This window comes from Salarias fasciatus, unplaced genomic scaffold (genome assembly GCF_902148845.1).
Source record: "Salarias fasciatus unplaced genomic scaffold, fSalaFa1.1, whole genome shotgun sequence".
Lineage (NCBI taxonomy): Eukaryota > Metazoa > Chordata > Actinopteri > Blenniiformes > Blenniidae > Salarias > Salarias fasciatus.
The window spans coordinates 145,126-280,236 of NW_021941392.1; the positions used below are offsets into that span (position 1 = coordinate 145,126).

General features: G+C 44.5%; 2 protein-coding genes and 3 long non-coding RNA genes across 5 annotated transcripts; 2 read left to right on the forward strand and 3 right to left on the reverse strand.

Moving 5' to 3' along the window:
* Positions 1-21,619: 21,619 nt before the first annotated feature.
* Positions 21,620-52,983, reverse strand: LOC115385574 (zinc finger protein 845-like). The gene is made up of 4 exons (XM_030087637.1): positions 52,906-52,983; positions 32,768-33,491; positions 25,533-25,912; positions 21,620-22,504 (listed from the first exon to the last, which is right to left on the reverse strand). Exons 1-4 carry the CDS (start codon positions 52,981-52,983, stop codon positions 21,779-21,781), a joined length of 1,908 nt encoding a protein of 635 aa, XP_029943497.1. The 3' UTR covers positions 21,620-21,778.
* A 2,501-nt stretch (positions 52,984-55,484) lies between these two features.
* Positions 55,485-82,142, reverse strand: LOC115385575 (zinc finger protein 664-like). The gene is made up of 4 exons (XM_030087638.1): positions 82,134-82,142; positions 81,436-82,020; positions 76,484-76,491; positions 55,485-56,351 (listed from the first exon to the last, which is right to left on the reverse strand). Exons 1-4 carry the CDS (start codon positions 82,140-82,142, stop codon positions 55,709-55,711), a joined length of 1,245 nt encoding a protein of 414 aa, XP_029943498.1. The 3' UTR covers positions 55,485-55,708.
* Positions 82,143-88,830: 6,688 nt separating this feature from the next.
* LOC115385570 (uncharacterized) lies at positions 88,831-89,842 on the reverse strand. The gene is made up of 3 exons (XR_003931150.1): positions 89,783-89,842; positions 89,531-89,647; positions 88,831-89,296 (listed from the first exon to the last, which is right to left on the reverse strand). It is a non-coding gene; the product is annotated as an uncharacterized LOC115385570 (long non-coding RNA).
* A 15,082-nt stretch (positions 89,843-104,924) lies between these two features.
* LOC115385568 (uncharacterized) lies at positions 104,925-105,543 on the forward strand. The gene is made up of 3 exons (XR_003931148.1): positions 104,925-105,015; positions 105,118-105,291; positions 105,427-105,543. It is a non-coding gene; the product is annotated as an uncharacterized LOC115385568 (long non-coding RNA).
* An 18,627-nt stretch (positions 105,544-124,170) lies between these two features.
* Positions 124,171-124,724, forward strand: LOC115385571 (uncharacterized). Its single transcript, XR_003931151.1, has 3 exons — positions 124,171-124,261; positions 124,364-124,537; positions 124,673-124,724. It is a non-coding gene; the product is annotated as an uncharacterized LOC115385571 (long non-coding RNA).
* The last annotated feature ends 10,387 nt before the right edge of the window (positions 124,725-135,111 follow it).

Consider the following 135,111-nt stretch of genomic DNA (forward strand, 5'->3'; position numbering starts at 1 on the left):
ACGTTGACAACTTTATTTTTTAAAAAAAGCTGTTTTTTTTCCATGTGGAAAAATAAGTAATTTAAACAAAGAACAATCTGACAGAGTATCGAAAGGAACACAGAATTTTTATTTTGTTAAAGTGAATTTTGCATGCTCAGTTCAAAGCTTTAAGACTTTAAAGCGACACTAAGGAACTTTTCAACCTTAATAAAACATTTTAATATCTTTTGTGATGACACATCGACTTACAACGGGTTGAATGACCCCTCTGTCACGGGCTGAGGGCGTCAGTATTGCTTTTACTTGGACTAAGAAACTGTGAGGAGGGTGGTAGGAACCCAGCACACGGCATGCGTCACATTATGATATAATATTGTTTAGCCACCATTAGATTCATTACCTCGTCGCTATCCGTCCTTCACACAGCCACTGGAAACAAATGTAGGCGAGTTCAGTCTGACAGCATGCCACCGGGAGCAGCATTTTACGAAGTCACGCACTAGTCCTCATGGGAACTGTAGTATTCCTTTAGGCAAAACACTACCGCTTTTGTCCACTGGCGCCGCCAAAATCAACGGAAACTGAAAGTTCCTTAGTGTTACTTTAAAGGGATAGTTTGGGATTTTTGACATGAATCTGTATGGCATCCCAGTCAGCAGTGTTGTTCATTCACACAGACTGACCCCTGACAGCGTCCAGTGAGCAGAGATCCTGTCCGGTTTTGGTCCAGAGGAAAGTCGTCCGGCAAGTTTGCTGGGGTCCCGAAAATAAAGCGTTTTTCTTCTCAAACTAATATGTGTTCGAAAGAGTGATATATTTGCATCACAAACCGTTGTCGGTGAAAAAGTCAGACCTCGTTAACGCATTTATTCATATCACTCAGCGCCGTCTCCCGCTGCAGGCAGCGCGGAGATGCTAACAGCTAGAGCTAGCTAGCTCTTTACTAGCGGTAAACAAAGTGAAACCAGCGTGGCTGCCTGCAGCTGGAGACTGCGCGGAGTGATATGAAGGGAGAGCAAATAGTGCCAAGTGTTTACGAGGTCTGACTTTTTCGCCGACAACGGTTTGTTATATAAATATATCACTTTGTTGAACACATATTGGTTTGAGAAGAAAAACGCTTTATTTTCGGGACCCCAGCAAACTTACCAGACTACTTTCGTCTGGACCAAAACCGGACAGGATCTCCGCTCTCTGGACGCTGTCAGGGGTCAGTCTGTGTGAATGAACAACACTGCTGACTGGGATGCCATACAGATTCATGTCAAAAATCCCAAACTATCCCTTTAAGACCTTTGTTATTCATAACGAAAGTCTGAATCTGTCAGTGTCGAGCCAACTTCTTAGGACTGATACTTTTACGTGTTTGCTTAATTGTTTTACGAAGTGCTTCAAAGTTTTAAGTGAACACATATTACCTTTACATGTGCTCATGGAGCAAGTTCACACATGTAAAACTCACTGAAAAAAAACCCATGTCTCCACTGTGGCGCCCTATAATCTTGCTAGTTCAACCAGAATATTGTGTAACTTCCCAGTGTTAAATTTTATTAGCAATTAATAATCGGTTCAAAATGTTTTAACTGTCACTGACGAAGAGAAACAAAAGGTGTCTGGAAGTCAACTGGGAATTAACAGGGTGGGATGAGGCCAATGTGACAAGGAGTGTACGTAAATACAAGACGGGGTGTGTTTGGAAGAAAACACTTGCCGTCCTTTCTTCTCTATTGTCTTTTTTCTGGGTGTGCTCACAGTGAAGGGGTATAAATACAGCCTGGACTTTACCTGCTGCATTCATCGTTTAGGAAAAGTGACCTACAGGACGAAGCTCCTCATCATGATGAAGCTGATTCTTACTCTGACTCTCCTCTGGGCGTTCTCCACAACAGGTAACTGCTTTCATTCACTTCAGTAGATTATCTGAGCTCATTGAAGTAGCTGGATGAAGACAAAATTCTAAAAAATTCTAAAAGTGTGTGCTGTTGGGATGTCATTAATCTTTTCCTGTTGTTCTCTTCAGCTCAAGCACTTCAATGTCAAACCTGCTCAAATGACGACTGTTCATCATCACCCTTATTGACCTGCTCCACAGAGACCATGTGTGTAATAGCCAATATTCAAGGTAAACTGTTCTTCATCTCAATTCTTCCTCAGTGAAACACATTAACTGCAGCGTTCTGTCAGCTTTTCATCAACTATAACAAAGTGATTTTTCACTCTGTAGTTACCAGACTTTTACCTTCATTTTCAACTGAGGAGATAATCTTCAAAGGCTGTGCAGCATCCTCTGTTTGTCCAACCACTGGAGATCGGACATTTTCAGCAGATGTTGGATCTGGAAGTGTTCTGGCAGCTGCCAGATGTTGTAACACTGATAACTGTAATGGAGAACCTCTTCCTGGTGAGTACTGATAAAGTCTCTTCTGTCTTCTGAAGAAGACACACAAAGTAATGTGATAAAACAAAACAAATACTGATGATGTGACACTGAAATGTTCTCTGATCTCAATAAAACGTGTTCATTAATGTTTCAGCTCTGACTCCTCAAGAAGACAACAGTAGACAGTGTTTCACCTGTTTACCTGGTCAACCTGAATGCAACATAAGATTTTCATGTCAAGGAGTGGAGGATCGATGCTTTCAGGGAGCTGGTGAGTTTTCACATTTTAATTTGAAGATTTATTCTGAGAATGGATTGATCACTTGGTGTGAAAGTATAGATTTGTAAAATTCTTCAACAATTTTTTTTTTTTTTTTTTTTTACCAATTTATCATCACTAAATTCATCTGAACAAGCTCAGGTTCTACATGAAAGCAGCATCATGTGAGAACTGTTGGAATAATTTCTCTGAGATATTTTCACTGAAGATGAATTTTGATTTTTTTTTCCACAGTAACGAGCAGTTCTGGGAATTCTCCACTTTTTGGTTGTATATCTCAAAGTATTTGTGAAGCTGCACCAGATCTGGCGACGTTTCCATTACTGCAAAGTTTTGGTACGATCACCAGTGGACCCCTCTGTTGTCAAGGAGACCGGTGTAATGATGGCACGCTAACAACTCCTGCCCCAACAACTCCTGCCCCAACCAATCCTGCCCCAACAACTCCTGCCCCAACCAATCCTGCCCCAACAACTCCTGCGCCAACCAATCCTGCCCCAACAACTCCTGCCCCAACCAATCCTGCCCCAACAACTCCTGCCCCAACCAATCCTGCCCCAACAACTCCTGCCCCAACCAATCCTGCCCCAACAACTCCTGCCCCAACCAATCCTGCCCCAACAACTCCTGCCCCAACCAATCCTGCCCCAACAACTCCTGCCCCAACCAATCCTGCCCCAACAACTCCTGCCCCAACCAATCCTGCCCCAACAACTCCTGCCCCAACCAATCCTGCCCCAACAACTGCTGCCCCTTCTGTTACTGGAGCAGCAATTTCAACAACTGGTCCACAGCTTCAATGTCAAACCTGCTCAAATGACGACTGTTCCTTAACAACCCCAATGACCTGCGCCTCAGAGACCATGTGTGTAACAGCCAATATTCAAGGTAAACTGTTCTTCATCTCTATTCTTCCTCAGTGAAATACATTTACTGCAGCGTTCTGTCAGCTTTTCATCAACTATAACAAAGTGATTTTTCACTCTGTAGTTACCACACTTTTACCTTCATCTTCAACTGAGGAGACAATCTTCAAAGGCTGTGCAGCATCCTCTGTTTGTCCAACCACTGGAGATCGGACATTTTCAGCAGATGTTGGATCTGGAAGTGTTCTGGCAGCTGCCAGATGTTGTAACACTGATAACTGTAATGGAGAAACTCTTCCTGGTGAGTACTGATAAAGTCTCTTCTGTCTTCTGAAGGAGACACACAAAGTAATTTGACAAAACAAAACAAATACTGATGTGACAATGAAATGTTCTGTGATCTTTTAATAAAACGTATTCTTTAATGTTTCAGCTCTGACTCCTCAATCAGACAACGGTGGACAGTGTTTCACCTGTTTCCCTGGTCAACCTGAATGCCAGGGTATATCAAGATGTGAAGGAGTGGAGGATCGATGCTTTCAGGGAGCTGGTGAGTTTTAACATTGTAATTTAAATATTTATTTCTGACATTGGATAAATAACTTGCTTTGGAAGTGTAGAGATGTACAATTCTTCAACAAACCAATGTTTTTTGGGGTTTTTTTTTACCAATTCATCACCACTAAATTCATTTATTTTTTGATTTGCTTCCACAGTAATGACAGATTCTGGGAATTCTCCACTGTTTGGTTGTATATCTCAAAGTATTTGTGAAGCTGCACCAGATCTGGAGACATTTCCATTACTACAAAGTCTTGGCACAATCACCAGTGGACCCCTCTGTTGTCAAGGAGACCGATGTAATGATGGCACGTTAACAACTCCTGCCCCAACAACTGCTTCCCCAACAACCGCTTCCCCAACAACTGTTTCTCCAACAACCGCTTCACCAACAACTGCTTCCCCAACAACTGCTTCTCCAACAACTGTTTCCCCAACAACTGTTTCTCCAACAACCGCTTCACCAACAACTGCTTCACCAACAACCGCTTCACCAACAACCGCTTCACCAACAACTGCTTCACCAACAACCGCTTCACCAACAACTGCTTCCCCAACAACTGTTTCTCCAACAACCGCTTCACCAACAACCGCTTCACCAACAACTGCTTCACCAACAACTGCTTCCCCAACAACTGCTTCCCGAACAACCGCTTCACCAACAACCGCTTCACCAACAACCGCTTCACCAACAACTGCTTCACCAACAACTGCTTCTCCAACAACTGCTTCCCCAACAAGTGCTGGTGAAACAACTGCTGCCCCAACAAATGCTGGTCCAGCAACTGCCGCCGCAACAAATGCTGGTCCAGCAACTGCTGCCGCAACAAATGCTGGTCCAGCAACTGCCGCCCCAACAAATGCTGGCCCAGCAACTGCTGCTGCAACAAATGCTGGTGAAACAACTGCTGCCGCAACAAATGCTGGTCCAGCAACTGCCGCCCCAACAAATGCTGCCCCAGCAACTGCTGCCCCAACAAATGCTGGCCCAGCAACTGCTGCCGCAACAAATGCTGGTGAAACAACTGCTGCCCCAACAAATGCTGGTCCAGCAACTGCCGCCCCAACAAATGCTGGCCCAGCAACTGCTGCCGCAACAAATGCTGGTGAAACAACTGCTGCCCCAACAAATGCTGGTCCGGCAACTGCTGCTGCAACAAATGCTGGTGAAACAACTGCTGCCCCAACAAATGCTGGTGAAACAACTGCCGCCCCAACAAATGCTGCCCCAGCAACTGCTGCCCCAACAAATGCTGGTGAAACAACTGCTGCCCCAACAAATGCTGGTCCGGCAACTGCTGCCCCAACAAATGCTGGTGAAACAACTGCTGCCCCAACAAATGCTGGTCCGGCAACTGCTGCCCCAACAAATGCTGCTCCGGCAACTGCTGCCCCAACAAATGCTGGTCCGGCAACTGCTGCCCCAACAAATGCTGGTGAAACAACTGCTGCCCCAACAAATGCTGGTCCGGCAACTGCTGCCCCAACAAATGCTGGTGAAACAACTGCTGCCCCAACAAATGCTGGTCCAGCAACTGCTGCCCCAACAAATGCTGGTGAAACAACTGCTGCCCCAGCCACTGCTGCCCCAACCACTGCTGCCCCAACAAATGCTGGTCCAGTAACTGCCGCCCCAACAACTGCTGGTCCAACAACTGCTGGTCCAACAACTGCTGCCCCAGCCACTGCTGCCCCAACCACTGCTGCCCCAACCACTGCTGGTTCAACAACTGCTGCCTCATCAACTGCTGGTATCAGTGGAGGTTTGATACACTTGCTGCTGGGACTCCTGATGTTTACTGTCTGTCAGAACTTTTAGAACCAGGAACGTTGAGGGAAGAAGCTCAACAGTAAAAACACTCACAGACTCTTGGTTCCAACAAAGCTTCCATTCTGGACTCAAGAACCAGGTCCACATTGAGAAATGAGTCCAGGTTTTGTTTTTCTTTCTTCTGAATCAAACTTTGTGTTTGAAGCTATTTATTCAGCTGTGTTTAAAATAGATTATATTTATCTGTCATCCAGCATTATTATGCTCTAACAGTGTACATAAGTATCTACTTGTATTTAAACTATTTAACAGATGGTGCATCGCTCACTATCTTGTGTCTGTATCTCGTGTGTGTTTTTACATTTTTTTTCTTTGTATGTATTCACAGTAGCAATATTGGTATTTCAGACTTCAGTAACTTTTGTCTGAATTGTTTTCTGTGGTTGATGAGATTAAATCTTGATGATCTGCAGAGTCCATGAATAAAGGCTACATTGTGAAGACTAAATGTTTGCTGGGCTTCTCTTCATTCAAAGGTCTTCTGCTCTTTTGTCCAACTTGAATGCTGTCATGGGACAAAATAATCAGATCTGTAGCGTTTTCTGAACAGTAGCTTGACAAATGACAATTGTGCACATTTCCTCAGTGCTCAGTAACCTTCAGCTTATTAGATCCTCCAATCAGACCGCCGTGTACCGTCTTCATTTTCTCATAACAGGAATTCTTATTTTTGAAGAATTGCTGTCTCTTGACAGTCAAAACACTTGATGTATATTTTGAGATGCAGAACATCATTATCCATCTGGTTTCATCCTCATTGGGGTTTCTCTCTCCTCTCACTCAGCCAAATCAAATCAAATCAAACTTTATTTGTATAGCACTTTTTCATATTAATAAAAACAACACAAAGTGCTGAACAGTGAAAAAAAAGCATTAATAAAAACAAGAGTTAAAACTGCACCATTAGTAAGTATACAACACACACACACACACACACACACACACACACACACACACGCACACACAAACAGACATACTCCCAATTCTTTGCGCACAGTAAAGCAGAGGAGACATGGCATGGCACTAAGCATCATGGGAAAACACTACCAGTGGGGCCGTCCACACCAGGAGAAGGCAAAGGTCACTAATACTGGGGCCCCAGCGCTCGACCCCCGACCCCATCTGACCAAGGGGACCCCGTACACCAAAGTGTGGAGACCCCCAGGCCAGCTGGGACTAGAGGACTCGAGCGCAGTGACTCCAGCAGAGGACCGGAACCAACTCCCGGAGTGAAGGACCCCCCTCAAGAAACACTGGAGTTAAGCAGCTAAAAACATAAAAAGACATGATACAAAGCTAATAAAAAATAAGTAAGATAAGATTATAAAGTAAAAAGTAAAATAAGTTAGAACTACATAATAAGAATAGAACAAATAAATAGGATAAGTAGATTAAAAATAAAAATGACAAAAGATAAAAATGATGGAGATAAGAACTATAAAAGATCAATTAAAAGCAAGATTATAAAGGTTGAAGGTTTGCAAGATAAAACAGTAAATCAATGGATGCAAGCATGAAATCTCTTCCAGTGTCCCATTTGTTCATGTCAATGTTTTTATGGGTGGAAACATTCAATGTATCAAATTTTATTGATATGGCACACAAAGCATGCTGTATTTGGTGCTTTACAGGATTGAAAAACATAAACAGAGGAATACCCACTCACCCCGTGCTACTGCAAATGAATGAATAAATAACAATTCTAAAATCCTCCAACAGACAAAATTGGGAATTCAGTTAAAGCTGTAGTGCGTAACTTTAAAATGTCTATGAATGTCCGTTTTAGCCAAGCCACTACTAGTGGAGATGACAAAATGCAGATTAAGCCAATCGGCTCCTGTCACATCTCGCGGGATTTTTCAATATATATAATTCTTGCTTTGCTTGTCGCCCGGTGACATTCCCGCGCTGGCGCGCAGGAAATTACGCATTTTATGTCACAACAGGAAGGGAGGGGGAGGACGTGCGGAGGGTCTCAAATCAACAGGCAGAGCTAGGCAGACCGAGGAAGCGACATCAGGGTTTCCGCCAGACCTTTCCAGTCCGGGCGCCGCCCGCGCTAAATTGTGCAGCGCCCGGACAACGGAGAGGAGAAAAAAAAACTCTCCGACAGTCGAACACCAGCAGCGTCAGCAGGGTCAGCAGCGACACCAAACGTCCCCCCCACCCCGCCAAACTTTTTTCCTGCAGGAAACACTGTACTTTGTGTGTAACACTTCGTTTTTCATCAAGAAGCAGCTACTGGAGACCAACGGACAACAAATGATTTCCGCTGACGACCACTGGGTCTTTTCATCCACTGGCCTGTCAGTTACACATTAGCAGGCACCTTGTCTCCCGTCTGTAATAAGTTTTTTGTGTTTCTGTGCCAAAAAAAAAAAGAAAACAATAATTACCTCTTCGGAGGAGTCCGTCTTTTTTTCACCAGCTGTCCATATTCACGCAGAATAAAAACCGTTTCGAGGCAGCGGTTGGGGGGACAGGGGGAGGGGGGGACACTGGGGACACCTGGGCGTACGCCATGTGGAAGCGCCGGCTTTATTGTTGTAAGAACGCAGAATTCCGCTAGAGGGCGACCGAAGTTACGCACTATAGCTTTAAAGCTTCATTGGAAAAGGAAAGTCTTGAGACTGGATTGAAAAAAGAAAAGAACGTTCTCTGCAGCCCTCAGGTTCTCCGGTAGGCTGCTCCATAAAGATGTTGAGTAATGTGTGCACACACACACTCCCGTGCATGAGCAAGCCCATGGGGCTGTGCCAAATCAAATCAGTTTCAGTAATCATGTTGGTACAACTGAACAGAAATGACAAGATATCAGTGCTCTGTCAAATGTTCTACTTTTTTATATGCAAGCTGAGGACATGAAACAGTGCATTAGCGGTAAATCAACAACGTAAATCTATACATGTTTAAGTATATTACAAAATCAATACTGGAAGAGAAAAATACTGTACAGTAAATTACAATACTGGAGAGGACTTCCAGTGTAAGTGAATGAGATTGGAAACCTGGAACAGAGTCAATGCACCACTGCAGGCCTTGAACTGGCCATTCTCAAGGATGAGAGGTGAGCAGGATGCTCTGTTCTCAGCTGGGTTTGGTTCAACATGAGGTAAACCTCTCCAGTTGCTTCCAGAGCTGAATCTGGTAACTGTGCAGCGTGTTTCACAAACAAATCACATCAAATCAACGGCATGGCACTACGGATCAGGGAAAACACCACCATTGGGACTGTTCACACCAGGAGAAGTCACATGCCAGGACCACTGAGGGTTTCCAAACCCCCCCCCCCCCCGCCCCCCCCCCCCCCCCCCCCCCCCCCCCCCCCCCCCCCCCCCCCCCCCCCCCCTCCCCCCGACAGACAAGAGTCAGCCCACGTCAAAGAGGGGCATTCTGAAACTTGCTGGGGCCAGAGAGACCCATGCACAGCACCACCAGCAGCACACCAGAAGCAGTCCTCAGTGTGAAGAACCCCTCTAAAGAAACACTGGAGTTAAAAAAAAAAGGAAAAGAAATAAAGTAAAACTTTAAAATATGAGATAGAAATGTAAGATAGAATAAAATGCTTGAAGTAGGATGAATAAAATGATTTTTATAAGTTAAAAAACACCTACATAATGATTTAAATAAGTACGTAAGAAAATGTAAGAGGTCAGTTAAAAGTATGATTAAAAAGGTATGTTTTTAACATTCCTTAAAAAATATCAACAGTCTCTGTGGTCCTGAGGTTCTCCGGCAGGCTGTTCCACAGGCGGGGGCCATAGTGGCTAAAGGCTGCCTCACCGTGGGTCTTGGTTCTAGCTTTTGGCAGCTGCCAGAGGACCTCAGGGCCCGGAGGGTCTCTAGATGGTAAAAACAGATCAGCTAAATAAGAAGGTGCAAGACTGTTAAGACATTTAAAAAGTAATAAGAGAACTTCAAAATGGATCCTGAAGCAGACAGGGAGCCAATGCATCAAATTTAAAACTGATGTAAAGTGGACCCGCCCCCTGGTCCTAGTCAGCCTGTGTGCGGCTGAGTTTTGTAATAACTAAAGATTTTATACAGTCTTTTGGTTGCAGACCAGTGAGCAAGGCATTACAGTAATCTATAGATGATAAAAGCTGCATTAGCACCTCTATGCTTGCCTGAGAGAGAAACACGTGGAGTCTGGCTATATTCTTAAGATGATAAAAGAACAATCTTAGTTATATTTCAAATATGCGGCTCAGAGTCCAAAATCATACCCAGGCTGTTTACAGATTGTGCTGGTTAAAAATTTAGTAGTTTTGGAAAAAGTCTCTCTCTCTGGCCCTCTGGACATATAACTAAAACCCCAGTTTTGCACTGGTTGAGCTGTAGGGAATTCACTGCCATCCATGACTTGATGTCTCAGATACAGTTAAAAAGGGTTTCTATTGGCCTGAAGTCATCAGAAGACACAGCGATGTACAGCTGAGTATCGTCAGCGTAGGGCAAAGGGGGGGGTGGGATATCATCAGCGTAACTATGGAAACTGATGCCGTGTCTCCTGATAACGTCTCCAAGTGGAAGCATGTAGAGATTAAAAAGTTCGGGACCTAAAATTGAACCTTGGGGAACCCCACACCTAATTTCATGGGTTCCTGAGGAACAAGTATCCAGACTTACATAAAAACATCGATCTGTGAGATAAGAACTGAACCAGTTAAGAACAGTACCAGAGAGGCCCACCAGATGTCTCAGTCGATTTATTAAAATGTGGCGGTCTACTGTGTCAAAAGCGACACTCAGGTCCAGCAGAACCATCACTGTGATTTTTTTTTTTTTATTATTATCCAAACTCCACCTGATGTCATTTAAAATGTTTAAAGGGGCCGTCTCGGTACTGTGGTTCACTCCAAAACCAGACTGATGTCTTTCTAAAATGTTATTTGTTATAAAAAGTCATTGATTTGGGTAAAAATCAGTCTTTCTAAAACTTTACGTAAAAGCGGTAAATTGAATACAAGTCTGCAGTTATTAAGAACATTATAGGATCTACATTGCTCTTCTTCAGAAGGGGCTTCAACCAATGCTGTTTTAAAGGCAGTGGGGAAGCCCCTCCTGAAGAGAGCAATTCATATTTACAAGGTGCTCCTCAAAAAAAATCCATGAAGAGATTTTAAAAGTGGTGTGAGAATGGGATCTGACACCAGGTTGTTGGTTTTACTTGGGAGAAAACTGGACCAAAAGTCCTACATCAACCAGGTCAAAACTCTCCAGTGAACTGTTGTCTATGCCTTGAGGGTGCATCATTATGAATGAAAAAATTCTATTTACACTTATTTTTCAATGAAAATTCTTTCAGTAATTTGGGCAGTCACAGTCACAGTGGTTTTGACTTACCTTTCCTTCAAGGTTGTTTTGTTTTGGGTTCTTTTCTACATCATGTGACAGAGGAGAGAGTGACTCTGCATTTTCTCTTTATCTGCTAAAATGAAGTTGGAGTTCCTCAGGGATTGACCCTGGATCCCTTTTATATCATATTTTATTTTTATTATTATCATTATTATATTTATAGAAAGTGACGTGATTTTTTTTTGCACGTCAAATTGACCTTACATAAACTTTACAATCACCACAATATCATCCGCAAACAACTAACACTAATACTAACACAACTAATAATCCTCAAGGACTTATGTCAAAAGACCTTGAGTCAATGTGAGAAACACATCATAATGAGACATTTGTGTGTCCCGATCTAAAGTTAACAACTGTATTTTTCTCATCACGCTCGCACCGATGCAGACAAAGAGGCTCTGGTGATGCAGTCAAATGGAATCTGAGTTTGCACCTCGCCTTGTGAAGCAAAGACAGAAAATGCTCTTGACGGTTAGCTGTTATTAAATGTGATAATAGAGTTACGACAATTGTGGGTGTGACAGAAAGCAACAGCTGTTGACTCATTTGAGAACTGAATCTCATGTGACTCCTGAGGGTAAACAAGCTCATACAGTAGAGGGTTAAAGTATTCCATCGAATCGAATCGCATAGAGAATGCAAATTTGATAAAACAGTTCTGTCATAAGGACACAAGATTGAAGCATTTTTTTATTCTCTTGAAATAGTCACAATTCAAACAGAAAAGTCACAATTCGGATAAACAAATCGAAGGTGCCTTATAAAACCTTCACAATTCTGTTTTAAAAGTCTGAATTCTAAAAAAAAGTATGTGTTACGAAAAAAAGCCAAATTTTTGATGTAAAGTACATTTTGTTATGAAAAATGTTCAAAATGAAGAGGAAGAAGTTCAAAATCCCAGAGACAATGCTCATTTTTTAGGAAAAGGTTACAATTCTATTGGAAAAACCTCAAAATTCTGAAGGAGAAAATCATATTTTTTGGGGGAAAAAATTAATGTTCAACTTGAAAAAGTCTCATATTGAAGGAATTTCAGTTATTTTAATGGAGATGGGGTATAGATTTAGCTGGAAGGTTAAATCGTCATCCCTACCTATAGTCAAAGGGTCAAAAATAAATAAATCAATTTTAATACTGCCTTAGAAACTCTCATCTGGGGCCAGCAACAGGCACAAACTCCTTTCCAGAAATTTACAAACCTGTTTTGACCATTTTGGTCAGAAAACTGAGGCTACAGATAATCAAATAAAGAATGAAGAAAACTTAAACTTAAATAAGCCTGAGACATGCTTGGTTTGTGTGAAGCACAGACTGTGTTGACTGGTATTTTAATGTCAATGAAATGAAAATAGCAGCAGCGGGCGTGGCGTTAGCCTTAGCGCTAGCGTCCGTCACAGGTTAAACAGCCTCGCCCGTTTTTCACTCAACGGAGAAAATTCTTTTCTGATTGGAGTGCATCCAAGAATCACAACGAGTCTTCTCGCACAATGAGCTTTTGACTGGAAAAGACTTCTGATAATTACACGGAAATACAGCTTATTCGTTTTTGAAAAGACAACAGGTCAAATAAATACGATGCTGCAGAGAAAAGTGTTGCATTTGGGGAGTTCAGCTCCTTCAATGCCTTCACCATTCCCTTTTCGTACCTTTCTCTATCCAAGCAGCAGAGAGGAAGAGGAAAATGGGAGAGGCATTCATTGGCAAGGAAGACGGAGATACAGGAGAGTGGAAAGAGCCGAAGAGTCTCTACTCATTAGTGCATTAAATTCTTCTTTCCAAGTGAAAATGAAGATGTGTTCTTTTTTTTCTGTAAAAAAGGAGATTGAAACAGGCATTAATGACCCTCTGAACAGGAGCCAACAGTGTATTTATCTCCTGGGTTCATTTTCCTCTGTGGGGACAGGGAAGTGGGATGGTGTGGCTGCAGAGCGACGGGTGGTGGTAACTCAACAAACTGAAAGGATCTACAACAGACACGCCTAATATGGACTCATAATTAAGTTTTCATCCCGCAGATCCAGTTTACAAAGAGAACAGATCAAACGCGTCATCTGAGTGAATCATCACATTCAAAGAACAAACCAAAGCCCTTTGAATTTATTTTATCTTTTTTTTTCTTTGTATTCAGAACTGCTCAATGTGACCTGTGACTTTGTTGATTCACATATTTTTCTGGTTTATATTAAAACTGCTCACCACGGACAACTGAATGCATCAAACACATGCACAGATGTTACTTTTTGTTGAATATTTAGTTTCAACAAATCACTTATATGTGAATTTATGGTGAAAAACACACTCCAAGATCATCATGAAGTTGTCAAAGCTGTCAGGATACTCAGAGGTCAGAGGGATGTGTGTGATCGCCCTCCTGTGGCCAGGTGTGGGAGTTCAGACACAATGAAAACAATGAAATGTCCACAATGAAAGCACACATCAGCAAATTGTAGTTACCATGTGTGACCACCAGAGAGCACACTTCCACTTGTCAAAAACATGGCTGTGCAATGACTGACCCTGACCACCGGGGGGCGCTGTGGGCGGAGCTGTGTAGTGTAATGACTGACCATAGACGGAACACACATACGAAGACTGATGCACCAATAAATTTATACTTGCACAAGTTATTTTATCAACTGGAAATAAATGTACCTTCTGTTACAGTGAAAACGAATCATTAGGTCATCTTCTTTTTCCATTGCTGTATATATCACTACCTTCTGGCCTAAAATTGAGATTTATATCTTGTGCAGAACTAAAAATCTCCACTTTACCCTTATGGTTATCGTAACAGAATTTATATTTCACTGTCATTTGTTTTTACTTGATTTTTTTCAAAGAACTTTGGAAAGCTTACACTTATTTATTCAGTGTTGTAAAGACTCATCTCTCATATTTGTTCACTTAATTATTTTTGGTTGAACTGTTTTCCCTCTTTGTCCTTTGTTCAATAAAATTCCCAAAAAGAAAAAAAAGAAGAAAAAAAAAAGCTGACCATGAGTGCAGCTGCCATCGTGGATGGTCCCCCATGCCCCCAGTGCATTCATTCCTACAGAAGAAGGTGTTTGATCAACAACAGTATTCACAACTCCACAACCATTAAAAATATGTGTTTCCATGTTGGGATAGTTTGTCTTGTGCTTTTTAGCCAAACTGACACATATTATGGCATATTAATAAATTAATTTTCTTTTTGACTAAACCCATAGTGTGTCAGCCAACAATCCAATACTGCTTTCAAACATACACACACAAACACACACACAAACACAGACTTAACACACACAGGTTCTGGTCCAACATGTCTGTCTACATTTAAGCAGCTATTCACAGGCTTCAAGATGACAAAGATTCCACAACATTCTGAATGGAGGGCGTTTAGACGGTTTGTCCCGGACTAGAGTTCACTTCAGGGACTACATACTGTATCATCCCCTCAGTGAACTGCACTGTAAAATTCCCGGTGTCCACCAGCAGAGGGCAGTGCAGCAGCACAGCACGCGGCCTGCCTGAGCTGACTGGCTTCTTAAAACAGAATTATTCACGTAATTTTCCCAAATTTTCCAAACAATTCGGTTTGTTTAAAAGATGTGCAGTTATAACATGGGATGCTTGGATGTTCTGAACTGAATCTGGATAGAGACACGGATGCTGGGTGGCACGAAGTGTCATGAAAAAAACATTGAATAATACAAGCCTCAAACTCAAACAATGTCAGGGTTTGTGGACATATAAAGCTTTAAAATCAAAATAAACCAACCACTTTATTTCAGTTTCTACATTTTCATTTGGAATCAGGTGCTTACATCGTAATTTTAAATGGAATTTAAGTTTCATTCAGAATTTAAACTGTCATGTGAACATGGCCAATGAGTGCACTGATGAAGGATCCATTATTTGTTCGGCAAATTGTGCCCCCCCCCAACACACACACACACACACACACACACACACACACACACACACACACACACACACACACACACACACACACACACACTTTGTCAGATTCAGCTTCTTTTTATAGATCATTCTCGGTGTTCAGAACAATGTGATTTACAAAGAAACTGATCAATATAGTTCAGAGGTCCATTTCACCAAGTACCCCACCAATACCGGAGCGGCGGCGATCGCCCTGGACCGCGGCCCCTGCTGCCCGCCTGAGGCTGATCAGGGAGGCGGTGAGGAGGCGCTCCGGGAGCCACCACTACCTTAATCTACCTTAATCTCTTCTGGAACCGCCCAGCTTTTTATCATCAGGACGGACTTCACCCGAGCCGCTGGGCAGCTCCATTTTAGCAGGTAACATTCAGCACGCAGACCACACATCCCCTGCTGACTGACTACCTGGAAGCCCCCCCCCATCCCCCACACGCCGCACACACCCCTCACACACCTTCACTGCCTCCGGACACACCACACACTGTACACAATATCCTCGTCATCCCCTCCTCCAGACACCACATCCCCCAGACTGTTTTTAAACAACAAAGGACTCTTTTACTAGTGATGGCAATCTGAAGCTTTCTGAAGCAACAAAGCTTTCAACACAATTGTATCGAAAAAAGCTTCAGTACTCGAAGCTTTTCAAATCAGAGCCCAACAAGGACCTTTGGTGGTGAAAGTCAAGGAAAGCATGTCATGTGTCAGCTGAATGAATGAATGTGATGTATGAGTAATTACATTTTTTAAATTATTGAATGATTTGTCCACATCACTAAAACCCTAGTATAGCTAATATTTTGATGTCAGCATTTCTATTGTTCATAGGCCAGCTTGAATAAAGATGGGATGAAAAAGCAGAGTGTTCATATGTCTGACTGAATGTGTTTGAAGAGACCAGGACATTTGCTGTGTCTCACATAACAAGTCAGCAGCAAGCTGACTTATCATTTGAGACACAGTAATTATTAAGGTATCATGAGAGATGGTGGAAGTGAATTGACGTTGGCAGATGCTGGCCACAAACTAAAGACTGGACCGAGAAAAATAAATTACAAATGAGGGATGTTTTTTAAAGAAGGGATTTGGTCTGACAAAACAATACTTTACATATGACATATTGTTGCAACTGGCAACCAACCACCCCAAATATATTTCAAAGTCTAACATTAAGAATGAACAAAATGTAGGCATAACACATTTGCTCATAACACCATTGTTGGGTGAAATTAAATCAAATCAAAGTCTTCCCAAACTTCAGAACATCCTCTTTTTGCCACAGGCTCCATATCAAATCTATATTCGCTGTCTCTCCCTCTCTCTCGACTCACAAACCGCCTCCACAACCCACAAACAGCTGCAGCGCCTTTTAAACCTGTGAAGCAGCGGCTGAAGCGTCACGTGGGTGTGCGCGAATGAAGCTTCAGACGTCACGGATCACGTGATTATCAGGAAACGAATCAAGCTCCGATACAAAGCTCCAGTGAGAAGAGGTTCATTTTTTCAACACATGCTTCGAAGCTTCGGTGTCACGGTTAACATCACTATCTTTTACCAGTGAAACTTCACCGAGAGCGCACATTCCGCCCGCCCACCACCATTAAAATGGCGCTGCTGAATGTGCGCTCTCTCTTAAACAAATTTTTATTATTCATGATCTTATTTTAGATAATAATGTAGACAGTCTGCTTTTAACTGAGACATGGCGGCACTGATGCTCCTGTTATCCTCTCTGAGGCTTCCCCACCGAGTTTTAACTTTTTATTTTCAACCAGACAGGGTAAGAGGGGTGGAGGGACTGCTTCCATTTTAAAAACCTCATTTAGTGCGTGTGCAGTGGCTTTTAATAGTTTTAGCTCATTTGAGCACCACGCCTTTGTTTTTAGCAGTCCCCCGATCCTGTGTTTGACAGTGTACAGACCCCCTCAGTACTCTAGTCTTTTTATCAGTGAATTTTCAGAACTTTTAACAATAATTCATTCTAAATATAGTAGAATTTTAATAACTGGTGATTTTAACTTACATGTAGATGACATCTCGGACTCTATGTCCAGAGAATTTTTAAACCTTTTAAACTGTTTAGATTTTAAACAGCATGTCACACAACAGAGGACAAACCCTGGACCTGGTTCTAACCCGGTCTGTCCATCAGTGTGTCCTCTGTTGTTGACCTGGCTGTGTCTGACCACTACTGTGTGTTTTTTAACATCACCAGTTTTAACCAGCAGGGGGCCCCGGTGAGAACAGTGAGGAGACGCTACCTTACTTCTGAAGTGGCTGCAGATTTTATAGAGATCTTACAGAGCACTCCTGGGGTGATTTTACCTGCACCCTGTGATTTTATCGTTGACGATTTTAACAGTAAACTGAAGTCCAGTCTGGACTCAGTCGCTCCACTTTTAACTAAAACAATCAAGGGTCATTCCAAACCCCCGTGGAGGAAAATTGATAAAATCATCAAACTGAAAAGAAACTGCAGGAGAGCTGAAAGAAGGTGGAGGAAATCCAAGTTGACTGTACATCACCAGATCCTACGTCACCAACTCAAAATTTACAATAATGCAGTTAAACAGACTGAACTTCCCACTTCTCTCAACTTATTTCAGACAATAAAGACAACCCCCGCTTCCTCTTCTCCACCTTCAACATTTTAACTGGCACTAATTTTAATAAAGCTTTTAGGGAGCCAACAGACGCTCTCTGTGAAGACTTTGCAGACCACTTCAGAACTAAAATCATGGACATCAGGTGTCTTTTACCCCAACAGGTTTTATCGGTGAACACAGCTGAACCGTTGTCCATGCCTGAGGAAACACTGGACAGTCTGGACCTGGTTGATGAAGGACTCTTGGTCCAGTTTTCTCCCAAGTAAAATCAACAACCTGCCTTTTAGATCCCATTCCCACCACTTTTTAAATCACTTTATGGATTCCTTGAGGAACAGATTTTAAATATCATGAACAGCTCTCTTCAGACGGGCGTCTTCCCCACTGCCTGTAAAACGGCGGTGGTGAAGCCCCTTCTGAAGAAGAGCAATTTAGACCCCAGTGTTCTTAATAACTACAGACCAGTATCCAACTGACCATTTTTAAGTGAAGTTTTAGAAAGACTGGTTTTTAACCAAGTCAATGACTTTTTAATGATCAATAACGTTTTAGAAAGACATCAGTCTGGTTTTAGAGTGAACCACAGTACCGAGACGCCCTTTAAAGATTTTAAATGATATCAGGTGGAATTTAGATAATAAAAAGCTCACAGTGATGGTTCTGCTGGACTTGAGTGCCGCCTTCGACACAGTAGACCGCCACATTTTAATAAATAGACTGAGTCACCTGGTGGGCCTCTCTGGTACTGTTCTGAACTGGTTCAGTTCTTATCTCACAGATCGATGTTTTTATGTAAGTTTGGATACTTGTTCCTCAGGAATCCATGAAATTAGGTGTGGGGTTCCCCAAGGTTCAATTTTAGGTCCTATACTTTTTAATCTCTACATGCTTCCACTTGGGGACGTCATCAGGAGACACGGCATCAGTTTCCATAGCTACGCTGACGACACTCAGCTGTACATCGCTGTGTCTCCTGGTGACTCCGGGCCAATAGAAACCCTTTTTAACTGTATTTCAGACATCAAGTCATGGATGCAGTGAATTTCCTGCAGCTCAACCAGGACAACACTGAGGTTTTAGTTATCAGTACCGAAGGTCAGAGAGAGAAAATTTTACCAAAATTATTAGATTTTAAACCAGAACAATCAGTTAAGAACCTGGGCCTGATTTTTGACTCTGAGCTAAATTTCATTCCACACATTAAAAACATAACTAAGATTGGATTTTATCATCTTAAGAACATAGCCAGAGTCGCCCGTTTCTCTCTCAGGCCAGTACAGAGGTGCTAATGCAGCTTTTATCTCCTGTAGATTAGACTACTGTAATGCCTTGCTCTCTGGTCTGAAACAAAAAGAACATTTCAAACCTACAACTGTTACAAAACTCAGCCGCCGTGCTGACGAGGACCAGGGGGCGGGCCCACATTACAGCGGTTTTACAGTCGCTGCATTGGCTCCCTGTCCGCTTCAGAATCGATTTTAAAGTTCTCTTATTACTTTTTACATGTCGCAACAGTCTTGCACCTTCTTATTTAGCTGATCTGTTTGTACCCTTTCGACCCTCGCGGCCCTGAGGTCCTCTGGCAGTGGCTAACTGTGTGTTCCTAAAGCCAGAACCAAGACTCATGGCGAGGCGGCTTTCAGCCACTACGGCCCCGCCTGTGGAGCAGCCTGCCAGAGAACCTCAGGACCGCAGAGACTGTTGATATTTTTAAAGGGAGGTTAAAAACACACCTTTTTAATCTGGCTTTTAATTAACCTTTTATAGTTCTTATCGCCATCATTTTAATTTTTTTTTAATCATTTTTCTTTTAATCTATTTATCCTATTTATTCGTTCTACTTTTATTATGGAGTTGTAACTTACTTTACCTTTTTACTTTATAATCTTATCTTACTATTAACTTTGTATCATGTCTTTTTATGTTTTTAGCTGCTTAACTCCAGTGTTTCCTGAGGGGGTTCTTCACACCGGGAGTTGGTCCCGGTCCTCTGCTGGGGTCACTGCGCTCGAGTCCTCTGGTCCCGGCTGGCCTGGGGGGCTCCACACCTCGGTGTGGGGGTTCCCCTCAGTCGGACGGGGTCGGGGGTCGAGCGCTGGGGCCCCAGTATTAATGACCTTCGCCTTCTCCTGGTGTGAACAGCCCCACTGGCAGTGTTTTCCCATGATGCTTAGTGCCATGCCATGTCTCCTCTGCTGTGTGGAAATAATTCAGTACCTGTGTGTGTGTGTGTGTGTGTGTGTGTGTGTGTGTGTGGGTGTGGCGTATACTGATTGATGGTGCGATTTTTATTCTTTTGTTTTTACGACTGTTTTTACTGTTCAGCACTTTGCGTTGTTTTTATTAATATGATAAAGTGCTCTGCAAATAGTTTGATTTGATTTGACTTGATTTGGAACTAATGTATGTGATGTGACTTTTCCAACAAAGTTTATGGTAAAGCGTAACACCCAGGAATTTGTTACCATACACCCTCTCAACCAGTACATTATCAATCATCAGTTCAACTTTACTATTCTTTTTCTGGTTACCAAATAACATAAATTTAGTTTTTTTCCAAATTCAATGATAGTTTGTTTCTGTTGAACCATCAATTTACTGAGTTCTTGCCTGACTACATCCATCAGTTGCTGCAAATCATCACCAGTACAGAAAATATTTGTGCCATCTGCGAAAACGACAGGTCTTAATATGTCTGATACTTTTTTTATGTCATTTATGTACATAATGAACAGTTTTGGGCTTAATACTGACCCCTGTGGTACTCCGTAAGTAATGTTTAATTCAGGTGGCTTGAAGTCATTCAGCTGCACAAACTGCTGTTTATTTATGATATAACTCCTTAACCAGTCCAAAACAACTCCTCTTATGCCATATTGTTCCATCTTTCTGAGCAGAATGTCATGATCTATTGTGTCGAATGCTTTCTTTAAGTCTATGAACACCCCATAGCATATTTTGTGACTGTCAATTGCACTTGTGATCTCCTCTGTTAAGTCCATTAATGCTATTTCTGTTGATCTGTTTGATCTGAAGCCATACTGACTGTCCACTGATAACCTGTTTGTGCCAATGAAATTGTCCAGCCCTGCAACAAAAAGCTTTTCTAGAATTTTAGAAAACTGGAGAAGTAAAGACACTGGCCTGTGATTGGTGAACTGATGCTTGTCTCCTGTCTTGTACAAGGGGATAACTTTATATATCTCGATATCAATGCCAGATATCTCGATATCGATACGATATATTACAATGGATTCAGGGAAAGTTAAGCATTTTTCAGAAAAATAGAAACATAATACAAAAGGATGTAAAAAAAAATGCAGTTTCATTTATGAGAACTCACTGCCACTACCACCAAACTCGTTTGTGCAGATTCTGCAACCGCGTTCTCATCAGCATGTGAGTGTGCGTCTCCGTCTCCCTCCTGCCCCTCCCTCTGATGTTTCTCATTGGCTGCCATCAGCTGTCAACCAGTAAACGAGGTTTGTGGTTGGCTGGCCTTACCTGTGCACGGGCGAGCTTACATGCAGGGCAAGCAGGGGAAATCTTGATATTGTTGATTTTGAGAAACTAATGTCCTGAACGTTCCTATCCCGATATCAATGTGATAACGATGAACGATATCGTTCAGCCTTATTACCAACCTTCATTTTACTTGGAAATGTGCCAGTTGTGGAAGACAAATTAAAGAGACAAGTTAGGGGATCGATGATGTCATCCGTAACATATTTCACAAGAGTAATGTCAAAAACATTCCAATCTTTAGATTTTTTTATTCTTGTATTTTGAAATGATTTCTATTACAAACATTGAGCTCCCAGTTTTGGAGCGAGGCAGCTTCAGGCTCCTCCTGCTGCTGATACGATACGCTTGAAGTCTTTTACTGACAGAACATCACCACTGTGAATCAGGACCACTGCGGACCCCTGAGGTCCTCCGGGGTCCAGGGAGGACCACCTGGGACTATCAAGGACCACTGGGGCCCTGAAGGCTCCGTGGTAATGAAGTCTGTGATGATGAAGACAGCCTGAGGAAGGCTTTGTGCTGCGGAACCCTGCCCACCAGGCTCTCGAAGCGGTGGCTCAGGCGGTGGAAGCGGCGCTCGTTGCCGGTGGCGAAGACCTGTCCGCACAGGTCGCAGCCGTACGGCTTCTCGCCGGTGTGGAAGCGGAGGTGGATCTTCAGGGTCTTTTTGGAGGAGAAGCCCTTTCCGCAGACCTTGCAGAAGGCCAACTTGTCCCCGGTGTGGCCGGCCTCGTGGATCTGCCGCTGCTGGTCCTGGGCGAAGGTCTTCCCGCAGGTCTCACACCAGAATGGCTTCTCGCCGGTGTGGATGCGGCGGTGGACGGTCAGATATTGCTTGCTGGTAAAGCATTTCCCGCACAGTTCGCAGCCGTACGGCCTCTCGCCGGTGTGGCAGCGGCGGTGGAGGGTCAGACTCGCCTTGATGCTGAAGCCCTTGCCACAGTCCTCGCACTTGAACGGCCGCTCCCCCGTGTGGATGTGGCGGTGCACCGTCAGACTCCGCCGCACGCTGAAGGTCCGCCCACAGTCCTCACACATGAACGGCTTCTCGCCGGTGTGGCAGCGGACGTGGATCTTCAGGGTGGCGGGACTGCTACAGATCCGCCCACAAAGGTCGCATTCGTAATTCTTTCCACGTTTCTTCTTAGGACGGACTGAGCTGGAACCCTGCAGAGACAAGAGGACAGAGACGTAATTGCTCAGCACCACAGAGGAGTTTCTAAGGTTGTCAGGTTAATCACACCCAAGCCTCAACGTCGGAAGATGACTATTTTACCGACCATTACCATCGTTTCATGGCGAGACTTTTCGGAACACGGCTGATCCTCCCTGGTCAGAAACTGCTGATTCTTACAGAAGCTTAATTCTGAGAATCAGAACCATCGTGGAAACCCTGTTGGTCAGGGTTTCCCCAGTGTCAGAGCTGATATGCGACCTTCACGACTCTCGTGTGGGTCAGGTTTGAGAGACTTCTAACCCATGCTATCAGTAATACAGTTTCATTTTTCACAAACGGTACGATTTCTGAGACTGATGCTGGAATTAAATTCTGGACCAAAAACATTGGTGTTCTGGACATTCAACCTGGTGCTTTACAGTGCAAAAAAGCTGTTTCGAGTACTTAACAATCCAGTCTCTCCTATGTATTCCAGAGCATTGTCCACAAACTGTCTTAAAAGTCAGTATCATGGAATAACTTTGTACACATTGTTCACGGGCGTCGTCTCATTGTATTCAATAAGCCATCTGTGTGGCTGCGTTTCCTCACACTGCTGGTGTCCCACGTTGATGATGTCATCGGCACAACGGAGCAAAGCAAAAGTAAACAATGCACAAGAGCTCAGTCCCCGTTACCTTTGGACGAATGTCCTCTGTCTAAACTCTGGAGGGTTTACAGAGAAGAGAGACTATGTTGGCTGTTGATGATAAGTTCCTGTTTTATGTACCCACTGATTTTAATCATGCTTGTTCTGCTTTGGTAAACTTCATCTTTGAATTATTTGATTCAAAACTGGTTTCCTTGAATAAAAATAACTTTTTTCTGTCCCCTTCAACCATGTGATCTGATGAATTTTATTCAATCTTGTGTGAAGGTGACAGAATACTCTTAACGTGTCGGGAGATGTTTCATCTGCTCACATGAGAGACAGAATGTCTCGAAGTGACAGTTTTCAACTAGTGCCATTTTTCGACCGGACGCGGTGAATGCGACTGCAGTCATGCGACAAAATTGCGCCACGGCTAGACAAACATGCAAAAAACCGCTCGCTGCGGCATGACATCACTCCAAGCCCACCAATCGTTTCACTGTCAATCATGGCACATAATGGGAGTGTGTGTGTGTGTGTGTGTGTGTGTGTGTGTGTGTGTGTGTGTGTGTGCATACTGATCGATGGTGTGGTTTTTGTTCTTTTTTGTTTTTATGACTGTTTTTACTGTTCAGCATTTTGCGTTGTTTTTATTAACATGAAAAGTGCTTTTACAAATAAAGATTGAGACTGAGATGCTCCGACGGCGACGACCACAATCTCTGCTCTGTATTTGGCATTTAGAAGTCAGCGTCGGCTGCGGGTGAGGCGTCAGCATCGCTTCTGGATGCATGCTCCCCTACGGAGGCGGTATGAGCTCGGTGAGTTCCACCGTTTTCTGCAGGAGCTGCGCCCGGACGACGGCCGGCTCCAGCACTACTTCAGGCTGATGCCCGGTTTACGCCTGAAGCAGTGAACAAATAACATCGCGCACGCCGCACCCCGCGGCATCACACCAACAACTGTTTTGCGTGGTCGGAGCCCTGCATGCCCTACGTGAGCACGGCCGTGACGTCCTCCACGCTGACAGGCTGTCCTGATGCGAATTCGCTTCAAAAGTTCAATTATTTCAACTTGAGCAGCGGGCATCGATCGCCAAGTGGCGGCGAGTGGGAGCGCATGTTGACTGGCGTGCAAATTTTCGCTGGAAATGCTCGCCGCCGGCCGCATCATCGCTCGCTGCGAGAGATTGAGCAACAATCGTGTAATTACTTTGACTTTGTATGTAATTTCATCGTGCGAAAAAATTGTGCAGCATCCGGTGGAAACACGGGGTAGGTGTGAAGTGAATTTAACCTGGGGAGACGATGGGCCTCCTAACAATGTATGCGTTTTGGGGAGAAAGCATTCACCGAACAGTCTCTCATGACCGAAGATACGCTGGATAGGATTTTAAATACAAAAACCTTTAAGGGCTTTATTTGGGTAGTTCAGACAGAGTTTAAATTCTGGAGTTAAAATTACAGTATTTGTGAGCAGGTCAATATGAAATAACAAAACTTAAAAACTACGTGTCTCAATCACGGGAATGTTGAATTAAATTTTAGTCAACAGTTAATTTGTTAATCCGTGATCTGGCTCTCAAGAAAAGTCAATCCTGTATTTTTCCAGTCTAATCTTGATTTGTGTGGGTCAGGCCAGTTTTAAAGTTCTGGGTATTTTAGAGATTAAAACAAGTAATCAAAAATAAAGGAAAAAAAAAGATTTCTACTGAAAAGTTTTTACTATTCTAGTGTTGAATTAAAAAAACTGAAGTTAGATCCTCTTCCTCTCTGTGACATGTATGGTCAAATCAAGCTGACAGAAAATGCAAAATAGTGAGGCAGCCATCGATTTCCCCCCGTCCTCATTCTAAAAACATCTGTGTGGCTGCGTTTCCCGCGCTGCTGGTGTCCCACGTTGATGACGTCATCGGCACGACGGAGCAAAGCAAAAGTAAACAATGCACAAGAGCTCAGTCCCCCTCACCTTTGAACGAATGTCCTCTCCCCCACGGCTCGAGAGAAGCTCTCTGGTCTCGCTATCTTGCCAATGCTGGCTCATCTTGACGAAGGAAATCTCATGCTGTGTCTAAACACAACAACTAGCGCGCTAACGTAGCCACGCTACTTCGACGTCCTCACGTAAATTACCGCGTCGACCCGGGACTGCCTTTCACTCTTATTATTAAAGCAAAATCGGAGGCGGGCTGATTAAAACCCGGGTCCCTCCAGGGTGAATCGCCCCGGGTCGGAATGTCGCTTCAACAGTTTACCACTGTGCCGGTGGGGAAGGGTGAGAGAGAGAGAGAGAGAGAGAGAGAGAGAGAGAGAGAGAGAGAGAGAGAGAGAGAGAGAGAGAGAGAGAGAGACGCTGTGTTTTGTTAATTTTCAGGAAGTATCAAGTACCTGCAGCTCCTGCTCCTCAGCTTCCTCCTGCTCCTCCTGCCATTCCTCATCTTCCTCCTGCTGCTGCTCCTCCTCATCTTCCTCCTGCTCCTCATCTTCCTCCTGTTCCTCCTGTTTGATCAGAGTTTTAAGCTCCTGATTCAGGTCCAGGTCTTCCTGCTTCATCCTGGTCTGGATCTGGTCCATGAAGTCCAGCAGCTCTGGGTCCTGCTGTTCCTGCTTCACTCGGTGGTCCCGGCTCATGAGGTCCAGCAGCTCTGGGTCCTGCTGTTCCTGCTTCACGGTGGTCTTGCTGTGGTCCATGAGGGCAGGTCTTCTCACTCTGAGAGTGTGAGTGTGTGTGATCACAACTCTGACTCGGAAGAATAACTCAGAGCAACGCAGAGAGCCAATCACACAACAGGAGCGCTTTCACCCCACCCCCAAGAACAGTGTGTGTGTGTGTGTGTGTGTGTGTGTGTGTGTGTGTGTGTGTGTGTGTGTGTGTGTGTTGAGGGGGTGGGGCTGAATGGACAGAAGGGGGTGGTCATGGTGGCTCAGCAGAGAGCAGCAGGATGTTGTTAATGAGGGAGGAGGGTCGTCGGCGAACTAAAAGTTGGTGTAGTATAGTATTCCTGTCTTAATATTCATAAAGCAGTTGTTAGTTTATTTCTGTAAGTTTATATATTCATTCACATCAACTTCAGTTCTCAACACAGTGTTTTTTTTTCAGGCATTTTGTGAACCATGGTTTGTCAAAATATGTTTTACGTTAAGCGTATTTCTTTATAGAACAGTTTCTCTCAAGTTTTTAAGTTCAACAAAAATGGTCCCGAATATCAATATAAATTGAGAAATATATCTTGTGTAAAACTAAAAATCAGTCATGTTAAAATTGATTGTAAAAGTGCAATGACATACTTGACAATGACACCATCTGCTCCCCTTCACCACTTTACCCTGATGGTTATCCTAACAGTATTTATATTTCACTCTCATTTGATCTTTTCAATAAATTTTGGAAAACTTACACTCATTTATTCAGTTTTTGAACAACTGTCTCTCATATTTGTTCATTTAATTATTTTTGACTGAACTGTTTGTTCCTTCTTTGTCCTCTGTTCAATAAAGTTCTCAAAAATAAAAAAAAAGGCTGGTTGTGAGTGCGGCCGCCATCTTGGATGGGTCACCCATTGTCCCCCAGTGCATTCATTCCTACAGAGGAAGGTGTTGGACAATTACAGTATTCACAACTCAGCCAATTTTCACACATTAAAAATATGGACTTCCATGTTGGGACAGTCTGTGTTGTGCTTTTTAACCAAACTGACACATATTATGGCATCTTAATAATTTTATTTATGAATATGTCGTCTTGACGGTTTGTCCCGGACCACAGACTGTAAAAAAAAAAATGGACAGAGCATGTGGCTCCAAAACATGTAGCCTACACAAAGTGTCAAAAACTGGCAATATCACAGTGTCCACCAGGGGCTGGCTCCAACAAGGCTGTGAGCCCATAGACTACAATTCAAAATGAAACATCAATAAAACTGGATCGACTGAGTTTCAGAGTTCTTTTTTTCATTGCATTTCATCACCCGGAAGAGAGATCAGGTGGTCCATCTGAAAATATATTAGTATTGAATATTATACAGAGCATTGAAGTCTTCATAATTAGGGTGAGTGGCTACTTGATTGACAGTTCTGCTCTGGAATGATTGATAGATCCTTCCAGTGACTTTCAGGAGGTTTACATAAAGGAACCAACACAAAGATAAAGTTCTCTTAAAATTGCTATTTTCCAAAGCTACTCAGTTTGTTGACTAGTTTGAATCAGTTGTCGATGCATTGTAACCATGACTAGTTCCTGGATTAATTACTCAGAAAAACTCTCAAAGGATTCGGTTATCCAGTTGTTTTCTGTCTTTTTTTTTAAATTTATATATAGTATTGACAGTAACTGTTGTGTTTTGAACATGAAGTTTAGAAATGTTTAAAGGGACTTAAAGGGGTTGGCAATCTTGGAAAACTAGCATGAATAGCATGTAGCATGAATGTAGCATCTCCCCAAAGCTCCGCCTAGCTCCACCCAGCTCCCACCCCATTGGAGGAGCTCCTGTTGGGAGCGGAGACGTTCGCGGCGCGCGTGGTGCTTCTGCGTCCAGTGCGTCCCTGGCGTAACCTGTCCTCAGCACTTTGTTTCTTCGTTTTTCTTTATTTGCACTACGCCAAGTTATGGCGCACTCAACAGTAAGTAAAGCCCCAAACATTCTTCTCCGCCATTCTGCAACGACGCTCCGTCCTTCTACGCGCGCACTGAACCAGGGTCAGTGCACGCCATTGACATGTACGCGCAGGCGGCAGGTCGAACGTTGAAGGGATTTGTTTGGTTTAAAAAAAGGTGTCCCGGCAAGACGATTGGTTGCTGTTTTTCCTGTTTTACTCCTGCTGTAGATAGCGGATATTTTCCAAACTACTTTAAGAACACGCTATGAATTGCTTCCCATCAGGTCATAAAGATCATTTTAACCAGTATTTAAAAAAATGCATCTCATTCAGATCGCCAACCCTAGCTTTAAGGCAAGATTTGTGAAAAACTACACATGCATTTCCAGTTTATTCAATGCTAATGGGTCGTGAAGCATTAAAAACCTAAAATAACAGGCCAATCCGCTTATCCGTCTGTTGCCTTATACAGGCTGTGTGCCAAATAATTTTTTGCTGTTCGGGGTCTGAATTTCCCATGCAATCGTGGGGATGTGGCGTAAATTGATGCCGAACAGGAAGAACATGGCCGCCGGGGACACGGACTCAAACACTGCATCCCTGGTTCACATAGGATGCGCCGCGCGCGGAAGCGGCAGCGCCGGCACCGAGTATCGGATCCGCGCCCCTGTTAACCTGTCTGACGGTTCATACAGGAGGCGTGGGGCAGTGCCGTACATGGAGCAGCTCGCGCTCTGCAGCGCACCCGCTCCGCTCCTCTCTATTTTCTCCACGAGCCCCGAGAGCAGAAAGCGCCATTTGTCAAGCTGGATCAAGCAGATCGCACCAGACAGGAAGTCGGGAACGGAAAATACAAGAGAATCCGGTCAATTTTCAAATTAAAATAAAGTAAAATAACATAAATTATGTTGCTTTTCGGTTTTCCTTTTCAGATAAACACACACACACAGGGAGAGAGGGCAAGAGGGTGAGAGAGAGGGAGAGAGAGCAAGAGAGACAGAGGGCAAGATGATAGAAAACACAGTGCTGCTTCCTTCTTTTATTGATTGGATGAACTAGGGGTGAGCCGAATACTCGTTTTAAACGAGTACTCGTCACGGATAATGCATTTTTTCCGAATCCGAGTATAGTCCGAGCATTGTCTGTCATTATTCGTACTCGTGCTGATGGGAGATCCTCATTGGTCCTTCATTCTGCTCTGTGCTCCACCGAGACGACAGGATCCTTGTGAGAGAAGCCAATCAGTGCTGGTAAATTAAAAAATCGGTATTTAATTTCTTTGTAGCGCGCATTGTGCCTGAGGAAAACATAATAATTTGGGCTTGTGCTCCACCGGGAGGCTGTGAGAGGGAAGCTCTGTGGGAGAGAGATGACAACTGGACCGAGGTCCACTGCGATCGGCGCTGCAGCCGCGGACAGGACCAGGAAGCTCAGGACCCCGGGGAGATTCTGGTGGGGACCGTGGGGGGAGGCAGTCCCAACCCAGGAAGACCTGTTTCTTTCCTTGGACTCTGGCTGGAGTCAGGACAACAATTATAGAGAAGCTGTTATGTAAATTCATTCATACACTTAAAAATATTAATGTTCTTTCTCAATAAAAATACTTGTTCTGTAAATAGTTCCTTTACTCTTGTGATGAAAAATATTCAAATCTTTATTCTGAGGCTGTTGTGTGAATAAATAATTATTTAAACCTACACTAAGGAACTTTTCAACCTTAATAAAACATTTTAATATCTTTTGTGATGATACTTCGACTTACAACTAGTTGAATGACCCCTCTGTCACGGGCTGAGGGCGTCAGTATTGCTTTCACTTGGACTGAGCAGCTGTGAGGAGGGTGGTAGGAACCCTGCACACTAACAAGCTCCAAATGTGCGAACTGCTTTACGGCATGCGTCACATCACGATATAACATTGTTTAGCCACCGTTAGATTCATTTAGATTCATTACCTCGTCGCTATCCGTCCTTCACACAGCCACTGGAAACAAATGTAGGCGAGTTTAGTCCGACAGCACGCCACCGGGAGCAGCAATTTACGACACCACGTGCTAGGCCTCATGGGAACTGTAGTATTCGGTCAGGCAAAACACTACCGCTTTTGTCCACTGGCGCCGCCAAAATCAACGAAAACTGAAAATTCCTTAGTGTTGCTTTAAATAACTTTAAAAATGTTTATGTTCTGACAAAAAAAAACTTGTACATTGAGACTGTTCTGTAAATAGTTTTCAAATAAAGAACAAATATAGCAACTTCTGAGCAATCCATATCAATTTCAGACTTAAAATAATGCATCAATTTCTGCCCCCACCCGATTTCCGGTTAAACCACGCCCACTTCCGGTGTAGGCCACGCCCCCTCCGAGTACAGATATGGATACAGATAATTTGGATGGGTAAACAGATACAGATACATATGGTGTACAGTGGTGTACTCGCTCATCCCTAGGATGAACCCACAATCTCCTTCTTTGACGTCGGAGCCTGTGCAGCAACAAGTAGAGAGCCAGGACTCTCCTTCTCTCCACGGGCTCGATGTCTCCGGCGTGCAGAGCGCAGCAGAAAAGGCTTCCTGTATGAACAGCCAAGCGCCTGCCGCCTGGCGCTGTGCGCGCGGGCGCGTCAGCGTCCTGTGTGAACCAGGCGTCAGTATGCTTCCCCGACACCGTTCCTACGCCGTGTACACAGCATACGCTAGGGCTTGACGCGCACCGGAAGTGTTTGTGCGTGCTCCCGTACCGCCTTGGCTGATGGCTGCAGTTACCCACAGCGCCTATCGTGGCAGCACTGAGGTAAATTTTGTAAAGTTGCTTTAAGTCCCTTTAAGCTAGCAACAGGTTTTGTTTTCCTGGCTCTCGTCAGATGCTGCTTCGTTTTGGAGCCAGGTTGCTTCACCCAGTTTTTACACAGCCTCAGGCTCGGGGTTTCACTCGCTAACCACAGCCGAGCCGCAGTGTTACGGCTCGTTTCAGCAATCCACAGGCTTGACGGGTCGTGGAGAGAAACCCAGACGGAGGGAAGCTCCGCGGCTGGCCGTGCCTGGTGGCCGGGAGCGGGGGAGCGCCAGTGGCGGCCGGGGGGAAACACCATGAATGGCCGGGGAGCTAGCGTCGCTAGCCGGGACAAAACACCATGGATGGCCGGGGAGAAAGCACCACTCCTGGGGACAAAACACCGTGACCATGAGCTAGTGTCGCTAGCCAGACGAATACAGCGCGAGCGGCCGGGGGAAGCACCGTTAGCGCTGCCTGGCCAGGGACAGAGCGTCGTTTGCAGCTGCTGTCAGCGCTGAGCGGCGGCCCGGCGGGCGCTTCTCTCCACAAACCCTCCAGCCTGTGAATCCTGGAAGAGAGCTAAGATACTGCTAGCTGCCAGTGTTGTGTTGAGTTATGCCTGCCCGCCGAGATCTGCATCCCCTGGTTAACAACACTTAAGGCGGGGATGCATTATTCAGTAGGACACATTTTGTCTCTGCCAAGATTTGCGTCCTATGTTTTTCTTTTTTGCCAAATAAGTTCCACGCTTATGTATGTATCTAACCAAACCATGTGAATTATATAAACGTGGAATTTATATGGCCTCAGAAAACCAGGGATGCAAATCTCAGCAGAGACAAAATGTGTCCTACCGAATAATGCATCCACCTGATGTTAGGTGCCGTTATAGACATTTTCAGATCAAATGATACAAAATACCTTAGAGATGCAGGTCTTTTAATCAAACCATGTGAATTATATAAACGTGGAATAAAGTGTCCCCCCTTTACTGTAAATAAATGAGCTTCAGACATATTTTTCGACATTTAGGCATTACATTTTGAATTTTGAACCTGAACCTGAATCAAATTCTTCAACATATCTAACAAACTGTAATGCGAAGAAATCCAAGCTTTCATATACCATTTTTTCATTGTCAAGAAGTACTATGCCGTAGAGAACAGTTTGGCATCTCACAGTTTCCATATTAGCAGAGTGGATGGGCTCCCGCGACCTGGCATGTAGATCTTGGCAGGCAGGCATAACTCAGCACAACACCGGAACATCCCGTGGACTCACCTTTCACTGATAGTGTCCATAAAGAATATTATGGAGAGAGCTGGTGGTTAAAGAGTGAAATAAACCCCGACTAGACGGATTGAATCCTTCCACTCTGTGTCCGGGTTCTTTTCATCATTTTGGTAAAACTCCATCAATTGCTTTGGTCCTATTGACTATGTTTAATAACAAATCGTGATATTTCCCAATCTAAAAAGTCACATCAAATCATCACCTATTTCATTTTCATTGTAATATATTTTGAGCTATCAGTACTTTTTCTCTATTTTAGTTTTTTTTTAATTTATTTATTTAAGTAAAATTCAAAGTGATAAAATCATGACTTATTTTTTTAACAAAGCTGGCTGACTCGATGCGAAACCTGGCCTAAAGAAGATGCTGCTGGACACACTGGGAAGGAGATGTGAGGAAATCTAGACTGAATCTGGATAGAGACACTGATGCTGAGTGACACGAAATGCAATGAAAAAATGTGTGGTGACACAATCCTCAAACTCAAACAAAATAAGGGTTTATCAACATATATCGCTTTAAAATCAAAATGAACCAGCCGCTTTATTTCATCTTCTACATTTTCATTTGGAATCAGATGTTTACATGGTCATTTTAAATGGAATTTAAGTTTCATTCAGAATTTATTCTGTCATGTGAACATGGCCAATGCGTGCACTAATTAAGGATCCATTATTTGTTCAGCAAATTGCACCCCCCCCCCCCCCCCCCACACACACACAAACACACACACACACACACACAGACAATGTGTCAGATTCAGCTTCTTTTTATAGATCATTCGTGGTGTACAGAACAATGTCATCTGTAAAGAAACTGATCAACGATCAACACGATTGAAATCTTTTACTGACAGAACTTCACTACCGTGACTCAGGACCACTGCGGACCCCTGAGGTCCTCGGAGGTGAACGGAGGACCACCAAGGCCCACCTGGGACAACCAAGGACCTCAAGGGCCCTGAAGGCTCTGTGGTAATGAAGTCTGTGATGATGAAGACAGCTTGACAAAAGCTTTGTGCTGCGGAACCCTGCCCACCAGGCTCTCGAAGCGGTGGCGCAGGCGGTGGAAGCGGCGTTCGTTGCCGGTGGCGAAGACCTGTCCGCACAGGTTGCAGCCGTACGGCTTCTCGCCGGTGTGGACGCGGAGGTGGATCTTCAGGGTCTTGTTGCAGGAGAAGCCCTTTCCGCAGACCTTGCAGACGGCCCTCTTGCCCCCGGTGTGGACGGCCTCGTGGAGGTGCAGCTGCTGCTTCAGAGCGAAGGTCTTCCCGCAGGTCTCACACCAGAATGGCTTCTCGCCGGTGTGGACGCGGCGGTGGAGGGTCAGACAGTTCTTGGTGGTAAAGCGTTTCTCACACAGGTCGCAACCATACGGCTTTTCACCAGTGTGGCAGCGGCGGTGAACAGTCAGACTTGACTTGATGTAGAAGCCTTTGCCGCAGTCCTCGCACTTGAACGGCCGCTCCCCCGTGTGGATGCGGCGGTGCACCGTCAGACTCTGCTGCACGCTGAAGCTCCGCCCACAGTCCTCACACATGAACGGCTTCTCGCCGGTGTGGCAGCGGACATGGATCTTCAAGGTGGACGGACTGCTACAGATCCGTCCACAAAGGTCGCACTCATACTTCTTTCCACACGGAAGTCGACCACGTTTCTTCTTAGGACGGACTGAGCTGGAACCCTGCAGAGACAAGAGGACGGAGACATAATTGCTCAGCACCACAGAGAAGTTTCTAAGATGTCAGGTTAATCACACCCAAGCCTCGACGTCGGAACATGACTATTTTTTCGACCATTACCATCGTTTCATGGTGAGACTTTTCACACCACGGCTGATCCTCTCTGGTCAGAAACTGCTGATTCTTACAGAAGCTTCATTCTGAGAATCACAACCATCGTGGAAACCCTGTTGGTTTAGGGCAGGGGTCAGCAACCCAAAGTGTTCAAAGAGCCATATTGGACCAAAAAACGAAAAACAAATCTTTCTGGAAACGCAAAAAATTATAAGTCTTATATAAGCCCTATATGAAGGCAACACAACTGTAAGTGTATATTAGCTATATTAGCCTACTATCAAAATGAGTAAGTAAGCTACAAATACAAAATGAGCATCATGATTGAATGTTATTTTCCCTGCAGCGTCCTGGAGAGAATGAAACACCACACGACTACCCTGCTGTAGGATACTTGGTGCTTTAAGTTTAACTTCCATTACAATATTAATGTATTATGTTTTGTCACATTGATGAAATTATAAAAATACAGTAAAGAAATCAAATTGTTGGTGTCATTTTTATTTTGAGGATTTGAAAAAATAAACAAAATGGAATGTGCCTATTATTAATAGGCCTCCTGTCAGACCTCCCCATGGAAATAAAGTGCAATCCTCTTCAAACTTCAATAATACAATCCTCTTCTCTTTTTCCATTATCTGGGTAACAGTGCAATAAAACACCTGCAGTTAAAACACAATCTGCAACTATACAAATAGAACAGCAGCCTTTTGAAAAGGTAAATAGGTTATATAAAATGAAAATAAGCTGTTTAATTTTGATTTCAGTGCATTTCTGTGCATTCTGCAAATGCAAAGTTAGGCAGCCTGAAGTCAGTGCAAATGAATAAAATGCAGAACAATCCTTTTCTATTTTCCCACTGATGGCGGCAACAGACACAAATGAAAAGGCCACAATTGCAAACGAGTAATAAAACATCCTGCAATTAAAAGGCAGCTTGCTTAAAAAAGTAAAACACAGTAGAATAGCTTTCTGAAAATGCAAAGCATAAAGTTAGGATAAGGCAGCATCCTCTTCTCTTTTCCTCCTCCTCTCTCAGCAACAGACAGAACAACACCAGCGCAGCAATCCTCGGACCTGAGCAATAAAACAATATTATCCCAGGGTGTCATTCAAAATACTGACAAAAATCGGAAATCTCTTTTTAAAAACAGACACTTTGATAATAAATATGTGCCTTTGACAGGATTGTGTTCTGACCCGTTAATGCGACTTCTGTTTTCGGACATCACTGGACAGCTCCTCAACATCGGGCATGAAAGATGAAACTTCAGTCTTCAGTCAGGACTGCAGCTCCTCTGAGGCGGGGGTGTTTGCTCCTGACCTTTCTCTCACCGTCTTTGCGGACAGAGGTGGTTTTCCTCGCGTTATTATCTCTCGGGTTGCAACAAAACTCGCAGCAGTAGTGGGGTTTGGAGATGAAATCTACTTCTTAAATCGATCTTTGCGCTCCTCTAATTTCTTCAGAAGCACTTTTTCTCTCTCTGCGAACTGGGTTAGTTTAGCATGCCTTCCCTGAAAATGTCTTTAGAACTTCTCGTTACAAAGCAAACATGCAGGCAATCCTTCCGCATTGGCAATAAAAGCAAATGATTCAGTCTATTCTTACTTGAATATCTATGTTTCTCTTTTTACCTTTGGGACCCATGGCCATGACAGACCCGCCGGTTTGTTTACAGCAGCCTGGCACCCAGTGTTGCCAGGTGGGAAATGTAAGATTATCAAACTAGAGACATAAAATTATCGTATTTTGAGGAAAATTATCGTACACCCGTCATGATCAAAGTAAAAAAGTCTACTGATGCGCTATAGTCACTCTAGTGTTGAATAGTGTCTAACAGGCACTCATGGCTTTGCGTCGATACGGAACGGATCAAAGAACGTCTGAATGGATTCATCAGCAGCTCCACAGTGGCGTCAGGCGAATGTGTCCCCCATAAACAATGACGGGTGGGAACTAATGAGGCCTGGAGGCCACCCAATGTCAGGAAATAGACATAGCACCAGGTTTAAAAGGTAAATAGTTTTCATGACAACTGACAAGGAAATAAAGATCTGGCTTCACGTACTGAAATTTTATTGTCAGTGAAACAACATCGTCTCTGTCCTCAAAATGAAAACAGTTCATAAAATAAACAAAAACTACACTTATACAAACTTAAAAATGCCTGTGTCGTGCCAAAACTTTTGCCAGAAAGTGATTCCTGGTCCACGGAATCAGTTTTTGTCAAGAAAAATAAGCTGATTTTGACATTGTAATGTCTTTACTCATTTTTCAAGTGGTATAAAGTACTGGTTGTGTTCAAATGTTGTAAATCTGACTCTGCTGTGTTATATTAAATAATTGTGGGGCAAAATATCCCTCTATATACAATACCAGAGGCATAAATCTGTTTTAGGCAAGCAAAATAAGCTGATTTTCACATAATGTCCCTTTACTCAATATTCAAACCGTACAAAGCACTGCCTGGGATCAAATCACTCTGTTAAGCGATCTAGTAATTTTGGTGCAGAAAAAAAACACACAGAACAAGGCAGCTGGACGTACAGGAGGCTATCAAATGCAAACACATAAACATCGTCCGATCATCATGAACAAACTTGTTTGAGCCATGGAGACTGCTGCTGAGCCACAGAAGCTGCGCTTTTCAGCCGTCCGCGGACCGGCTCCGTTTCTTCTTCTATTTTTTTTTTTCCCTTCCTCACTCATGGGGCGCAGCGGACTATTCAGCCAATCATTACCATTGTTCTGAGGCAAGCTCACATTTAGAAAAGCACGATTGGCTTGAAACTTGTCTCCAGGAAAGAGATGCCTTCAGGGTTCACCAAAAAAATCCGACAGACAGCTGCGACAGGCTGATTACAACCAATTACAACCACACTTTCACGGAATGGTCAAATTATCGTATATTTGGCCTTTTTGGGGATTATTGATCGTACATCGTACAGAGGGCAAAATTATCGTACAAATACGATAATTATCGTACACCTGGCAACACTGCTGGCACCGCACCGCGCTGCAGCGCCGTATGCCGCATGCGGCTCCGGAGCCGCGGGTTGCCGACTCCCGGTTTAGGGTTTCCAGGCTTTTCTGTAATACTATATTTTGACCTATTCTTACCCTTTTAAATACCAAACTTCAAGGATGAGGGTTAGGGTTTTGAAAGGGTTAGGGTTAAGGTGTGAGAAATAAATAGCTGCTGTATCAGTTTTCATAATAAATATCCTGTTTCTTAAATAACTTTCATAATTAATGTTAGTTTGGTGGTCTAATGTTGAAGTAGACTAAAGTAGATGAAATGGGAACGTTTGCCAGAAAGGTAGTAGACGAACTGGGAGTAGACGAAATGGGAGTTTTAGTGTAGACGAAATGGGAATTTCAGAGTAGACGAAATGGGAGCAAACTGTTTTGGATTTACTGGTTCCCGTGTTAACGAGTGAATTCTGTGTAAACACATGCTGGTAACAGCAGATGTTAAAATAAAACTCACAGAAGGCTCTAAACGTATAAATTTACTTTAACTGTAGATAACCAACGTTCGCTGGAACGACTACCAAGTTTCAGTTGTTTTTTCAACATCTGTTGGTCACAAGTTAACACGGACACCAGTTAGTTCAAAACATCGGCAGGCGGCGCGGAGCCCTGGTGCTTTACACCGGGCTGTGCCGCTGGGCGGGGTGGTGCTCCGGCCGGGGGAGGAGCTCTCTGAGCAGCGTCTCATGGAGATGTTGGAACATTTTTTGAGCAGATATCCAGCAGATAAAAACACTCTGCTCGGCGCTGAGGACTGCAGCTGCAGAGCTAAAGACCGGAAAGTTCCTCGAGAGACTTTGTGTGCATGCCACAGGATGCATATAATCCACTTCACAAAGGGTGCTTGTAAATGCAGATTGATTGTGGATCTCTTTGTATGACGTCCATGAACACAGATGCGTTTGACACGATTGTTTTCAATCGGATTGAAAAAGCATTCATGTAAACTGGGCCATTGTCTCCGAAAGACAGTTTTCAGCTGGGTGTGAAGTGAACCTGGGGAGGCGATGTGTCTCCTAACAATGTATGCATATTGGGGAGAAAGCCTTTACCGTGGGAACAGACGCCACATCTCTCATGACCAAAGTTACGCTGAATAGGCTTTCAAATGTAAAACCCTTTAAGGGCTTTATTTGAGTAGTTCAGATACAGAGTTTAAATTCTCGAGGTAAAATCACAGCATTTGTGAGCAGGTCAATATGAAATAATGAAACTTATAGAGTAGGTGATTCAATCATGGCAATTTTTAAACAAATTTTAGTCAACATTTAATTTGCTTATCTGTGATCTGGTTCTCAAGACAAGTCAATCCTGTATTTTTCCAGTCTAATCTCGATTCGTGTGGGTCAGGCCGGTTATAAAGTTCTGGGTATTTTAGAGACTTAAACAAACTAATAAACAAAACTGAAGGAAAAAGAAGAGATTTCTGCTGTGTTGGTTACTGTTACTGAACAGTTACTTTTCCTGTGTTTAATTAAATTTTTTCAATTTAGATTCTCTCCCTCTCTATGACATATATGGTCAAATCAAGCTGATAGAAAATGCAAAATAGTGAGGCAGCCATCGATTTACTCCCCAGTCCTCATCTTAAAAACATGGAGCGTTATAAATCATTAAAGCCTAAAACCAGAAAATTCCACATTGCAGACATGTCAAAAATTCCTTGGGGTCCGAAAGTCTTCAAAAAGTCACACAACTTCTCATGTAGTGTTTTTTTGTCACATCACTGAAAGTTCTGTCTGCACTGTGAGACTGACTCAGGGTTCTGAACACTGAAGAGAGGAGAGAGAGAGAGAGAGAGAGAGAGAGAGAGAATACCTGAATACCTGAGCACTGTGGTGACCGACCCACAGCTCAGGAGATCCCTGACCAGGTACCGGCACAGACAGACCTGGACCCCCGAGAGGACAGACTGTCCCCCCACTGCACACAGGGTCAGGTGGAGACCCAGCTGTCTGCCCCCTGTACCAGGATCTCAGGGACCCCTACTTCCCCCTCTTCACACACACACACACACACACACACACACACACACACACACACACACACACACACACACTGACTTTCAGAGCAGGCCTGACATGCTCAAACTGCCATACCTGCTCGGGGAAGTACAGCAGTGTGCAAACAGCTGCCAGGTTTGTGCACGGCTGCGACGGGAGACAGACTGAAAAACTGAAACCTCCATGAGCCCGAGGAGGGGGACAGACCGGGACCAGGACCAGAACCAGAACCAAGACCATCTCATCCTGTGACTGAGGCTGTGTCCCAGCACATGGAACTGGTCCTGCATCAGTGAACACTAAAAAAAGAATGTACTACATTATATGTCAAACGAAAGATTTATGGCCCCCCAATAAACCCCTCCCCTCGCCATTTGTGGACCATTTGTCCACCATATGTCCACTGCGCATTTGTCCCCCCCCCCCCCCCCCCCCCCCCCAAACTTCCTTCCGTCTGAGGTCTTTTGAAGTTTTTACGACGGGTTAGGTGTTGACACATCTGAAGGGATGAGTAGGAGCCAGACAGACGGTTAGAAGGGGGTGAATTTATATTGTACCCGGAGATGGCGGAGAAACGTGTCATGAAGAGGTTATATTACAAGCCGAGTCATCCTGGTAGTTTCGGCGGGGTAGAGCGGCTTCATAAAGCGGTTCAAGATGAGACGGGAAAGAAAGTTAGGGTGGAAGATGTGAAAGACTTTTTATCATCTCAAGACTCCTATACTCTGCATAAACCGGCTAGGGTACATTTTCCAAGGAACAGAGTTTTTGTTACAAGACCTCTCAAACAATTTCAGGCAGACCTTTGCGATATGCGAGCGTTAGCGGATGAAAATGATGGGTATAGTTATTTACTCACGGTCATCGATGTGTTTTCCAAATTAGCGTACGTGCGAGCTTTGAGAAAGAAGACCGCGGCGGAGGTGGTGTCTGCCTTTGAATCCGTCTTTCACGAGAGCAAGACGCCTGAAAAACTACAGACTGATGCAGGAAGAGAATTTTTCAACAAAAGTTTCAAGATTCTGATGAGGAAACACAACATCATACATTTTGCCACAGCCAGTGATCTAAAAGCCTGCGTGGTTGAAAGATTTAACCGAACGCTAAAGACTAGAATTTCACTGCTAAGAACACTAGACGGTACGTGGAAGTCCTACCAGACTTAGTAAAAAGCTATAATAACACTTACCACAGCAGTATAAAAATGTGCCCGGTTGATGTGAGTAAGGGCCTTCAAGTGTTTCACAATTTGTACGGTACGCCTACACCACCAGACAAGAGAAAACAAAAATAAAGGCAGGATTTAAGGAGGGCGATGTTGTCAGAATATCCAAGTTGCGAGAGGCCTTCGATAAAAAATACGAACAGAGATTCATGAACAAAGTATTTACGGTGTCAGAATGCATTCCGCGTACTCCACCGGTATACGAACTCAAAGATTATGACAGCGAAGCGATCGAAGGTTCATTCTATGAGCCGGAGCTGCAGAAAGTGAAAAAAGACTCATTAACATTTTTCAATCATACAATTTTCAAACAGGCTGTTAGATATTACATTTTACTACAAACAGATATGTCAGGGTGTCTGTAGCACTTTAGGTGGTTATATGACCTTTTTAAAGCTCTCCAGAGGTGAACCTAAAAATTATGATCTAAACAAGAAACTCAGGTTTCATCTTAACATGTAAAGCAAATAATCAAAAGTGTTACTATTTGTGACCTGAAGATAACCAAATCTGCTCCTAACTTGAAATTTTAAGTTACTGCTCTCAAAACTCTGAAACATGTCGTGTCCTTTGTGATAAGCATCGTGAAATTCTCTGATATTTCCCAGTTAACGTGATCACTGGAAAACCTTCACATCCACCCAAGTTCTAATATGTAGATCTGAAAATACAACTCAAAAGGAGGGAAGGTTTTTAAAAAAGTGTATAAAATACAAGAAAAGGTATAAATGAATAGTAAAATCATTCAAAGACAGAGTCTCATTCTAAATATTCAAAATAAAGCCACACAAACTTAATCAGGAAGCGTAGACACGCACTTGAATAAAAACAGAATAACTGGTTGATAATTTTCACAAACTCAAATTCAATTTTCTGTATAAGAGACAATAATGATGTTGTCGATGTACGCCAAACAAAACCGAGTCAGCAGGTCATGTCAGCTTTGAAAGCTGCTGTCTCACAGCTGCAGCGGAGACGGTTGGACTGTCTGAAAAAAAACAAAAAAAACAACGTTAATCTTGTAAAGCGATATTGTTGGTCACAGAAGGTGAAACTAAACAAATCCTATGTATTCCTGTGTACAGCAGAATACAAATACACAACTGTGTACCATTTCACTCTGGCTGCTACTGATACTAAGATAGCATTAACATCTGGTACAACCGGAGTTAAAGGAATGACGCTGAAATTTATTTATTTTTCCTGTGCAAATCTGTACTTCTTTGTTCCTGGTTTCAAAATGGGGTTTATTGGTGTGTTGTTTGGAGACAGACATGACACTCTTCAGTTCAGCAATGATTGAACCACTGGCCTGATCCCCAGTTCTTTTTCCTTTGATAAGAGATACTGTTTAACTCAAACAGGATATTTCGCATAGTTAATTGTTGCTTGATAAGGTTCCACAGCCAGCAATCCTACATGATTTGCAAATACAGATTTTCTTCCCCTTTCTAACAAATCCACAGAAACATTACCAAAGAACAAAATATGACAACCCCTTGTAAGAGCAGCATTTATATCAGAACAAAGAAAGAACAAAATAAAGTGCTTAGTTTAAGAAACAAATACAATCATCAGCTTTACATACCTTTTCCTGTAGCAATTTCTTTTCTGAACAGTCTCAACCAGCTGCACAAGAAACAGAATTTCAACTCAATATACATTTTCTCACTCTTTTTCTACTCTGACAGACAGTAATCACTCCGTGCTGCAGTTTGCTCCACTGTTTTAGGTGGTGAAAAAGATTAGTTGTGCGTCAACTCTTGCCTGTATCTTGTTGATAGCACTCCCTACATATAACGTGACTCTGTTGCTCGTCTGATACTTTAAAACTGAACCATCTCCGAATTACTGAGCCACTGTTTTTCTGTTTTACTGAATGGGGTTTTTATTGGGGTGTTGTTTGGAGACACACAATGACTCCCTGTTTCAGCAGTGATTGAACCACTGGTCTGACCCCATTTCTTTTTCCTCTGATCAGGGATACTGTTTTAACAAACAGGATATTCTGCATAGTTAATTGTTGCTTGATAAGGTTCCATACCCAGCAGTCCTACATGATCTGCGTGCTGCGTCCATAATTTAGATGGAACAGACGCTCAAACTGACGGAGGTTGTAACAACACATCCAGCTGAATGAACTTCTGCTTTCGTTGTATTTTGCAGGATTTTAATGAACAAAAATGCAAAGTGTCCTCGTCATACGACCAAACAATAACATTTTAGTTGCTATCTTCATCATCTGGTTGTCTATGGAGAAACTGGTAACAAGTGTCAAGCATTTTAGTCCCAGTGATCATTTGTAACTGCACTTTGAAGTTTTTTTACGATGGGTTAGGTGTTGAGGAGATGAGTAGGAGCAAGACAGACGGATAGAGGGGGTGAATTTATATTGTACTGAGAAAAGCGTGCCATGAAGAAAGTTAGGGTGGGAGATGTGAAAGATTTTTTTTATCATCTCAAGACACCTATACTCTGCATAAACCGGCCAGGGTACATTTTCCAAGGAACAGAGTTTTTGTTACAAGACCTCTAAAACAGTTTCAGGCAGACCTTTGCGATAGGAAGACGGGCTCACCTTTCCTCCTCTCCTCTCTTTCATCCTCTGGTTGTCTGTGAAGAAACTGGTAACAAATGTCAAGCATTTTAGTCACTGACCCAATGATCATTTGTAACTGCACAGATGAATGGTTCAATGTTTCCGTGCACATCTTTTAATAATAACATCAGTCCCTCTGGAGAGAGACAAGCAGTATTTGTGGACTTTCTACTCTGTCTGAGAATGGTTTATCTACTGGTCTGCTTGACAGGATGCTAATGTTCTGATTCCCTCTATTGTGAAAACATAAACAACACAAATTCTATATAATCTTAATTTTGATAGCATATCTTTTTCCTAAATCACAAACACATGTTGAAATTTCCAGCCATCTATCTCGACCGGTAACAGTTTTGACAGCGGTTCTCTTGGTGGGACTCCAGAAATGCTGACAGTTTGAACAGTGTCATTACTTCATGGACAGTATATCTCCTGCTGACGAATACAAGAGAGAAATGCACCTACATTTATGAGAAACTTTTTTGGTTTCCCTTTAATGTTTAAACAAATCTTTGGTATTTTCTACCGCTGTATTTGAAACTTGTGCCTGAATAACCATCATTATTATTATTATTTGATCACCGTCAGCGTACCAGTTCTGTCGGCCTCTTCATTGTGTAGAAGTTTTTCTCCACAGAAAGGAAACTGCTCTCTGTTCTGGTGTAATGTTTGTCTTTGGTACTTGTTGAGTTTTGGCCTTGATTCAACACTTGTGGCACTCCGGTGGGTCTAGCTACTTTAGCTTCATCTCTTTTTTTTCCTTTGCTCACAGTCTCTGATCATTGAGGTTTCTTCCCCCTTGCCAGTGTTTGATCATTAGTATTATTATAATAACCTCGGCCCCTAAATCGTCGTTGATTTGGTCTCATCCTGTCTCGTCCTCATCCTCTGAAGCCTGGTAGTGTTGATACAAACGGTCTATACTCTCCCAGAGTTGTGTATTGTACAGCATGAATGTTAGATTTTTTTTTTGCAAACAATCCAGTTGCATCTAATTCTCTAGTCCTTTTTTAGTAATTCCACAGGACTCAATGAAAACACGTCAGGGGCTGCTAATTCTTTAAAGTATCAGCATCCTGTGTTCCCAGTCCATTAATGATCATTGACACAAAGAAAGGTTCAGCTTTATGCGACACTTTTAATTTTGCCTTTTTTTTTCCAACATTTAAGAAATCTTTCTGCATATTCAGACACCTGTTCATCAGTCCGTTTCATCTGCTAAAGTAAGAAGCTTTTCCATAACTTTGTCATGTATCGTTCACCATAAAGTCCACTCATTTGAGAACAGGAATTCCAGAGTAGTTTTTCAGCATGATCTATTTGCACAGGGGGGTTACTGACTCCATCGTAAGAATAAAGATTTGCTTCACTAAGGAGCAGGAAATGGCTGTAGTACAGGCCTGCAAGAATGCCCCGGAATACAACTGGCCCCCAAAAACAGCAAAACGGATCGATACTCAGATGCTTTAAAGAACATTCTGTGACAAGACACGGAACGAGGGAATCTAATCTAACTTATTTCTTTCATCCGTTTGTCAACTTCTCTGATTGACCTGACCATACTAAATACACATTGGGAAAAAACTCTGTGGAAAACCACAAAAGCGTCAACTGACGCAAACAAATGGCTTTAGCACCTCTGCATGGTGAGGCTGTAAGGCCTTATTTGTACTCACTTCCAGAATCAGCACCTGTAGCGAGCTTCAAACACTCACAGCCAGACCGAGCGTCTCTACAGGCCTGATGTGCTTCTCACCTCCAGAGAATCATCGTTAGCGTCCAAGTTCCTTCAACTTCCTTAAATCAGACACAAAATACGCGTCTCTCTGCTTTTCTTCACCTAGACAGGACGCCACACTGTCAAATGACTTCCTCAGATCAGAACACACACACACACACACACACACACACACACACACACACACACACACACACACACACACACACACACACCCTCCCCCATGCTGACTCAGTGGAGGTGGGGGAAAGGAGGAAAAAATAAAAACGCTGAAGTCCTGTGGGCCCTCCTCTCGCCCTCCCTATAGAAGGGGCTCTATTTATACGAGTCGTTAAATACATCAAGCCCGTGTTGGATCACTCCAATTAAAAAATACAGATTTTGGAAGAAAAAAAAATGGCTCAGGAAAGAATTCACATACCGATCATCCGGGACACACCAATCATGGTGTACGAAGAGACGCCGATCATCCCGAATGCGCCCAAGAAGCATGTGATGCACCTGCTTCGGACCCAGCTCCGTCCATTGGAATCGTTGAAGGAAGAATGGCCGCTGAAACCTTACGGACGGCGCGGTGCATGGGGCTACATGTTCAAATATACGACGGGGGAGCTTTGCCTCTATCAGCGAGGCGAGGGTGAAACGCAGGGAGCTGTACCTTCTATAGCGATGCTGAACTCCAACGACTGGGGTGTACTGTATCACATGATTGTTCGACATTTTCGGGCAAACCCTGATGAAGGTGGCGCGAGGCCCGTCGATCCAACGCTGACACCAGGTCGACCTCTGAAGCGTGAGTCCGTGGAGGGTGATGCACAAACGGGGTCTCCTTCTTGGAAAAAAAAAGTGCTTTACAGCATTGCGTGGCAGTCCAGAGCGGGTGTTTCAGGCACTATGTGCTTCCGCGCCTTCATTTGTTGCTACGAAGGGAAAAAAGGCTCGGAGGAGTTTTTTTTGGAGACCTTTAATACCAGCTGCGGCGTATTCCATACATTGCTAAATGTCCCGCTGGTCGCATGGAAGGAAAGGTTTGGAGGACCGGACGATAAAATCGGCTCACTTTTTCGCAGCTGCTGCTACTGGAAAGATCTTCTAGCGGTTAAAAAAACCTGTTTCCTTCGGCCTCCATTCAATCCTCCAGCTTTTAGTTCACCACGTCCACGATCCTACCAGTTTTTCTGCTTAACCCCGCCCCACGGACCTTCCTGCCACCCGTACACATTATAAAGACTGCGATCGATCATTCCACATCAAGAAGATATGGAGAACATCAGGAGTATCCGTAGAACCAGCTCTCGCGTCCTCATCGATCCGCTGTGGAGCAGAACTCCGTTGGTGGAGTACCCGATCAACATGTTTGCGGATGAATCGTCGAATTTGATCTCACCCGCTTCCCCGCACCCTGACTCTCAGCCTGGTCCCTCTCGATCGCTGTACACCATTCCCGAGACCTGCAACCCAGATTCAGGGTCCCTGGGAGATGATGAGGATCGAAGCAGGGAGGTGAGCGATGACGGCGGAGACCTTCAAGTGGATGAATCCCAAATCCCCGACTCTGAGGATTTTGTGGAGCCGGAACCAGCATCTTCTCCTCCTGACACTCCAGAGGTTGAGGAATCCGAGGATGAGCTGGACGGGTGGATGCCCTCGGCCATCATCAAAACCGTCAAAACAGCGGTCATCCATCTGCTGGACATTGTGACTCACAAGTACCGGGAAGAGCTTTGCTACGGGTGTCAGATCAGACATCCGAATGAGAAACAGCATCCTTGTTTACAGCAGGTGGACGAATATTTCTATCAAACTCACTTTTGCCGTCTGATGGAAAAACTGTGTACCGACCGTTTCATTCCTGCTATTCAATGTTTGTTATTCATGCGCAACATTAAAATCGACGATGTGCGAGTCAAAACTGTGGCAGAGACTTTGCTGAGAGAGATGAGATCCAAAGAAAAGTTTGTGGAAACTTTTGCAGATGTGTACGACAATCTGATCGGGCTGGATGTTGTGAAAATTGGTGAGCTTGGAATTGTGAAAGAATGCTGGAATGAGAACTGAGGCAGGCCTGGAGCTGTCCTGATGTGTTCAGTGTTGTTTTTTCCATCTAATCTTATTTTTAGTTTTGCATGTCATCATTTCTTTGTAGCTGGGCATACTATTCTTAATTTTAAAGAAATTTTAAGTTGTGTGTTCTTGTACCTTTTCAGTTTCATGTCCGTCATGAGACAGATTAGTTTTACCCTACTGATGATGTGTTGTTGCAATAGTAATCCTTCTTCCCTACTGCTTGGTAGAAAAATTGCTTTGTGCGTGTGTGTTTTTTTTAAAATAAAACAACAAAAAAAAAGAATCTGGTTTTCTTTCAGTTTTTCTGAAAAAACATGACTGACAAACGGTGGTTAAAAAAAAGCATTCGCCCCCCTTCATCGACCTGCCCTCATCTGACGAACCATTTACGACCCAACCGTAAGTGTGTGTGTGTGTGTGTGTGTGTGTGTTCTGATCTGAGGAAGTCATTTGACAGTGTGGCGTCCTGTCTAGGTGAAGAAAAGCAGAGAGACGCGTATTTTGTGTCTGATTTAAGGAAGTTGAAGGAACTTGGATGCTGACGATGATTCTCTGGAGGTGAGAAGCACATCAGGCCTGTAGAGACGCTCGGTCTGGCTGTGAGTGTTTGAAGCTCGCTACAGGTGCTGATTCTGGAAGTGAGTACAAATAAGGCCTTACAGCCTCACCATGCAGAGGTGCTAAAGCCATTTGTTTGCGTCAGTTGACGCTTTTGTGGTTTTCCACAGAGTTTTTTCCCGATGTGTATTTAGTCTGGTCAGGTCAATCAGAGAAGTTGACAAACGGATGAAAGAAATAAGTTAGATCAGATTCCCTCGTTCCGTTTCTTCTCACAGAATGTTCTTTAAAGCATCTGAGTATCGACCCGTGTTGCTGTTTGTTGGGGCCAGTTGTATTCCGGGGCATTCTTGCAGGCCTGTACTACAACCATTTCCTGCTCCTTAGTGAAGCAAATCTTTATTCTTACGATGGAGTCAGTAACCCCCCTGTGCAAATAGATCATGCTGAAAAACTGCTCTGGAATTCCTGTTCTCAAATGAGTGGACTTTATGGTGAACGATACATGACAAAGTTATGGAAAAGCTTCTTACTTTAGCAGATGTGATAACACGGGTACTTCACTGTAAGAAACGGAGTGATGAACAGGTGTCTGAATATGCAGAAAGATTTCTTAAATGTCGGAAAGAAAAGGCAAAATTAAAAGTGCCGCATAAAGCTGAACCTTTCTTTGTGTCAATGATCGTTAATGGACTGGGAACACAGGATGCTGATACTTTAAAGAATTAGCAGCCCCAGACGTGTTTTCATTGAGTCCTGTGGAATTACTAAAAAAGGACTAGAGAATTAGATGCAACTGGATTGTTTGCAAAAAAAAAATCTAACATTCATGCTGTACAATACACAACTCTGGGAGAGTATAGACCGTTTGTATCAACACTACCAGGCTTCAGAGGATGAGGACGAGACAGGATGAGACCAAATCAACGACGATTTAGGGGCCGAGGTTATTATAATAATACTAATGATCAAACACTGGCAAGGGGGAAGAAACCTCAATGATCAGAGACTGTGAGCAAAGGAAAAAAAAGAGATGAAGCTAAAGTAGCTAGACCCACCGGAGTGCCACAAGTGTTGAATCAAGGCCAAAACTCAACAAGTACCAAAGACAAACATTACACCAGAACAGAGAGCAGTTTCCTTTCTGTGGAGAAAAACTTCTACACAATGAAGAGGCCGACAGAACTGGTACGCTGACGGTGATCAAATAATAATAATGATGGTTATTCAGGCACAAGTTTCAAATACAGCGGTAGAAAATACCAAAGACTTGTTTAAACATTAAAGGGAAACCAAAAAAGTTTCTCATAAATGTAGGTGCATTTCTCTCTTGTATTCGTCAGCAGGAGATATACTGTCCATGAAGTAATGACACTGTTCAAACTGTCAGCATTTCTGGAGTCCCACCAAGAGAACCGCTGTCAAAACTGTTACCGGTCGAGAGAGATGGCTGGAAATTTCAACATGTGTTTGTGATTTAGAAATGTTTTCAATATTAGGAAAAGATATGCTATCAAAATTAAGATTATATAGCGTTTGTGCTCCAGAGTGAGTAACAGTAAAACATTCCAAACATACATCAGACGGTAGGACAGTATTTCACTGTTTGGCAGAAAGCAGCCTCTGTTTTTCTAAATGTTGATGTGGTGACTTGACTGTTCACAATAGAGGGAATCAGAACATTAGCATCCTGTCAAGCAGACCAGTAGATAAACCATTCTCGGACAGAGTAGAAAGTCCACAAATACTGTTTGTCTCTCTCCAGAGGGACTGATGTTATTATTAAAAGATGTGCACGGAAACATTGAACCATTCATCTGTGCAGTTACAAATGATCATTGGGACAGTAGCTAAAATGCTTGACATTTGTTACCAGTTTCTTCATAGACAACCAGATGATGAAAGAGAGGAGAGGAGGAAAGGTGAGCCCGTCTTCTTCCTATCACAAAGGTCTGCCTGAAACTGTTTTAGAGGTCTTGTAACAAAAACTCTGTTCCTTGGAAAATGTACCCTAGTTGGTTTATGCAGAGTATAGGTGTCTTGAGATGATAAAAAAATCTTTCACATCTCCCACCCTAACTTTCTTCATGGCACGCTTTTCTCAGTACAATATAAATTCACCCCCTCTATCCGTCTGTCTTGCTCCTACTCATCTCCTCAACACCTAACCCATCGTAAAAACTTCAAAGTGCAGTTACAAGTGATCACTGGGACTAAAATGCTTGACATTTGTTACCAGTTTCTCCATAGACAACCAGATGATGAAGATAGCAACTAAAATGTTATTGTTTGGTCGTATGACGAGGACACTTTGCATTTTTGTTCATTAAAATCCTGCAAAATACAACGAAAGCAGAAGTTCATTCAGCTGGATGTGTTGTTACAACCTCCGTCAGTTTGAGCGTCTGTTCCATCTAAATTATGGACGCAGCACGCAGATCATGTAGGACTGCTGGGTATGGAACCTTATCAAGCAACAATTAACTATGCGGAATATCCTGTTTGTTAAAACAGTATCCCTGATCAGAGGAAAAAGAAATGGGGTCAGACCAGTGGTTCAATCACTGCTGAAACAGGGAGTCATTGTGTGTCTCCAAACAACACCCCAATAAAAACCCCATTCAGTAAAAAAAAAAAAAACAGTGGCTCAGTAATTCGGAGATGGTTCAGTTTTAAAGTATCAGATGAGCAACAGAGTCACGTTATATGTAGGGAGTGCTATCAACAAGATACAGGCAAGAGTTGACGCACAACTAATCTTTTTCACCACCTAAAACAGTGGAGCAAACTGCAGCACGGAGTGATTACTGTCTGTCAGAGTAGAAAAAGAGTGAGAAAATGTATATTGAGTTGAAATTCTGTTTCATGTGCAGCTGGTTGAGACTGTTCAGAAAAGAAATTGCTACAGGAGAAGGTATGTAAAGCTGATGATTGTATTTGTTTCTTAAACTAAGCACTTTATTTTGTTCTTTCTTTGTTCTTATATAATGCTGCTCTTACAAGGGGTTGTCATATTTTGTTCTTTGGTAATGTTTCTGTGGATTTGTTAGAAAGGGGAAGAAAATCTGTAACTGCAAATCATGTAGGATTGCTGGCTGTGGAACCTTATCAAGCAACAATTAACTATGCGAAATATCCTGTTTGTGTTAAACAGTATCTCTTATCAAAGGAAAAAGAACTGGGGATCAGGCCAGTGGTTCAATCATTGCTGAACCGAAGAGTGTCATGTCTGTCTCCAAACAACACACCAATAAACCCCATTTTGAAACCAGGAACAAAGAAGTACAGATTTGCACAGGAAAAATAAATAAATTTCAGCGTCATTCCTTTAACTCCGGTTGTACCAGATGTTAATGCTATCTTAGTATCAGTAGCAGCCAGAGTGAAATGGTACACAGTTGTGTATTTGTATTCTGCTGTACACAGGAATACATTGGATTTGTTTAGTTTCACCTTCTGTGACCAACAATATCGCTTTACAAGATTAACGTTGTTTTTTTTGTTTTTTTTCAGACAGTCCAACCGTCTCCGCTGCAGCTGTGAGACAGCAGCTTTCAAAGCTGACATGACCTGCTGACTCGGTTTTGTTTGGCGTACATCGACAACATCATTATTGTCTCTTATACAGAAAATTGAATTTGAGTTTGTGAAAATGATCGACCAGTTATTCTGTTTTTATTCAAGCGCGTGTCTACGCTTCCTGATTAAGTTTGTGTGGCTTTATTTTGAATATTTAGAATGAGACTCTGTCTTTGAATGATTTTACTATTCATTTATACCTTTTCTTGTATTTTATACACTTTTTTAAAAACCTTCCCTCCTTTTGAGTTGTATTTTCAGATCTACATATTAGAACTTGGGTGGATGTGAAGGTTTTCCAGTGATCACGTTAACTGGGAAACATCAGAGAATTTCACGATGCTTATCACAAAGGACACGACATGTTTCAAAGTTTTGAGAGCAGTAACTTAAAATTTCAAGTTAGGAGCAGATTTGGTTATCTTCAGGTCACAAATAGTAACACTTTTGATTATTTGCTTTCCATGTTAAGATGAAACCTGAGTTTCTTTTTTAGATCATAATTTTTAGGTTCACCTCTGGAGAGCTTTAAAAAGGTCATATAACCACCTAAAGTGCTACAGACACCCGGACATATCTGTTTGTAGTAAAATGTAATATCTAACAGCCTGTTTGAAAATTGTATGATTGAAAAATGTTAATGAGTCTTTTTTCACTTTCTGCAGCTCCGGCTCATAGAATGAACCTTCGATCGCTTCGCTGTCATAATCTTTGAGTTCGTATACCGGTGGAGTACGCGGAATGCATTCTGACACCGTAAATACTTTGTTCATGAATCTCTGTTCGTATTTTTTATCGAAGGCCTCTCGCAACTTGGATATTCTGACAACATCGCCCTCCTTAAATCCTGCCTTTATTTTTGTTTTCTCTTGTCTGGTGGTGTAGGAGTACCGTACAAATTGTGAAACACTTGAAGGCCCTTACTCACATCAACCGGGCACATTTTTATACTGCTGTGGTAAGTGTTATTATAGCTTTTTACTAAGTCTGGTAGGACGTCCACGTACCGTCTAGTGTTCTTAGCAGTGAAATATCTCCACATTCTGGTCTTTAACGTTCGGTTAAATCTTTCAACCACGCAGGCTTTTAGATCACTGGCTGTGGCAAAATGTATGATGTTGTGTTTCCTCATCAGAATCTTGAAACTTTTGTTGAAAAATTCTCTTCCTGCATCAGTCTGTAGTTTTTCAGGCGTCTTGCTCTCGTGAAAGACGGATTCAAAGGCAGACACCACCTCCGCCGCGGTCTTCTTTCTCAAAGCTCGCACGTACGCTAATTTGGAAAACACATCGATGACCGTGAGTAAATAACTATACCCAACATTTTCATCGGCTAACGCTCGCATATCGCAAAGGTCTGCCTGAAATTGTTTGAGAGGTCTTGTAACAAAAACTCTGTTTCTTGGAAAATGTACCCTAGCCGGTTTATGCAGAGTATAGGAGTCTTGAGATGATAAAAAGTCTTTCACATCTTCCACCCTAACTTTCTTTCCCGTCTCATCTTGAACCGCTTTATGAAGCCGCTCTACCCCGCCGAAACTACCAGGATGACTCGGCTTGTAATATAACCTCTTCATGACACGTTTCTCCGCCATCTCCGGGTACAATATAAATTCATCCCCCTCTAACCGTCTGTCTGGCTCCTACTCATCCCTTCAGATGTGTCAACACCTAACCCGTCGTAAAAACTTCAAAAGACCTCAGACGGAAGGAAGTTTGGGGGGGGGGGGGGGGGAACAAATGCGCAGTGGACATATGGTGGACAAATGGTCCACAAATGGCGAGGGGAGGGGTTTATTGGGGGGCCATAAATCTTTCGTTTGACATATAATGTAGTACATTCTTTTTTAACACTTTACAGCCATATTGCACACTGGTAATTTCAGCATGTATAAAGTACAAAAGAGACAATAAATTTTCTTTTATTCTTTTAATTTTTTTCCTGCTTTATAGTATTTGCACGGACTTGCACTGTTTTCACTTCAGTGAAGTATATTAAACTGTTAATATTATGTGCTTTTCTATGTAACGCTTTGGCAATGTGAGTGTGTGTTTGTCATGCCAATAAAGCTTCTTTGAATTGAATTGAGAGAGAGAAAGTCTCACGTACCTGCAGCTCCTGCTCCTCCTCATCTTCCTCCTGTTCCTCCTGCTCCTCCTGCCACTCCTCATCTTCCTCCTGCTCCTCATCTTCCTCCTGTTCCTCCTGCTCCTCCTGCCATTCCTCATCTTCCTCCTGCTCCTCATCTTCCTCCTGCTCCTCCTGCTCCTCCTGCCATTCCTCATCTTCCTCCTGCTGCTGTTCTTCATCTTCCTCCTGTTCCTCCTGCTCCTCATCTTCCTCTTGCTCCTCCTGCTGCTGTTCTTCATCTTCCTCCTGTTGCTCCTGTTTGATCAGAGTTTTAAGCTCCTGATTCAGGTCCAGGTCTTCCTGCTTCATCCTGGTCTGGATCTGGTCCATGAAGTCCAGCAGCTCTGGGTCCTGCTGTTCCTGCTTCACTCGGTGGTCCCGGCTCATGAGGTCCAGCAGCTCTGGGTCCTGCTGTTCCTGCTTCACGGTGGCCTTGCTGTGGTCCATGAGGTCAGGTCTTCTCACTCTGAGAGTGTGAGTGTGTGTGATCACAACTCTGACTCGGAAGAACAACTCAGAGCAACGCAGAGAGCCAATCACATAACAGGAGCGTCTTCACCCCACCCCGAGGAACAGTGTGTGTGTGTGTGTGTGTGTGTGTGTGTGTGTGTGTGTGTGTGTGTGTGTGTGTGTGTGTGTGTGTGTGTGTGTGTGTGTGTGTGTTGAGGGGTGGGGCTGAATGGACAGAAGGGGGTGGTCACGGTGGCTCAGCAGAGAGCAGCAGGATGTTGTTAATGAGGGAGGAGGGTCGTCGGCGAGCAGAACAGTTGAGAGGAATGTTTGTAGCTAATCATAAAAACATGGTATCAGTCCTTCTTTTAATTAATTGGTGTAGTGTATGCAACTTCCCAATGCATCACCTTTTTTTTCATTAAAGTAGAAAGATTTCACTGAACTAAAAAAAAAAATGAAATAAAAGAAGAACTAGAACGTGGAGATATTTTACAGTTAACAACAGCAAATGTTACCAGGACGTCTTGAAAAGATTTCAAAGCTCCAAAGGATGTGACTTCTGAAAATCCCCTCCATGTTGCTAAACCTGTACAGTACGTCTACAGCTGGGAACAAGAGATCCATCTGATGTCTTTACTCTGTCACAGTCAGCTGACGTCCTCTTTCTACATTTATTGACAGTACTGTCTCTCCTCCACTGCTGGGAGGAACACTGAGTTTGGATCTGGAGTCAGTCATCTTTCATTCCACCATCAGCAGATCCAGGATTGCCGTTTTCTTCTGCCAGCTTAGCTTCAGGGTTTAGATAATCCCACATCATTCATGTCATCAGTGTTTTCCATCATTATTAACACATGACTGTGGAGAGCTGCTGTATTAATTATTTTTTTTCTGAATGATATTGAACAATACATTTCAAACGTCTGTCATGTTCCTCTCTAATCATTTGCTGTAATATTCCTGTCTTAATATTCATAAAGGAGTTGTTAGTTTATTTCTGTAGTTTTTTATATTCATTCTCATCAACTTCAGTTCTCAACACAGTGGGTTTTTTTTTAATTTTTTTTTTTAGGCATTATGTGAACCATGGTGTGTCAAAATATGTTTTACGATAAGCATATTTCTTTATAGAACAATTTCTGTAAAGTTTTCAAGTTAAACTCTCTCTGTATTTTTTTTTTTTGACTTCTCTCCCTTGGAACCAACTGATACTGTTAAATATTTCGGTGTATGGTTGGAAAAAGACCTCTCCTTTGAAACACATATACACAACTACTAATAAACTCAACTATAGTCTCAGAACATTGTATCCATCTGTGAGCTGTTTTAGTTATCAGGTAAGGACAAGAAAAGCCAATCAGGTACTGCTACCTATTCTTGACTGTGCAGATGTTTTCTATTTTAATGCGACCTCCACCTGTTTACATTCTCTAGATGTGGCTTCTGACAGAGTCCGCTGCCCCTACAGGACACACCACTGCCTTTTATATGAGAAGTTGTCTTGGCTCTCACCGTCTGCTAGAAGAAACTATCACTGGTTGCTGTTTATCTTCAAATGCATCTACTTTGACTATCCAGAATATTTAAAGCAATGTCTTGTGCCGTATCATACTCCGTATAGCCTCCGACACACAGATCAGGTTTATTTTACAGTTCCGAGAACCAACAGTGTTTACAGAAGATCTGCCTTCAGTGTGAAAGCTCCTCAAGACTGGAACAACCTTCCTCCTCATATCAGATCAATAACTTCTCTATCAATGTTTCGACATGCTGTTTGCAAAAACTCCAAATCTGAGCAAGTTTTTTAAACTTCTTTTGAGTGAAAATGTCTCATTTTATACTTGATTTAAGATAAATGCACTTAAATATTATTTTACATCAAGATAGAAAGGCTTGATCTTGGAGAAAATTCTCTGAAATCAAGAACATTTTCACTTGTTCTATTGGCAGATTTTTTTTTTTTTACTAATTTCTAAGTAAAAGTATCTTAATTCCAGAAAATTTTAGCTTTTATTTAAGAAAGTTCAAAGTGATAAAATCATGACTTATTTTTTTAACAAAGCTGGCTGACTCGATGTGAAACCTGGCGGAAAGAAAATGCTGCTGGACACGCTGGGAAGAAGATGTGAGGAAATCTAGACTGAATCTGGATAGAGACACTGATGCTGAGTGACACAAAATGCAAAGAAAAAACGTGCAGTAACACAGTCCTCAAACTCAAACAATATCAGGGTTTATCGACATATATCGCTTTAAAATCAAAATGAACCAGCCGCTTTATTTCATTTTCTACATTTCATTTGGAATCAGATGTTTACATGGTCATTTTAAATGGAATTTAAGTTTTATTCAGAATTTATTCTGTCATGTGAACATGGCCAACGCGTGCACTAATTAAGGATCCATTATTTGTTCAGCAAACTGTGACCCACACGCACACTCACACACACACACACACACACACACACACACACACACACACACACACACACACACACACACAAACACACAGACAATGTGTCAGATTCAGCTTCTTTTTTATAGATCATTCGTGGTGTACAGAACAATGTCATCTGTAAAGAAACTGATCAACGATCAACACGATTGAAATCTTTTACTGACAGAACTTCACCACCGTGACTCAGGACCACTGCGGACCCCTGAGGTCCTCGGAGGTGAACAGAGGACCACCAAGGCCCACCTGGGACAACCAAGGACCTCAAGGGCCCTGAAGGCTCCGTGGTAATGAAGTCTGTGATGATGAAGACAGCTTGACAAAAGCTTTGTGCTGCGGAACCCTGCCCACCAGGCTCTCGAAGCGGTGGCCCAGGCGGTGGAAGCGGCGCTCGTTGCCGGTGGCGAAGGCCTGTCCGCACAGGTCGCAGCCGTACGGCTTCTCGCCGGTGTGGACGCGGAGGTGGATCTTCAGGGTCTCGTTGCAGGAGAAGCCCTTTCCGCAGACCTTGCAGAAGGCCCTCTTGCCCCCGGTGTGGACGGCCTCGTGGAGGTGCAGCTGCTGCTCCTGGGAGAAGGTCTTCCCGCAGGTCTCACACCAGAATGGCTTCTCACCGGTGTGGATGCGGCGGTGGATGGTCAGACACTGCTTGGTGGTAAAGCGTTTCTCGCACAGGTCGCAACCATACGGCTTTTCGCCAGTGTGGATGCGGCGGTGAACAGTCAGACTTGACTTGATGTAGAAGCCTTTGCCGCAGTCCTCGCACTTGAACGGCCGCTCCCCCGTGTGGATGCGGCGGTGCACCGTCAGACTCCGCCGCACGCTGAAGCTCCGCCCACAGTCCTCACAGCTGAACGGCTTCTCGCCGGTGTGGGTGCGGACGTGGATCGTCATGGAGGACGGACTGCTACAGATCCGCCCACAAAGGTCGCACTCGTACTTCTTTCTGCCTGGAAGTCGACCACGTTTCTTCTGAGGACGGACTGAGCTGGAACCCTGCAGAGACAAGAGGACAGAGACATAATTGCTCAGCACCACAGAGAAGTTTCTAAGATGTCAGGTTAATCACACCCAAGCCTCGCCATCGGAAGATAACTATTTTTCCGACCATTACCATCGTTTCATGGCGAGACGTTTCACACCATGTCTGATCCTCTCTGGTCAGAAACTGCTGATTCTTAAGCCCCTTTCGCACTGACCAAAAAACCCGTTTAAACCCGCTAATTAATCGGCTCATCATGGCAGTGTGAAAGTGTTCACTCGGCATTAGACCCGGGTTTTTCAACCCTGCAATCGACGCAGATTTTTAGCGGGTTGCTACTATCGGCTTTTTAGTGGGAGGGGCAAAAGGGAGTGTGAAAGGCAGACGCGAGTCGACGCGGTAATTTACGTGATGACGTCGACGCGCGGCTCGCCAGCAGGCAGTTTAGACTTGGGTCTGCAGGCAGTGTGAAAAGATACAAAAGGTGATTAGCAGGTCGAAAACACGGTTCGACCCGCTAGTTGCAGTATGCAAAGGGTATTACAGAAGCTTCATTCTGAGAATCAGAACCATCGTGGAAACCCTGTTGGTTTAGGGTTTCCAGGCTTTACTGTAATACTATATTTTGACCTATTCTTACCTTTTTAAATACTAAACTTCAAGGATTAGGGTTAGGGAAATAGAGCCGTTGTAGCAATTTTCATAATAAATAACCTGTTTCTTAAATAACTTTCATAATTAATGTTATTTTGGTGGTCTAATGTTGAAGTAGACTAAAGTAGACAAAATGGAAATGTTTGCCAGAAAGGTAGTAGACGAAATCGGAGTTTTGGTGTAGACGAAATGGGAATTTCAGAGTAGACGAAATGGGCATAAACCGTTTTGGATTAACTGGTTCCCGTGTTAACGAGTGACGGCGGAGTTCTGTGTGAACAGCAGATGTTAAAATAAGACTCGCAGAAGACTACATTCATAAATTTACTTTGACTGTAGACGTTCGCTGGAACGATTACCAAGTTTCAGTTGTTTTTTCAACATCTGTTGGTCACAAGTTAACACCGACACCAGTTAGTTCAAAACATCGGCAGGCTTAGCGGAGCCCTGGTGCTTTACACCGGGCTGAGCCGCTGGGCGGGGTGGTATTCCGGCTGGGGGAGGAGCTCTCTGAGCAGCGTCTCATGGAGATGTTGGAACATTATTTGAGCAGATATCCAGCAGATAAAAACACTCTGCTCGGCGCTGAGGACTGCAGCTGCAGAGCTAAAGACCTGAAAGTTCCTCGAGAGACTTTGTGTGCATGCCACAGCAGGTGTATAATCCGCTTCACCCACGGTCCTTGTAAATGCAGATTGATTGCGGATCTCTTTGTATGACGTCCATGAACACAGATGCATTTAACAAGATTGTTTTCACTTGGATTGAAAAAACATTCATGACTACGTTTACATGCAGCTAAAATTCGGGTTCAGGTCAATATCTGGGTTTCTGAAACATTAGGAACACCCCGTTTACATGCTGTAACAGACAGAGAGTTACCCCGTTTACAAGTCAGCACATTCAATCGGGATATCCCTTTCCAAACCACGGCGCACGTCATGCTGTTCTCAAAACAAAACAGCTCTGACCGGAGCAGCTTTGTGTTGCCAGATTGGGTAGGGTTTCCGCCAAAGCAAGATTCTTTTTTTGAACATGTTGGATGGGTTGATTAAATGATTATGTGTTTATGACGTGTTTTTTTTAATCATACAAATACGGTTTTAACGTGCATTTTCAATTGAGATGGAGATTTGGGCTGCTTTCTACGAGTTTCAGATTTTTTTACGGGCTAGATCGACAGATCTGGCAACCTCCTCCACTGGTCTGCAGAGGCAGACAGTAGTGCTGCAGTGACTCCGTTCTGCAGACGGAACGCAGACAGAACGGTTGTTCTGTTGTACATGATTTTTCTGCAGGCCGTACAAATCGCCGACTTTCAGAAGGAAGCATGTGCGATGTGCGCGCTCAGAATAACAGTTCGTATCGTGCGTTACGGAAGCCTCACACGGACAAAAGTGTGGTGAGTTTTGCACCTACTCGTTGCTGGACTCAAAAGACCATGATTCATTGCGGATGGGAGCAAATGAGCTTTTCCAGGTTTTGGCGGGTGTTTACATGGCCACGCGCTATTGGGTTATTGCCATCATTCGAGTTTGAAAAGGGTTTGAAAAGGGTTATTGGCTGCATGTAAACGTACTCCATGTAAACTGGGCCATTGTCTTCCAAAGACAGTTTTCAGCTGGGTGTGAAGTGAACCTGGGGAGGCGATGTGTCTCCTAACAATGTATGCGTATTGGGGAGAAGCCTTTACCGTGGGAACAGACGCCACATCTCTCATGACCAAAGTTACGCTGAATAGAATTTTAAATCTAAAAACCTTTAAGGGCTTTATTTGAGTAGTTCAGATACAGAGTTTAAATTCTGGAGTTAAAATCACAGTATTTGTGAGCAGGTCAATATGAAATAATGAAACTTATAGAGTAGGTGATTCAAGCATGGCAATGTTTAATCAAATTTCAGTCAACATTTAATTTCTTTGTCTATGATCTGGTTCTCAAGACAAGTCAATCCTGTATTTTTCCAGTCTAATCTCGATTCGTGTGGGTCAGGCCGGTTATAAAGTTCTGGGTATTTTAGAGACTTAAACAAACAAATAAACAAAACTGAAGGAAAAAGAAGAGATTTCTGCTGTGTTGGTTACTGTTACTGAACCGTTACTATTCCAGTGTTTAATTAATTTTTTTCAATTTAGATTCTCTCCCTCTCTATGACATATATGGTCAAATCAAGCTGATAGAAAATGCAAAATAGTGAGGCAGCCATCGATTTACTCCCCAGTCCTCATCTTAAAAACATGGAGCGTTATAAATCATTAAAGCCTAAAACCAGAAAATTCCACATTGCAGACATGTCAAAAATTCCTTGGGGTCCGAAAGTCTTCAAAAAGTCACACAACTTCTCATGTAGTGTTTTTTTGTCACATCACTGAAAGTTCTGTCTGCACTGTGAGACTGACTCAGGGTTCTGAACACTGAAGAGAGGAGAGAGAGAGAGAGAGAGAGAGAGAGAGAGAATACCTGAATACCTGAGCACTGTGGTGACCGACCCACAGCTCAGGAGATCCCTGACCAGGTACCGGCACAGACAGACCTGGACCCCCGAGAGGACAGACTGTCCCCCCACTGCACACAGGGTCAGGTGGAGACCCAGCTGTCTGCCCCCTGTACCAGGATCTCAGGGACCCCTACTTCCCCCTCTTCACACACACACACACACACACACACACACACACACACACACACACACACACACACACTGACTTTCAGAGCAGGCCTGACATGCTCAAACTGCCATACCTGCTCGGGGAAGTACAGCAGTGTGCAAACAGCTGCCAGGTTTGTGCACGGCTGCGACGGGAGACAGACTGAAAAACTGAAACCTCCATGAACCCGAGGAGGGGGACAGACCGGGACCAGGACCAGAACCAGAACCAAGACCATCTCATCCTGTGAATGAGGCTGTGTCCCAGCACATGGAACTGCTCCTGCATCAGTGAACACTTTACAGCCATATTGCACACTGGTAATTTCAGCATGTATAAAGTACAAAAGAGACAATACATTTTCTTTTATTCTTTTAATTTTTTTCCTGCTTTATAGTATTTGCACGGACTTGCACTGTTTTCACTTCAGTGAAGTATATTAAACTGTTAATATTATGTGCTTTTCTATGTAACGCTTTGGCAATGTGAGTGTGTGTTTGTCATACCAATAAAGCTTCTTTGAATTGAATTGAGAGAGAGAAAGTCTCACGTACCTGCAGCTCCTGCTCCTCCTCATCTTCCTCCTGTTCCTCCTGCTCCTCCTGCTCCTCATCTTCCTCCTGCTCCTCATCTTCCTCCTGCTCCTCCTGCTCCTCCTGCCATTCCTCATCTTCCTCCTGCTGCTGTTCTTCATCTTCCTCCTGTTCCTCCTGCTCCTCATCTTCCTCTTGCTCCTCCTGCTGCTGTTCTTCATCTTCCTCCTGTTGCTCCTGTTTGATCAGAGTTTTAAGCTCCTGATTCAGGTCCAGGTCTTCCTGCTTCATCCTGGTCTGGATCTGGTCCATGAAGTCCAGCAGCTCTGGGTCCTGCTGTTCCTGCTTCACTCGGTGGTCCCGGCTCATGAGGTCCAGCAGCTCTGGGTCCTGCTGTTCCTGCTTCACGGTGGTCTTGCTGTGGTCCATGAGGGCAGGTCTTCTCACTCTGAGAGTGTGAGTGTGTGTGATCACAACTCTGACTCGGAAGAACAACTCAGAGCAACGCAGAGAGCCAATCACACAACAGGAGCGTCTTCACCCCACCCCGAGGAACAGTGTGTGTGTGTGTGTGTGTGTGTGTGTGTGTGTGTGTGTGTGTGTGTGTGTGTGTGTGTGTGTGTGTGTGTGTGTGTGTGTGTGTGTGTTGAGGGGGTGGGGCTGAATGGACAGAAGGGGGTGGTCACGGTGGCTCAGCAGAGAGCAGCAGGATGTTGTTAATGAGGGAGGAGGGTCGTCGGCGAGCAGAACAGTTGAGAGGAATGTTTGTAGCTAATCATAAAAACATGGTATCAGTCCTTCTTTTAATTAATTGGTGTAGTGTATGCAACTTCCCAATGCATCACCTTTTTTTCATTAAAGTAGTGTAAATGACCTTGTTAAGGTTTATTTTATTTTGAAATCATTCATGGAGTTCTTGTGTATAAGGTTCAAGTAATTATATAGTGAACGCCTTTATTTTGAAGGGCCCAGAGCGCAGAGATGTCGTAAAGTGGTAGCAACTGCCGAAAATTGTCACAAAAAGTATGCAGAGGCAGTCAGAGAGCGCGAAGGTACAGAAAAGGTGTGCTCTATGGTTAAGAAGACGATAAAAGCTGTAAAATGCATTAAAGAAGACTGCATATGGATCCTTAGCACCCGGTTGACGAGGGAACAAGGTTGGTGTTAATGTTTATTGTGTAAATGTAACTTATCATGCTTTGTGGAGTTTGAATGGACTGCTTAAGTGATAGTTGTAACAGTTTCACTTATTAGACGGTGCCCATGTTCATCAGTTGTGATTTCTATATTTGATTTCATAGTTAAAAGGGCAAAAACATACCGTAAAAGAATGCTAATTGTGTTTATTTCATGTTTTTGTAGCTCTTACGGTGTATTCACATGCACGGCCGTGAATAAAGGTTGTGAAACATCAGTTTTGAGAGACTATCTTTTCAACGCGGGATGCTACAGTAAGAGCTTGACCCAAGCTGAGACGAGCTTCTCTTCAAGGCTGCAGAAGAGCCCAGCATCGCCTCATGCTCAACATGGAGACATCCGAAGAGGAAACGGACTGCGTAGAAGCTGCCCAGGTCAATAAGGAGGAGGAGTTTCTTCACGCTGCTCGTCAAAGAAAGCCTACAGAAAAGATGCAAGCACATCAAGAAGAGGAGGCCCGCAAAAAGGAAAAACGGCTTCTCAGAGTTTACGACGAATGGAAAAAACAAGTACGTACAACACGAGAACAATTAAAGGGAGACATACCAAACAGTAAAATTGCCTCACTCATGGACAGCTTAGAGAAGGAAAGAGACAATGTCATAAATCTGTATATGGAAATCAGGCAACACATTACTCCCTCCAGTGATAAAAGGCGACTCATAGATGCCTGTGAAGCAGTGACCAGAGACATTATTAAGGTTGCACATGAAAGACTCTCAGGCATTGATGACTACGATGGTGCCAAAGTGAAAGTCCGTCTCCGTGAGCTTCTTAAACCAGACTATGCTCAATCCATCTACAGTTCCTCTGTCACGGCCTCGAGTGAACACTCTGCTAAGTCAGTAGTCGCTGCGAAGAGAGTAGAGGCTGCAGCAGAAGTAGCAGCTAAGGAGGCAGAGTATGAAGTGTTATTGGAGGAGGAAAGACAAAAGGAGAGGATTCAACTTTTGGAGGAAAGGCAAAAAAGGGAGCTTGAATCTCAAAGGCGAGAGTTAGAAAGACTGAAGGCTGAAAAGGAGTTAAAGGCTGCACGTGCCAGACTAATGACTTATGATCAAGAGATAAAGAATGAGAGCAGTGCTCATTCTGTAGACATAACCAAAGCAGCTCAACAGACCCATACAGTTTCTGCTCCCATCCAAGTTCCAGACAGTGATATGTCTGCACCACCTCCACAAACTGACGTCCTTCACTTAGCCCAAGCAATACAGGACAGTATCTCCATTAACAGACTGCCAATGCCAGAGCCTTCAACATTCACAGGTGACCCGATACAATTCATTGAGTGGAAGGCTTCATTTACTGCACTCATTGATAAAAAGAGCATCTCAGCTGCTGACAAACTGCATTACTTAAAGAAATATGTCGGAGGTTCAGCTCGCAAGACACTTGAGGGCATCTTCTACAGAAATGATAGTGATGCTTACAAAGATGCATGGGAACGCCTCAACCAAAGATACGGACATTCATTTATCATCCAGAAGGCGTTCAGAGAAAGGCTGGCAAAGTGGCCAAAAATACAAACAAAGGACTCTACAGGATTTAGGGCATTTGCTGATTTCATTCAAACATGTTATGAGGCCCTGCCCCACATCGACGGATTAAACATTCTCAATGACTGTGAGGAAAACCAAAAGCTTGTTCAAAAGTTACCAGATTGGGCTGCTGCAAGGTGGAATCGACAAGTCACTCAGTTCATGAAAGAAAGTGGGAGGTTTCCAAGTTTGAAGGACTTTTCAGAATTCATGTCCTCTGAAGCGGAGATTGTGTGTAACCCAATAACATCATTCCAGGCTCTCCACACTACAGACTTCACCACATGCATTGGTAAAAGTTACCAGAAAGAAAAAAGGCCCACCTTAAATGTTCTCCACACAGAAACGGTAACAGAAGCTGAAAATGCAAAACAAAAGTCAACTGTCAAACCACCATGCATGCTCTGTCAAGACAGCGGACACAAGCTTCACAGCTGCCCTCAGTTTAAAGGCAAATCACTTGATGAACGAAGGAAATTCATAAAGGAAAGAAAACTCTGTTATGGCTGTCTCAAACCCGGTCACAGTGCAAGGGACTGTCGCTACAGGCTTGTATGCGAAGTATGTAAGAAAAAACACCCTGCCTGTCTCCATGACTTCAACTATGATAAAGATAGATCAACTACAAACCCATCTCAAAGCAACACAGATCAGGCTGCAACTACCATGTCTCTCAATGCAGAACCCAACGAAAACGTCAGTACTTCAATGATTGTACCAGTATGGGTTTCATCAGAGCAAAATCCAGGTACTGAAAAACTAGTCTATGCACTGTTAGACACCCAAAGTGATACAGTGTTCATTGATCAAGATGTGTCAAATAGTCTCAAGGCTAAGTCCACCCCAATAAGGTTGAAACTCACCACAATGCTTGGTAAAGATGCTGTTGTCCCAAGTAAACGTGTCTCAGGTCTCAAAGTGAGAGGCTACAACTCCTCAGAAATGATTGAACTCCCTTCTGCTTACACTAAAGACTGTATACCAGTGAACCACTCTCACATTCCAACATGTGAAACAGCAAGGCAATGGAATCATCTGAAAGAAATAGAAAATGAGATTCCCCCACATTTAGAGTGTGAAGTCGGCTTGTTAATTGGCTACAGCTGTTCCAAGGCACTGGCTCCAAGGCAGGTAATCTTAGGAGGTGAAAATGAGCCTTATGCAGTCCGCACAGTATTGGGGTGGAGTGTTGTAGGCCCAACATCATCTCACAATGACACTTTGAGCATGTCCACTGTGTGTCACAGAGTTACAGTGAAAGAGCTCCCCCTTGTGGCCCCAGCTGATGCACTCAAGGTCCTCGAGTCGGACTTCAAGGATGATAACAAGGACAACAGGTCAGTGTCTCAAGATGACATACTGTTCTTGAACACATTAAAAGAAGGCATTTACAAAAATGCAGAAGGACATTATGAAATGCCACTTCCATTTAAGGAGAGACCACACTTACACGACAACAAACAAATGGCCATTGTGCGACTTCAAAATCTCAAAAACAAACTATCAAAGGACCAAAGGTACAAAGAGCAATACACCAAGTTTATGAGTGATGTCATAGAAAAGGGCGATGCTGAGGAAGTGCACAGTGAAGCAAAGGAAGGAGAAAAGTGGTACATTCCTCACCATGGGATCTTTCATCCTCAAAAACCAGACAAACTCAGAGTGGTCTTCGACGCTTCAGCAAAATACAAAGGTAACAGTCTCAACGATCATTTGCTGTCAGGACCAGACTTGCTCAACAATCTCAATGGGATTCTCATCAGATTCAGAAAGCATCAGATTGCATTGTTGTGTGACGTGGAAAAAATGTTCCACCAATTCCACGTGTATGAAGCAGACAGAGACTATTTGAGATTTCTGTGGTGGAAAAATGGCAACCTGAACACTGATCCTCAAGAGTTTAGAATGAAAGTTCATCTTTTTGGTGCCACATCCTCGCCAGGGTGCGCCAATTACGGCTTCAAACATCTTGCTAAAGAAAATGAGACACAGTTTCCTCTCGCTTCAAGGTTCATTATGAAGGATTTTTATGTGGATGATGGTGTCACCAGTACTGCAAGCGTCAAGGAAGCTATTCAACTTGCTCATGAGTCTCAGACACTTTGTGCTTCAGGTGGCCTCAGACTTCACAAGTTTGTCAGCAACAGCAAAGCAGTTTCGGAAAGCATTCCAGCATCGGAACGTGCCTCTCCACAGCAAGCATGCGACATAGCCTTCAACGACTCTAAACTGGAAAGGGCGCTTGGCATTCATTGGCACATTGATTCGGACACACTCAGATTTCGTTCTCGTCCCAACGACCAACCTGCTACAAGGCGTGGCATCCTATCTATGGTTGCATCTCTCTATGACCCCCTGGGATTCATCTCACCCTTTGTTCTGACAGGCAAAAGAGTGCTCCAAGAGACATGCAAACAAGGAACAGGCTGGGATGATCCCCTTCCCAGTGAACTAAGGCCAATGTGGGACAATTGGAAAAGTGATTTGGAGAACTTGGAGAAAATAATAATACCACGCTGTTATGTTCCTAAGGACTTTGGCCAAACAGTAAAAACAGAGTTGCATCATTTTTCTGACGCGAGCTCATACGGTTATGGTCAGTGTTCTTATTTGAGAAATGTGAACAAAGATGAAAATGTGCATTGTGCTTTGGTTGCAGCAAAGACCCGAGTTGCTCCTCTTAAGGTAACGACAATTCCAAGACTGGAACTGACAGCTGCTGTTGTCTCCATTACTGTGAGTAATATGTTAAAGGATGAGCTTGGACTGACAGAGGTGGATGAGTATTTTTGGACGGACTCAAAGGTAGTTTTAGGCTACATTAATAATGAAGCCCGCCGTTTTCACACATTTGTCTCCAACAGAGTCCAAAAGATACGGCTCAACAGCTCTCCCCAGCAGTGGCGATACGTTCCTACCGAGAAAAACCCGGCGGACATCGCTTCCAGAGGCTCAAGTGTGAGTGAGCTCATGACATCAGACTGGTTCAAAGGGCCACCATTCCTATGGGACAAAGAAATACCTCCACCTGCAACCATTGACACAAATGTACCACTCGGAGATCCAGAAGTCAAAAAGGTACACACACTGAACACTCTCAAAACAAAAAACAAAGGTTTGTCAGACAACTTAGCGAAGTTTTCCTCATGGTACAAGGCTACTCAAGCTGTAGCTCGACTCATTCGCTGTGCCAAAGGAGACAAAACAACGGGCCACAGTACAGTGCAAGAAAGACAGAATGCGGAAAGTGTCATTCTAAGGGATGTACAAGCAAGTGAATATGCAGAGGAGATAAAGATGCTCAAAAACAGAAAGGCACTTCCTCACAAAAGCAAACTGTTTCATCTGGACACGTTTGTTGACAGTGATGGACTCCTTAAGGTGGGAGGAAGACTCAAAAATGCATCATTCTCCTCCACATTGAAACATCCTGTTATCATTCCAAAGGGTCACCATATCACTCAGCTGATAATCGCCCATTGCCACAGTGAAGTGCAACACCAAGGGAAAGGACTGACAATCAACGAGATCAGATCAAATGGATTTTGGATACCAGGCATAAACAAAGCCGTGGCAAACTTTCTGCATCAATGTGTGAAGTGTCGCAGACTCAGGAGAGGCACAGAGGAACAAAAAATGTCTGATCTCCCAATACAACGTTTAGATCCATCACCACCTTTCACATTCTGTGGGATGGACTGTTTCGGTCCCTTTCTGACAAAACAAGCTCGCAAAGTGCACAAACGTTACGGACTTCTTTTCACATGCCTTTGCTGCAGAGCAGTGCACATAGAAATGGTAGATGACATGACGACAGATGCCTTTATTAATGCACTGCGTTGTTTCATAGCCATAAGGGGAGCAGTCAGTGAGATAAGGTGTGACCAAGGAAGTAACTTTATTGGTGCAAAAAATGAGCTGCAAGAAGCCTTGAAACAAGTGGACTCAAACCGCATTACCACATTTCTTGCAGAGAAACAGTGCAATTTCAAATTGCACACTCCTCATTCAAGCCATACAGGAGGAGTGTGGGAGCGCCAAATCAGAACAGTTCGGAACATTCTGCGTTCAACAGCTTCCCTCTCATCAGGCAGAATGGATGACGCATCATTAAGGACATTCTTTTATGAGGCGATGGCAATTGTGAACAGCAGGCCTCTTACGGTGAACAACCTAAATGACCCAAACAGCCCAGAGCCACTGACCCCAAATCACCTGCTGACTATGAAGTCAAAGACAGCCCTGCCTCCTCCAGGTAAATTCATCAAAGAGGACATCTATGCACGTAAAAGGTGGCGGCAGGTGCAGTACTTATCAGAACAGTTTTGGTCTCGGTGGAAAAGGGAATATCTATCCAACATTGCAACAAGACAAAAATGGCACACTCCAAGAAGAAACCTGAAAGTTGGAGATGTGGTCTTGGAAAGGATGGACGATTTACCCCGCAACGAATGGAGATTAGCACGAGTTATGGACACAGTTACTGACAAAGATGGACTTGTGAGAAAGGTAAAGCTTCGCTTTGGAGAAAAGAAGATGGAGAAAGGACAGTGCAAAACATCTATAGTGGAACGCCCGGTGCAGAAACTGGTTTTGCTTCTTGAGGCTGCTTAATTTCATTGTGCGGCTCAATGTTGATTCATTTGGACTATGATGTTTCATTGATTTACTGATAACATGTCATTTCTTCATTAGAAAATCATTATCACCCCCATTTGGTTACCAGTAAAGCTCTAATGATTTGGTGGGAGTGTAAATGACCTTGTTAAGGTTTATTTTATTTTGAAATCATTCATGGAGTTCTTGTGTATAAGGTTCAAGTAATTATATAGTGAACGCCTTTATTTTGAAGGGCCCAGAGCGCAGAGATGTCGTAAAGTGGTAGCAACTGCCGAAAATTGTCACAAAAAGTATGCAGAGGCAGTCAGAGAGCGCGAAGGTACAGAAAAGGTGTGCTCTATGGTTAAGAAGACGATAAAAGCTGTAAAATGCATTAAAGAAGACTGCATATGGATCCTTAGCACCCGGTTGACGAGGGAACAAGGTTGGTGTTAATGTTTATTGTGTAAATGTAACTTATCATGCTTTGTGGAGTTTGAATGGACTGCTTAAGTGATAGTTGTAACAGTTTCACTTATTAGACGGTGCCCATGTTCATCAGTTGTGATTTCTATATTTGATTTCATAGTTAAAAGGGCAAAAACATACCGTAAAAGAATGCTAATTGTGTTTATTTCATGTTTTTGTAGCTCTTACGGTGTATTCACATGCACGGCCGTGAATAAAGGTTGTGAAACATCAGTTTTGAGAGACTATCTTTTCAACGCGGGATGCTACAAGTAGAAAGATTTCACTGAACTTCAAAAAAAAAAAAAAAAAAAAAGAAAAGAACGAGAACGTGGAGATATTTTACAGTTAACAACAGCAAATGTTACCAGGACGTCTTGAAAAGATTTCAAAGCTCCAAAGGATGTGACTTCTGAAAATCCCCTCCATGTTGCTAAACCTGTACAGTACGTCTACAGCTGGGAACAAGAGATCCATCTGATGTCTTTACTCTGTCACAGTCAGCTGACGTCCTCTTTCTACATTTATTGACAGTACTGTCTCTCCTCCACTGCTGGGAGGAACACTGAGTTTGGATCTGGAGTCAGTCATCTTTCATTCCACCATCAGCAGATCCAGGATTTCCGTTTTCTTCTGCCAGCTTAGCTTCAGGGTTTAGATAATCCCACATCATTCATGTCATCAGTGTTTTCCATCATTATTAACACATGACTGTGGAGAGCTGCTGTATTGTACTGTACTGTATTAATTATTTTTTTTCTGAATGATATTGAACAATACATTTCAAACAACTGTCATGTTCCTCTCTAATCATTTGCTGTAATATTCCTGTCTTAATATTCATAAAGGAGTTGTTAGTTTATTTCTGTAGTTTTTTATATTCATTCTCATCAGCTTCAGTTCTCAACACAGTGGTTTTTTTTTTTTTTTTTTAGGCATTATGTGAACCATGGTGTGTCAAAATATGTTTTACGATAAGCATATTTCTTTATAGAACAATTTCTGTAAAGTTTTCAAGTTAAACTCTCTCTGTAATTTTTTTTTTTTGACTTCTCTCCCTTGGAACCAACTGATACTGTTAAATATTTCGGTGTATGGTTGGAAAAAGACCTCTCCTTTGAAACACATATACACAACTACTAATAAACTCAACTATAGTCTCAGAACATTGCATCAATCTGTGAGCTGTTTTAGTTATCAGGTAAGGACAAGAAAAGCCAATCAGGTACTGCTACCTATTCTTGACTGTGCAGATGTTTTCTATTTTAATGCGACCTCCACCTGTTTACATTCTCTAGATGTGGCTTCTGACAGAGTCCGCTGCCCCTACAGGACACACCACTGCCTTTTATATGAGAAGTTGTCTTGGCTCTCACCGTCTGCTAGAAGAAACTATCACTGGTTGCTGTTTATCTTCAAATGCATTTACTTTGACTATCCAGAATATTTAAAGCAATGTCTTGTGCCGTATCATACTCCGTATAGCCTCCGACACACAGATCAGGTTTATTTTACAGTTCCGAGAACCAACAGTGTTTACAGAAGATCTGCCTTCAGTGTGAAAGCTCCTCAAGACTGGAACAACCTTCCTCCTCATACCAGATCAATAACTTCTCTATCAATGTTTCGACATGCCGTTTACAGTCATCTTCGAAGCTTCTGTAACTGCTATTAGTTTCTTCATGGATGGGTCTTTATTGGAGTGATGTCATAAGTGCAGTATGGGAAGATGTACAAACAATGATTTGGAGGCTGGTTGAACATTGAGAGCAGGTTTGTGTGTGTGTGTGTGTGTGTGTGTGTGTGTGTGGGGGGGGGGTGGGGGTGGGGGGGGGGGGCTGTTTATTCCGTTGCTTTTTGTTGTTCCCAGTTTTGATGTTCTTGTTTTTGTGGGATTTCGATTTGTTGTTCTGACTTTGCACCTGTACTATTCATTTTCAGTTAATGTGGAGATCCCCCTCAATTACGAGATGGCTCATCTCAAGGGGCAATACCTCTGTTTAAAATGTAAATAAATTTACATTTGTGTTTGTGTGCGTTATCTTCAGTTTAAACTGTTCTTCCTTAAACGTTTCTTCACTCTTTAAAACCATCAGCCTGTATTTGTTTCCTCTTTCTTGTACCAACTGTATCACAAAACCGATAGATGATCTTTAATGTCTTGTTTGTTACTGACTTTACATGACTATTTTGGCTTTATTTTGTTGTTTTTTACACTTTAAGATGTTCATGAACGTGAAGTCCACTGCAAATTAGATGTATTATTATCATTAGTAGGTTTGTAAAAGTGTTATCTCAGACTGTGCTGCTATGACAGGTAATTCTGGGGCTTTTAGGGTGAATTGTATTGATAAACTGTTGCAGGTTTGTGATTATTTACCTTAAGCATACTAACGTTATAACCTCCACAGATAAAGAACACCTTCAGAGTTTCTTCAGCTGGAAGATGTCTCACTTAGAACCTGGTCTTCTATAGGTGCAGCTCACAATTCCATGTTCTTTTTTTCTTTACCAGATAGATTTCTACTCTAATACGTTCAAATACTTCACCCACTACTTCTGTCACATCCTCCACCACTTCGTACTTCCGGTTTCTGTCCACATATGCAGCCGCTCCTCCATCAATCTTCCCCTCTTCAGTACCCGAGCTCATTGTTGGAAATATGTATTTTGTTTGATTGTCATTGCTAAATGCTTTTATTGAAAACTAATAAGAAACTGAAAGTTGGATGAGTGATCTGCCTGCATTCTTCAAAATGCTGACTGGATGCATCTTATCTATGCTGGCTGAGTGTAGGTTATCCTTTTTATGTTGTAACTGCTGCATCTGTTGCATTGTTTCCAAACAAACAAGATGATGAAACTAATCTTATCCCAAGAAACACTTTTAATCCCCACCCTGTGTTTGTGAATAAAAGCTGTGAGGAACTGCAATGGGCAGAGAAAAGGAAGCGCATATCCATTCAGGTTAAAGTCAGCTCTGTCCTCAGCACTGATCCACGTTGGAGAGATGGCAGTGATACTGAAAGGCGGTCTGAACTGACCGACATGATGATTGATTTGGTTTGTGTTTCTGTTTCTGAGATCACAGCCCTCTAACTCTATAGATATAAGTTAGGCTTGTCAAAAATAACGCGTTAATTGCGTTATTTAATTTATGTAATCAATCTCATTAAAATTTTTAACGCAGTTTAACGCATGTGCATCATGACAAGCCTCACCTCTACCAGCGGGTGGCGGTAGTGCACCGGCGTGGAATGCAAGCTGCCTGCAAGCTGCCAGCAACCGGAGAAGAAGAAGAAGCCTCACCTCAGCCTCGGCTGATCGAGAAGCTTTCTCGGCACTACAGACTGTTTATCTGCTCCTATATTACGGATTATTTAGAGAAAATTAAGCACATATACTGTCAGTACATTATCATTAAGTATTAAAGTTTATTTAGCCTTTTTTTTCTGTTTCTGAATCGCGGGGGCGGCGCCGGAGCGATCAGTTACTTTCACTTCTGTCTGCAGACCTTCTCCTCCCTCCAGACAGAGTCTGCTCTCTCTTTCCACGAGTTTTTCACTCTTTCCGTGTCTTTAAGTGGAGCCATCAGGCTGGAGCTCCGTCTACTTTCACTTTTACCGTCATGTTTTGTCTGCTGCGCGGATCGGCGCGGACCCTAGCGGACAGGAATTCATGACGATTTTTACGTCACGCGGACCAACGCGCAACGCACACCCACGCGGACATGTGAAGCTTTTTTTTTTTTTTTTTAATTAAACCAAGGCAACATCAACAGTCGTACAAAGAGGTACGAAAAGTAACACAAAAAGTCACACAAGATAGAAAGAAAAGAGCAAATAAAATAAAACTAATAAAATAAAAGGGGTCTGTCCACATGAATGTCTAATGGGTTAGGGGTTGTCCATGAGTTTGATATCTTCAATCATGTTAGAAAGTTTCACAGCAGTCCGTTTTTTCACATGTTTCAATGATGAGAAGAATAGAGACATTTCTTTATGAAACACATTAAAAATAGGTTTAGATTTTAGAAATCTGCATTTGTGTATGAAAAACATGTCTAGCAAGAAGTTATTACCGTATTGGCCCGAATATAAGACGATGTTTTTTTCCAGAGATTGCATCCTCAAAAGTGGAGTCGTCTTATAATCGCGGACTTACGGTAGATCGTCAATACGCATCCGCGCCGCTAGATGGCGCCAAAGTATCACTGACCAGAGAGCGCGTGGAGTGATGAAATGAGATCAAATGATCTGATGAAAAATGGCGGATCATCTGGAGCAAAGGGGCTCAAACGCTGGACAACTGTGCAAAGAACAGAGGCAAAGTTATGATGCCAACTTTAAACTGATGGTGATCAACGCAGCAGAGTCATCAAACAACTGCCAAGCCGCCAGGAGATCTGGTGTAGCAGAGCGCCGCGTTAGATATTGGAGAGCACAGAAAGAACACCTACAAAATGCTAACACGATGAGAAAAGCTTTCCGTGGTCCCAAGAGCGACGCTTCAGAGAGATTGACAGGAGGGTGAGTGAATACGTCTCTGAAAAACGGAATGAAGGAATGCCCACCACCAGAGCCGTGATTCAGCTGTAGGCACTGGAAATAGCTAACGAGCTCAAAATCCCGCCCACCGAGTTCAAAGCGAGTCTCGGCTGGTGTAAGAGAATGATGCGGAGAAATGGATTAGCGTTGAGACGCAAAACAAGCCTTGCTCAACGCTTGCCCTCTGACTTCAGAGAAAAACTACTGTCATATCAGCGGTATGTGCTTGGGTTAAGAAAGAAACATCACTACCCCTTGGATCAGATGGGCAACGCTGATCAAACACCTGTTTATTTTGACATGCCATCACACGTCACCGTGGAAAACAAAGGAAAGAAATCCGTCCTTGTCAAGTCGACTGGTAATGAGAAAAGCAGGATTACAGTGATGTTAACGTGCCTTGCTGATGGTACAAAACTGCCCCCATATGTGGTTTTAAGAAGAAAGACAATACCCAAAGAGCCCATGCCACCTGGAATTATTGTTCGTGCTCAGGAAAAGGGCTGGATGGAGACAGAGCTCGTGGTGGACTGGCTCAAGGTTGTGTTGGGCCGACGGCGCGGGGGGCTCAGAAAAACAAGAAACATGCTGGTGTTGACTGAGCACTTGACTGAGCCTGTCAAAAAGCAACTACGCTCTATGAACGGAGACCTAGTGATCATTCCAGGTGGGATGACAAGCCAGCTACAGGTGCTTGACGTTGTCGTAAACAAGCCATTTAAGGATAACCTGCGCAAGAAATACACAGAGTGGCTCCTGTCTGCAGATCACGCACTGACGCCGACTGGAAGGATCCAGAAGCCTGCTGTACGTTTGCTCTGTGAATGGGTCCTACAGGCATGGGATGCTGTTTCATCAGAGAGCATCATCAACGGCTTCAAGAAATGCTGCATTTCAAACGCAATGGATGGCAGCGAGGACGATGTTTTGTGGGATGAGGTGGGGCCCGCAGAACAACGTGAGGAGGACAGGAGTGGTGAGAGCGACAGTGAGCCCAGTGAGGCAGAAGATCTCTGTGAGTAATGGACTGTAGTCTATTCTGAAAAACATATGATGAGCCAAAGGACACTCTGCACTACTGTTTATTTAGTCTGACTTGTTAATGTTCTTTATTAGCACTTGACTTTGATGTTTAATGCAATTTATTGCACTGTTATTACTTCAGTAATGCACTACTATTTTGTTGCAGTCTAGAATTTGTTCTTTAGACTGAATTGTTAATGTTTATGAAGTTGAATAGAACTTTAATTTGATGATTATAAAGTTATTTTTATCATTCATGCAGTTTTGACCCCTTGATGCCTCTTATTTGTTGCTTTTTTTATTTTGAGAAAAAGAATATATTTTTTATTCAGTACTATAGTAATATTGCTTCATCTTATATTTCTTGAAATGTTATCTCAGTTGGGAGTTTGAGTTGATAATAATTGTATAATAAAAAGTTGTTTTGTGAGTGACCTTATTGTCTTCAGCATTTTTTTTTTTTTCCACAAAATGATCTTTGAAAAATAGGGGTCGTGTTATAATCGGGGTCGTCTTATATTCGGGCCAATACGGTAATTACAAATCCATACAAAATATTTTCACATTCAAAAGCAGGAACTGGTACATACTTAGATAACCAGTGATGGAAGTCATCCCAAAAAGCTTCAGAATACATACATTCATAGAACAAATGATCTGTAGTTTCAGTGTGTTCATTACAAAAGGAGCAGTTATTATTCTCAAAACCAAATCGCGGACATGTGAAGCGTGGACGGGCAGCAGACAGAAGAAAGCAATATGGAGGGAGATAAGCTGGCTGGCCCCATGGATTCTACTTGTTTGATTAAAAAACTGTTGAAGCATTTTTCTGTTCTCCACAAAAAGGAACACTGGCTAAGAATGTCCTGTTTAATTATGCAACAAAAAAGTGTGGTATCTCTTATACTTTTCTTGTGGTACTACATTTGTTGGGGCGACAGTAGCTCAGTTGGTAGAGCTGGTCGTCTTATAACCGGAAGGTTGGCAGTTCGATCCCCGCTCCCGCAGGTGTAAAACTGTCATTGTGTCCTTGGGCAAGACACTTCACCCACGTTGCCTGGTATGAAAGTTGTGAGAGTGAATGGTTGGTGGTGGTCGGAGGGGCCGATGGCGCAGATTGGCAGCCTCGCTTCCGTCAGTCTGCCCCAGGGCGAGCCATGTCGCTGCGTTTTCCCGCACTGATGGTGTCCCACGTTGATGATATCATCAGCGCGATGGAGCAAAACGAAAGTAAACAATGCAGCGGAAAACAGTCCCTGTTACCTGTAGACGAATCTCCTGTTCCCCACAGATCAGGGGAAGCTCTCTGGTCTCGCTATCTTGCCACTGCTGGGTCATGTTGACGAAGGAAATCTCACGCTGTGTCCAGAAACAACAACTAGCGCGCTAACTTAGCCGCGCTGAGTCGACGTCATCATGTAAGTTCCCGGATGTGTCCCTCCCACTAAAAGCCGGTAGAAAGCTGACCTGGGAATTTACCAGGTCGATTGCAGGGTGAACGACCCGGGTTGAAATCCCGGGTCAAACATTTTCCCACTGCCATGACTTAGCGGGTTTAAACGGGGTTTTTTTGCCAGTGGGAAAGGGGTATAAGTCAGTGCTCGAATATCCACAAGAGGAACTTACTGTCGCAGTTGGAGATTGATGAAGTGCAACAAGAATGGGTACCAAGACCCAGCACCTCACCCACGGTACAAGATGCTACATCAAGGGGGAGCCAGGACGATAGGTCATACGAGATTGGATACCAAGCCCCAATAACAGAGCTGAACACAAGAGCAGCTGGCCTGAGAGAGGTCGTCCTGGGGGAACTCAACACCCTCCTGGCAGCCAAGGCTAAGTAATAAAGTAATGATAAAGTACCATCGGAATCTCTACTGGAAGATGTGAACACAGCACTGCTAACTATCCCTACCAGCACCATCACTGAGACCAATCAGCTCATTTATGCAACAGCGACAGTCATCCTAGAGATTCTTGGCTACAAGATGAACAGCATGAGTAGCCGGAGTAACCAAGAACCTCCATGGAAAAGAAGGCTAGAGGCAAAAATCATGGCAACACGGAGAGAAGTCAGCTTCCTTGCAGAACTAAGCAGAGGGGTGAATCTCAAGAAAGAACAGCCCAAGAAATGCAGAAAGCTGTCAATAACTGAGGCACTGGAGACTGCTAAGCAAAGACTCACAGCCCTAGCTACCCGCCTAAAGAGATACACGAGAGAAGTGGAGACCAGCAGAATAAACAGGGTGTTCTCCAACAATCCAGCTAAGGTCTACTCTCAGTGGCAGAGTAGTAAGACCACAGCAGACCCACCCAGGGCTGAGACTGAGCAATACTGGAAGAGTATCTGGGAGAAAGATGTGTCACACAACACCAAAGCCCAATGGCTGGCAGGGTTGCAGGCAGAGCACAGCAACCTCCCAGAACAAGACCCAGTGGTAATTACAACAGCAGATGTACAGGCAAAAGTGGCCAAAATGAACAACACCTACTGGCTTAAGAAGCTAACTGCACTCCATGAACGCCTTGCAGCACAAATGAACCAGCTGCTAATATCGGGACCCACCCAGAGTGGCTAAACCAAGGTTGGACAGTCCTCATCATGAAGGACACCCAGAAGGGAACAATACCATCAAACTACCGGCCTATAACCTGCCTCAGCACCACATGGATGCTCCTATCAGGCATCATAGCAGCCAAGATAAGTAGGCACATGGATCAGTACATAAGCAAAGCACAAAAAGGGATTGGCAATATCACCAGGGGGGCCAAACACCAGCTACTGGTTGACAGGGCAATCGCCCAAGACTGCAAGGCCCGCATCACCAACCTGTGCACTGCCTGGATTGATTACAGGAAAGCCTATGACTCAATGCCACACACGTGGATACTGGAGTGCTTGAAACTGTACAACATCAACAGGACTCTAAGGAGGTTCATTCAGAACTCAATGGGGCTGTGGAAGACAAGTCTGGAGGCCAACTCAAAGCAAGTGGCACAGGTGAGCATCAAATGCGGAATATATATATATACCAAGGAGATGCCCTGTCCCCCCTGCTGTTCTGCATAGGCCTGAACCCCCTCAGCCAGATCATTACCAAGAGCAGCTTTGGATACCGGTTCAAGAGTGGAACAACTGTCAGCCACCTCCTCTACATGGATGACATCAAACTGTATGCCAAGAATGAGCGTGACATTGACTCCCTGATTCACCTCACCAGGATATACAGCAATGACATCAGGATGTCATTCAGACTGGATAAGTGTGGACGAATGGTATCTAGAAGAGGGAAGGTGATCGCAACTGAAGGAGTTGAATTACCTGAAGGGAACATAACAGATGTGCAAGACAGCTACAAGTACCTGGGGATCCCACAGGTAAATGGTAACCAAGAGGAGGCAGCTCGAAAGTCAGCCACAACCAAATACCTACAGAGAGTAAGACAAGTCCTGAAGAGCCAGCTGAATGCCAAAAATAAGATCCAGGCCATTAACACCTACGCCCTACCAGTAATCAGATACCCTGCTGGCATAATATCCTGGCCACTGGAAGAAATGCAAGCCACTGATAGCAAGACAAGAAAGCTCCTTACAATGCACGGAAGGTTCCACCCTAAGTCCAGCATACTGAGGCTATACACCAAGAGAAAGGAGGGAGGCCGAGGACTAGTGAGTGTCAGAGCCACTATCCAGGAGGAAACCAAGAGCCTCCATGAGTATACCAAGAAGATGGCCCCCAGTGATGATCTGCTAAGTGAACGCCTCAGACATCAAAAGCCCAGTAAGGAGAAGCCAGAGGAGCTATCATGGACAGACAAAGCCCTGCATGGCATGTACCACCGACACGTTGAAGAAATGGCTGACATTGAGAAAACATACCAGTGGCTGGAAAAGGCTGGACTGAAGGACAGCACAGAGGCACTAATCATGGCTGCACAAGAACAGGCCCTTAACACAAGCTCAATAGAGGCCGGGATCCACCACACCAAACAAGACCCCAGGTGCAGACTGTGCAATGAAGCCCCAGAGACAGTACAGCACATCACAGCAGGGTCTATGATGCTGGCAGGCAAGGCATACATGGAATGGCACAACCAGGTAGCGGGCATCGTGTACAGGAACATATGTACCGAGTATGGACTGGAGGTCCCAGGGTCAAGATGGGAGACACCTCCAAAGGTGGTCGAGAACAATCGAGCCAAGATCCTGTGGGACTTCCAGATCCAGACTGACAAGCAGGTGATGGCCAATCAACCAGAAATAGTGGTGGTGGATAAACTGCAGAAGACAGCTGTGGTGACAGATGTAGCAATCCCAAGTGATGGAACATCAGGAAAAAGGAGCACGAGAAGCTGGAGAAATACCGAGGGTTGAGGGAAAAGATAGAGAGAGTGTGGGGTGTAAAGGCGACAGGGATACCAGTAGTGGTTGGGACACTGGGAGCAGTAACCCCCAAGCTGGGAGGATGGCTCCAGCAGATACCAGGAACAACATCTGAGAGCTCTGTTCAAAAGAGCGCAATCCTAGGAACAGCTAAGATCCTGCAGAACTCTCAAGGTCCAAGGCCTCTGGTAGAGGACCTGAGCTTGAAGGAGACAGACACAATACCGCAGGGGTGGCGAGAACACAGTTTTATATATATATATATATATATATATATATATATATATATATATATATATATATATATATCAGTGGTGGGCCGTCAGGGCCTGCAAAGTCTTCTCTGCTGGCCTAAAAATTATCTGAATTACAGACTGATGTAAATTATATTTTGTCCATAAATAATTAATAAATGATTCCAAACGGTATGCTCCAGTTCCTTTCATAGTTTTCCCGTGGTTGTGCTGCTTCCAGACATGTTTTTTTCATATTAAATAATTTAACCAATCAGATTTCAGGCATCATCTGTTGCTAGGGTCAAAGAAATCTGCCCGAGGCCTTCGCTATCCGTTCCCGATGGCGCAGTGAAGTAAAGTGAAGCGTCAAACAGACAGCTACTTCAACCAATCAGACAGTTGCTTCAACCAATCAACAGTTGCTTCAACCAATCAGACAGTTGCTTCAACCAATCAGATTTCGAGTTGGTGAATCAGCGCCTTCTAGCTTCTAACAACCGCATATCCAGGCCCTCTGATTTACATTCACCAAGAGATACAGTAGGGGGCGGTATGCACCTAAGTTGTTGGTCGCCTCCCGCAATTATTCCAAAGAAGAAGAAGAAGAAGCCCTGAAGAGAAATAAAACTTACGCCAGAAATACCACAGGGCAGCTGGACTTTCAGCCCTGGCTTTATGGAACTGAAACGCACGGATAATCTATATGACAGAGCAATTGAACTCTTTTTGAGGAAGGAAAGGAGGATGTATTTTGTTTTCAAATAATCGGGATTTTGGTGAGTAAAATGTTCCTCTTTTCCTAAATAATATTGCTGTTTTATTAAGTTGTTGATGCTCATTGTATGTGCACAGATGTAGTAGGAGAATTGTGCACTTCAGCAAAGGCATTTATTCTGGCTGCACAAGTATCTATCTGCTGTGCAACAACTCTTTATGTGCATATCTGCATAATAAGATTTTTTTTGTAGACAAAATAGTTATTGAGAGGTGGATTGGTTCAGGCGGATCTGTTCTGAAGGCCTTAGTGTGAAATGCACGGTCCGCCACTGATATATATATATATATATATATATATATATATATATATATATATATATATATATATATATATATATATGTATATATATATATATATATATATATTAGGGCTTTCGCGGTAAACCAGTATTGACGATAATCATGGTATTAAAAAAATGAAATTTCAATATCGTGTTCAAAATGCGCACATGATCATATCATAAAGAGGATCTAGTGCCACTTGAAACGTCTTGAAGTGTATTTTGAAAATCCGCTCCTGTTCTTCCGCCCTGCTTTGTCTCCCTCCTGCAGCACCCCAGCCTCTCCCCCTCCCCTCATATATAAACACAGCAGAGCAGCGGTAGCGGCACGGCTCCTAGCTAGTGTGGCTCCCAGTTAGCGAGCGTCACGAGTGAATTAAACATGTCGGTGGTGGCCGACAGCGACAGCGAGACGCTCTATCCTAACCCGAAAAAAGTGTGTTTAGCCACACTGACTGCACATTGATGCAAGCCGGGTAGTAGTGGGGCCCCATTAGGTAGGTTCCAGACGTGTCATTGTAATGTGTCCGGGGGTTTCAAGTTGTGTCGCTGATATCCGCCGTCTTCTCCGCCGGCCCCCTTCCAGCAACTAACCGGTGAGTACTCGGAAAAGGGCCCCATGCGGGAGATTTTCGACACGCTGTCGTTGCAGCGTCCGTCTGTCAGCCGTCCCTCGGGGCCCCCTTCAGCTCGGGACCCTAGCCAGTGGCGCCTCTGACTGGAGAGAAGCAGCTGCTGCTCATTCCGCCTCGGAGTTAAACAAACAAACAAACAAAAGTTCTCGGCAGTGTGGTGGTGGTACAGGATTTCACCCCAACAGGGCCCGTGGGTTTTCATAACCCACCAACCCGACGTAAATTATGCCTCTGCTGTGGATCCTCTGTTAATCAGTTCATCAGATTTTAATTAGTTGAGTGTAACTACACTTTTTGTATGCATTTGTACAGTTACTGTTCTCTTATTGTTTCAACACCTCATTTGACAGGTATTCTGAATATAATTCATCTAGGAAAAGAGAGAAAACAAACAAAAATAAAATTAATGATGAATCTGAATGTTTGTACCATTATTAGTTAAATTTTTGCTGATATCGGGATAATATCGTTATCGTGATATTTTTTGCCCATGATAATCGTGAAGAGAAAATTCGATATCGTGACAGCCCTAATATATATATATATGTATATATATATATATATATATATATTAGTGCTGTCAATTTTAATCGCAATTAATCCATTGAGGTCTGCCAATTGGGTCAAAGAAAAGAACTGGAGGATAATAGTGTTTTTCCTGACATTGGGACTGATTTATGAGGATTAGATTCTTCATTGCAATTAATCTCAACTTTAAAAAAGTTAATTGTTGACAGTTCTCCATTAATTAATCACGATTAATTGCGATCAATGCCATTAAAACTGACAGCACTAATATATGTATATATATATATATATATATATATATATTTATATATATATATATATGTGTATATATAACTTGCAACTTCATTGGGTCAAATGTACATTCACAGTGGCCGAAAATTTACACATCTTTGACCTTTACCTTGTTCTGACGTGTTCATGCCCAGCAAATTAACACTATTGTAATGAAATACTTACATTTATATGTCATAGCTCCGACTCCCGGCTCGCACTGCTGCTCTTCCGCCGCCATTTTGCTGGAGATTCGCTATGCACGATGGGTAATACTGAGACGCAAAGATAACTTTAAAGTCAAAATAAACCAGCCACTTTTATTTCATTGTCTACATTTTCATTTTGGAATCAGGTGTTTACACTGTCTTCTTTCTATAGATCATTCATGGTGTACAGAACAATGTCATCTATAAAGAAAGTGATCAACACGATTGAAGTCTTTTACTGACAGAACAACACCACTGTGAGTCAGGACCTCTGAGGACCCCCGAGGTCCTCTGAGGTCAAAGGAGGACCACCAAGGAGCACCTGAGACTATCAAGGACCACTCGGGCCCTGAAGGCTCCGTGGTAATGAAGTCTGTGATGACGAAGACAGCCTGACGAAGGCTCTGCGCTGCTGAACCATGCCCGCCAGGCTCTCGAAGCTGTGGCGCAGACGGTGGAAGCGGCGTTCATTGCCGGTGGCGAAGACTTGTCCGCACAGGTCGCAGCCGTATGGCTTCTCGCCGGTGTGGACGCGGAGGTGGGCCTTCAGGGTGTTGCTGCCAGAGAAGCCCTTTCCGCAGACCTTGCAGAAGGCCCTCTTGCCCCCGGTGTGGATGAGCTCGTGGATCTGCAGCTGCTGCTTCAGGGCGAAGGTCTTCCCGCAGGTCTCACACCAGAATGGCTTCTCGCCGGTGTGGATGCGGCGGTGGTGGGTCAGCTCCGTCTTGATCCTGAAGCCCTTGCCACACAGGTCGCAGCCGTACGGCCTCTCACCGGTGTGGACGCGGCGGTGGATGGTCAGACTCGTTGTGGTGATGAAGCCCTTGCCGCAGTCCTCGCACTTGAACGGCCGCTCCCCCGTGTGGATGCGGCGGTGCACCGTCAGACTCCGCTGCACGCTGAAGCTCCGCCCACAGTCCTCACAGCTGAACGGCTTCTCGCCGGTGTGGCAGCGGATGTGGATCTTCAAGGTGGACGGACTGCTACAGATCCGCCCACAAAGGTCGCACTCGTACTTCTTTCTACACGGAAGTCGACCACGTTTCTTCTGAGGACGGACTGAGCTGGAACCCTGCAGAGACAAGAGGACAGAGACATAATTGCTCAGCACCACAGAGAAGTTTCTAAGGTTGTCAGGTTAATCACACCCAAGCCTCAACGTCGGAAGATGACTATTTTTCTGACCATTACCATCGTTTCATACCATGTCTGATCCTCTCTGCTGATTCTTACAGAATCCCAGTTAGCTGGGATTGGAAAAAACAAATATGGGGAAGTTGTTGACTGGTTCTACAGACCATAACGATGTTGCCTACAGGTTTGAGAGACTTCTAACCAATGTTATCGTAAATAGAGAAACCGATGCTGTGAACGATGCTGAAATTAAATTCTGGACCGAAAGCATTCATGTTGTGGACATTCAACCTGGTGCTTTGCAGTGTAAAATACCATTTCTAGTACTTTACAATCCAGGCTGTCCTATGTATTCCAGAAAATTGTAAACAAACTGTCTTAAAAATCCCTCTTTACATGTCAGTGTCATGTAATAACTTTGTACACATTGTTCATGGACGTTGTCTCAATTGTGTTCAATGTGGCACATCTGTCTAAACCAGGGAAGGGATACGGCCCGCACCCTCACTCCGTACAGCCCTCAAATTAATTTTTGAAAAAGGAAAAAAAAATTGTTTTTGCCCCCCCCCAAACATTCCCATTTCGTCTACCTTTTGTCTACTTCAACATTAGACCACCAAAATAACATTAATTATGAAAGTTATTTAAAAAACAGGATATTTATTGTGAAAACTGCTACAACAGCTATTTATTGCCCTAATTATAACCCTAATCCTAAGCATTTCAATGCCCTAACCCTAACCCTAATCCTAACCCTTGAAGTTTAGTATTTAAAAGGGTAAGAATAGGTCAAAATATAGTATTACGGCAAAACCTGTGGAAAAGGAAGGAAACATGTGGGATAAATACACAGTAGACGAAAGTAGACCAAATGGGAATATATGTCAGAAACAGAGCAGACCAAATGGGACGTTACCACTGAAAGTTCTGTCTGCACCGTGAGACTGACTCAGGGTTCTGAACACAGAAGAGAGAGAGAGAGAGAGAGAGAGAGAGAGAGAGAGAGACAGACACAGAGAGAGACAGAGAAAGTTAATTTTTAGGTAGTCTCACATACCTGCAGCTCCTGCTCCCACCGCTCCTCCTGCTCCTCCTCATCTTCCTCCTGTTGCTCCTGCTTGATCAGAGTTTTAAGCTCCTGATTCAGGTCCAGGTCTTCCTGCTTCATCCTGGTCTGGATCTGGTCCATGAAGTCCAGCAGCTCTGGGTCCTGCTGTTCCTGCTTCACTCGGTGGTCCCGGCTCATGAGGTCCAGCAGCTCTGGGTCCTGCTGTTCCTGCTTCACGGTGGCCTTGCTGTGGTCCATGAGGTCAGGTCTTCTCACTCTGAGAGTGTGAGTGTGTGTGATCACAACTCTGACTCGGAAGAACAACTCAGAGCAACGCAGAGAGCCAATCACACAACAGGAGCGTCTTCACCCCGTCCCGAGGAACAGTGTGTGTGTGTGTGTGTGTGTGTGTGTGTGTGTGTGTGTGTGTGTGTGTGTGTGTGTGTGTGTGTGTGTTTGGGGGGATGGGGCTGAATGGATGGAGGGGGGTTGTATTGGTGAATCAGCGGGGTGAGGAGCAGGGTGATTGATGTTAGTGAGGGAGGAATGTTTATGAATGTTACCCAGTTTTGAGCAAATCTATGCTTCATATAATATCCATATGGGTTTAACAGGGTTCAGACACTTTCTCACCTGTGATGAAGATCAGCTCTCTGTACTCCCAATCGTCGTCATTTGAGATGAGCCCAACGATCGCAGAATTATCAGAGAACCGCAGCAGGTGACAGCTGGCTGAGTTGAACATGAAGTCCACAGTGTGTACACGGTGAATAGAAAGGGAGCCAAGACTGTTCCCTGAGGGGCTCCTGTGCTTCCGACCACCATGTCAGGCTCACAGTCAAATTGTGGTCTGTTTGTGAGGTAGTCCAGGATCCAGCCCGAGAGGTGCTGATCCACCCCTGTGACGTCTGTCCCTCAGGAGAGCCGGCTGGATCGTGTTGAAAGCGCTGGAGAAATCAACGAACATGATCCTCTCGTGCTTTCAGGCTGCTCCAGGTGGGACTGGACTGTGTCTAGGAGGAAGACAACAGCATCGTCCCCCCCGATGCCAGGCTGGTAGGCAAACTGCAGTGGGTCCATTGATGAGCTCACTGGCGGGCAGAGATGGACGAGGACCATCCTCTCCAGAGTCTTCATCAGGTGAGACGTCTGATGAAGACTCTGGAGAGGCCGGTCCTCTCGGAGTAACGAGCCATTGAATGTTGCATTACGTCAGGTCACATTCACATATTTGATCCAAACGCTCGGCAACCTGGAGTGAGAGAGCACAACTCCCCTTACCTCTGGCTCATGAGACCCGACCAGGAGCAACGAACCGCGATCTGGTCACTGCATACTCAGCATTCAGAGACAGAACACAGGGCGGAGTGCTCCTCCACCACAGACACTCAAAGCAGTAAATAGTACGAAATGAAAATCTCCAAACAATAAAGGCAGAGTTATCAGCATTAAAATCCAAAGATTACAAAACTGTTAAGACAGAAAGGAGCTGCAGATCATTCAGACTTTATTTTGCAGTCGGCAGCTGTTTGCACTGAGAGTTACTTCCAGTGTTTGCAGAATGTGATCACATGACCCATTTTTTTTTATTTTCATCATATATGAAATAAACAAAGCTTGAAAAAGCAAACTAAGTAGTTTACTCCCATATTTTAAGCATCTAGTTCAGCATTGTGTTTGAGCACTCCCCCCCCACACACACAATTCACTTGTCCGTTTTAAATGTATATCTTAATTATCTCTTTGTATATGCTAATTTATATCTTTATATCTGTTATTATTTAATTATTTCTGTCTTAGATCTTTATGTAAATTATATTTATATCTGTCAGTTTAAATCCATTACTTAATTATATCTGTCTTAAATATGTATTTAAATTATATTTAATTTATATTTCATATTTAGTTGTGCTGGTCAGTATATTTCTGTTATTTATTTAATTACATCTATCCTAATTTTACATACAAATTGTATTTAACTTTTTCTTGTATGGTTGGCTTTGTATTTTTCTATTTTTCTATTTTTCTTTCCATGTTCATTTTGCTGCTGCAACCCTGCAATTTCCCCATGCGGGACAAATATAGGACTTTCAATTTAATTCACTTGCATATATGTATATTAAAGACTGTGTTCATGATTGACTGTATCACAAAGTGGCGGTGTGACTAATAAAGTTAAAGAATGTCCTCTCAGAAGGTTTTTTGTATTTGGGTTCCTGCACATTATCCAAATAAGTAAAAAATAAAAATAAAAATCCCACACTTTCTATAGTTCTGGTACTTCATACATGAGGAAGGGTTTTCCATGGAGCAGATCACGGCCATTGGTACCTGGCCGATCGGGTCGGTGCTCCACATTCCCATTACAACGTCCAGCTCTGTCTGGAAAATAAGAATTAAAGCAGAACTCAGTAACATTTTTAACTGAATACATTTTTTTCAGAATCCCTGTGGGGGTAAACAAAGACATGGTGCGGTGATTCGCCTGTCCCTCCCCTCCCCCCGGTGTCTGAGTCCTGAAAGCAGCACTTGCAACTTTCAGAGGATTCGACCGGACTACATCTCGCGAGAACAAACCTGCTTTATGGCGCTCGTACAGGATTACAAGTATAAAAGTGCGTAAACCAAACATGAAACCCTCACTAGTGTTAGCAACGCCACCCTTAGGTGCTCACGGATGGCAGAACCAAAAAGACAGAAAAAACCTTTGTCTGACAAGCAGAAAAAAAGGAAATGGGAGTGGGCCGCTCTCTGCACGCGGGGGCGGGGGCGGGGGCGGGGGCGGGGGCGGGGAGGTGATGCGGAGAATGTTTAGGACTGAGCTTTCACAGGAGACTAGTAGGGGGAGCGCGAGAGCAAAAGTTGCGTAGTACTGCTTCAAAATCAAGACACCAGTGAGTAAAAAAACATAAGAAGGAATAAAAAAAGATAAGCCAACACACTAAAATTTCTTCAATTCACACATGCAAGCAGTCAAGGTGGTTAACCTATGAGTGCACGAAATAAGATGTTGCTGATATGACATTAACACAGCAAGACTGGATGAAACTCAGACAAAAAAGAACTGACAATGAAAAAAAAAAAACAGATAAATGCCAAGTCGGAACAATATCCTTTCTGTTCTGAGGTGTGAATGTCCTGTTTTTACCTACAGTGAAATGCACGTGCAAGTAATGAGCCCTCATGACAAGAGGGAGACAGGCGCCAATGGGCATTTATTCATATTCACTCAGACAGGGATCTGATGGGGCTTCATGGAGCATGATGTGTGTTAATACCAGCGTCATTAACGCCCAAGCAACCCAACCCCCCCACCCCCTATGTCAACACAGCTCAGGATGCCTTCCCAGGGCAGGAAAACAGGCAGGGACCACGACTACGCTCAGATCACTTTCCCAGTGGGCTACAATAGTCCTGAATTGGTCCATGAAGAATAGGTCAATTAAGGTCTTAACAAAAAACCAAAAAAGGGACAACAATATGGTAGAGAGAGACTGGCACGTTGAGGGGTTTTTTTTTTTTTTTTTTGTCTGCTGACAGTTTCCACATGGGCCAAAAGAGCAAAAGACCTCTGACTGAAGAGAAGCCCAAACAACAATTAGTCTTCACAATGTGGTCTTTATTCATGGACTCTGCAGATCATCAAGATTTAATCTCTTCAACCACAGAAAACCATTCATAGAAAAGCTACACAAGTCTGAAAAACCAATATTGCTCCTGTGAACACATACAAAGAAAAATTTGGACTAACACTGAGGACAATATTGAGCGATGCTCCATCCATTAAATAACTTAAATACTCAGAATTCCTTTTAAACACTGTTAAAAAAAATAATAAATAAGAATGCTGTGTGACAGATAAATACATATGTTTCATATTCATCATGACTGAATAAATAACTTCAAACTCATCAAGTTTGATTCAGAAGAAACAGAAAACCAAAACAAAAAACAAACAAACAAACAAAACTTTTTCAATGTGAATCTGGTTCAAGGGTCCAGGATTGAAAGTTTGTTGGGAACAAGAGTCTGTGAGAGTTTTTACTGTTGAGCTTCTTCCCTCAGTGTTCCTGGTTCTAAAGGTTCTGACAGATGGTAAACATCAGGAGTCCCAGCAGCAAGTGGATCAGCCCTGCACTGATACAGCTGACACCAGCAGTTGTTGGACTGACAGTGGACAGCGTGGCAGAGGGTGGAGAAGTTGTAGAAGATCCACCAGAGCCAGAGGATCCCGATCCTGATCCACTGCCTGAACCTGTGGTAGAAGCTGAAGTGTTACCAGACCCGCCAGAGCCAGAGGATCCCGATCCTGATCCACTGCCCGAACCTGTGGTAGAGGATGTAGGGCTCCCAGAGCCACTCGAACCAGAAGATCCACTGTTTGTCACGGGTGGAGAAGTTGTTGAAGGTGCAACAGATCCACCAGAGCCTGATGATCCTGACCCTGATCCACTGCCTGAACCTGATGTTGAAGCTGTAGTGCTACCAGATCCACCAGACCCTGATGATCCTGACCCTGATCCACTGCCTGAACCTGATGTTGAAGCTGTAGTGCTACCAGATCCACCAGAACCAGATGATCCTGATCCTGATCCATTTCCTGAACCTGATGTTGAAGCAGGAGTGCTACCAGATCCACCAGAGCCTGATGATCCTGATCCTGATCCACTGCCTGAACCTGAGGTAGAGGATGTAGGGCTCCCAGCGCCACTCGAACCAGATGATCCACTGTTTGTAATGGGTGGGGAAGTTGTTGAAGGTGCAGCAGATCCACCAGAACTTGATGAACCTGATCCTGATCCACTTCCTGAACCTGATGTTGAAACTGTAGTGCTACCAGATCCACCAGAACCAGATGATCCACTGTTTGTTACGGGTGCAGCAGTTGCAGGTGGGGCAGCAGTGGCTGGGGCAGGAGTTGTTGGGGCAGCAGTCGTTGGGGCAGCAGTGGTTGGGGCAGGAGTGGTTGGGGCAGCAGTGGTTGGGGCAGGAGTTGTTGGGGCAGCAGTGGTTGGGGCAGGAGTGGTTGGGGCAGCAGTCGTTGGGGCAGCAGTGGTTGGGGCAGGAGTGGTTGGGGCAGCAGTCCTTCGGGCAGGAGTGGTTGGGGCAGCAGTCCTTGGGGCAGCAGTGGTTGGGGCAGGAGTGGTTGGGGCAGCAGTCCTTCGGGCAGCAGTTGTTGGGGCAGCAGTTGTTGGGGCAGCAGTGGTTGCGGCAGGAGTTGTTGGGGCAGGAGTTGTTGGAGCAGCAGTTGTTGGGGCAGCAGTGGTTGGGGCAGGAGTTGTTGGGGCAGCAGTTGTTGGGGCAGCAGTGGTTGGGGCAGCAGTGGTTGCGGCAGGAGTTGTTGGGGCAGGAGTTGTTGGAGCAGCAGTTGTTGGGGCAGCAGTGGTTGGGACAGGAGTGGTTGGGGCAGCAGTGGTTGCGGCAGGAGTTGTTGGGGCAGGAGTTGTTGGAGCAGCAGTTGTTGGGGCAGCAGTGGTTGGGGCAGGAGTTGTTGGGGCAGCAGTTGTTGGGGCAGCAGTGGTTGGGGCAGCAGTTGTTGGGGCAGCAGTGGTTGGGGCAGCAGTGGTTGGGGCAGCAGTGGTTGGGGCAGGAGTGGTTGGAGCAGCAGTTGTTGGGGCAGCAGTGGTTGGGGCAGGAGTGGTTGGGGCAGCAGTCCTTCGGGCAGCAGTTGTTGGGGCAGCAGTTGTTGGGGCAGCAGTGGTTGGGGCAGCAGTTGTTGGGGCAGCAGTTGTTGGGGCAGCAGTGGTTGGGGCAGGAGTTGTTGGGGCAGGAGTTGTTGGGGCAGCAGTTGTTGGGGCAGCAGTGGTTGGGGCAGCAGTTGTTGGAGCAGCAGTTGTTGGGGCAGCAGTGGTTGGGGCAGGAGTTGTTGGGGCAGGAGTTGTTGGGGCAGCAGTTGTTGGGGCAGCAGTGGTTGGGGCAGCAGTTGTTGGGGCAGCAGTGGTTGGGGCAGCAGTGGTTGGGGCAGCAGCAGTGGTTGGGGCAGCAGTGGTTGGGGCAGGAGTCGTTAGCGTGCCATCATTACATCGGTCTCCTTGACAACAGAGGGGTCCACTGGTGATTGTACCAAAACTTTGCAGTAATGGAAACGTCGCCAGATCTGGTGCAGCTTCACAAATACTTTGAGATATACAACCAAACAGCGGAGAATTCCCAGAACTGGTCGTGACTGTGGAAGAAAATCAAAATTCTTCTTCAGTGAAAATATCTCAGAGAACTAATTCCAACAGTTTTCACATGATGCTCATTTAATGTAGAACCTGAGCTTGGTCAGATCAACTTGATGGTGATTTGGTTAAAAAAATCATTGTGTTCTTGTACAATTGTAAATCGCTACACTTCCACAGCAAGTTATTTATGTAATGCCTGAAATAAATATTTGAAGTATAATGTTAAAACTCACCAGCTCCCTGAAAGCATCGATCCTCCACTCCTTCACATCTTGATATACTCTGGCATTCAGGTTGACCAGGGAAACAGGTGAAACACTGTCCACCGTTCTCTGATTGAGGAGTCGGTGCTGAAACATTAAAGAACAAGTTTTCTTAAAAGATCAGAGAACATTTCAGTGTCACAACATCAGTATTTGATTTGTTTCATCAAATTACTTTGTGTGTCTCCTTCAGAAGACAGACGAGGCTTCAACAGTACTCACCAGGAAGAGTTTCTCCATTACAGTCATCAGTGTCACAACATCTGGCAGCTGCCAGAACACTTCCAAATCCAACATCTGCTGAAAATGTTCGATCTCCAGTGGTTGGACAAACAGAGGATGCTGCACAGCCTTTGAAGATTGTCTCAGTTGAAGACGAAGATCCAATTGTGGTAACTACAGAGTGAAAAATCACTTTGTTATAGTTGATGAACAGCTGACAGAACGCTGCAGTAAATGTATTTCACTGAGAAAGAATAGAGATGAAGAACAGTTTACCTTGAATATTGGCTGTTACACACATGGTCTCTGAGGCGCAGGTCAATAAGGGTGATGATGAACACTCCTCATCTGTGCAGGTTTGACATTGAAGTGCTTGAGCTGAAGAGGAAGACAGGAAAGATCAATGACATCCCCACACACACACTTTTAGTGTTTTTAAGAATTTTGTCTTCATCCAGCTACTTCAATGAGCTCAGATAATCCACTGAAGTGAATGAAAGCAGTTACCTGTTGTGGAGAACGCCCAGAGGAGAGTCAGAGTGAGAATCAGCTTCATCATGATGAGGAGTTTCGTCCTGTAGGTCACTTTTCCTGGACGATGAATGCAGCAGGTAAATCCAGGCTGTATTTATACCCCTTCACTGTGAGCACACCCAGAAGAAAAGACAATACGTTAGAGAAGAAGGGACTCCAAGCGTCTCCTTCTAAACACGCCCTTTCTTGTATTTACGTACTGTTAGTGACAGCGGCCTCACCACACCCTGATTGTTCTCAATTCACTTCCAGACACCTTTTATTTCTCTACGTCAATGACTGTTGACACATGTCGAACTGATTATTCATTGCTTTTAAAACACAGCACAGAGGATTTATACAGAAATTTGAGAAAAAAATATGAAAAGAAACAAATAAAATGCTTTTAAGAGACAGCAATTCCTCTATAAACACATGCATATACAGTTTTTTTTTTTTTTTATCAATGTAACAGAATATTTCAATAGAAGCAGACGTCAACATGACTACTCCAGGAATTTATTCACCTATTTATATATCCCAAGTCAGTCAATACGAGGTGGATTTCCAATTCACACTGAAGCAATACAAAAAGCTGTATTGCTTCAGTGTGAATTGTAAGACTATCATAATTGTTAACGGTCGTTAAAACAACTTAATACTTCTGTACACTATTAGAAAAAAAAAGGATATGTGCTGCTAATATTTGAAAGTTGCTTTGGAAAAAAAGATAAAGAAAATGCCAAGCTACATAAAAAAGGTATAAACCATCCAATGAAACGTTCAAGAACAGCAAAAGACGAAGACAAAGAAGTCAGAAATGGTAACAATAAAAGCAAAGTAGCTGAAAGACAATTTCAAAATTTTAGTGAAAAACAAAAAGCTAAAAGTGAATACAAATAACTAAACAAACAAAACACAACAAAAAACAAATTGCTGAAAGAGGCTTCAAACTGCTACAAACAGCTTAAAGTTCTGTAAAGTTCTGGATCTTTCTCTGAGCGTGGTATTGCTCATTATCAAATTTCTTGAACATTGTGATCTTAAAGGTGCATTAAGGAGTTTTTCAACTTTAAAAATACTTTTTTTCCACCATAAATATGTTACAGATATTCAATGATGTGTACAATGTGCCCTGACATGTTCATTGTAAGTACCGCTAACAGCTCTAAATTGTCACTTGAAAGTTGCAGTGCACCAGAATTTTTTTGGGGAGAATTTGAGATGATGTGACGTAATGCGCGTTGCCGCTGGCCTGATATTCTTAGGTTTTGTTTTGTTCACCATTACTCCGCCAGATACTTAGCGAGCAACAACTGAGCAGTATTGAGGATGGATCTTCCAGAAAGTAAGAAAAGACCGGCTTCTGGCACTGCCACCACTCCAGCACAGACCCACCAGGTAAAAGGAACTTAAATTTTACTCCAGGGCTACTTAAAGAGCGAGGAAGGACTTCCCCTGTTCCGTGCACGTACATGGACGCAAGCCACAGGCACGAGCCTTTCACTAAGCTGCAGTTATGCCCAAGGCCTGCAGGGGGCGCTGTTTCGCATAAAATGTGCAAATTCCTTAATGCACCTTTAAATAAACTGTATTTTGTGTTTAATTATCAGAGGTGTGGTTTTTTTTTTTTAAAAAAAAAAAAAACACATGATTGTTGTACTTGAAGCATCATTGTAATATTTGGACAAAGTCAAACAGGAATTTTCTCCCCACTGACAGAAAATATTTCGAGTCCATTTTAAAACAGAAGGTAACTTTTGACATAATTCATTCATGTTGAACAAACAAGATTGTTCTTTGTTTAAATGAGTTTTTCTTAAGTAAGGAAAACATTTTTTAAGAAATGTTTTTTGCGTTGATACCGCTTTTACGTTTGAACTTTTTGTTCAAAATTATAATTTTTCTTCAGAATTTTTAGAACCTTTTGTCGGAATATAATTTGTACAAATTGTCACCCAGACCCAGAAACAACATGGAAATGATCATTTTGAAGCTAGTCAGCTTTTCATTTCACCTTTTCTCATTCCAAAAGTGACTAAATTCTATTTTCTGTGTAATTATTGGACGTGTTTTCAAATCAGATGAATTTATTTTGTAAAGACTTGGTGTAATTTTTGGATGAACTGTAAGAGAGTGGAATTTTCTCGGTTGAGTACGGGTGGGGTTGTTTACACTTTGACGAATTCCTGCTGTTGCTGTTTTTCATTTCAGTGACATTGAAATTTACTTTAGCATATTTTGTGCGTCACACAAACCAAGATTGACCTGTCAGTATTTATGTCTTCATCATCACTGCTTTTATTGTCCTTCAGCTCTTTTTTTTTTGTTGTCAGAAATGGTCAAAACAGGTTCTCAAAGGTTTGGAAAGGAGTCTGCGTCTGTTGATGGCCCCAGATGGGATTTCTGAGAACTTTATATACATGTGTTTTTGTTTCATTGGCCTTTTGACGTTTTCTTTCTTGTGAGAATTGTGACTTTTTCATCACTTTGTTACACAATATTTTCTTGTTTTTTGTTTTTTTTTTTGCTGACTTGTTTTAGTGAACAATTTTTTCCCTTAAATCATTAGATTTTAGATGAGTTTGAATTACACACTTTCAGCCTCTTGTATGAACTTGCTCATTGTCAGGAATCACACTTTTCTCAAGTCTCAAATGAAGGAAATCAACCGGAGCTGGTTTTGTCAACCCACAATAGTCTACTCTAGTCTCACATTTAAAGCAGAGCTATGCAACTTTTGCTCTCGTGCTCCCCCTGCTGGTCTCCTGTGGAAATTCACTATCATAATCGTTCTCCGCATCAACCCCCCCCCCTCCCCCGCCCACGTGCAGAGAGCGTCCCACTCCCGTTTCCTTTTTTTCTGCTCGTCAGACAAAGGTTTTTTTCTGTCTGTTTGGTTCTGTCGTCCGTGAGCACCTAAGGGTGGCATTGCTAACGCTAGCGAGGGTTTCATGTTTGGTTTACGCACTTTTATACTTGCACTCCTGTAAGACACCGGGGGGAATGGAAGGAATCACCAAGTCTTTGTTTACCCCCACAGGGATTCTGAAAAACATTTATTGAGGTTAAAAAAAAAAAGTTGTATAGCTCTGCTTTAACAACAGGAATTAATAATAACAATAGTACAGCATTTAATTGCTATTGTACTTCATGTTCATAAAAAAAAAAAAAAAAAAAATGTCGCCAGAATTTTCTTTGTTTGCTTCACAAGGTGAGTTCCAAACAGATTCCATCTGACTGAATCACTGCTTCTTCTATGTGTCTGCATCAACATGAGCGTAATGAAAGAACCAGAGCTGCTAACTTTAGCTTAAGACACGTAAATGTCTCATTGTTACGTACTTCTGGCAGTGACTCAACATCTTGACTGTACTTGTTGTCATTTAATGAACTTCCTCACTGATCAGCAGCTGTTTGTAGTTTGCAGATGATACTGTGGTGATTGCAGTGTTGGGCAAGTTACTTTTAAAAAGTAATTAGAATTACAAATTACTTCTCCCAAAAAGTAATTGAATTATTAACTCAGTTACATCACCGTGAGAGTAACCAGTTACTCAGCAAAGTAACTGATGTTATTTTTCATGTTCTATACGTTACGACATTCCATAACATATATAACATCAAAGATGTTTATATCAACCGATTGAAGAATATAAACACTTTATACAGTATTTTAGAACATTTGGTATTTATTTGAACTAAATTGCAGCCTGTTAAAAAAAAACAAATGTAAACCTCTGGCCATTAAGTAGCGCAAATCTCTGTAACTGTACATTAGGTCTACTGTGTATGAGTGTACTTGGCATCAGTGTGTTCAGCTCAGCTTTGGTCGCCTGCTGCCCCAAAAAATCGAGCGTTGCTTGTTTTAACAGACCGGCTCCGTCTCCCTCCTGGCTGCATTTGGGCTCGGGCTTGGGTTAGCATGGGGTTAGCAGCAGCAGCAGCAGCAAGTGTCATGTTAGCATGAGTTGATGTGAGGTGCTTCATAAGGTTGGAGTTGCTCGAGACAGACGTGGATAAAGTCTTCCAGTGACACTTCTAGTTTCAGAACGCCACCTCTGAATGTCCTTGGCTCGAGCTTGTTGTGTTCACCGGTCAGCGCATGCAGCGAGTGAGACACGTGATCAGGGCATGATCCGCCCACCAGCCAATAGAGTATCTGCAGCTGACGTCACACACCGGCGTCGCAATGCATGCCGGGATGTCACCGCCATGTTGGAGTGAAAACAGTTGAGTTTACATGGGTGTGCTTTTCAATCCGACAGAGAACAATCATTTTAAAAGCATCTGCATACATGGACGCCAAATAAAGCGATCCATGTAAAGATGGAGCTAGAACTCTGGCTGCAAGTCCAAAGCTGGAGGATGTGGAGTCAGAAGTGATTCTATGTATCTTCTAAATATCTACATACTGTCTATGGCGTCCCCCAGGGCTCAGTGTTGGTACCTAAACTGTTTTTAATAGACCTCAATGACCTATGTAAAGTCTGTGATCTCATGAAACATGTATTATTTGCCAATGACAGAAGTATTTTAGTAATTAGTAGTTACTGGATGTAACTCCAGTTCTACGAGTAAGTGCGTGCCCGCCTACGGGCTTCGCTAGTGGCACACCTCCAATCTCTGTCCAATCCACTGAGACAATACAAAGCTCGACGCACCAATCCCCCGCACGCGATGGCGCAGCGCCACGCCCCACACCGAGGGTACATAACCTCGGATGGCGCTAAGCAAACCCTTCTTCTGACGTAGCAAAAACAAGGGAAGCAGACAGCTGGGCCAGCAGGTAGGCGGGCACGCACTTACTCGTAGAACTGGAGTTACATCCAGTAACTACTAATTCTACTTCGTAAGTGCTTAGCCCGCCTACGGGCTTCGCTAGTGGTACTCACCAAGGTGAAGGCCGTAGGTCGATGAATGTACTCCCAGCTGGCCTGCTGACGGGATTGGTGCGTAAGACGGAAGTAAACAAACCGTACGTCCAGAACGGCCGTAGAACTCCCGAAGGACGAGGCGGGCACCTAGCGACGTAGTGCGGCCCACGACGTACAAAGCATCGCCACAGCGACACACACACACGCCGGCCGGGAAACCACAGCAGCAGGCGGTGAAGGGAGGGACCCCTGGCCCACGTTCCACGCACGGGGAGCGGCAGCGAACCCAAAAACGGCAAGCGGCAGAACTCCTGCCCCTGCAACACCGTAAACAACATCCGCAGACCGCGGCAGAGCCGAGCGGCAGGCGGGGAACCCCTGGTCCGCGAGCCCACCTGGGACGCGGCAGCCAGGCCAGAAGGACCGAAACGGTTAGACGACCGAACTCCTGTTCTCGCCGAAAACCGACATGGCCACAGAGTCAGTGCACATATCCAACAGATACGAACGCACGAAGGTGGACGCAGAGGCCCAGGAGGCAGCCTGGCAGATGTCACTCACCGTGACCCCTCTGCACAGCGCCGCAGAGGCAGCCACACGTCGTGTGGAATGAGCACGAATCACTGCTGGTGGCGAGAGATTCTGTGCCTCGTAGGCAGCTGCAATAGCGCCCCCCACCCAGTGGGCGAGACGCTGAGAGGTCAGCGGGGAACCACGCCCCCGGGCTCCAAATCTCACAAACAGCTGGTCCGTGGTGTGAAAGCCAGCTGTGCGCTGGACATAAAGACGCAGAACCCTGACCGGGCACAGTGACCGCAGGCGTGGGTCGTCCCCAGACGAACCAGGCATGGAGTCAAGCGTCCTGATCCGGATCACTCGCGACCGGAAGTCCGAAGTGATCACCTTGGGATGAAAGGCCGGGTTAGGCCAGAGGTGCACGAGTCCCCCATCCTGGCTGAACACCATGCAGGATGGGTGGACTGACAATGCGCAGAGATCCCCAACTCTCTTGGCGGATGCTAGCGCCAACAAGATGGCGGCCTTAAAGGAGAGAAAGCGGTCCTCCGCCTGCTCCAAAGGCTCGAAAGGAGGTCCCTTAAGGCCCTCCAACACCACATGGAGGTCCCATGGAGAGACCACATGCCTGGGGGGCGGTCGCAACCGACACGCCCCGCGCAGAAACCGCTTCACAAGCGGGTGGCTGCGTGCAGAAAAGCGGCCGAAACCGCCGTGGCCCGCTGTGATGGCCGATGCAAACACCACCAGGGTGGATGCAGCGCGACCGCTGTCCAGCAGGGCCTGGAGGAACTCCAAAACTCCACCAATGGTGCAGGAGACCGGGTCCAAGCCCCTCTCCGAGCACCACGACGTGAAGAGCTTCCACCGAGACCTGTAGGCCTTGACAGTAGAGGGGGCCCTGGCACTCTGGATGGTGGACACCACCGCTGGGGGGAGGTCTAGTTCCACCAGCCTCACCCGCTCAGCCTCCAAGGCAGGAGCCTCCCGCCCAGGAAGGGGCGGGACCGAAGGGCGCCTCCTGCCTGCTGCAGTGCGTCGGGCCCGTCGGGAATCGGCCACGGGTCCCCGACTGCCAACTGAACCAGGTCCGGGAACCACCGCGCACTCGGGGTGTCCGGAGCCACCACGATCACGTGAAGATTGTGCAACCTCACCCTGCGCAGCAGCGGGGTCAAGAGGTGGACTGGAGGGAACGCGTACAGGATGCCCGACGGCCAGCTCCTGTGTGCGAAGGCGTCTATCCCTAGAGGGGGGGCGTCTGACGACCTGAGCGAGAACCAGAGTGGGCACTGTGCGTTCTCTGCACTGGCGAAAAGGTCTGCCACTGGGCATCCGAACCTGCGCCAGAGTCGGGCTGCGACCCACGGGGACAGGCCCCACTCGTCGTGGAGTGGGCCTCCCCGGGACATTTTGTCTGCACCGACGTTGAGGACTCCGGGCACGTGACGCGCTCTGAGAGACGCGACGTGCCGGTCCGCCCACCGGAGGATCTCCGCCGCTATGCGATGAAGAGGGGGAGACCGGGTCCCCCCCTGCCTGTTCAGGTACGCGACCACCGTAGTGTTGTCCGTCCTGATGAGCACATGGCTGTCCTTCAGCCTGGCTTGGAAATGGAGCAGGACCCTCTGCACCACCGTCATTTCCAGCACATTGATGTGAGTGGGAGTCAAATCCCAAGCACCGCCCACCGCGTGGTGGTCTAGGGTGCCTCCCCATCCCGCGAGAGACGCATCGGTGAACACTTTGACGTGATGCGACACGCAGCCCAGGGGAACTCCTTGCATTAGGAGAGCAGGATCCATCCAATAAAGGAGATCCTGGCGTGCTTGGGGCGGGATCGGGAACCGTTTGCATCCGTCCCACTTCCCCACGCAGCGGAGGCGTGCAAACCACCGTTGCAGCCTGCGCATGTGTAGAAGGCCCAGCCGGACCACTGGGTGGGCCGCGGCCATTAAACCCAGGACGGTCCTGATCAGACAAACCCCGACCAGGGGTGTGGTCACTGCAGACCTCAGGGTCGAGAGAAGGGAGGTCCGTCTCTCCTCGGAGAGGCGGGCAGTCATAGAGAGCGAGTCCAGCTCCAACCCCAGATAAGCCATGCTCTGAGCTGGGGTGAGTGCGCTCTTGTGTCGGTTCACCATGAACCCCAGGAGCTCGATGTGGTGCAGGACCTGGGTCATGTGCAGCACAGCATCCTGATGAGAGGACGCCAGTATGAGCCAGTCGTCGATGTAAGTGAGGATCCTCAGACCATGACGACGGAGGGGCTCCAACGCTGCTTCGACACACTTGGTAAAGGTGCGAGGGGCGAGAGAGTAGCCTAAGGGGAGCCGGTTGTATTGAAAATACCTGGTCCCCACGGCAAAGCGGAGGAAGGCTCTGTGCCTTCTGAGAATGGGGATGTGGAAGTAGGCGTCCGTCAGGTCGATCGAAGTCATCCAGTCCCCAGGTCGAATGCTCTCCAGGAGGTGTTTGACCGTCAGCATGCGGAACCTCCTGGTGGCTATGTGAGAGTTGAGGACCATCAGGTCCAGAATGGGTCTTACACCCCCGCTTTTCTTGGGGACCAAGAAGTAGGGGGAATAAAAACCCGAGTGCGCCTCTGTCGCGCTCAGCTCCGTGACCGCACCCCGGCGGAGGAGTGAGGCTACTTCTGCCTCGAGAGCGGCCGTCCCCGCAGGGCATGCGAGCCGCGTACGAAGGATGCCGTTGAAGAGAGGCGGACGACACTGCAGGGCATAACCGTTTGTCAGTGTCCTGGACAGCCAGGGAGAAAGCGGTCCCAACATAACACGCCACGTGTGAAACCGGAGCGTGAGTGGCTGTACCACGGCCAGCGGGGACGGCCCACCCGTCCTCCCGTCCTCGGGAGACGGGGGCCCCCGGCGAAAGGGCTGTGGAGCAGGCGTCCCCTGAATGAGAGCGGGCGGCCGCCAGGGGGCCGCGGACCGGCGCTTTGCTGGGGACAACCCGAGCAGAGGCAGCGCGATCCCGGAGTTTTCCGGGTCGCTGTCCTCGGTGCTGATGTCGGAGCCTTCCGGATCGCTGGCCGTGATGCTGAAGCCGGAGCCGGGACGCTCAATAGCGGGAGCCCGGAACGGCAGAGCTCCGCTGCTCCGAGGCTCCGCCGTGACAACACACGGGGAAGCCGAGGGAGCGCTGCCGGGAGCAACACCAATAAGGCCGGGATCGGGGCGCTTTACGGCGGACACCCGGGCCGGCGTGAGTCCGCCGCTCGGCGGAGAAACTCCGCTGGGAGCGGCATGAGTGGCGCCGGGGCTGGGGCGCTGCATGTCGGTAGCCCGTTGCGTAACTGCACCGCCGCTCTGACTCCTCCTCATGCTAACACGAGCGGAGGTCGGCGGACAAACGCTGCTGAGAGCGCTATGGGTGCGGCCGGGAACGGGATACCCCACGGCGGGGAGCCGGGCCGGGCCGGGCCGGAGCCGTCGCTCTGACGCTTCGAAATGCTCACTCGAGCCGAAGCCGGCGGAGAGTGCAGCCTGAAGCGTTTGCGGGGCGCTGAAAAGACATCAGCAGCGCACCGCTTGCGTGACGCACACAGCGGGAAAGCTAGCGGCTCCAGCGCGCTGCTATGCCCCGCGTCCGCAGCCGCATTGCGGCCAGAGCGCGAAGAAAGCGCCGGTGAACAGGCGGTTCCGTGCGCATTCCGCTCACCATCCTCAGCCGCCTTATCGCGGAGCGGGAGGAGGGAGGGAGAAGGGCCCAGCCGGGTTTTGCACTTTTCGATCATGCTAACACGGGGGAGAGGAGGGACTGCTGCTCTATGGAAGATGTAACGGGCCTGAGGGCCTTTATTTGCATGTTTGCTGGCAGGTGCGGGTCGAGCGGACGGGGCGCTCCGTGTCTCGGGAGCGCGGGGACCGTCTGGGCTGATCGGCGCCCCGGGAGGATCGGCGGAAAAGACGGTCCGGTCTGTCCAGGTGCCGAGGTGCTCCAAGGAGCGGGACGCCGCTGGTCCGCGGAGCGGCGGCGCTGCGGCGGCGGCTCACGGCGGGGCTGGAGGTGCGGGGCGAGCTGCTGCGAGCCTCGTGCTGCTGCCTCCAGGCGCTCGATGATCACCTGTATATCGGGCCCAAAAAGAGAAGAGGTGGACAGGGGGAGTCCCAGGACGCCCCGCTGGTCCCGCTCAGATAAAGAAGACAGACCAAGCCACAGGTGCCTCATGGCGAGCTGTGCGTTGGCCATGACGCGGCCTCCACTGACGGCGATGGCTCTGCACATGCGCATCAGGACTTCGGCCGTATTTTGGACTTCCACGATGTCTTCGGGGGAAAGCTGGGACTTCTCGTGGCAGATCTTGTCCACAGAGCCCAGGAGGAAGGTCATGTTATTGGCTAGGGTGAACGTCAGGTTGCCGCTAGCGTAGCCACGATCCAGGAAGCTCGCCATGCGCCTGTCCCTTTCCGACGGCAGCACGGGCTTTCCGCCGGGCCAGGCGGAGGATCGGGGGAGGAGGCACAGCCGAACGGAGTCCTCAATGGCAGGCACTCCGGAGACCGGCGGCCAGCCCTCCACACAAGAATACTCCCGGTAGCCCTTCACCGTACCCTTGGCGGCAAGTGGCGTACCCCAGTCCCGCTGCACGTGAGCTTGAAACGACGGCACGGCGGGACATAGGACCGCAGTCCGGGACCAAGCCCGTGACCGGGTTGCCAGCCCGAGTGCAAAATCACGCTGCACCGGCTCCGGAGGCTGCGGCGGCAGCGCGAGGCCGGTGCGCTCGGCGGCTGAAGTGAAGAGCCCCGCGAGGTGCTCCACAGGCTCACGGGGGAGACGGGATGCGGTGGAGGCGGAGTCAAACAGAATCGAACTCCGTGACACAGACACGCTGCTGCTGCTGCTGCTGCTGACGACGCTGCCGCGGATCTCGGCCCAGTCGCAGGCGGCGGCGGCGGTCTCCTCGGCGTCGTCCTCACCGGCAGGAGCCGGGGAGGTTGCGCCCAAGAAGGCTGCTCGCCGCTGGCTCTCTTCGAGCGGCAGCGCGAGGCAGGCCGTGCAGGAGGTCCGCTGGCGGTGATGCTGCCAGCCAAGGCAGAGGAAGCAGAGCTCGTGACAGTCCTGCACGATGAGCGGAATGCCGCAAGAGCGGCAGAAGAACGGCCCGACGCCCGATGGCGACTGGTCCCGGGCCGGCGAATCCATCCTAGTTGAATCTTGATCCGGAGAATAGAGGCTTCTTAGTCTCATGGAGATGCTGAGAAAGAAGAAGGGTTTGCTTAGCGCCATCCGAGGTTATGTACCCTCGGTGTGGGGCGTGGCGCTGCGCCATCGCGTGCGGCGGATTGGTGCGTCGAGCTTTGTATAGTCTCAGTGGATTGGACAGAGATTGGAGGTGTGCCACTAGCGAAGCCCGTAGGCGGGCTAAGCACTTACGAAGTAGAACTGGCAAGGATTGTTAGCATCTTTTGGACCTAATTACTTTGGACCTACTTCAGAGCTAAATAAAATAAAACGATAGCTTTATTCAAAAATAATTTATTATTACATATGTGAAAAAACAATGATTTTATAGAAAATACAAAGCAATTAATCAGGCAAAGCTGAAAATGGAGTGTATAAATAGAGAAAGAGTGAATCAAAACTATAGCTGGGCTGTTCATGGTGATAACATGCTGCATTATTGCTAGACTCTTACCACGCAAACAAACAAACAAACAAAAAAAAGACGTCGTTAATCTATGCTTTTCAAAGTTGGGTCTGGGAGCTGGGTCAACACGTGCATGCTATGAAATTCACTTTGATCTATTTTAGTATGGACGTGTGCCTGGCCCAGCCTGGCTGAATAACGCTGTGGGGGGCGTGAACAAGCCGAACCTGTCCTGCACCCCGAGAGTCTCACTGCGCTGCAGCTGAGCCTCAAAAAAACACACGGGCTTATTGCAGTGAAACACGGTCCATTCCTCATTATTTGCCATATTTAACTCGGCCGAATTATCAGAAAAAAATCACGAGGAAAAGGTTGGTATAAGGCACAAGCTGAAGTCAGGAGCACAAATATGAAAAAAATGAAAATTAAACTTGTTGTGAGATTTAAGTTTAATGTCACCATGAGGCTACCGTAGCCAGTGCAGGAGTGTTTTACAGATGACGTCAACCACCACACTTAAATCACGTGTTTTGCTGGCGCAACGTTTCGGCCCGCTGGGGCTTTTTCTGGCACTGAAAACACGCAAAATAAAGTACATTTCCCTTCAACGCACAATCTGGCTTAATAAAGGTCAGTATGAGGCACAATTCGGCGTGACTGAATTTCGGCTGTCTTCTCTGAGGGTCGGAGATTGAATGAAGTTTGAGGAAGTGGCCTCATACAAAACTTACATTTTTCATCTGCTTTGCTCTTGGTGGTGTGTGTGTGTGTGTGTGTGTGTGTGTGTGTGTGTGTGTGTGTGTGTGTGTGTGTGTGTGTGTGTGTGTGTGTGTGTGTGCGTGCGTGTTGGGGGGACAATCTTGGTAAAGACTTGGTATTTTAAGCTATTATAAATCATATTTGATGAATTGTAAAATTATTATGTAACACACACATTTTGAATGGCCTCGGCCGACTTAAAATGAGCCATTTTAATCGCAATTAATTGCGATTAACTCCAGGATTGGGGTGCAATTAATTGCGATTAAGTAATTTAAATTTCTTATTTAATTTAATCGTTGCACAGACCCCTCAAACCCAGGACACTCACTGTTCTCCTGGTTTTAGGGTCAAGTTGAGCTGACAGCAGAACAATCACCACAGTATCATCTGCAAACAACAAACAGCTGCTGATCAGTGAGGAAGTTCATTAAATGGCAACAAGTGACGTCAAGACGTTGAGTCACTGCCAGAAACACGTAACAATGAGACATTTACGTGTCTCAAGCTGAAATTAGCAGCTCTGTTTCTTTCATTACGCTCACATTGATGCAGACACATAGAAGAAGCAGTGATTCAGTCAAATGGAATCTGTTTGGAACTCGCCTTGTGAAGCAAACAAAGAAAATTTTGACGACAATGAGAACTTAGTTTCTTTATGAATGTGTAAAGTACAACAGCAATGAATGCATTACTGTTGTTACTATTAATACCTGTTATTAAATGTAAGAATAGAGCAGAGACTATTGTGGGTTTAACAAAAACAAGCTCCAGTTGCTTTCCTTCATTTGAGACATGAACAAAGTGTGATTCCTGACAATGAGCAAGTTCATACAAGAGGCTAAAAGTGTGTAATTCAAACTCATCTAAAATCTAATGATTCAGGAGAACAAATTGTTAGATAACTAAAACAAGTCAGACAAAACAAGAAATATTGTGGAAAAAAGTTTAAATTTGATGAAAAAGTCTCAATTCTGACAAGAAACGAAACATTGATTGTCAAAAGACCAATGAAAGAAGAAAACAACACGTATATAAAGTTCTCAGAAATCCCATCTGGGGCCATCAACAGACGCAAACTCCTTTCCAAACCGTTGAGAACCTGTTTTGACCATTTCTGACAAAGACCGAGCTTAAAGACAAAAATATCGGCGATGATGAAGACATAAATACTGACAGGTCAAGCTTGGTTTGTGTGACGCACAAAATGTGCCAAGATAAATTGTAGTGTCACTGAAATAAAAACAGCACCAGCAGGAATTCGTCACAGTTTAAACAACCTCGCCCTTATTTACTCAACCGAGAAAATTCCGCTCTCATTACGGTTGATCCAAAAATTATACCAAGTCTTTACAAACTACAGTCATCTGATTTGAAAACACGTCTGATAATTACACAGAAAATAGAATTTAGTCATTTTTTGAAAGAGAAAAGGTGAAAAGAAAAGCTGGCTAGCTTCAAAATGATAATTTCAATGTTGTTTCTGGGTCTGGGTGACAATTATATATTTATAATGTATTTATAGATTTATATTATAAATCTAAAAATGATATTCCGACAAAAGGTTTAAAAAATTAGGAAGAGAAATTATAATTTTGAACAAAAAGCTAAAAATTTGATGTAAGATTTTGATTTTAATTAAATATGAGTATTTTATGTCTTCTGAGATTTTTATTCCACAACTTTTTTGTGGCTGATTACATTCTAGTATTAATCATAAGTGATTAAAGGGACTTACGGCAAGATTTGTGAAAAACGACACATGCATTTCCAGTTTATTCAATGCTAACGGGCCCTGAAGCATTAAAAACCTAAAATACCAGGGCAATCCGCGTATCTGTCTGTTGCCTTATACAGGCTGTGTGCCGCAGAATTTGTTGCTGTTCGGGGTCTGAATTTCCCGCGTAATCGTGGGGATGTGACGTAAATTGACGCTGTATGCGCGTTGCTGAACAGGAAGAACATGGTCGCCGTGGACACGGACTCAAACACTGCATCCCTGGTTCACACAGGACGCACCGCGCGCGGAAGCGACAGCGTCGCACACCGAGTATCGGATCCGCGCCCCCGTTGACCTGTCTGACGGTTCATACAGGAGGTGCGGGGCGGCTCGCGCAGCGCACCCGCTCCGCTCCTCTCTATTTTCTCCGCGAGCCCCGAAAGCCGACAGCGCCATTTATCAAGCTGGATCAAGCAGATCGCACCAGACAGGAAGTCGGGAACGGAAAATACGAGAAAATCCGGTCAATTCTCAAATTAAAATAAAGTAAAATAACATGAATTATGTTGCTTTTCGGTTTTCCTTTTAAAAGCATTTTATTTGTTTCTTTTCATATTGTTTTCTCAAATTTCTGTATAAGTCCTCTGTGTTGTGTTTTAAAAGCAATGAATAATCAGTTCGACATGTGTCAACAGTCATTGACGTAGAGAAATAAAAGGTGTCTGGAAGTTAATGGAGAACAATCAGGGTGTGGTGAGGCCGCTGTCACTAACAGTACGTAAATACAAGAAAGGGCGTGTTTAGAAGGAGACGCTTGGAGTCCCTTCTTCTCTAACGTATTGTCTTTTTTTCTGGGTGTGCTCACAGTGAAGGGGTATAAATACAGCCTGGACTTTACCAGCTGCATTCATCGTCCAGGAAAAGTGACCGACAGGACGAAACTCCTCATCATGATGAAGCTGATTCTTACTCTGACTCTCCTCTGGGCGTTCTCCACAACAGGTAACTGCTTTCATTCACTTCAGTGGATTATCTGAGCTCATTGAAGTAGCTGGATGAAGACAAAAATTCTAAAAAATACTAAAAGTGTGTGTGTGAGGATGTCATTGATCTTTCCTGTTTTTCTCTTCAGCTCAAGCACTTCAATGTCAAACCTGCACTGATGAGGAGTGTTCATCATCACCCTTATTGACCTGCGCCTCAGAGACCATGTGTGTAACAGCCAATATTCAAGGTAAACTGTTCTTCATCTCTATTCTTCCTCAGTGAAATACATTTACTGCAGCGTTCTGTCAGCTGTTCATCAACTATAACAAGGTGATTTTTCACTCTGTAGTTACCCCAATTGGATCTTCATCTTCAACTGAGACAATCTTCAAAGGCTGTGCAGCATCCTCTGTTTGTCCAACCACTGGAAATCGAACATTTTCAGCAGATGCTGCAGCTGGAAGTGTTCTGGCAGCTGCCAGATGTTGTGACACTGATGACTGTAATGGAGAAACTCTTCCTGGTGAGTACTGTTGAAGCCTCGTCTGTCTTCTGAAGGAGACACACAAAGTAATTTGATATAACGAAACAAATACTGATGTTGTGACACTGACATGTTCGCTGATCTTTTAAGAAAACTTGTTCTTTAATGTTTCAGCACCGACTCCTCAATCAGAGAACGGTGGACAGTGTTTCACCTGTTTCCCTGGTCAACCTGAATGCCAGAGTATATCAAGATGTGAAGGAGTGGAGGATCGATGCTTTCAGGGAGCTGGTGAGTTGTAACATTATACTTCAAATATGTATTTCTCACATTGGATAAAAAAAACTTGCCGTGGAAGTGTAGCGATTTACAATTGTACAAGAACACAAAGATTTTTTTTAACCAAATCACCATGAAACTCATCTGAACAAGCTCAGGTTCTACATTAAATGAGCATCATGTGAGAACTGTTGGAATTAGTTCTCTGAGATATTTTCACTGATGATGAATTTTGATTTTCTTCCACAGTCACGACCAGTTCTGGGAATTCTCCACTGTTTGGTTGTATATCTCAAAGTATTTGTGAAGCTGCTTCAGATCTGGCGACGTTTCCATTACTGCAAAGTTTTGGCACAATCACCAGTGGACCCCTCTGTTGTCAAGGAGACCGATGTAATGATGGCACGCTAACAACTGCTGCCCCAACAACTCCTGCCCCAACCACTGCTGCCCCAACCACTGCTGCCCCAACCACTGCTGCCCCAACCACTGCTGCCCCAACAACTCCTGCCCCAACAACTCCTGCCCCAACCACTGCTGCCCCAACAACTGCTGCCCCAACAACTCCTGCCCCAACAACTCCTGCCCCAACAACTCCTGCCCCAACCACTCCTGCCCCAACAACTGCTGCCCCAACCACTGCTGCCCCTACGACTGCTGCTGCCCCAACCACTGCTGCCCCAACAACTCCTGCCCCAACCACTGCTGCCCCAACCACTGCTGCCCCAACAACTCCTGCCCCAACAACTCCTGCCCCAACCACTGCTGCCCCAACCACTGCTGCCCCAACCACTGCTGCCCGAAGAACTCCTGACCCAACAACTGCTGCCCCAACAACTTCTGCCCCAACTGCAACTGCTGCACCCGTAACAAACAGTGGATCATCTGGTTCTGGTGGATCTGGTAGCACCACAGCTTCAACATCAGGTTCAGGAAGTGGATCAGGATCAGGATCATCAAGTTCTGGTGGGTCTGCTGCACCTTCAACAACTTCCCCACCCATTACAAACAGTGGATCATCTGGTTCGAGTGGCTCTGGGAGCCCTACATCCTCTACCTCAGGTTCAGGCAGTGGATCAGGATCAGGATCATCAGGCTCTGGTGGATCTGGTAGCACTACAGCTTCTCCATCAGGTTCAGGCAGTGGATCAGGATCAGGATCATCTGGTTCTGGTGGATCTGGTAGCACTACAGCTTCAACATCAGGTTCAGGAAGTGGATCAGGATCAGGATCATCTGGTTCTGGTGGATCTGGTAGCACTACAGCTTCAACTTCAGGTTCAGGAAGTGGATCAGGGTCAGGATCATCTGGTTCTGGTGGATCTGGTAGCACCACAGCTTCAACATCCGGTTCAGGAAGTGGATCAGGATCAGGTTCTGGTGGATCTGGTGGGTCTGCTGCACCTTCAACAACTTCTCCACCCCTGACAAACAGTGGCTTATCTGGCTCTGGTGGATCTGGTAGCACTACAGCTTCAACATCAGGTTCAGGCAGTGGATCAGGATCAGGATCATCTGGTTCTGGTGGATCTGGTAGCACCTCAGCTTCTACATCAGGTTCAGGCAGTGGATCAGGATCAGGATCCTCTGGCTCTGGCGGGTCTGGTAACACTACAGCTTCTACCTCAGGTTCAGGCAGTGGATCAGGATCGGGATCCTCTGGCTCTGGTGGATCTTCTACAACTTCTCCACCCTCTGCCACGCTGTCCACTGTCAGTGCAACAACTGCTGGTGTCAGCTGTATCAGTGCAGGGCTGATCCACTTGCTGCTGGGACTCCTGATGTTTACCATCTGTCAGAACCTTTAGAACCAGGAACACTGAGGGAAGAAGCTCAACAGTAAAACGTCTCACAGACTCTTGTTCCCAACAAACTTTCAATCCTGGACCCTTGAACCAGATCCACATTGAAAAAGTTTTGTTTGTTTGTTTTTCGTTTCTGTTTTCTGTTACTTCAGAATCAAACTTGATGAATTTGAAGTTATTTATTCAATCATGATGAATATGAAACATATGTATTTATCCGTCACACAGCATTCTTATTTATTCTATTCTAACAGTGTTTAAAAAGGAATTCTGAGTATTTAAGTTATTTAATGGATGGAGCATCGCTCAATATTGTCCTCAGTGTTAGTCCAAAATTTTCTTTGTATGTGTTCACAGGAGCAATATTGGTTTTTCAGACTTGCGTGATTTTTCTATGAATGGTTTTCTGTGGTTGAAGAGATTAAATCTTGATGATCTGCAGAGTCCATGAATAAAGACCACATTGTGAAGACTAATTGTTGGCTGAGCTTCTCTTTATTTAAAGGTCTTTTGCTCTTTTGTCCCATTTGGAAGCTCTCATTGGACAAAGAAACAAAGTTGCAAAATAAAAGGCAATTTGTTGTTGTCAATATGTTGAAATTTAAAGTATTCACATTTCCTTGATGCTGAGTAACATTCAGTTCTTTAGATCCACCAATCAAAACTCAGTGTGCCTTCTGAATTTTCTCATGACAGCAATTTGTCCGTGGCTCTGAATTCTTCAGTCCAACTACAAATGCCTTCAGAACCAGAAACAACTACGTCCAGAAGTCTTGAAATAATTTACATTGCTTTTTTTTTTTTTTACTTGTGTGTCGCAGAGATAGATTGGGAAAGTGTATTTGAGAAAATATTAAGTAGAATCTGCTTTGTCCTCTTTGGTGAATTTATTTTTTGGTTTATCACATTGTAACAGAAGTTATGAGAAAGTTGTGAGAACGTTCTTGGAGCAAATCAAGGACTTTTGGTGAAATCATTTCAGTAGGATGCTTCAGGAGGAGACTGAGAGGGAATCTTAGTGATGAACAGCATCAATGGCCACATTTACATGGGCCCAAAAATCCTCCGTACAATCAGATTGTGAGGTGAAGCGAATTGTAAATGTGTCATATGAACACCTGACTGGATCCGCTTCACTCGGAGCGGATTGTCTTTCGGATCTAATTGCACAAGGTAGTCTACACCGATCAATAATCTGCTCCGTGTCTCATACATATGGTCCTTGACAGTAGAGCAGAATAAACGGGATTATTCGTACTGCACATTAAATCCCTCATACGTAGTAATGTATGATATGCGCAGTAAACGGGAAGCAGGACAGTCAAAAACAAGAAGAAGAATTCAACGGTGGTTGAGAAACACACACAAAAAAAAAAAACCTGGGAGAAAAAACACTGGAGAGGCGAGATGGCTGCAAAACATGCAACAAAGAGCTCTGTGTTCGACTACCGACGGACCGCCCGGCCGGTGTTTTGGATTAACTGCGGAGTGGCGTCCCGAGACACCGAGACAGCAGGATGCGGCGCTCGGCTGGGTGGTACTCCGGCCGGGGGGGCGCTTGTTCTATGAGCAGCGTATCATTTAGATGTTGGAACATTTTTTGAGCAGATATCCAGCAGATAAAAACACATTGCTTGGCGGTCAGGACTTCTGGCTGTAAAACTAAAGAGAGACTTTTTGCACATGTTACGGGATGACAAATAATCCACTTCACCCAGGGTCCTTGTAAATGAGGATTCACCGTGGATCGCTTGTATACCGTCCATGTATACACGTGCATTTAACGCAATTGTTTTGATCGGATTGAAAAGAACACCCATGTAAACTGGGCCAGTGTCTCTTCAGTGGGCAGTGACTTGACTGGATTTTCAGCTGCAGCCTCCCTCTTCTGGTCACTGGTGGGTGGAGGACAGAAAGACAGAAAAGGAGGTCACAGAGCGACAGATTTTCAGTTGCAGATTATGAGGACGAATACAGAGTTAACATACAAATGAAAAGCAATGTAAAAGTAATTATAATAAAAAAAATGTTTAAAATGAATTCCAAAATGACACCGCCATCTATAAAGGCTTTGAGAAGTCTACAGGTTCTGTCAAAACAAGGTTTTTTCCTCCTCTACAGTAACGGTGCGTTTCCACCGGACGCGATTAACGCGACTGCATTCGCACGACAAATGACACCGCGCTGCACTAGACGCACCAGTTTTATCGCTGGTGTGAATTCATTCGCGCGACGCGTCACGCTGGTACAAATATGCAACACAGAACTTCCTGCAGAAACATCACAGCTCCTCATCACCGTCTCCTGCACAGCAGCAGTGGACAGGACTCTTCTGTTTGTCCCACAGTCCTGTGTGCACCCGGCTGTCCGTCTGTGGTGTGTGTGTGTGTGTTCTGTAGCAGAGGGTATCAACTTTATGCCAAGAACACACAGGTCAGACCTGGCTTACAATTAGGACAAAAGGCAGATAGTGAATTACAATGAATTTATTGACTTATTTACAGTAATAAAACTATTTCTTTTGTTTCCACAAAACTCTAAAACCAACAATGAATAGCTCGCACTATAAAGTTAATTAGGAAATACAAAAAAACCCTCAAATTAGTAAAGCAAAATAGTAAATCAAATTAATACACAACTCAAATTAACAAAATCCAAAGGTTAAACAAACAAAACTGTAAATCCTATATACCTAAGTGCTAAGTGCCGTGCGTTCATTAAAAGTGGTTTGTGCGTCTATGTGGCATGAAATGCAGGGTGAAGTGTTTTCTGTTGGACTGTTAGAGCATTCAGTATTTTATTTTTTAAATTCTAAAACAAGAAATGAGCATAATAGAGCCTCAGTGGCTAATTCCCTTTTTTATCTATTCTCAGCTCCAGCTACTCAGCCAGCAACAAAAACTGAAGACAGTCTGCAAAAAGAATGTGCATATTAGCCCACAAATCACAATCAGCTGGTGTGTACAACCCGGCCTCCCCATTTACCTCTTGAGTCCTCATCAGAGCCCACATCTCTGCAGAGGACTTCACCCCCGGCACACAACCTGTTGCCCACACTTACAGTCACAACAATGCTCTTTAACAAATGCTTGCTCATAAAAGAAACAAAATGTACTCACAACTTTAATGCTGTGAGATCCTGACCAGAGCCACGCGACTTCCCCAGCGCTTCTCCTGTTTGTCGCACACCTGAATAATAATATAATAACTAATCAGGGTAGAGAAGACGCTGCCTGACTTGCAATTGTGGGAATTTACTCAGTTGCAAAACCACCAGGTCACAGTTCCATTCCTTAAACCTCTGATAAAGCGGTCAATACGGGTTTCAGATTAACTGGTGACTGACTTCCTTTAGCATTTCCTGCTGCTGCTGCTACTGGCAGCAGATGTTGAAATTAGACTCATAAAAGGTCGAATACGGCTTTTTTGTATGGTTGTTAACATCTATCAGCAACAACCCACATAGCAGAGACACTTGGGCCACATCTGGCTGGAAGCTGGCACAGGTGGCATTCGGTCGGCACTGGCATACAGCATGTGAACCAAACGTGGCCCAGATGTGGCGGAGGTGGTGCCGTCTTTAAGGTGGCAAACCGAATGTGGGCCAGATGTTGAGTTTAATATGTGGCCCACGTGTCAAAAAAGAGCGGTGGGCCACAGGTGGCATTCAGTTGGTATCACTTTAAGGTGGAAAAAAAGATGTGGGCCAGATGTTAAGTTTAGTATGTGGCCCACATATCAAATTTGAACTGTGGGCCACATGCGGCCCGGGTCTGTTCTTCATGTAAAGATAAGCTCACAGTGACAGATATTATTGTTTGTACCAAATGCAATAAAACTTAAATTTCAGGTGTGAAATACCATTAACTTTAATTGGCCTCTTTTAATGCACAATATTTTTGGCCTACTTCTAGAGGCTGATCAATTTATTTGTGCTCTCATTCATGTCGTTCATTCTGTGAAATCTGACAAAGATTTTAATTGTTTTTAATGTATGTTGACATTTCAATAACATCATAGACAAATAAAAATCACACTTTTTCCTGGAGAAGATTTTGGGCCCATTTACTATCATTAAAACCACTCATTTTCATTCTAGCATACAGCATACATAATATATATAACTTCAAAATTACAGATTTGTTACTGCTGTAGCCTACTATTTGCTTATAATATATTTTTTGCTATTCAAACTTAAATCTGAAAAAAGTACAACATTCATGACTATTTTATAAAGTGAAGCATTAGCCACAGCATCATTGAAAATCAAGAATACTTAAATCAAAAGCAGAGGGAGTCTCGAGACTCACCTACACAGCCCTTTTTTATATGTTGATAATAAAACCATCTAGTGCATGGATAAGATGCTTTTTAAACAGGAAAAAAACCTGTTGTTGTGAATACATATGAGAATGAAGGACTCAACTTCATAGACTTCGATACTCTAAACAAAAAATTTAAGATTAAATGTGTCAAGGTGTTGTGAAAAAATGTGGATTTTTATTTCTAGCCATGCTATCTGGTTGGAGGCCGAACATTTCCTCTAGAGTGTAACTATAACATTGAAAAAAATCCTGTTCATCTTTCAAACTTCCATAAACAAGTTTTACTTGCTTGGTCCTTCTATAAATTTCTTCTTTTAAAATTGTACACCGTTAAAAATAATTCTACCAATTAGTCATGATAAATTAAGAATTTTAGTCAGCAGGACTTCAAATTATTGAAACAGTTGTGGTAACTCAAGATGTTATGTTTATGTTGTGTTCACTAAAGAAAACTTTCCAAACTTATTAAAACGATTCCTGTGGAATTAGGAATTTGAACCGATGATACTTTTCCTCATTGGACATCTCTGATGACGTCAGCACGTTGAACGTGCATCAAACAGCCCGGCGGTTCTGCTGTCCGCCAGTTTCTGCAGCTGCACGCGACGTATTCCTTCAGTCTGGCTTCAGTCACGCTCACATATTCAGAAAAGGTAAGTCACCGTATGATATGAATACTACCCAGAGGTTTTTTCTTGCCTTTAAATTGTTAAGTTATTAGAAGGCTAAACGTGAGACTTTTAGCTAACTTTTAGCTATGCTAACTGGATCGTCTCAAGACAACGAGCGGGACACTCTTTGCGTTTTTAAACATGTTAATTCACAACTTGTCCCAGTGAATGACATGAATCCAGCCTGCTCTGTGCAGACTGCACCATGAAAACGCCAGTTGAATTAAAGCAGACAACGTTTGACGACGTTTGTGGGTGCGGGGGAGATGGCGTGGCAGACGGTCGGTTTGTGTGCTCGGGGTGTGCACGGAGAGGAGTGCGCGGATGGGGGGTCACGTGGGGCACGCGGGTGGGGGTGCAGGAGCAGAGTGTGCAGGCGGGAGGATTAAAACTGTCAATCTTGTACATCTGTCAGAACAGATTCCATGCATGTTTCTGACATTAGAAGGCTAATTCAAAAACAAGCATTTTTCAGTTTTAAGTGAAAATGGTGTTCACTATTTTTATTAAATTAAAGGTCCAAGTCTTCAATTTAGTTGAGGAATATACAGTACAATGCTGCTGCCCTCAGCCCACCTAAAATATTTTTCAGCTTTTAAGTCCTGCAAATTGTTGAATTTGACACAAAAACTATATTATCAGTGCACTAGTAGGCACGTGTATGTGCATGCCTCTAGAAAATCAAAACAGTTATGATTGTTGAGTGTACTGTAACCATTGTCACTGTACTAATATGGGATTTTATGTTGTAGCTCATCGTATTTGCTCCACCTGGCTGCTTCATGGATGAGATGGACAGGTAAGTTTTGCACTTCTGTCAGGGAAACCCAGAAGAACACTTGAACACTAGAGAACCAGCCGTGGTCATGATGGAAGAAGTTTAGCTCTCCTTTGCATTTACAGTGATTGTGTGTTTTTTCAAGTCTCAAAAGTCTCTCCAAACCCATGTGAGACAACATGGATTTAGCAGGAGCAAACCAGTGGACTTTAGAGTTAAATGTCTTTTTTGGAACTTGCAGACAAGTAAAAACTCTAACAGTGCTTTTTTTGTTTTTCTTTTTATCTTTGAGGAGCCCACAGACATGGAGGACGACATGACGAGGGGACTGAACGTGGGAATCCTCAGAATACCAGAAGGGGAGGATCTGACGGACCTGGCTGTGGTGCAGGAGGATCAGATCATCCTGCATGGCGTCAAGGACTACTCACACTACTCTGCTGTTTGGACTGCTGTATGTGCTCAACATCCACTATACTCTATACTACCACTATACACTATACTACATCGAATTGTTCTGTTGTATTCATTTCAGTAAGAGTAACTTCTGCTTTGTCCAGTCCTTCACAAGTTTTCCACTTACCCCAAACTTTATTTCTGCTGCTTCATTACTGTTTTCAACTACATATCTCACTTTTGGGGGGCATTTGTATTCAGTATGGGATATATGTTGTATAAAACTTTTGCTTTGCTTTTAAAAATGTATAGTATTAAACTTGTTAATTTTATATACTGTTTTAAGATGATATTGTAATTGTATCAATAAATAAATATTTGAAACTGTCATTGTTGGAGCATTTTGTTTTCTGGGCCAAATACGGCAAGTGAGTGTATGAAAGAAGTGGCCCGGTTACGGATTAGTTGAGGCTGACATCTGGAACCAGTTCTGAAACTTGTCTGGTCCTCCTTCGGGCCAGCTGTGGTCATACAGGTGGTTGACGTCTGGAAGAAAAACTAAAACTTACCTCGCCCAACACTGGGCCAGGACAGGGCCACATATGGCTAAATAGGTGTCTGAGACATGGCACAATCATGGGCAATATGTGGCAACCAGAGGTGGCCCTCCCAAGTGCCGTAATTCATTGCGGTATGTGGGCCAAGTGTAAGTGAGAAGTGTGGGCCACTACTGGGCCAGACTAATTTTGCTATGTGGGAAGGGACGTGAAAGAAACTCAGTCGCCAGTTAATAGGGAAACCAGTTATTCCAAAACACCGGCTCCGCTCCGGGTTCTACGCACCTGTCCTCCGCTAGTTATCTGCTGCATTCAGGAGACTGGAGCTGCTGCGGAAAACTGAAACTCAGTTGTTTACATGAAAGCAGCAGTGACAGCTGGAATCGGAGACACTCAGGAGACACGTGAAGGAAGTGAGGACAATTTGCACAAAGGAACGGCTCTCAGACAGCTGTGAACGGCTCTCGTCGTTCACTTAAAAGAGCCGTTCAAACGAACGGCTAGTTCATTGAACGTCACAGCACAACTGGAGCTGCGCCTGGACGACACCGTTTCCAGCGCTACTTCAGGCAGGTTTCCATCAGAAGCGGTGAAGAAATGAGATTGCGCACGCCGCTCTCCCCAAGCCGCTCGCCGCTCACCTTGGCATCATGCCAACTGTTCTGCGTGGTCGGAGCCCTGCTGCCCTACGTCAGCACGTCTGTGAAGACCTCTACGCTGATAGGCTGTCCTGGCGCGAATTCGCTTGAAAAGTTCAATTATTTCAACTCGTGCGACAAGCGTGGAGCAATGAAGCAGCTGGCTTCGGGTGATCTGAATGAGATACATTTTTTTAAATACTGATTAAAATGATCTTTATGACCTGATGGGAAGCAATTCATAGCGTGTTCTTAAAGTAGTTTGGAAAATATCCGCTATCTACATCAGGAGTAAAACGGGAAAAACAGCAACCAAAAGTCTTGAGGGGACACCTTTTTTTAAACCAATCAAATCCCTTCGCCGTTCGACCTGCCCCCTGCACGTACATGTCAATGGCGTGCACTGACCCTGGTTCAGTGAGCGCGTAGAAGGACGGAGCGTCGTTGCAGAATGGCGGAGACGAATGTTTGGGACGTCCGCGCAGCAGCCAGATTTTGAGACCGCGTTGCGCGCAGGTCGCGGAAGTGTACGCATGCGCCAGAGCGAACAAAACATGACGGTAAAAGTGAAAGTAGATGGAGTGATGGCTCCACTTAAAGACACGGAAAGAGTGAAAAACTCATGGAAAGAGAGAGCAGACTCTGTCTGGAGGGAGGAGAAGGTCCGCAGACAGATGTGAAAGCAACTAATCGCTCCTGCGCCGCCCCCGCGATTCAGAAACAGGAAAAAAAAGCTAAATAAACTTTAATACTTAATGATAATGTACTGACAGTGTATGTGCTTAATTTTTCTCTGAATAATACGTAATAAAGGAGCAGATAAACAGTCTGTAGAGCTGGAAAAGCTTCTCGAGGCTGCGTGGATCACAGCGCCAGATGGGACGCACACAGCGGAGCTCAAAATGTAGTATGCGTCCGCATCGGTGGTGCGCAGACCTTCCAAAGCGGACGCGGAAACGCGTACATGTGAAGCATGGACCAGCCTTTATACCGTTGAGTGCGCCATAACTTGGTGTAGTGCAAATGAAGAAAACGAAGCGCTGAGGACAGGTTACGCCAGGGATGCACTGGACGCGGAAGTGCCACGCGCACCGAGCGCCGCGAACGTCTCCGCTCCCAACGGGAGCTCCTCCAATGGGGTGGGAGCTGGGCGGAGCTAGCGAGGTGGAGCCTTGGAGAGATGCTACATACGAATGCTGGCTTTCCAAAATCGCCAACCCTAGCTTTAATGATAATGTACTGACAATGTATGTGCTTAATTTTCTCTAAATAACCCGTAATAAAGGAGCAGATAAACAGTCTGTAGTGCCGGAAAAGCTTCTGGAGGCTGCGTGGATCACCGCGCACAGCGGAGCTCAAAATGTAGTATGGGAGAAATCGCATCCACATCGGTGGTGCGCGGACCTTCCAAAGCGGACGTGGAAACGCGTACATGTGAAGCATGGACCAGCATTTATACCGTTGATGTGCGCCATAACTTGGTGTAGTGCAAATGAAGAAACGAAGTGCCAGGAACACACTGGACGCGGAAGTGTCGCTCGCACCGCGAACGTCTCCGCGTCTCCGCTCCCAACGGGAGCTCCTCCAATGGGGTGGGAGCTGGGCGGAGCTAGCTAGGCGGAGCCTTGGGAGATGCTACATGCTAATACTAGTTTTCCAAGATCGCCAACCCTAGCTTTAAATAAACATAAAAAAAACAAAAACAAACAAACAAATAAAAAGGCAGAGTCTCAGGCTGAGTTAAAAGTCAGTGAATAAAATAAGCAGTGAAGGCGCCTGTCTGATACTCAGTGGCAGCTCATTCCACAGCTTGGGGGCCACAACAGAGAAAGCTCTGTCCCCTCTGGGCTTAAACCTGGACCTCGGCACCTCCAAGAGCAGCTGATCAGCTGATCTGAGGCACCGAGCAGGAGTGCAGAGGTGAAGCAGCTCAGAGAGGTAATAAAAATATATAAGAGAACCTTTGAATGGACACTAAAATGCACAGGTAGCCAGTGAAGGGAGGCCAGGATGGGAGTGTCTGATATTATAAACCTTGATATATAAATCAATACACTGGTATACTATGGAATTAGAGGAGTTGTGCACAATTGGGTCAGAACCTATCTGGAGGACAGGAAAGACTTTGTAGAGTTGGGGACTGTTCCTCTAAAAATCTACTGTTATCCCATCCTCGTCGCCAAAAATGTCATGTATTAAAGATGCAGAAACAACTGACTTTTTATTCAAACGTCTTTTACTGAATCTTGCACGCCGTGCACGTCTTCTACAACCGTTCACTACGGTGTCCATCACAGTACAAACTTCTGTGTACATTAAAACATATAATCACTATTTGGGTCAATACACCACATCTACACATTATGTATGGCATCCCCCGGGGCTCAGTGTTGGTTCCGAAACTGCTTTTAGCAATTCATGGTCTTATGCGGCTCAGTCTGTCATTAGACCAGCTGAATCTTGCTACAAGCGGGTAGGCCTGTGCGGTATACCAGTTTGTACGGAATACCGGTTGTTATTTTCGTTATGATATGAATTTTTCATATACCGGTGAACAGTCCAAACAAGAACTCTCAAAGTGAAGCACACGCTGTTTACGCAGTGGAACTAATACCTAAAGGAGGAGCCACATCTGTGGTTTGGAAGTTTTTCGGCTTTGAAAGGAGGACGTGGATCAAACAACTATCTTTTGCAAATGCTGTCGAGCAGAAGTGGTAGCCTGCGGTGCTAACACCAGCAATTAGCTTCACCAACTTAGCCGAAAACACGTTTAAGAGTAGCAGGAATGTCATAAACTAAGATCCACACCCTCCACATCCACAGCTCAATCTGCGACTAGCAGTTAGACGTCCATTCAAGATGCGTTTGCTAAAGGGACTGCATATGAGAGAAAAAAAAAAAACCAAAACAAGCGGCAGGTCGAGATAACGATCGCAATCACGCAATCTGGACATGAAAAAAAACATGATACAGTCCTTATGACAGTAAGATGGGCTATTTAAAGCCATTCAACTGCAGTAATTATTTTCTTAGAAGAAAATGTGTGTAACAACACTCTTGCATGAAAAAAAAATAATGTTAATACCCTGAAACCGGTATGAATTAAGAAAAAACCGTGATCTGAAATTTTTGCCATACCGCCCAGCCCTACAAGTGGGCATTGAAAATTTTAGACAAGAAACCCTTTTCCTAGCATCACTGTCAAATCCTCCAAAAATATAACCTTCTAAACTTCACAAATTTCAAATTATTCAAATCTTCCTGTCTGGTTTACAAAGTATTAAATGGATTGGCCCCTCCACCAATGAACAAATCCATCCACCAGAATTCAGTGTGTGCCTCGACTCAAGTGACTCGAGCCTCAGCCAGAGGAGACTGTAAACCTCTGTTCAGAAGAACTGCTTTTTCCCAAAATGTCCTGTCAGTTCAGGCAACAAAGACCTGGAATCGTTTTCCATCGACAGTGAGGGAATGCACAAGTCTCTCCACATTTAAGAACCAGTTAAAAATATGGCTCAAAGAGACACACACCTGTGAGCATGGGAGATCCAGGAGGACGTGCAATACAAACCTTGTATAAAACTGTTTTAACTGTCTCTGTGTCTGTGTTTGTCTACTATCTTTTGTATATATTGTCTTTGTTTATGTATTATTTTGTTATTCTTTCTACATGTATAACATCAACCAAATTACCCTAAGGCTATAATCTGGCACAGGGGTGCTCGTTCCTGTTCCTGGAGAGCCCCTGTCCAGCATGTTTTAGTTCTCTCCCTGCTTCAACACACCTGAATCCAAATATTGTGTCATCGTTAAGCACCTAACAAAACACAGTGAAGTAGCCTGGCACGCCAGACTGTCTCTCCATGCTCAGGGACACATGGGGAAACAGTCTGGTGCCGCGCCAACTGAATCTGACTTCTGCCCGGCAAACTTCTGCCGGACCAATCACAGCCCACGAGAGGCGGGAATTAGTGATACGTCATATTATACCCCCCTCAAAGCAATCATGATGGCGGTCGCAACACAGCGAGGTTTAATCACGGCTCTGTCTGAAGTTTTGAATGAACTGAATTTAGCACTGAAACCTCAGTAGGAATCTGCTCTGAAGGCTTTTCTTTAACCCCCAAATTCCACCAGACGCAAAAGCGCCGCTCCGCGTCCCAGAAGCGCCGGTGTTACGACGGATCACCAGAACAGAGGCGCGCACCACGGCGCTGGTGATTCGCTTCAGGTCGCCGCTTCTAAACGGTGCTGCGCCGCGCCGCGCTCCCGGTGTGCGTTGACTTCAGGAACAAGACGCCGGCGCGGCGCGTCACTTAAGCGTCCGGTGGAATTTGGGGATAGGACGGACGTAAAACTCCATGCCATGATCCCATGTTTTGGACTACAAAACTACAACGGAGCGCTGCGTACGTCACATTGTCGTTGCGTCACAGCCTCGTTTCTTGGATTGGTTCTCTCCGCTCAATAGTCCCGCCTCTCATCAGCCCGTCTGAAATGAAGCCGCAATGGCGCCGTACCAGACTGTCTCTGTGTGCAACACATGAAGTCAGTCTGGCATGCCAGGCTAACAACGATGAGCCTGTCATTGCATTCAGGTGTGTTAAAGCAGGAGAGAACTAAAACATGCTGGATAGGGGCTCTCCAGGAACAGGATTGAGCAAACCTGATCTGGCATATTTACATTTATTTAAACATTCATGAATATGCATTGTTACCGTTTTCTCTTAAATAAATAAATAAATAAATAAATAATAGACCTCAGTGACCTATATAAAGTCTGTGATCTCATGAAATGTGTATTATTTACCGATGTCCGAAGTATTTTAGTAACTGGTAAGAAGTGATATCAACTTTTGGACCTAATTACTTCAGGGCTAAATAAAAAAATTATAGTTTGATTAAAAAAAAATTATTTCATAAGTGAAAAACAAAAACAAGGATTTTATAGAAAATATAAAGCAATCAGTCAGACAAAGCTGAAAATAGGGGGTATAGATAGAGAAAGAGTGAATCAAAATACTTGCAGTGCATGGAGAACTCAGCAGAGTGAGGGACTGGCACCACACTTCCTCCCCTCAGAGACTTTTACACTGGAACACTGGAAAAGCAGGAGAATCACCAGAGACCCCTCAAATCCAGGACACTCTGTTCTCGTGGTTTTTGGGTCAAGTTGAGCTGACAGCAGAACAATCACCACAGTATCATCTGCAAACAACAAAGAGCTGCCGATCAGTGAGGAAGTTCATGAAATGCCAACAAGTACGATCAAGACGTTGAGTCACTGCCAGAAACACGTAACAAGAAGACATTTACGTGTCTCAAGCTAAAGTTAGCAGCTCTGTTTCTTTCATTACGCTCACATTGATGCAGACACATAGAAGAAGCAGTGATTCAGTCAAATGGAATCTGTTTGGAACTCGCCTTGTGAAGCAAACAAAGAAAATTTTGACGACAATGAGAACTTAGTTTCTTTATGAATGTGTAAAGTACAACAGCAATGAATGCATTACTGTTGTTACTATTAATACCTGTTATTAAATGTAAGAATAGAGCAGAGACTATTGTGGGTTTAACAAAAACAAGCTCCAGTTGCTTTCCTTCATTTGAGACATGAACAAAGTGTGATTCCTGACAATGAGCAAGTTCATACAAGAGGCTAAAAGTGTGTAATTCAAACTCATCTAAAATCTAATGATTCAGGAGAACAAATTGTTAGATAACTAAAACAAGTCAGACAAAACAAGAAAATATTGTGGAAAAAAGTTTAAATTTGATGAAAAAGTCTCAATTCTGACAAGAAACGAAACATTGATTGTCAAAAGACCAATGAAAGAAGAAAACAACACGTATATAAAGTTCTCAGAAATCCCATCTGGGGCCATCAACAGACGCAAACTCCTTTCCAAACCGCTGAGAACCTGTTTTGACCATTTCTGACAAAGACCGAGCTTAAAGACAAAAATATCGGCGATGATGAAGACATAAATACTGACAGGTCAAGCTTGGTTTGTGTGACGCACAAAATGTGCCAAGATAAATTTTAATGTCACTGAAATAAAAACAGCAACAGCAGGAATTCGTCACAGTTTAAACAACCTCGCCCTTATTTACTCAACCGAGAAAATTCCGCTCTCATTACGGTTGATCCAAAAATTATACCAAGTCTTTACAAACTACAGTCATCTGATTTGAAAACACGTCTGATAATTACACAGAAAATAGAATTTAGTCATTTTTTGAAAGAGAAAAGGTGAAAAGAAAAGCTGGCTAGCTTCAAAATGATAATTTCAATGTTGTTTCTGGGTCTGGGTGACAATTATATATTTATAATGTATTTATAGATTTATATTATAAATCTAAAAATTATATTCCGACAAAAGGTTTAAAAAAATCTGAAAAAAATTATAATTTTGAACAAAAAGCTAAAAATTTGATGTAAGATTTTGATTTTAATTAAATATGAGTATTTTATGTCTTCTGAGATTTTTATTCCACAACTTTTTTGTTGCTGTTTACATTCATGTATTAATCAATCAAGTGATTAAAGGGACTTAAGGCAAGATTTATGAAAAACTACACATGCATTTCCAGTTTATTCATATTGGACCGTGAAGCATTAAAAACCTCAAATAACAGGCCAATCCGCGTATCTGTCTGCTGCCTTATACAGGCTGTGTGCCACAGAATTTGTTGCTGTTCGGGGTCTGAATTTCCCATGCAGTCGTGGGGATGTGACCTAAATTGACGCTGTATGCGCGTTGCCGAACAGGAAGAACATGGCCGCCGTGGACACGGACTCAAACACTGCATCCCTGGTTCACACAGGACGCACCGCGCGCGGAAGCGACAGCGTCGCACACCGAGTATCGGATCCGCGCCCCCGTTGACCTCTCTGACGGTTCATACAGGAGGTGCGGGGCGGCTCGTGCTTCTGCGCGGCTTCCGCTCCTCTCTATTTTCTCGGTGAGCCCCGAGAGCAGAGAGCGGCATTTATCAAGCTGGATCAAGCAGATCGCTCCAGACAGGAAGTCGGGAACGGAAAATACGAGAGAATCCGGTCAATATTCAAATTAAAATAAAGTAAAATAACATAAATTATGTTGCTTTTCGGTTTTCCTTTTCAGATGAACACACACACACACACACACACACACACACACACACACACAGGGAGAGGGGGCGAGAGGGCGAGAGAGAGAGAGGGGGGGTAGAGATTCACGTGATGGTGGGCACTGTCCAGGCTCGGTTCACCAACAAGATGATGGAAAACACAGTGCTGCTTCCTTCTTTTATTGATTGGATGAACCCACAATCTCCTTCTCTGACGTCGGAGCCTGTGCAGCAACAAGTAGAGAGCCAGGACTCTCCTTCTCTCTATGGGCTCGTGTCTCCGGCGTGCAGAACGCAGCAGAAAAGGCTTCCTGTATGAACGGCCAAGCGCCTGCCGCCTGGCGCTGCGCGCGCGGGCGCCTCAGCGTCCTGTGTGAACCAGGCGTCAGTATGCTTCCCCGACGCAGCGACGGGTTCATCCAATCAATAAAAGAAGGAAGCAGCACTGTGTTTTCCATCATCTTGTTGGTGAACCGCGCCTGGACAATGCCCACCATCACGTGAATCTCTACCCCCTCTCTCTCTCGCTCGCCCTCTCGTCCCCTCTCCCTGTGTGCGTGTGTGTGTTTATCTGAAATGGAAAACCGAAAACCAACATAATTTGTTATTTTACTTTATTTTAATTTGAAAATTGACCGGATTCTGTCGTATTTTCCGTTCCCAGGTTAACGGGGGCGCAGATCCGATACTCGGTGCCGGCGCTGCCGCTTCCGCGTGCGGCGCGCCCTGTGTGAACCAGGGATGCAGTGTTTGAGTCCGTGTCCACGGCGGCCATGTTCTTCCTGTTCGGCAACGCGCATACAGCGTCAATGTAGGTCACATCCCCACGACTGCGCTGGAAATTCGGACCCCGAACAGCAACAAATTATTTGGCACACAGCCTGTATAAGGCAACAGACAGATACGCGGATTGGCCTGTTATTTGAGGTTTTTAATGCTTCACGGCCCATTATGAATAAACTGGAAATGCATGTGTAGTTTTTCACAAATCTTGCCTTAAGTCCCTTGAAGCTGAGAAGTTGTTTTTTTAGCTTAAGTGAATCTGCGAAATCAACTATTAAATTTCAATTTAGTATCTTCATACAAAATATATGGTATCAATGTAAAAAACATTTCTTAAAAAAAAGGTTTTTCTTAATGTAAAATAAAATAAATAAATTCAAAGAATAACCCTGTTTGTTCAACATGAATAAGTTATGTCAAAAAAAGAAGAAGAAACCTCTGACAATTAAACACAAAATACAGTTTAGTTATTTAGAAACATGATGTTCAAGAAGTTTGACAAATGAGCATTACCATGTTCAGAGAAAGATCCAGAACCTGACAGAACCTTTAGCTGTTTGTAGCAGTTTGAAGCCTCTTTCAGCCATTTATTGTTTTTTTAAAGTTATTTGTATCACGTTTAGCTTTTTTGTTACCATGTCTGTCTTCTTCATCTTTTGTCTGTTAATGTTCTTGAACGTTCTTTGGATGTTTTATACCTTTTTTTCCGAAGCAACTTTCAAATATTAGCAACTCATATCCTTTTTTTTTTTAATAGTGTATATCAGTATTCAGTTGTTTTAGGCACTTTTAACAATTCTGACAGTCTTACAATTCAAATTGAAGCAATACAGCTTTTTGTATTGCTTCAGTGTGAATTGGAAATCCACCTCGTATAGACTGATTTGGGATATATAAATAAGTGAATAGATTCCTGTGGTAGTCATGTCGATGTCTGCTTCTATTGAAATATTCTGTTACATTAATAAATTAAAAAAAACTGTATATGCATGTGTTTATAGAGGAATTGCTGTCTCTTAAAAGCATTTTATTTGTTTCTTTTCATATTGTTTTCTCAAATTTCTGTAAAAGTCCTCTGTGTTGTGTTTTAAAAGCAATGAATAATCAGTTCGACATGTGTCAACAGTCATTGACGTAGAGAAATAAAAGGTGTCTGGAAATGAATTGAGAACAATCAGGGTGTGGTGAGGCCGCTGTCACTAACAGTACGTAAATACAAGAAAGGGCGTGTTTAGAAGGAGACGCTTGGAGTCCCTTCTTCTCTAACGTATTGTCCTTTTTTCTGGGTGTGCTCACAGTGAAGGGGTATAAATACAGCCTGGATTTACCTGCTGCATTCATCGTCCAGGAAAAGTGACCTACAGGACGAAACTCCTCATCATGATGAAGCTGATTCTTACTCTGACTCTCCTCTGGGCGTTCTCCACAACAGGTAACTGCTTTCATTCACTTCAGTGGATTATCTGAGCTCATTGAAGTAGCTGGATGAAGACAAAAATTCTAAAAAATACTGAAAGTGTGTGTGTGAGGATGTCATTAATCTTTCCTGTTTTTCTCTTCAGCTCAAGCACTTCAATGTCAAACCTGCACAGATGAGGAGTGTTCATCATCACCCTTATTGACCTGCGCCTCAGAGACCATGTGTGTAACAGCCAATATTCAAGGTAAACTGTTCTTCATCTCTATTCTTCCTCAGTGAAATACATTTACTGCAGCGTTCTGTCAGCTTTTCATCAACTATAACAAAGTGATTTTTCACTCTGTAGTTACCACAATTGGATCTTCATCTTCAACTGAGACAATCTTCAAAGGCTGTGCAGCATCCTCTGTTTGTCCAAACACTGGAGATCGAACATTTTCAGCAGATGCTGCAGCTGGAAGTGTTCTGGCAGCTGCCAGATGTTGTGACACTGATGACTGTAATGGAGAAACTCTTCCTGGTGAGTACTGTTGAAGCCTCGTCTGTCTTCTGAAGGAGACACACAAAGTAATTTGATGAAACAAATCAAATACTGATGTTGTGACACTGAAATGTTCTCTGATCTTTTAAGAAAACTTGTTCTTTAATGTTTCAGCACCGACTCCTCAATCAGAGAACGGTGGACAGTGTTTCACCTGTTTCCCTGGTCAACCGGAATGCCAGAGTATATCAAGATGTGAAGGAGTGGAGGATCGATGCTTTCAGGGAGCTGGTGAGTTGTAACATTATACTTCAAATATGTATTTCTCACATTGGATAAAAAAAACTTGCCGTGGAAGTGTAGCGATTTACAATTGTACAAGAACACAAAGATTTTTTTTAACCATATCATAATGAAACTCATCTGAACAAGCTCAGGTTCTACATTAAATGAGCATCATGTGAGAACTGTTGGAATTAGTTCTCTGACATATTTTCACTGAAGAAGAATTTTGATTTTCTTCCACAGTAACGACCAGTTCTGGGAATTCTCCGCTGTTTGGTTGTATATCTCAAAGTATTTGTGAAGCTGCTTCAGATCTGGCGACGTTTCCATTACTGCAAAGTTTTGGCACAATCACCAGTGGACCCCTCTGTTGTCAAGGAAACCGATGTAATGATGGCACGCTAACAACTCCTGCCCCAACCACTGCTGCCCCAACAACCACTGCTGCCCCAACCACTGCTGCCCCAACCACTGCTGCCCCAACCACTGCTGCCCCAACAACCACTGTTGCCCCAACAACCACTGTTGCCCCAACAACCACTGCTGCCCAAACAACCACTGCTGCCCCAACAACCACTGTTGCCCCAACAACCACTGTTGCCCCAACAACCACTGCTGCCCCAACAACCACTGCTGCCCCAACAACAACTGCTGCCCCAACAACCACTGCTGCCCCAACAACCACTGCTGCCCCAACAACCACTGCTGCCCCAACAACCACTGCTGCCCCAACGACTGCTGCCCCAACAACTACTGCTGCCCCAACAACTACTGCTGCCCCAACAACCACTGCTGCCCCAACAACCACTGCTGCCCCAACAACCATTGGTGCCCCAACGACTGCTGCCCCAACAACCATTGCTGCCCCAACCACTGCTGCCCCAACCACTACTGCTGCCCCAACAACCACTGCTGCCCCAACAACTGCTGCACCCGTTACAAGCAGTGGATCGTCTGGTTCTGGTGGATCTGGTAGCACTACAGCTTCAACATCAGGTTCAGGCAGTGGATCAGGATCAGGATCATCAGGCTCTGGTGGATCTGGTAGCACTACAGCTTCAACATCAGGTTCAGGCAGTGGATCAGGATCAGGATCATCAGGCTCTGGTGGATCTGGTAGCACTACAGCTTCAACATCGGGTTCAGGCAATGGATCAGGATCAGGATCATCAGGCTCTGGTGGATCTGGTAGCACTACAGCTTCAACATCAGGTTCAGGCAGTGGATCAGGATCAGGATCATCAGGCTCTGGTGGATCTGGTAGCACTACAGCTTCAACATCAGGTTCAGGCAGTGGATCAGGATCAGGATCATCAGGCTCTGGTGGATCTGGTAACACTACAGCTTCAACATCGGGTTCAGGCAATGGATCAGGATCAGGATCATCAGGTTCTGGTGGATCTGGTAGCACTACAGCTTCAACATCGGGTTCAGGCAGTGGATCAGGATCAGGATCATCTGGCTCTGGTGGATCTGGTAGCACTACAGCTTCAACATCGGGTTCAGGGAGTGGATCAGGATCAGGATCATCAGGCTCTGGTGGATCTGGTAGCACTACAGCTTCAACATCGGGTTCAGGCAGTGGATCAGGATCAGGATCATCTGGCTCTGGTGGATCTGGTAGCACTACAGCTTCAACATCAGGTTCAGGCAGTGGATCAGGATCAGGATCATCTGGCTCTGGTGGATCTGGTAGCACTACAGCTTCAACATCGGGTTCAGGGAGTGGATCAGGATCAGGATCATCAGGCTCTGGTGGATCTGGTAGCACTACAGCTTCAACATCGGGTTCAGGCAGTGGATCAGGATCAGGATCATCTGGCTCTGGTGGATCTGGTAGCACTACAGCTTCAACATCAGGTTCAGGCAGTGGATCAGGATCAGGATCATCTGGCTCTGGTGGATCTGGTAGCACTACAGCTTCAACATCAGGTTCAGGAAGTGGATCAGGATCAGGATCATCAGGCTCTGGTGGATCTGGTAGCACTACAGCTTCAACATCGGGTTCAGGAAGTGGATCAGGATCAGGTTCTGGTGGATCTGGTGGGTCTGCTGCACCTTCAACAACTTCTCCACCCCTGACAAACAGTGGCTCATCTGGTTCTGGTGGATCTGGTAGCACCTCAGCTTCTACATCAGGTTCAGGCAGTGGATCAGGATCAGGATCATCTGGTTCTGGTGGATCTGGTAACACTACAGCTTCTACCTCAGGTTCAGGCAGTGGATCAGGATCGGGATCCTCTGGCTCTGGTGGATCTTCTACAACTTCTCCACCCTCTGCCACGCTGTCCACTGTCAGTGCAACAACTGCTGGTGTCAGCTGTGTCAGTGCAGGGCTGATCCACTTGCTGCTGGGACTCCTGATGTTTACCATCTGTCAGAACCTTTAGAACCAGGAACACTGAGGGAAGAAGCTCAACAGTAAAACGTCTCACAGACTCTTGTTCCCAACAAACTTTCAATCCTGGACCCTTGAACCAGATCCACATTGAAATTGTTTTTCTGTTTGTTTATTTTTTGTTTTGGTTTTCTGTTACTTCTGAATCAAACTTCATGAGTTTGAAGTTATTTATTCAGTCACGATGAATATGAAACATATGTATTTATCCGTCACACAGCATTCTTATTTATTCTATTCTAACAGTGTTTAAAAAGGAATTCTGAGTATTTAAGTTATTTAATGGATGGAGCATCGCTCAATATTGTCCTCAGTGTTAGTCCAAAATTTTCTTTGTATGTGTTCACAGGAGCAATATTGGTTTTTCAGACTTGCGTGATTTTTCTATGAATGGTTTTCTGTGGTTGAAGAGATTAAATCTTGATGATCTGCAGAGTCCATGAATAAAGACCACATTGTGAAGACTAATTGTTGGCTGAGCTTCTCTTTATTTAAAGGTCTTTTGCTCTTTTGTCCCATTTGGAAGCTCTCATTGGACAAAGAAACAAAGTTGCAAAATAAAAGGCAATTTGTTGTTGTCAATATGTTGAAATTTAAAGTATTCACATTTCCTTGATGCTGAGTAACATTCAGTTCTTTAGATCCACCAATCAAAACTCAGTGTGCCTTCTGAATTTTCTCATGACAGCAATTTGTCCGTGGCTCTGAATTCTTCAGTCCAACTACAAATGCCTTCAGAACCAGAAACAACTACGTCCAGAAGTCTTGAAATAATTTACATTGCTTTTTTTTTTTTTACTTGTGTGTCGCAGAGATAGATTGGGAAAGTGTATTTGAGAAAATATTAAGTAGAATCTGCTTTGTCCTCTTTGGTGAATTTATTTTTTGGTTTATCACATTGTAACAGAAGTTATGAGAAAGTTGTGAGAGCGTTCTTGGAGCAAATCAAGGACTTTTGGTGAAATCATTTCAGTAGGATGCTTCAGGAGGAGACTGAGAGGGAATCTTAGTGATGAACAGCATCAATGGCCACATTTACATGGGCCCAAAAATCCTCCGTACAATCAGATTGTGAGGTGAAGCGAATTGTAAATGTGTCATATGAACACCTGACTGGATCCGCTTCACTCGGAGCGGATTGTCTTTCGGATCTAATTGCACAAGGTAGTCTACACCGATCAATAATCCGCTCAGTGTCTCATACATATGGTCCTTGACAGTAGAGCAGAATAAACGGGATTATTCGTACTGCACATTAAATCCCTCATACGTAGTAATGTATGATATGCGCAGTAAACGGGAAGCAGGACAGTCAAAAACAAGAAGAAGAATTCAACGGTGGTTGAGAAACACACACAGAAAAAAAAAAACCTGGGAGAAAAAACACTGGAGAGGCGAGATGGCTGCAAAACATGCAACAAAGAGCTCTGTGTTCGACTACCGACGGACCGCCCGGCCGGTGTTTTGGATTAACTGCGGAGTGGCGTCCCGAGACACCGAGACAGCAGGATGCGGCGCTCGGCTGGGTGGTACTCCGGCCGGGGGGGCGCTTGTTCTATGAGCAGCGTATCATTTAGATGTTGGAACATTTTTTGAGCAGATATCCAGCAGATAAAAACACATTGCTTGGCGGTCAGGACTTCTGGCTGTAAAACTAAAGAGAGACTTTTTGCACATGTTACGGGATGACAAATAATCCACTTCACCCAGGGTCCTTGTAAATGAGGATTCACCGTGGATCGCTTGTATACCGTCCATGTATACACGTGCATTTAACGCAATTGTTTTGATCGGATTGAAAAGAACACCCATGTAAACTGGGCCAGTGTCTCTTCAGTGGGCAGTGACTTGACTGGATTTTCAGCTGCAGCCTCCCTCTTCTGGTCAGTGGTGGGTGGAGGACAGAAAGACAGAAAAGGAGGTCACAGAGCGACAGATTTTCAGTTGCAGATTATGAGGACGAATACAGAGTTAACATACAAATGAAAAGCAATGTAAAAGTAATTATAATAAAAAAAATGTTTCAAATGAATTCCAAAATGACACCGCCATCTATAAAGGCTTTGAGAAGTCTACAGGTTCTGTCAAAACAAGGTTTTTTCCTCCTCTACAGTAACGGTGCGTTTCCACCAGACGCGATTAACGCGACTGCATTCGCACGACAAATGACACCGCGCTGCACTAGACGCACCAGTTTTATCGCTGGTGTGAATTCATTCGCGCGACGCGTCACGCTGGTACAAATATGCAACACAGAACTTCCTGCAGAAACATCACAGCTCCTCATCACCGTCTCCTGCACAGCAGCAGTGGACAGGACTCTTCTGTTTGTCCCACAGTCCTGTGTGCACCCGGCTGTCCGTCTGTGGTGTGTGTGTGTGTGTTCTGTAGCAGAGGGAATCAACTTTATGCCAAGAACACACAGGTCAGACCTGGCTTACAATTAGGACAAAAGGCAGATAGTGAATTACAATGAATTTATTGACTTATTTACAGTAATAAAACTATTTCTTTTATTTCCACAAAACTCTAAAACCAACAATGAATAGCTCGCACTATAAAGTTAATTAGGAAATACAAAAAAACCCTCAAATTAGTAAAGCAAAATAGTAAATCAAATTAATACACAACTCAAATTAACAAAATCCAAAGGTTAAACAAACAAAACTGTAAATCCTATATACCTAAGTGCTAAGTGCCGTGCGTTCATTAAAAGTGGCTTGTGCGTCTATGTGGCATGAAATGCAGGGTGTAGTGTTTTCTGTTGGACTGTTAGAGCATTCAGTATTTTATTTTTTAAATTCTAAAACAAGAAATGAGCATAATAGAGCCTCAGTGGCTAATTCCCTTTTTTATCTATTCTCAGCTCCAGCTACTCAGCCAGCAACAAAAACTGAAGACAGTCTGCAAAAAGAATGTGCATATTAGCCCACAAATCACAATCAGCTGGTGTGTACAACCCGGCCTCCCCATTTACCTCTTGAGTCCTCATCAGAGCCCACATCTCTGCAGAGGACTTCACCCCCGGCACACAACCTGTTGCCCATACTTACAGTCACAACAATGCTCTTTAACAAATGCTTGCTCATAAAAGAAACAAAATGTACTCACAACTTTAATGCTTTGAGATCCTGACCAGAGCCACGCGACTTCCCCAGCGCTTCTCCTGTTTGTCGCACACCTGAATAATAATATAATAACTAATCAGGGTAGAGAAGACGCTGCCTGACTTGCAATTGTGGGAATTTACTCAGTTGCAAAACCACCAGGTCACAGTTCCATTCCTTAAACCTCTGATAAAGCGGTCAATACGGGTTTCAGATTAACTGGTGACTGACTTCCTTTAGCATTTCCTGCTGCTGCTGCTACTGGCAGCAGATGTTGAAATTAGACTCATAAAAGGTCGAATACGGCTTTTTTGTATGGTTGTTAACATCTATCAGCAACAAGGGACGTGAAAGAAACTCAGTCGCCAGTTAATAGGGAAACCAGTTATTCCAAAACACCGGCTCCGCTCCGGGTTCTACGCACCTGTCCTCCGCTAGTTATCTGCTGCATTCAGGAGACTGGAGCTGCTGCGGAAAACTGAAACTCAGTTGTTTACATGAAAGCAGCAGTGACAGCTGGAATCGGAGACACTCAGGAGACACGTGAAGGAAGTGAGGACAATTTGCACAAAGGAACGGCTCTCAGACAGCTGTGAACGGCTCTCGTCGTTCACTTAAAAGAGCCGTTCAAACGAACGGCTAGTTCACTGAACGTCACAGCACAACTGGAGCTGCGCCTGGACGACACCGTTTCCAGCGCTACTTCAGGCAGGTTTCCATCAGAAGCGGTGAAGAAATGAGATTGCGCACGCCGCTCTCCCCAAGCCGCTCGCCGCTCACCTTGGCATCATGCCAACTGTTCTGCGTGGTCGGAGCCCTGCTGCCCTACGTCAGCACGTCTGTGAAGACCTCTACGCTGATAGGCTGTCCTGGCGCGAATTCGCTTGAAAAGTTCAATTATTTCAACTCGTGCGACAAGCGTGGAGCAATGAAGCAGCTGGCTTCGGGTGATCTGAATGAGATACATTTTTTTAAATACTGATTAAAATGATCTTTATGACCTGATGGGAAGCAATTCATAGCGTGTTCTTAAAGTAGTTTGGAAAATATCCGCTATCTACATCAGGAGTAAAACGGGAAAAACAGCAACCAATAGTCTTGAGGGGACACCTTTTTTTAAACCAATCAAATCCCTTCGCCGTTCGACCTGCCCCCTGCACGTACATGTCAATGGCGTGCACTGACCCTGGTTCAGTGAGCGCGTAGAAGGACGGAGCGTCGTTGCAGAATGGCGGAGACGAATGTTTGGGACGTCCGCGCAGCAGCCAGATTTTGAGACCGCGTTGCGCGCAGGTCGCGGAAGTGTACGCATGCGCCAGAGCGCCATAGCGAACAAAACATGACGGTAAAAGTGAAAGTAGATGGAGCGATGGCTCCACTTAAAGACACGGAAAGAGTGAAAAACTCATGGAAAGAGAGAGCAGACTCTGTCTGGAGGGAGGAGAAGGTCCGCAGACAGATGTGAAAGCAACTAATCGCTCCTGCGCCGCCCCCGCGATTCAGAAACAGGAAAAAAAAGCTAAATAAACTTTAATACTTAATGATAATGTACTGACAGTGTATGTGCTTAATTTTCTCTGAATAATACGTAATAAAGGAGCAGATAAACAGTCTGTAGAGCTGGAAAAGCTTCTCGAGGCTGCGTGGATCACAGCGCCAGATGGGACGCACACAGCGGAGCTCAAAATGTAGTATGCGTCCGCATCGGTGGTGCGCAGACCTTCCAAAGCGGACGCGGAAACGCGTACATGTGAAGCATGGACCAGCCTTTATACCGTTGAGTGCGCCATAACTTGGTGTAGTGCAAATGAAGAAACGAAGCGCTGAGGACAGGTTACGCCAGGGATGCACTGGACGCGGAAGTGCCACGCGCACCGAGCGCCGCGAACGTCTCCGCTCCCAACGGGAGCTCCTCCAATGGGGTGGGAGCTGGGCGGAGCTAGCGAGGTGGAGCCTTGGAGAGATGCTACATACGAATGCTGGCTTTCCAAAATCGCCAACCCTAGCTTTAATGATAATGTACTGACAATGTATGTGCTTAATTTTCTCTAAATAACCCGTAATAAAGGAGCAGATAAACAGTCTGTAGTGCCGGAAAAGCTTCTGGAGGCTGCGTGGATCACCGCGCACAGCGGAGCTCAAAATGTAGTATGGGAGAAATCGCATCCACATCGGTGGTGCGCGGACCTTCCAAAGCGGACGTGGAAACGCGTACATGTGAAGCATGGACCAGCATTTATACCGTTGAGTGCGCCATAACTTGGTGTAGTGCAAATGAAGAAACGAAGTGCCAGGAACACACTGGACGCGGAAGTGTCGCTCGCACCGCGAACGTCTCCGCGTCTCCGCTCCCAACGGGAGCTCCTCCAATGGGGTGGGAGCTGGGCGGAGCTAGCTAGGCGGAGCCTTGGGAGATGCTACATGCTAATACTAGTTTTCCAAGATCGCCAACCCTAGCTTTAAATAAACATAAAAAAAACAAAAACAAACAAACAAATAAAAAGGCAGAGTCTCAGGCTGAGTTAAAAGTCAGTGAATAAAAATAAGCAGTGAAGGCGCCTGTCTGATACTCAGTGGCAGCTCATTCCACAGCTTGGGGGCCACAACAGAGAAAGCTCTGTCCCCTCTGGGCTTAAACCTGGACCTCGGCACCTCCAAGAGCAGCTGATCAGCTGATCTGAGGCACCGAGCAGGAGTGCAGAGGTGAAGCAGCTCAGAGAGGTAATAAAAATATATAAGAGAACCTTTGAATGGACACTAAAATGCACAGGTAGCCAGTGAAGGGAGGCCAGGATGGGAGTGTCTGATATTATAAACCTTGATATATAAATCAATACACTGGTATACTATGGAATTAGAGGAGTTGTGCACAATTGGGTCAGAACCTATCTGGAGGACAGGAAAGAGTTTGTGGAGTTGGGGACTGTTCTTCTAAAAATCTACTGTTATCCCATCCTCGTCGCCAAAAATGTCATGTATTAAAGATGCAGAAACAACGGACTTTTTATTCAAATATCTTTTACTGAATCTTGCACGTCGTGCACGTCTTCTACAACCGTTCACTACGGTGTCCATCACAGTACAAACTTCTGTGTACATTAAAACATATAATCACTATTTGGGTCAATACACCACATCTACATATTATGTATGGCATCCCCCGGGGCTCAGTGTTGGTTCCGAAACTGCTTTTAGCAATTCATGGTCTTATGCGGCTCAGTCTGTCATTAGACCAGCTGAATCTTGCTACAAGCGGGTAGGCCTGTGCGGTATACCAGTTTGTACGGAATACCGGTTGTTATTTTCGTTATGATATGAATTTTTCATATACCGGTGAACAGTCCAAACAAGAACTCTCAAAGTGAAGCACGCGCTGTTTACCCAGTGGAACTAATACCTAAAGGAGGAGCCACGTCTGTGGTTTGGAAGTTCTGCGACTAGCAGTTAGACGTCCATTCAAGATGCGTTTGCTAAAGGGACTGCATATGAGAGAAAAAAAAAAAAACCAAAACAAGCGGCAGGTCGAGATAACGATCGCAATCACGCAATCTGGACATGAAAAAAAACATGATACAGTCCTTATGACAGTAAGATGGGCTATTTAAAGCCATTCAACTGCAGTAACTATTTTCTTAGAAGAAAATGTGTGTAACAACACTCTTGCATGAAAAAAAAATAATGTTAAATACCCTGAAACCGGTATGAATTAAGAAAAAACCGTGATCTGAAATTTTTGCCATACCGCCCAGCCCTACAAGTGGGCATTGAAAATTTTAGACAAGAAACCCTTTTCCTAGCATCACTGTCAAATCCTCCAAAAATATAACCTTCTAAACTTCACAAATTTCAAATTATTCAAATCTTCCTGTCTGGTTTACAAAGTATTAAATGGATTGGCCCCTCCACCAATGAACAAATCCATCCACCAGAATTCAGTGTGTGCCTCGACTCAAGTGACTCGAGCCTCAGCCAGAGGAGACTGTAAACCTCTGTTCAGAAGAACTGCTTTTTCCCAAAATGTCCTGTCAGTTCAGGCAACAAAGACCTGGAATCGTTTTCCATCGACAGTGAGGGAATGCACAAGTCTCTCCACATTTAAGAACCAGTTAAAAATATGGCTCAAAGAGACACACACCTGTGAGCATGGGAGATCCAGGAGGACGTGCAATACAAACCTTGTATAAAACTGTTTTAACTGTCTCTGTGTCTGTGTTTGTCTACTATCTTTTGTATATATTGTCTTTGTTTATGTATTATTTTGTTATTCTTTCTACATGTATAACATCAACCAAATTACCCTAAGGCTATAATCTGGCACAGGGGTGCTCGTTCCTGTTCCTGGAGAGCCCCTGTCCAGCATGTTTTAGTTCTCTCCCTGCTTCAACACACCTGAATCCAAATATTGTGTCATCGTTAAGCACCTAACAAAACACAGTGAAGTAGCCTGGCACGCCAGACTGTCTCTCCATGCTCAGGGACACATGGGGAAACAGTCTGGTGCCGCGCCAACTGAATCTGACTTCTGCCCGGCAAACTTCTGCCGGACCAATCACAGCCCACGAGAGGCGGGAATTAGTGATACGTCATATTATACCCCCCTCAAAGCAATCATGATGGCGGTCGCAACACAGCGAGGTTTAATCACGGCTCTGTCTGAAGTTTTGAATGAACTGAATTTAGCACTGAAACCTCAGTAGGAATCTGCTCTGAAGGCTTTTCTTTAACCCCCAAATTCCACCAGACGCAAAAGCGCCGCTCCGCGTCCCAGAAGCGCCGGTGTTACGACGGATCACCAGAACAGAGGCGCGCACCACGGCGCTGGT

Coding starts and splice junctions, on each gene's coding strand:
- LOC115385574 (XM_030087637.1), bottom strand. CDS start 52,983: ATGGACCACAGCAAGGCCACCGTGAAGCAGGAACAGCAGGACCCAGAG. Junction 25,913..32,767: donor ATTACCACAGAGCCTTCAGG/GCCCTTGAGGTC, acceptor TTGGCTCTCTGC/GTTGCTCTGAGTTATTCTTC. Junction 22,505..25,532: donor CTGAGGAGCAGGAGCTGCAG/GTACTTGATACT, acceptor TTGTCTCTGCAG/GGTTCCAGCTCAGTCCGTCC.